Raw genomic sequence first — 144,179 nt, 5'->3', positions numbered from 1 at the left:
AGCTTACAACATGGCACAACACCATGCCAGGGTCTCTCTTGCCCTGTGTCTATCTCTTCTAATAAGCCATTCCTAAATGTTCTCTCCTGAAACAGAAGGATCATTAGTTTTCAGGTACTTATCATAAGGTTTCAAAGGGTACCTAAAAATAGGTCACACCGATAAGAGTTTCATTTGACAAATGTCAGGCTCTTCTAATACTTCCCTTTGTAAGACAAAGGGCAAGCCAACATTTTCACAGCTGTCAAGTAACTCCCTGCACTGAAACACAGTAGAATAAAACCTGACAGTGAACCATTGCTGCATCTGAGTCCTGGTTACATAAGGTAGTATAGGAAAATGAGTGTTTTTCAGATTAACTTTTATGTCAAGGCTGGTAGCATGAATGTAATTATGGCTGATATTTTTGTGCTGCAGTCTGACAGATAGTTAGCAATAAATACATCACCTCATGCAGAAAATGAGCAGACTTTCAGTAATGGAAAAAGGAGGGTGTCAAGTACTTGCACAACTTTTGTGCATTTGCTTTCTCTTGGGTTTTATTATTGCCTTGGAAATGTTTCAGATCACTGTTTTGGTTCTCAACCTTTTCACCTCACCTTTCAGAGAGGCTTTTGAGTGCAGGTCAGATTTCCATGACCTAGCAATGCTTGTGGCATCCATCTTTCAACCGAGAAAGTGACACCTGTGATCTTCAGGACAAAAAGCATTAATGAATCATGAAAAGGGAGGTGAGCTTTAGGTGGTGTGACTGCTGCCTACATTGCTGGGCAGTGAAGTCAGCATGGCCATGGAACTGGCACAAGAGTAGGGAACTCTAGGCTGTGGGTGCTGGCTGCACAGATGGAGGGTGGCAGAGGAGTGCAAGCCAGGCGGGAAGAGTGCAAATATTATGGGTGGGTGGCGTGTGAAAAAAACACCCTTTGAGAGGATAAAAACATGTTGTCCCCTCTGCCAAAGGAACACAAGTCACACTGATGGAGAAAAAATCTACAGGGGTTGATGATACAAGACATTCTTGCCATTTTTGTTCTATATGATGATATTTACAGAAGATTGGAATGCATTAAAAATTAGAGAGCTACTCTTTTCCCTGTCCATCGTTGGTTTTTCACCATGGTAAGCTGAGAGTTTAACAGATTTTTTACCAGAGCAAAATCAGTTCATGGCAGAAAGTCAAGAGGACCCAATACCATCACACTCCTCAACCTCTCTTATCTTTATATTATGCACTTTATTTACCCACCTCTCACAGAATGAGCATTTATATTTTTAAAAGGGCTCCCTATCACCATCAGTATTTAATTCAAGGACTCTTTTAGTCAAATGGCCAGCAGAAAAGACAGGATCTAAATCTTATGCTCATCAAACTTCAGAGGTTGTTTTAATCAAGCCATTTTACATGAATGCACTACATCTATCATTTTAGGGGTTCCATGTGGTGATTTTATAATTTCTTCATTTAATGGTTGTGTAAAATTCTTCTTCCATACCCTCAGGAAATTAACTTTTAATATCATATTAAAGAATCTGCTTTCATTCTAGGGTTCAATAGCAATTTATTCTAGATTATTATTTATCAATAATATTGCTGAAGCAAATTTTAATTTCCAAAGAAGCCTTTGGTCATTTTTCTGTAGAAAAAGTCATCCAGCTAAAAGAAACTGTAGTAATTTTCACATTGATCTGGACAGTGAAAAAAATTATTAATGCGCATCATAATAACATTTGTATAAAATTTATTTAAATGAGCTACAATCTCACAAGTATTTATAGCTGTTCAGTTTCAACAAGCAGCAAAAATCATCATGCCAGATCTTCACAGGTTTCAGAATTGATGATACTGCCTTTCAGGACTGCATCTACTAAAAGTACTGAATAGAGGTATTCATTTCTGTATGAACAGTGGCTTAGAAATGAGAAATAATAGGATATTCTTGTGGTTTCATAACGTCAGTGATTGCTATAAGGTAGAAGAAACAGAACATTTAAAACATCTAGTCTGCAGTGCCATCTTCTGTGCTTTAATGCAACATAACTATTGATTTCCTTTTCCCCTATTAAAAAAATTATTACTATCTGTGGCAAGTCACCTTCTCTCAGTGTTAACACTGGTCTGGGGTCTTCATTTCAGATGTCTTTAGATTTCTGTGCCGTTAGTAGCAACAAGTATGCCGCAAGTTTAGTCCGGTGTGATTCAGTGTAGTACAGGCTATACTGTTTCAAGAAAGTCATGTTGATGACGTGATCTCTGCCTAGAATCTTCCATGCTGTTCAACACACTCCTCTTGAAATCAACCCACTATTTCACCAGTTTTGGTGGGTTGCAGTAGTTAATGGCATATAAGCATTCCACCCCACATGGACAGTTCATCCTATCAGAAGTCCTGCATGGAGGCCTCTCTGCTGAAGCGTTAATTCTCCATCAGGGTGCTGACACTATCCTAGAATTGTAGATTCACAATGTTTCACAGCAGTTTTCAGCAACAAGTAGAGTCAGATGCTATATATAAGCTACAATGATAACTGTGCCCTTCAAGACAGTTTTCACAGCATCAAGTTTGTACCTAAGCTACTCAAATAAAAGGGAAAATTCACTGAGAAGTATGTATGCTCAGCCATAAAAAACAAAACAGAACTCTATTTTGAAATATGAAAGGAAACTCAGAAAGGAGATGGGAAATCCAGGCACATGCAATGGATCCTGGGTTTGAAAGCAAAGTCTTGATCTTGGCAGCAGGAAAAATATGACACTTTCATATTTAGACTTGACTCTAAATATGCTTGAAGGAACATGATGAGGAAATTCTTTCCATGATCTGGTTTTAGACATTTTCAGCACTAAGGCAAGCTGGATGGGCATAATGGAGACCAAAGTACGTGACCCAGATGCCAAATTTTCAGCTCTGTGCAACATATATGGAAACAAATTTGTACTTGACAACTGTGTTTGGAAGTGATTATTATGGACTCCTCGTAAGAATGGATACACTGTGAGGGAATTATAAGCGCTCAGGGATGAAGAAGAAATTTGTTACATCTGACATTGTCACAATATGTTGAGATGCATCACATAAATGGCATATGAAATTCACAGAATTTGTTTTATAATGGTAAAATGGATAATGGGAATATAGAAGCTGAACTCTCCCTTGAAAGTAATATCTGTTTAAATTTGATTGGTGATGCAAATCAAGGGATCATGCGGGCACATAGATCAATGTTCTACTTAACATATCTTACAAAGAGAACCTGCCACTGACTAATTTGGCCTCTGAATTATGAGAAAGTGTTTCTTCCTAAGTATCTGCTGATTACGTGAAAGAAAAATCAAAGTGTTACAGGAACTTGAATTTGAGAAATGAAGACTGTTGATTTCATATAGTGCTGGTAAAACTTCTAAACAATCCCTAGAAATATGTATGATGATATTGTAATGCACAAGGAATTAGAGAAAAAGAAAAGGAAGATAATTTTGGACTTAATTCTGCCAGATAAAGCAGAAAAACTATGGTATTAGGAGTTGGCAGTTGCCTAGAAACTGCAGATCATGACCTCATATTCAATAAGACCAGACACTACCCCAAACATAGATGTATAAAGAAAATGCATAATACTCCAAACCAATTTATATTCAAAATCTGAAGAAATTAATGAAAATACCAATTAGAAGGGAAAATGCTGACATGCAAAGAAATTAATAAAAACCTCTGGAGTTTCCAAGTGACACTGTTAAGAATGGGAATGACCTTAGCTAGAATATTGTCTTCATTCACTGGCAAGGACAAAAGCACAACATTTTAAGGAAAAAAAAATATTAAAGAAAAAATATAAAACTGTGAACAAAATAGGAGCTATGAATTGCCAAAAGTAGTTTTGAACAGCAGTTATACAGACTATAAGAATTAAAGACATTCTAAAAAAATATTGAAAATGTATTGGGACCAAAATAAATTATAGAAAGATCTATTAACAAATGCAGATTGTAAAATTGTCAATGATGACATGGAAAGAACAGAAGTTTTTAATTAATACTGTGTCTCTATATTTGGAAAGAAGCAGAGTGCTACATTCATACCATATGAGGACAGGGAGGCAATTTCTAGGCTATTAATAAGCCTTAGGAAGAAGTTAGACAACATTTACTTATGATAAACAGTTTTGAATCAGAAGGCCTAAAACATTTGCATCAATGTGTCATAAAATGCTGGTTAATAAAATTTGTGGTTCATTGAGATTAAATTCTAATAAAGATTGCATATATATCTATTCATACCTACATTCAAAAAATGCTAGGAAGCCTCAAAACAACTAAAACAATGTCAATATAAGAAATAAAAAAGAAGAGTGGTATAACTGAAACCTGATTAATTGGTTGATCATAAGTCTCAACAGAAATCCTAAAATACCTGACTGAGGATTTAACAAATTAAAAAAAGATACCTCTTTCCAATTTATCCAACCTTGATAGTATTAAAATTTTGGTTGATAAAGGCCACACGCAGAGATTACATCCTTACTTATACTTAGCTGCCAGTGAGTCAATAATGCCCCATCTCAACTCTTTCCTGGAGTTGTAGGAATGTACCTGTACAGCTCCACAGCCACACTGATCAGTTTCCCTCTTAGAAAGAACAACCAGCCAAGGCACAGCACCATTCTGCTTTTTTCCCTGAAGCCAGCTTGTTCCATGCTGGATTAAGGAGGTCCTTACCCCATCACACCACATTAGCCCTCAGATTTTGTAGCCATTTTGGAGTGTATATCATTCAGTCAAAATATTAACATGATGCAAAACAATATCACTAAGACCTGCTAAAGTAATTAATATTTTATTCATTTAGCATTAATTGTTGACAAGTGTCAGTGCACAGTTGCTGGCCAGAAATAGCCATCAAAGGCTTTTTTTTTCACTGAGGCTACACCTGGAGTGTGGAGGACATTCATTATCCTCTTCAGTGAAGGTCTCAAAGACACTGAAATAAGTAGTTATAAAAATACATTGCAAATTTCTATCTATTTTTTCAAATTTCAGTAAATGAGATGGGCAAGATGCTAAAATTAGAACTAACTGAATTTCTTCAGGAATTGCCTTCATAACTATTTTCTTTTTTTTTTAAATAGAAATCAAAGTCATAAAGCAACAGGGAAAAGAACTCACCCTTACAGAATAAGGGGCTCCAAGCTGGTATCTAGTGAGACAGAAAATGTTTGAGATTAACAATCCAGTGCAAATCCCCCTTAAAATGTTATCATAAATAGATGACATGACTCAAGAAAAATGGAAATTATAAACAGTTTATTTCTGTGAGTTAGATATTTAAACTCTGAAAACACAGTGTGTAGAGGAAAACTGGTAGTAGATAGAATCAGTAGATGATATAATTTCATATGAATAATCAAAGGATTTTTGAAGTTGAAGAGTGTTCAAAAAAGCTATGAATTTTTTTGAGAACTGTAGAAATAGTCACCTATTGAAAGGTTCAAGGAAAGAAGATTGAGAAAAGACTTGAGGAAGTAACTTTAGAAGGCAATTATGAATGTTACCAAGCTCTTAAATATAACAAAGAAAAATGTAAAAGAATCAATATAGTAAAGTTAAGTTAGGCAAATTAAAATTTGAGGTTGAAGAGTGGATGATAAAAATTAGGATGGATAACAGACCAACCAGTGTGGTGGGTATTTTTTATAGCTTTCCTAATATTTTTGATTAAATATATGATGTCATTCTAGGAAAAAAAAAAAGTAATCTAAAAACCCAAACAAATTATGTGAGGAAAACTGCCAGTAGCAATTCAAAATACTTGATCTGATGGCTCACTCTGGTCTTAAATCTTTGCAAGCACATGAAATTATTCACTGATTCTCAGGGCTTACATAACAGCAACCACCAGTAAAAAGCTTTCTTTCCAGCTGGCTAAAAGAGTATTTCCTGGAAGGCAGTGACCTGGCCTCGGTTATTCATGCTTTTGTCATTTCTCATTTATACTGTAGTGATTCAGCGCTCAATATAAATGGTCATACTGTTTCAGTGCTTACAGAAATTCAGCTGTTGAAGAAGGCTACATCTCATTTCAACAGTGCAGTCCCCTGGAAACCTATCAGATGTATCTGCCAGGCTTTTTCTTACCTTTCCATAGACTACCTAAAGTTCAAGGATACACCATGGCTGAAGCTCAGGAATGAAAAGGTCTCCATAAAGTTTTATGATGAAAACCAATTTTCTCTAATATAATGATCTCCCTACCCCTTGCCCATAACTGTATCTAATTGACATCTTATGGGCCAGACCAAGCTGCTTCTGTACATGCTCCTAACCTGTAAAGACTGCAGCCCTTTGTGATTCCTCTTTTTATTATGTTTGGACATTGTTGTATTTACATTTGTAGAATGGTTTAAGCTGGAAGATACCTGAAAAGGTCATCTAGTGCGACTTCAAGTCAAAGCTTATCCAGGTTCAAATTTAGGTCCACTGTCCAATCAAATTTTGTGTCTCTGCAAGGACAAATATTGCAAAATCCTTCTGTGCTATCTAGTTGAGTCCTTGACCACTCAGGGTGATTTTTTCTTATCACTATATAGTACTTAACTTTTTGCAATTTTTAGCTGCTGAATGTCATCCTTTTGACGTATCAGGCTCTGAGAAATTTGACTCCACCTTCTCTATACCACGCAATTGGTTTAGCTAAACACAGCACAGTTACATTTTCCCCACAGTCTTCTCTAAGTGGATCAAACCCAGCCTCCTCAAACTCTTGCTCCTTCAACATCTTATGATAGGCAGCCCCAAACTAGACAAAGTAATTCAGGTGCAACCTCATAAATGTTGGATAGACAACAAAGAATAATCAACTTCCTGGACTGGCTGGCTGTGTTCTCCCTAGTGCAGCCCATGCACTGTCAGCCTTCAGTTCTCCAATGCTCACCCTTGAGTTATGTTCAACTTCTTGCCCACAGTTCCTTTTCTACAAAATTCCTTTATCTAATGCATCCCATCTGATCTGGGGTATCTCGTACCTGGTCACAATTTATTATGCAGGCAATTCTGTGTCAGAATCAAGTTTTCTTGGGAAGGGAGCAATCCGAGACGATGGCATTTAGGGCCAAAGTCTAGGCTTTTATAAATGTAACTGCTTTATTCAGCATGTGAAGAATAAGCCTCAAACTATTAATTACACCAGTGTTAAGAAACTTGAATGCTAAGAGATAATCAAAAGAGCCCTCAAAACATCTCCTCACTAAGAGACTTTCTTTTTCTCCCCCCTTCCACTACAAAAAAAAATAATTAGCAAAACAAGACTCTGAACACACTTTCCCCGGTGAAGAGAGAATATAAATATAAACTGCTCAGAACAGATGTTCAAAGGCTGACAGCCATGTTTTTCACTGCACTGGAAAATATATGAATACTTTAGTGCTGAGCCCAGAGTAACAAAGAAAATGAGAAGGAAAGAGTATTCTTGCTACTTACCATTTTTTTTCTGTTTGGCAAATTACATTATTACAAAGCTATAAAAGTATGATGATCTTTATGACAAATGATCTAGATATGACTAATGTTAGCAGCCAGATTAGGGAAAAAGCTTATTCTCAGAGTGTTACAGTTAAGGGCAAAAAGCACAACAGGATCTGTCATTCTGAGTAAAACAATCCATAAAACCTCATTCAGTAATTTCCATGTTCAGTGCCAGCTATATGCAACTTGAATTAGCATGTGTGTTTGGACATGTGCCACCTTACTTGACAACATGAAGAAAGAAAAAATCTACATGTCCATTGGCAAGCTGCCCTGATAGTTAAGCACATTCTTGATTTAAAAATATGCACATTATTTTCAGCCTAAATTACTTTACCTTTAATTTTCATCTGTTTGGAGTACATTTTACTGTCTGTGACTGCAGGGTCAAACAGTCTCCTACTAACTGATACCTTATCCTCGTGGAGGCACTTCGTATTTGTAATTAATTGCCTCTTAAATACTTCTTGTGCAAACTAAATAAATGGAGGGATTTTTACCATAAAATATTTTTGTAAGTCTTTTATTGAGAACATAAATTGCCTTTTAAAAATATATTTTCTTTACAGCAATGAATTGAAAGCAGGATATAACAGCAATATATTACAGTCATCAATATTTTGCTTAGCTCCTGTTATTTTACCACCTCACCCTTAGTTAAAACTTTCTCATTTTGCATCCAAGGATGATACTAACAAAACCAACAAGAGTAACAAAAATTATAATAACAGCCCACTCCCACCCCCTCAAAATCCAAACAAAAATCCCCACCAACCAACCAACCAACCAACCAACCAACCAACCAACCAACCAACCAACCAAAAAAACCCAGTTCTCGCTGTGCTGCTAGAGCTGCCATGTTCTCCAGATCCGTAGAAAAACACGTATGTACATCACCCCTTTAGGGGGTTACAGCATAACTTCATTCCCATGCTGCACCTGAACTTCATGGTGCTCTAGAAATCACCAATACTTTTAATTTTGGGGAGATTAAGAAATTGAGATATTCTCCATATCCATATTACATAGTCCCCAACATCTTGACTTGAGACTCTGGTGACAGTGGCCAAAAGAGTCAACATAATTGCATTGTTAAAGCTCTGACAATCATAGAATCACGAAATGGCTTGGGCTGGAAGGGGCCTTAAAGATAGTTTCATTTCACCTCTTTGTTGTGGGCAGGGACACCTTCCACTAGACTAGGTTGCTCAGAGCCCCATCCAACCTGACCTTGAGCACCTCCAGGGATGGGGCATCCACAGCTTCTCTGGGCAACCTGTGCCATTGCCTCACCACCCCCACTTTAAAGAATTTCTTTCTAGTCTCTAATCTAGATGTATCCTCTTTCAGTTTGAAGCCATTCCCTCTTATCCTGGCACTACAGAACTATTTATGGTCCTGGCAATACAGGATTATTTTCCCTTGTAAATAGTGTCTCTCCATCTGTTGCAGCCTTCTTTCTGGTACTACCTATGGATGAGGCAGGCCTAGGGATGCTGCCACAGGCCATGCCAGGTACAAGCTACTAAAGACATCACAGAGTTAAACAGTAATGGAGCAGGCATAAAAACAACCATGGAGCCACATTCAGATAGATCTAGTATTCCTTGACAGTAGTGGGAACATTTCCATTGGCTTCAGTGAGTACAGAATTGCCAAAAAACAATAGATTTTTTGTGGTTGTTTCTGCATTTCAACAAGCTGGATTTAAATTCATTAACATTCCAAATGAGATCGATAATGAATAGTTCAGTAATAATTACCAGGACTCCACAGAAAACTCTATAAATTATGTCATGAGCTATACACTGCATGTGCCAATTTTCCATAAACAAGGGATTATTGCACTCTCTGTTTTCTAACAATAAGCGCATTTGGTAATTGTCACTAGAACCATACATTATTCATCTGAATTTAAAGCTGTGCTCATTTATCTCTTTGCCAAAATTTTCCTTCCATTCCAATAACAGGTCTGTAAGAAACAGATTCAACTGAGGTTTCCTCCAAGGCAAAGATGTTCTCCTGAACATCTGAATTTGAGCTGAAAAGTCATGTTCTAATTAATTTGCTGGGGCCAAATGTGATCTGCCAATACCTAAATCAAGTTACTGCAAGACAACTGGGCTGCAGTCTAGAGCAATTTTGTTGCACATCTCATAGTGCTGTAGTGTTTATCCTAAGGTCCAAGCTGCTAAAGTGACTATCTAAAAATCTCCTTTAAATAAATACAAATATAAATTATTGGACTTCCTGGTCATGGACAGTGCTTCAAATCTGCAGGTAGAGAAGGGCATGGCAAAGACTTTTATTTTAAAAATTTCCTTTCATCCTATTTCATTAATGCATAATCCCTATAATATTTCTCTACATTGTAGATCAAAATCAATGGTTAAATCAGAAATCAGAGCTGAAAAGGGAGAGATTTTTAGAAAGATACTTTTATATTATGTAGAGAAATTGCCAGTCATTAATTTATTGGTGTGTTTTACTTGGTGAACACTGAATTCTCAGCAGTTAGTAAAACAAGGAAAGAATTTATTTTTAAACAGAATTAAAAAATCATGTTTACAGAAGTTGTAACTGCATTACCAAAATGATTACATGAAACTGTAATCATTTTACTGTAGTCAAAATTTAAACTGGTGGTTTGAGTCTAAATGTGGAAGATTATTCAACATATTCCCTCACAAATTAGCCTATGAAAAAATACATATGCTGACCAATTGTTTTAATATCCAATACCATGGAGCTGAAAACAAAAAGAACTCGTTCAGTCAACTTAATCCAGACATCTTTTTTGCAAGTACCGATCTTAACTGTGTAATCCTAGTCATGATTTTACTGTTTTGAACCCATTACCTTCTGTCCACTATTCCAAATGGAAATCTGCTTCAAATGAGCATTCAGTCTGGCAGAGAGTAGAAAAAAACTTCTTATAATTTTCATCTTTAGTGAAAATCATGTTTGTAGACACTATCTGAACTTACTTGTTTTTATACCAATACCATTCATCACTGAAAATACATATTTTACCTCTCAGCTATGCATTATTTTTAGGCAAACCTCTTGTGAAGTTAAACCACCCAAGCTCCTTTAATCTTTTTTTTAAACTAAATTCTGAAATTCCTTGGTCATCCCTTAGTATCCCTTATCTGCAGGGTCTCTGAATGAAACTTTCCTGACTGTAACAATCAGAAGCATTTAATTTAAACTAATGAATTAATTTCCCTGACACATCCATGTCTGTATTGGTAAATCAGCTGTTTGTGAGGGACATTAGTTGATGTGGCATGGCTCACTTCTGCCAGGCAAGCAGTCCCCTGGCTTTCATCACTGTCCTGAGAATCATTCCCAGGTCACATCATTGGTCCATGTCTGTGTCCTGTTTAATTTATTTGCATAATTGCAGTATATGAGGAATATGACACTGGTAAAAATGCTGCTCAGTTTTTCCTGGAATTACTTTTCCCAACATATCCTAGATCTCACTTTGCATGTCTGACCCTCATATATCACATCCTCCCTGAAGTCAGCTGCTGTACTTGCATTTTTCTCCATCTGACTACAGTAATCTTCCAGGATTTTACCAAGGCAAAACATTTGGATTGTCTAACTCTGACATTTACAATTTTGTTCAGTTCTGCAAGGGGTCTTCAAGATTTTCAAGATCAAAAATATGACATGTCTACTATGTAGACTAGTAAATCAGACTTACAAATTACAATAGACATGGAGCAAGCAAATTAACAACATGATGCAGTGAAAAAGGGTTTTTTGCACATGAAAGATTACACTATTTACTTGCTTAAAGAGTGCACAAGTTACTAAAATAAACAAAAACACTGGAATTTTTTTCAGGTACAGTCACTGATAGTCATATGACAATACATTCCCCCATTTCTTCAATTTCATTCCAAGGTTGCATCTGTTAATAGAACACCCTGAGAGATTTCATGTGAATCTGTTAAAACAATACCCGGAGAAATTTCGTGTGCATTACATGACATTAAAATCTCAGTCTACGCCTGTTTATCTAGCTTTCATTTGGAGACTACATGTGAACACTCATATTCTTCATCCCCAGGAAATTTATAACCAAATCAGCTTTAGTACTCCCTTCACTCAAATCTTTGATAAAAACCCCAAAGCATTCTGGTCAAATTCAAATGCAATACAAATAAAAGCAACACAGACTTTGACTTTTTATTTCTTAAATGTCTTATCTCTTAGCCACCAGAGGAAGATTATTGAGGCTATGAATAGTTGAAATAAGTGATTGATAATGAAGAGGGGGAAAAGTTAATTAAAGATTTAAAATGAGAATTTTGATACCCTATGTGTTCAAACAAAGTGCCTTTCTTAGATCCTACAAAGCCTTACCCGTATGCTAATTTCATGGAAATGAGGTTTATTATACTCTGTGGATTTTTCATTAAACAAGCAGAGACATAACCATATATACTCCTCTTTCCCTACCCCAAGCTCTCACACATTCTGTGAAAGGTGTGATAGCTACTTTCTTTTTATCAGTTTTTATCCCTTGTCAACTTGTCTTTGTTGAATCCACATAAAAGAGGCCGTTCCACAAACCCTGTAAGATGGATCCCCAGCCTGCCTGAACTCAGCATTTCTTATGATCTACCCCAGTCTTGCTCATTTCTGTTGGGCTGTAAATTGCAAACTTTCCGCACACAAACTGCTTGTTTGGAACAGTACCTGGCTCAGACTAACTATCAAACCATGCCAGGTCCTGGGCTAAGATCTTCATATTGCATTCAAAACAATCCAATTCCCAAGGCTGCTATTTTGGACATATCTTCAGCCTGCATCCAGACTTCAGATTCAGAAGATTTTGTCAGATCTTTCTTTGGGCTCTTTTCCTGAAGAAATTGCCTCTCTTTCCTCTTTCAGAGCCTTCCACCAGGCCCAGAGTGCATCCACCAGGACAGGAATATGCAGACATTTCTTTTTATTTTTCCCCTCCTACCCACAGCCCTTCATACAGTGTGTATCATGTACTGTATTTATGCATGTAGTCCTTTCACTAAAGGGCAAAAAGAGCCAGCTCAGGTTTTAGTTGTCACCAACATGCGTTGTCTCAAGCCCCTCCACAGGCCTCAGAAAATTAAACTAGACTATCTGAAAAGTTCTTTCAGACTTAATGGTGATTACAATTGCTTGGGAAACACCTTCGTACTATTTTCTGAAGCAGCTTTCTATTCATAGCTATTCATAATACCATGTCTCTGAACACACTTTACAGCTGAAAACAAACAAAAAAAAAAGCTGCTCAAATTCCCCAGTCTTCTCTGCTGCATTTACTCTCTTCAATTTTTGCCCATAAGATTAATAGCTTAGTTCACTTTTCTATGCATGCTTGATCATCCAACACTTATATCTCGCCAACATCACAGGGGAGCTTAAATACTGAATATCCAGCATCAATGTCATGCAACAAAATTTCATTGCTAAAAGCATATTTCATTAGCTAAATAAAATCATGGTAAAGAGATTTTTTTAATTTTAAACAGAGAGAAGTGTGAAAAACCAGTTCTGATGTGGACATTCTGCATGGTTAAAAAAGACTAGAGAACCACTTACATTACTTATTATTTGTTCAACCTTTTTAGAGGCTAAGTTTCTTTTGAAATCTGAGGAAGTCATTCCACTTGTTCCAGACACAGGCCTATAAAGATATATATTTCTTTCATATTTGTGTATTTTTTGTTTTCCTCATTTTACCCACAGGTATGGCAAGACACAAAGGACTCAATTACATTTTTCAGTTATACCTAGTATGGTGTAGATAGATAGATAGATAGATAGATAGGATATAATTACCTAAATGTAACTTATTATCGAACATTTGAAATGTCCTACATACTCTCCAGCTGCTGGTTGAGAAGAGTTTCCTGGTTTCATCTATGTTTCTGCCATATGTGCAGAGCCTATATATATTTTCTATATTCCAAGGCTTCTGAAGAAACCTAGACATTTATGTGTAGACACCTTAATCAAGTTCAAAGAGTTGTAATATAGGCATATAACTCTTTTGAAGAATGCTTTGGCTAAAAAATTCTCATTAAGCAACAGCATTTTTCAGGCTACTTCTTTCCACCAAACTCAGGCTCTCTAAAAATAGTATAAAGAATGCAAATTGCAGGAATTGAATAATTCCTTGATATTAGAGATTTTCCTCCTATTTTTTGTGCTCTTTGTCAGATAATTTATCATTAAAGAGTGTGGTTTTGTATTCAGGTAAAGTGCTGAATTTCAGAGGAGTTCTGTGGTCTAAACACCTCTCAGATATCCTGTAGTGATGTCTAGTAGGTGTCTTGGAGATTTTTCTAACCTAGATGTTTTGCTAGGTTATGTTGCTAGTATGTTGCTATGTGTAAACTGGTGAAGTATGTGGTTCTTTCCAGTGCTATTCTTCTTTAAAAAAATCCCATGTGGGCTTTTTTTTTATTATTTTCATAAGAAATAAAGATCTTGAAACCAATGTTGTTCAGTTTTGTTTGCTCTGAAACTTAAAAGATTCTCCCTACGTGTATCTTGAGGCATGGAAGGAGTAAGCTGTAGCACTGTAAGTAAAGGTAAATTATCAACAGTAAGAATGAAATGTAGGACCTCTGGATCCAAACACACATATTTGTACTGACAGTGCAAAGGGGCTCTATTCCACAGCAACAGGCTGTGGCAAGGTCATCAACTTCTCTTTGCACAAAAGAGGGATACAATGCTGCCTTCAAATAATTTAAAAAAAGCTTCCTTGTTTACTGCTGAACTGCACTTATTTTGATCTCATTTCTTAGAATCAAAAAACGTGACTACTTTCAGTACCATTACAATGAAAGCTTTACATATTCTACTGAGTACAGGAATTTCCTTTATAACTATATTGATTTAAATTACAGTGGGATACATAGAAAACTAATTAGGAAGCAACATTTGGCTTCCCAGAACAAATACTTACGCCAGCTCTTCAAAAATAATGGGCAAAATTATTAACCTCAAGTACATGGTACCCCATCTACTAAGGAGATGAATGTTTATTTTTCGAAGTTCAGAACATGAAAACATAAAGGCTAATGAGTAGTTAAAGGACTCCTGAGAAGAAAAGATAGGATCCTCCTCAGAACAGGGCTAGAGAAACAGACTGAAAGGTTAAGTAGAGGAAGAAAGAAACAGTTTCTATAGAAAAAGTCTAAGATGTCAGTGCCTTTCCAGAACAAGTGCATAGCAAGCTGGAGAGAAAGGCTTCATATGAATATTATGTTACATTTGCAGGTTTAAATGTTTAAGGTTTTCTTTGATGCTTTACTTCTAAATAAATTACACTTCTAGAAGGCTTTCAGTCAGTTTTTTGTGTGGACAGCACTTTGAGTGAGCTGATTCTGCCCCTCTATTCTGCTCTAGTGAGATCCTACCTGGAATTTTGAGTGCAGCTCTGGAGTTCCTAGTACAGGAAGGACCTTGACATGTTGGAGTGAGACCAGAGGAGGTTCATCAAGTTAATTAGAGGGATACAGCACCTCTCCTATGAGGAAAGGTTGAGAGAATTGGGATTGTTGAGCCCACAGAGGAGAAGACTTTAGGGTGACCTGATTGCAGCCTCCCAGTACCTGGAGAGAGTCTACGAGAAAAATGGAGAGGGACATTTTACAAGGGCACATAGTGACAGGACAAAGGGGAGTAGGTTCAAACTGAAAGAGAGTAGGTTTAGATTAAACATAAGGAAAAAATTATTTTCTGTGAGTGTCATGATGCACTGGCACAGGTTGCCCTGAGAAGCTGTGGATGGTCCATCCCTGAAGGTGTTCAAGGCCATGTTGGATGGGGCTCTAAGCAACCTGGTCTAGTGAAAGAGGGATTGGAATGAGATGATCTTTAAGGTTCCTCTCAAACCAGGCCATTCTATGATTCTGATATATTACCTTGCCATGCTGCAGGGAAAAAGGGACATCAGGCTCCAATCCTATTTGAGATCCAGCCTCTGCCTGGGAGAAGCCAGGCTACAGTGAATGATCCAAAAATGACGACATTAATTCAGGCTAGGGGAGCCATGGGATTCTAGGATACTACTGTTTTGCCAAAATAAAGGAAAATCCCAAAGCTCTGTGTTTTGCTTTACCTAATATTATGCATTCTAACTGTCCTCATCTTTACTTTTCCTAACATACCTCTTTCAGGGATAATTCTCAAGAGCAAATATTTTTTTCCTGATAATAGGGCAATTGTGTCTTCCTTGTACCATCCAGCTCTTCCTCTGCTTGTGGATCACCTTTAGCTGTTTTTTGACCCATTTGGGTTTGAGTGGAACTGTGCTACTGTTCTAAGACAATGCATGAAGAGGATGTGACAGCTTTATGACTTGGGTGATAGCACAGTGAACAGGCACATTACAAAAAGGGCAATTACTGTAGTCTTTGTGATGTTATTTACAGTACTTTGCTAACAGGAGCAGCATTGTAAAAATGTTAGTTGTTAACACTGCTAAAGCGTAATGCCAGAGTTTCCTGCAGCACAAGAAGCTGGTATACTGATAAATGACACTGCATGAAATGGTGGCCGTGAAAAGCAAATTCACAGTGAATCAACCTCAACACCAGATTGGAGTAAGAGCGTTGCAAAGCTGATTTGTGGGTTGATGTTGCCATTTAATGTGGTTTCCATCAAACTGTTCATAAAATTCATAGCTGCAGCTAACCTCCATTACTGTGTCCTTGCACATTCTTCTTGAAAATAACTTGTTTATGAAGCTTCAGCAATGCAGAAGGACATTGTATGATCTGTAGGAAATGGAGGAGCTTCGTGTAAATATGGCCACAAAGTGATGGCCAGAAGACGCATTCCTTTTATGGGATTCAAATTCTTACTTGCATGTTATGATTCTGTCCAATAGTCTTTGCAACTATCTCTGCCATGTGTGTTGAGGCCAGTCAACAGGCTGAGGCAGGTCCACAGCCCAGAGATATCTATGCAGACATCTAATCTGAGACTCTGAATCTGGAGCTGAGCTCCACCCACTGTCGCTTCAGCCAAGCTCCATTATCCTCACAGACCAATGGTGTGATCCTGCAGACACAGGAGCACTGTTCCCAAACCATGGAGGTGTCCAGAATGTTATTGCCTTCAGCTCCCTGGAGAATCCCTGATGCAGATGCCAAATAAATCTAGCACCTAATCTATTCTCCATAACATCATAACAATTTTGATGAAAACAGTTTTTTGTTTGTATATGGATGACTTCGTGTAATGTTTTCCTCTGTGTTGATAAATTTCACCAATTTCATGATCAGCTTTGTGTGATTAAATGTTCCATTTCTCCAGCCATTTTATGTGACTTAGATTCATGATGAGAAAATATCAATGTCATAAGTATAGAAAGCATGACAATAAAATAGAAAATCAACCTGCCTGTTGAAATTCTGAGAGGTAATTTTTGATTTGCTTGCTTACAGTAATCTCTTTTTTTCTTTGCTACAGTGTTTTTGTTGTTTTGTGGTTTTAGATTTTTTTTTTTTTTTACTGTGGAGTGCACATAATTTATATAGAAAATATGGTGATTTTTAAGCTGGGGAGAAAAAGAAGATCCAAATTTATTTTTAAAATATCACTGTAGCAAAGTTAAGGCATATGTCCTTTGATGCCAGGATCAGGGAAATATTTGTAAAAGAAGCATATATTGTTGATGTGTACACTTCAGCAGTTTTTGGTTTATATTTCAAGTACATATTTACACCATATATTTAGTATGTGGAGGAGAGTTTTTAACAGACGAAGAGCAACTTAACCCTTCCTCTGATTTTCCATAGAAAAGAACTTCGAGTCCTTTTCAGATCAGATGACTTTCAGACCATATGACCTGTCTAAAGGAAAATCAAACCAGAAAGTGTAGTTGCCTTAGAGCTGAATAGGATTTTAACAAAGCAAGCCCTGGAATGACTGTGTCCACTATGATACTTTTGATGATCGATCATGAACTCAGTAGCTCCCTAGAACATGAATTCTGAAAATCTCAGTATTTTTTCCATGTTGGGTAAAAGCAAAAATTAAATATTACTTGTAATGTTAATATTCAATGAGAATTTATTATAATGCTCAAATTATATGTTCATAAATATTCTAGGCTTAGTCAGACAGGAAATATTTGGAATGTTTCAATGAGATCCAAGCTTGCACTTCCCTGGCTAAACTGCTCAGCCTATTAGCTTGAAAAGGCAAAATACAAAGGGCAAGATTTTCACGACTGATTAGGGAACTGAGAGAGTCACTTTGCATTTCCTTAAAAGGGGCTTGATTTTCATAAAATACAGAGAAGCCTTGAACCATCTAAAGCTGGTTTAGCACCCCAAGCTAAACCAGCTAAATTTACAAGTCCTTTTTGCCTGTCTCCAGCAAATGGTATATTTAAATTCAGTTTCATGAAAGGAAAATATCAAAGAGACAAATCCAATTTGATCATGAGAATCAAGTCCTACTAACTTTAATTATTGATAAAATAGATCAAACCCAGGAAGGATGCAAATGCTGCTGACATCTCTCATTCCTTGTTTGGGCTACCAGGGAAGCAGTCTGAACTAAGCTTGCAACATCATGTTGCATTCTGAAACGGAAAACAAATAACAGCCTCTGCTCTGCAAAGTCCTCACCCGCAGTCAGAACGACAACAGCTAATTGGATTAAGAAATGGATTATGACACCCAGCATAGTTTGAATTGGTTAATTGGATTAAAATAGATTGAACTGGCCATTTGGATTAAGGCATAATCAAACTTCTCCACAGACAAAAGATCTGAGAAGCATGTTAAGGAAAAAAAAAAAAAAGAAAAGGAAAGAGAGAGAGAAAAAAAGAGATAAGGGACAAGAAATGCTTGTTAAAGGGGGGTATGCTACTCTTCTCTTCCTAGCTATTTTTAATGAAGGGCACATTATCTTCTTGCCTAGCAGCTGAAATAACATTGTGTAATGGAAATGAGCTCAGCAAAAGGGCTGTAGTCATTATAAAAGATAAAAATCCCTAGAAGTCTGTTTAAATGTTAATAAATATAAAAGGATAAAAGAAGAAATTAAACATTTCAATACAATGTTACCCCCTATGCAAAACTTCCCGGTCTGCATTCGCTCCCCACTACATTATTGATTTTTAAATTACATTGTCTTTTTATTTCTTTTCTCTGAATCTGTCACTGTAAGAACTGACACAAAATCTAATCAAACCATAAGGAAACCATCAATTTTATCTAGTTATTCAGCTGGTTGGTGAATAACATCACAGCCTCTGGTCCTGCTCATAGTAATGAAATCAAGCCCTGACCTGTGCTTTCTTATTTTAAAGGTTTTGCTTTGGAAGAACTACACAGCTGAAGGAAGCACCTCTTTGGGAGTGTTGTGGCACAGTATAAGGGTACAGGCTGTCACAAGGCATTGACCAAATTTTTTATGTATCTCTCAGTGACAGATCTACATAGAGATCTACATGCTTTTTAATACTTCCTGATTTATGTGCGAGCCTCACAAATTTTTTTTCATAAGTTTGTAGAGCAAAAGACACTATTCTATCAGTGCCATCCCACTGAACATCACATGGGCACACAAAAGAAAATTAGCTGGTGCAAAGACCCTTAAGCCATTGCCACTAAAAATGGGCTTCAAATCAAGAGCTGCAGTTCATTCCCATTCAGGGGCTGCAGAAAACCCATGGTGCTGGCAACATCTGTTTATCTTCTGAGCCCTTCAGGAGAGCCATGGATTTTCAGAGGCTCCAGCAGCATTGAGGGTCTGCTTTATCATCCAGGTCTCCATTTCAAAGCCAGTGCTAGCCTATACTGGTGGGAGCAAGGGATAGGGAGAGATATGAGGGAAAAAAATTGTAATAATCAGATAGACCACAGCAGTCTTTGGGCTCCTCTTTAGTTTTCCCCCATAGTCCCTGTGGCCCATGCAAGCAGCAGGGAAATGAGTCTTTGCCCTTCCAGCTGTCCTCTCTGCCAAGCAGGACAGGTCAGTTGTTTCTTTTCAGGTTTTCTTGCCTGGAGCTCAATCTCTCTGACATTGCTCAAGTGCTCTGAGTGCACCCTTCAGTTAACAAGAGCAGCAAAATGTTGTGAAAACAGGTGATGCTTGAGGTCAGAGATGGAGTTAAGTACCATAGAAGTTCAGGACTACGTGAGAAATTTTCCCAGATGCAGTTTGCCAAAAAAAAAGAATCTACATTCAGCAGCAATGTGATATGTGCTAACTTAGTGTGAAAATCCTACCTTCAATCTCAACCTTTGCAGAAGCCCCATCAAAACCCAAGTAACATTGCTGAATAATGCATTACTTAAATTAGCAGATTACTGGAGACAAGAAATGGCCATAAACTGTAGTCATAATTCAGTGTGCATTAAACTTTCCAATCACTATCTCTAAATCACCTTGGTTCTACCACATTTTCTTTTTCATCTTCTTTCTCTAGAAATGAACAGGAAATAATAAAATCCTGGTAATTTATTAACATAAGAAAAAAATCTGAGGATGGGATGATATACATTCATTGAAAGTCTCATTTCCTTCCATCATTCAGAAAATAAATTTCCTGTGTTTGGTTTGCTTTGGTTTGGTTTCAATCAGAGAGCACGCTAGGAATATTTGCAAAATTATAGCGGGACTGTTACTTTAATATCAAATAGAAGACACCTGTACTGCCCTGTAAAAAATTATAAAACAAAACTTTTTCAAGTATTACAGAGGTATAAGCACAATGCTGCTCCATGATCTGGAGTAGGTCAGATCATACCTTGAAAGCTATTTTTGCATGTAACCATCTTTATCCTATTTGTTGAATAGCCAGGACTTCTCTTCTGTATCAACATGACCATCCCATGGAGGAGCACAGACTCTTTATAGACAACTTCATTTTTGATGAAGGCATGTCTATGTATAGACATACCTTCATCAAAAAACCAGAATCAGTGTGCCTGGGGGCTTTGTGTTCAACCATTACAATTATCTGCTCTTACCATCAGCTAGAGCATACTGCACTTTAGGACAGAGATCCCACTGGATCATCAATAATAACAAATTTCTTAATAAACTCAAGAGCTTGAAAGCTTTGCTGGGGGGTCTGTGGCCAGGGAGAACCTAAACCTCAGAAGCTCTGACCCAGGTGCACTCAGCTATGCTGGTCTAGCTGGGCACACCACAGCTGTGCCAATGTTACCAAAATAAGCGAGGTAAGGTTCATCCATCAGCAGAGTGGTTGCCAAGCCAGCACCCTAAGAAGTAATTCACAAAGCAGTATCAGCTTTGACCTACCCTCTCTTGCCTCCTCTCCCCATCAGTGAACCTGTCAATCTCCAGCTTCAAGGTGTCAGAAATATGCTTCTTCCTGCTGAAGTAACCAATTAAGTTTTATTGCTTTATTGATGACACAGATATAAAATGACTATGTAGAGCATCTGTCATAAAATGCTTGCTTAAGAATCTGTTGCTGGAGACATCAGTACTGCAGCAGAAAGATGAAAGGAAGATTTAAAAGGCGTGATGTGGATATGTGTTAGAAGCTAATTACATGCAGTGGGAACAGATACAAGGATGGCTTGCCATCAGCTGTGGATTGCATCGAAGATGTGGTTATCAGTGCTAAAATGTTTTCATAAAACAATCTTATGTGCTGTCGAGCTAGTCATTTTTCTATCATGAATTGTTCCTTCTAGTGATTTTTTTTTAAGAGGATGAAAATTCAGTCCTGGTTTTCTCTTATTCTGTACAGAGTACTTTTATGGGGAGCTCACAAGTACACACAAAACATTAAATGCTGGTCCTGAACAGGGAAGTCTATTGTCAGGAGGCATCTCTTATAGCAATGGCATTAATTTATAGAAATATAAAGAAGAAATTCAGCATGAAGTATCTATGACCATATAAATCTATCATGAATCAGTTCAAATGAAAGCTGTTGAAAAGAACTGGATTGCGAATATATTCATGTAACTGCCTGTGACACAGAAAGTTTACAAAAGAAAAAAAGAAATGCTAGCAATAAAAATGGAAAGGTGTCTTTCTTCTACCATATTCTTTTATCCTTGATATATGCCCTGCTTCTGCATTTTTCATATGAAAGCTTAAGAGAGTGTTGAAATTCTCAAAAAAAAAAGTAAAAGGACTAGCTGTGCCTATTGCCTATCAGATATAGTCACAGAGGCAGTTGACTCAGATATACAGATTAGGGAATCTTTTATGCTTTGGCAGCATTGGCCCCTGCTTTTTTCTGTGTAGCCCACAGCAGTATTACCTCCTTAATTTGTTATTTTATAAATATTTTGAGTACTGAAACGTTTAAAAAGCCCCAGAACAAAATAAAAAAGAAAAAAAAAACCAAACAGCATCACTATTGTCAGTTTTAAAATGGCAAACTCAGATTCTTAGCAGGTTCCTTTGAAAAGGGAAATTGTGTATTAGGATCATGTGCACAGGGACATGTTATCAATTCTGAATTATTTTCAAGATGTAGTCTTGCCTGCTGCTATCACATTATACAGTGCTGCAAATCGCATGTACCCTTAAGAAAGGTCAAAAGCAAGAAATTTTAAATACCATGGGATTCTTCCTCTTTTTATACAAAAGGCCATGCTTTATTGAAGAGGTTAGGAAATCTGGTATTGTAAAATCCACAGTGGAGATCAATTCTGTGTCACTGAAATAGGAGGCTATGTTATTTACTACATATGTAAATACTAAAGAACTGAAAACCTATTCTAACTTAATATTAAAATACATTTTTCAGAGATCTGGGCATGGATCTAATAAATTCACTGTCTTATTTAGAAAACAAGGAGATAGAAGCAAGCATTAAACTCCCATACAAAACCTGACCAAAGAAATATTCACTGATTGTTTTCATTCCTTATTCCTTTTCCATCCTAATTTCCTTTCTGCCTTCTCTTCCTTTTTTTTGGCTATATAAATAGTTATTTTTTCAGAGTCAGGAAGGATGTATTGTGGCAAGAGGAGGAAAGCCACCTTTTAAAATTTTTTTTGTTTCTGTTTGTTTCATTCATATATTCAGACAGAAATTGTTTTAAAATAGCCTCTAAATATTGAAATTCAAAAGAATGAGAAAATTTCCATCTTTTTGACCTGACTCGATCAACCCTCATTGCAGCACCACCCAAGCATTCAACATTTCATTCAGTCAAGCTAATGGCTAAAAGATTGATGAAGAAATATTTGTTTTGCTACTTGACCATGTCCTAAAATCACTGTAAGAATAATATTTTCTTTGTGTTTATTTATTGGTCCTGACACAAATCCCATCCCATATTGATGCAATGATCTTTGTGACCACTACACATCTTGAAAAGTGAGAAGGAGGAAACCAAAGCACTGCTTCTTTAGAGAATGTGTTTCCTGCCTTGACATTTCAAGAGTCAAATGCAGATGATATATGTTTGCAGGAGGTTTAACCCCATCCTGTCAAATAAGATCAGGTATCAGGAGCAGTCTTTGTAGCAGTAACAGGAAAAAATAACTGTTATGGGAAAGTACACAGAAATGCTGCAATGTCTCTATCACCATCCCCCATTCCCCTCTGTCCCAGACCACATCAGTCACCATTACCAGGCATATCTGTGTGTACTCACTCTGTAGTTACAGTAACTTGGAGGGCAAAACCTAATTATATATGAACCTCTGCTTGAAAAACTGCACCTGTTGAAATATCCAATTGTCTCAAAAGTTACTAAATAATTTGCAATTATTTGTTTATGCTTAGTTGCTGCTGTAGAATTATTTTTGTATTTCAGACATCATTTAAATTAAAATGATCCAAACAAATGGACATTCTTCTTTCATTAGTGCTTTACACTCTCTAAATCATAAAATTTAATTCACAGCAGAGTAATAGAGTGTCTGTTATAAATATTCCAGGTACAAGATTTCTGGTGCTGAGATAGCATCCATCCAGGGCAAAAGATGGATCTATGTCATCACTATTAGAGTGTGTTATTCAAGTTGCATACATGCAGGCTGAATTCCTGTGCCACTCAAAGGAGACATTGAAAAGATGAGTTCATCCACCCTGTTCCATAGTTCCTTATCTCAAAAACATGAATAATTATATTCTCTCTAAAAGGAGTAGAAGAAGTACAAATCCATGAATGGTTGTGTAAGATTGGATACTACAGTGCTGAAGACCATAGCAAGAAACCTTTGCAACTATATTTGCTTCCAACTTTTTTAATCTTCCTTAGTCCCTACCCTCTGGGAATTCCTACAAATATTCCTTCATCTCATCTTGCCCCTTTGTTTTTTATAGCATATGCTGGTCCACCACCATGGAATCCAGCAGTGGTTAGGGTCACACTGTAAAGCTATGAAACTTAGAGCGTAATCACATGGTTTTAATGTAGATCAACCACCTCCTGAACCCTTCCTGTAATGGCAGTCTATCTTAAGATATGCATTAGTGAAGAAAATCAATTAAATTACCACAACTTAATGAACTATTGCTTGTTGGACAGTCAGGGTATGTGACTCTGTTACCACAATTGAAAAAAATAGGCCATAAAGGGCATAAAGTAGTTGCATTTCGTATCTGAGTGAATCACATATTCAGATAGCAGTGAAAAATATTGATTCTTTTTGCTTGTATTGAGTCTTCTCCTGTGGTCAAACAACAAGTCACAAACTACAATTGATAAGAAATTGCAGCAGACAAGACCTAATCTTCTCCCACTGCTCTTCCCATCCTTGAACTATACATCTTGCCTTGGACTACACCTTAGTAGGAATTCTTGGCAGAATGTTTAAGACAAGGAACTGAATCACTGTATGAATACAGGTACAGTCAAGTGTTAATTCAGTTCAGGTTAAGCTACACATTGTATTTCTCAGGCTATTTAGGATGAGCCAGTGTTTGTCCTGGTGCAAGGATTAGCATTTAGTCTGAAAACTCCTGGGTTTTTAGCTTTACAATTTCTGGTACATCTAAGGTTTGTTTCAATCACTAAGAGATTTGCAATCGTGCAGTTGCTTGTAGCTCACACTACAATGTCAGCAGTGAATGTCTTGCACAGCATTACACAGGAAATGGCCATAAATGATTTGGACCAAATTTCCCCTTTTCCCTCAAGAGGACTTCCAGGGTCAGAGTTGAGGTCATTAACAGGATGGTGTGGGGAAACTCACACTGCAGCTATCTCTCGTGTTTGCAGCTCATGGATAAACAATGGACCTCACTGTAAAATATTTCAGTCCATTAATCTTCAAAAATACAAATATTTATAATGCAGTAAGAATGCATTAGCCCTGTACACAGTATCTGCTGTGATTTGCTTCCCTTTGTGCAGTTCATTAGCTGTTTTAATACTAATACATTAGCTGTTCAATACTAGTACATGAGCTAGTTTAATACAGGCATCAGTTCTAGGGTGTGTTGTGCTCACTCTCCATCCATCTGTGAATGCACAGACTATCTGAGAATGTAGGGGTCATCTTCTGGCTTGTGGATTTTGTTATGGTGTTCAGGAGAACTTAATCTTTCCAACTCTACTCTCTCCCTCTGAGGTTGACAAGGCCAGGAGAAAGAGGGCACTTTCTCCAATTGCTTTGAAACTGAGCATAAAAAACAAAGCATAAAAAAAGGCAATCTTGTTAAAGCAGTTTTTATACTCTGTTCTCAAATTGTGCCAAGCACTCTTCAAAAAAGGTGCTGGTCCAGAAGAACCGTATTTTCAGAATAGGCTTTCTTCTTTGCTTATTTTAATTTGAACAGTTAATGTTTCATTCTGCTCCATCAATGCAAATGGGTCTCAGTACAGCAATGTACTCCCCCCACCAACGAGATCTGCATTTTGTGTCCTGCACTTACCTTTCAAAAACAGGTTCAGCATTTAGACCTGCAAAGGATGATTTTTCACAATACAGTGCATTAATAACAAGACAGTTTCTCTTGTAGAGATGCTAAGACTGACATAATATCATATTTAATGGGCCACTGTCAACAATGAACAGTCCATGAAAGAGCACATTCAGCACTGTCACTTTCTAGGTAATTAGTTTCACCATTTAAATTATTACACTTCCAGTAATATTATGGCAATGACATAGGCACATCAAGAAAAAACTGTATTCTGCCCTTTCTTCACCCATGCTAATTGCTTGCAGACCTGTGGTAAAGGCAATGGAATGAAAAAAGAAAAAAAAAGAAAAAGAGAGGGGAGAAGGCAAAACAACCCCAACAAATTATGATTCCCTGATGGAAATTACTTATCAACATTCGCTGTACATTATATGTTGCTAATTTACAGATACATAGATGTTGTTTGCATTGTTTTTACAAACATTTTCTTAGATTCCTAGTTTCAAAACATGAGCTAATGGATCCAAATCTTTTTTTGTTCCTATTTCAAACATAGAGAAATAGTTCTGCTTTCTTGCTCAATTTACTAACAGAGAGGAGTGTCTCTTCTATACAGAGCTAAGCTTTGTATTTTGCTATGCCCAGGCACCAGTGCAGATGCGCAGGACCATACAGCTCATGCTTTACTGTAGGATTTTTCCAATAAACAGCTAGATTTTTGCTCCAGCTAGTTATATGAACTGGGCAGAGCAAGAGTGTACTCTGGCACCATCTAGCAAAAACACAATGCAACTCAGTCTCTGAGTACAGACTAAAATGGGGACATGAAATAACTAAACTGCAAGAGAATTCAAAATATTGGCACCATATCTCTTTTTTGACACAGGTGAAAAAGAGCTTTAAGGATGATTTGTAAATATAAACCCCTTTGTCAAATGGCTATTTGTGCTGTCATAGCAGAATCTTATTTCTTATATTTCAAGGCAAATGGAATAGAAGATATAATCTATAGTGATGATTGATGCCTCTGCAGAAGTGGATTAAAAAGCAAAGTAATTTCTTAAGTGTAGGCTTCTGCTTTAACCTTACTTGAAATCACCAACTGAGGCAAAAACCTAGCATATCCTGAGAACAAGGTTGTTTTTAATAGTGACTTATTTACTGGCCATAGAGAAACATCCTGGTTTTCAGTGTCTCCGTATGTACAATGGAAAAAGAAATATTTTACAGGATTGCAGAGAAAATAAATGATTGCACACTTACTGGCTGTTCTGAAAGCATGACCAAAGCTGAAGCAACCATTTTCCTTCCTATTAATACTATAATAGGGCCGTTTTCAAACAGAAGCTTACACTTTTAAAGAGAAATGAAGAAATAAAGTCTGGAGATAAGAAAAGAAAATAAAAGAAAACATGTTATTATATTGATAAGAACAGCTCTGCTGTTTTTGCTTTACCTTGGGTAAGGAGGTGAGGCCGTCAGGTGGTATAAATTACACTACTTCCAGCTTCCTTCAAATGATGCCCTTTCACACTGACTGAAAACCTGGCCTGTGTTCTCTAGCAGCTCTGACCTTGGAAATCCCTTTGCTTGAAGAAGTTTTATGGAAAGCTTGCCTTCAGAACATTTATTTTTTGATATACAGAGGCACTCAAAGTTAAGTTTTTTTCCATTAAATGACAAATAATTGCTAACTTTTCTAAGTAGCATTTAGAAACACAGAATCACAGAATAAACTGAGTTGGAAGGGATCCACAAGGATCAAGCCCAGCACAGCACAGCACCATCCCCAAGAGTCGTACCATGTACCTGAGAGCATTGTCCAAATGCTTCTTGAGCTCTGCCAGGCTGGTGCTGTGACCACTTCCCTGTTCCAGTGCCCAAACACCCTCTGGGTGAAGAACCTTTTTCTGACCTAAACCTCCCCTGACACAACTTCAGGCCATAATACAATTAGCTTGACTTTCTAAATCCTGTTGTCTGAGTTAATGTTTTAATTTTCTTCTCATCAAATGACTTGTTATATAACTACTTTTTTTTCTAACATCTCACCAGTGCAATCTTGCTTGCAAATTCTGATAAGATGTTTGGGATGGTTTATAAGGTTTCCTTAGTAATCTGGTAATTTTTGCAGTCATTTTTAAGCGTCTGTAAACTTGGGGGGAACAAGGAAAAATTATAAGCCAGTGGTGTGAATTGAAAATTGTTAAAACTGTTATATTAGACATAATTCACTAAATAAATTGCCCCGGTTTTCTTAAGCACAATATTTATTTTTTAAGTGGACTTTTTCTTGTTTTTGTCCTTTTACCTGAAAGAAGGCATTTCCTTAAATCTCTGCTTAAGACTCATACTATCCTCTCTTTTCTGAACAATTCTTGTTTCTTTTCATCATAACTTCCATTAAAAAAGCTAACTTTTGGAATATCTACTCTGAAACCTGAATGCAATTAAATTCTCTCCAATACTTTACTAATTAATTCATATGCCATTATATAATATCTGTGAAACACTGACAGAAGAGATCACATTTCTGATTTTCCCACCTTTCCAAAGACACACAGGCAGTTTCCAGGTTTGAGGGATTTTCTCTTTCTGGCTTCTCTTAATCCCTGTAGTATTCTGGCTAAATGTTTCCATCTGCAGGGTGTAACCTCAAAATACAGAGCTCTCAGCTGCTTTCTGGGCCAACACATAACTGGATAGAGACATGTACAGCACACCGGGTTGTCAGTGAAGAATACACATCTATACTTTGCTCCCATGGCAAACACAGGCACAGCAGTCCCTGACACGGTGGCCTCAGCAGGGCTCCTTTCCTCACCAGCACCAGGCTCCTCCCATGGGTGGACTGTCCCCACAGACAGTGTGGAATGTCCCTGCCTCCCCAGGGACTCTGAACCCAAGCATACCTAATGGAATTCTCATTCCAAGTCATGCTAGGGAGCCATGTGGACACCACAGAACATGACCACACTAATAAACCACAGAGGAGGGGACCACTATAACCCACAGCACAGGTCTGTGCTCCTGCCGCCATTGCACAGACTGATGGGACGACTTGACCTAGAACCTCATGGGGATCCACAGTGTCAGTCAAGTGCAGACACACTGTTTTACTCATTTATTTTTAAGAGCAATGGTTGGAAACATTTTTCATCGGATTGCATACGTTATTTAGCCACCTGCATTGGCTATTCCATAATAAAGACAAATTTCTGTTGGCTTCTTGACATGAGTTTAAAATACGTTTGTGAACACAGCAATGTGGGAAACTATTTGAAAGTGGGCCTTCTTCCATTCTGCTGGAGCAATCCCTATGGCTTCAGGATAAACCAAATGAAAAGCATTTTATTTAGGATCTGGCAAGTATCCACACCAATTTTTCACAAAGTCATGATATGCTTATGCTGAAAATGTTGACATATATGAAACCTCTGTGCAGCAAAATGTCATAGTAACAATAAAGAAAATGGGCTATGGTTTAGGCCTATTTTTTTTTTGTACAGTGCCAAATTCCCCCGTAGGATAAACTGCAGAGAAATGGTCTCTGGAAAAACAGACTGATTATTTCTGGTTTCATTAACAAGCTGTCAGTGTCTCCCTCTAAAAGACCCACATACGCAAATAATGGTGTTCTTATATTTAGATTTTTCTCTATCACCTTAAAACTATCCTATCTCCCTGCAGCTGTGTCCTTTCCAAGCTGTCAGATTCGCATATTAACTGATATTTCATCAATTTGGCCTGAGCTGCATTTGTAACTGAGTCCCAAGGGGAAAGGCTAATGCATTAAACAGAACATTAGCCTCCTGGAAGTCGTATTTCCTTCAGAAGCAAAGAAGCCTTCCTCAGCTGAGCTCTACAAACCAGAAGCACCAAGATGGTGTGGAGAAACTAATATTGTTCCTTGTGAATTTTTCATGAGGGTTTCTGCCCATGCATCTCTAACATCCATCACTGACCTTCACTTATCCTCATCCACATAGTAAAGATGGGAAAGGTAAAAATGACCTGGGCCTCCACATTTTTGGAAATATTTGATACAGAATTGAGAGTATCAGGGAGAATTTGGAGCTGGAGACAGGAACCAGGTTGGATGGATGTTAGCTTGCTAGTCCATAGCCCAATGTCTACAGAATCATGCAGTGCCAGAGGTAGTTAGTTTGTAGCTGTACAGATGGTCATGGATGATACGATTTGCCTCAGGCAGGAGAGCTGTTCTTGCTTATTCCACTGAAATGTAGCCTTAGATATTTGTAGCTAAATTGCTTTGATTTTTTTATTGTAAACTCCTCAAGTTAAAAGGGTAAAGCTCAATTTATGAACAAGATATCAGAAGGCAAAGTTTAAAATGCAAGTGTCCCTAACCTAGCTTAAATACAAATTTCAGAAACAATTTCATTTGAAATACATTTAACTTGCAAGCTTACCAATCGCATCATTTCCCATACAGTTCAAATCAAGACTCGGCAGAACTTTCTCATTAATGCATCAAATAATGCAGATGTCCTTTTCTTGCCCCCTTTGAAGTGACATATGCTTCAATTTATTTTTAATCTTCTTAGTGATGTTGTAAGTAAAGCTGCCCTGTGTGACATATGAAGTTACTATTTTCTTCACTGCTATGAATCTGGAGAACGCAGGGAGTAGTGGCTAAATGCAGATTGAATCAGGCTGTTTAACCTAAATGCCAAGGAATGAAAGCCAGCATCTAACTGTGAGGACATACACAAAGGCAAATGCAATGAATGTGCCCCTTGCACTAAGAGAGAGAATACACTAAACACTTAAAACCTCACATCTGCACTTCTCTTTTACAAGGCACATTTCCACTGCCAGATGAAGTTTTTTGGCTGTAGCTGTGTGGAACAACAGTGTCATCCAGTGGTTACTTGGCTAACCACATGCTGCTCTTCCCTCCAGGCTGTCCAAAGTCTTCGTCCCAAGATTGCCTCATTGCTTGAGATAACAGCCTGAAAATGAGCTGGCATGGCCAGCCCTCTTCATCACACCTTTAGGGAATATTTCTTGTAACACAACTGCTCTCTGCACCCTCAGTAATGGGTGAGGATTCGGTTTCATGAGCAGTCTGCTTTTTGGGGACTGTGCAGAACAAGCAGCTGCTATGGCCAAGGGCATTTCCATGTATGTTTTTAGAATTTGACTCTGAGATCCCTTTAAGAAGACCAGACAGCCAAAGGAGGGCCAGATAATGAGATACTTGGATACTCTCCCTTGGCTTCTAGCATTCGCAGTCCAGGAGCTTCCCAAACCAGAGGCAGAAGCTCCATGCCCTGAGCCTGACATGTAGTTTGTCCATTTGCTCAGTAAATGTTTGATCCTTCCACATGTAAGGTTATGTGTACTTTGCGGGGAAAACAATATCTCTTTCTTACTTTGATTCCACCAACAGTCTTTTTCATTCTTTCACTGGCAGAGGAAATGAATAATTTATTCTGATACACTTTTTCCAGGCCACCACAAAGCCAGATCTTCCTTCATCCCCCTTTCCAGCTGCCAGACTTGTATTTGATCACAACAGCCACTCCACATCTTTGAGCTTCTTTTACCTTCTCTGTGCTTCTACAAGCTCTAAAATTTCATTTTTTGTGACAGAGACATGTCTGAATATTCAAGAGTAAAGATGGCATTTTTGGCAAAGCTGAAAGTTTCACTCTCAATAAAAGAAAGTCAAAATTACTAATAGATTTTTCTTTCATTTAAAGAAGATAAAGATCTTCACTGGTATTAAAATAAATTGATTTGGCTTTATTGTTTTCATGCATTTTCCTCTGACCTAAGGATTAAATATTAATATCATCCTCTATATAACATATCTAGAGTATTTAATATTTTATACTGTGATTTCCCATGGTCTAAATGAAATCCTCTAATATTACTGAACTGAAACTTTCTGACATTCTCAAAATAAAATGCAATAAGTGCTCTGATGTTTCCAAACTGAGGGAAATAATTAAAAATAAAAGATTCAGTCTGTCATAAAATTCAAAATTTCCACTTTAGGTTGGCATGAGATGTTTAAAAGAAAATATCATGGGAAAACAGTTCTATCTTCTCAAGTTTAGCTAGAAGAGTTTTCCAGATGGGAAATTATGCAGCTTCTCATGGGGATATAATGCTTTCCATATAGTTTGTTAAAGAAGGGCACATGATTGCTTTGGAAAAGATATATTAAACTTAAGATTTATGCTTTGTTTGCAAGAAAAAGGTGATGCCAGGGAGTAATAAAACCTGAAGTACATCTTAGAAGAGGCTATCTTTACGACTAAAGATTTTTTTTGTGAGATTCTAGTCTTTTTCAAAGTTTAATTTTCCTTCTCTTGAACAATATATTTAAAAGAAATTGAACAGTCTCAGAGCCCAAGATCCCTCTGCCTCCTTTTGTCCATGCAGACTCATTATTTTACTGCAGGAGAGCATTGGAGATAAGGAATTTTATAAAAGAACATAAGTGATTTAGGCACAATTAGATATGTGCTCTTAAACCTGCTAGGTGCATTTAAAAGTCTTCCCTAGACAGGTTATGACCATTTATATCCTCATTTATACGGCCTGCCAGGGCTACTTCTTTAAATTAGCTTGAAGCAGGCCAGATAAACCCAGAAGGAAGTCAGTTGTCTTTTCTTTTGGCATATAGATAGCCATTGCTCTGCTCTCAGGGCTAACAACAAACAAGATGAAGGTAGAGATAAACAGGACAAAGACTAAGCCATCTTCTTCCCGAAGAGTTCACCATGCAAGCAGCAAAATGTCAAGATGAATTGGATGAAATAGTAAACCCCAATAGGAACAATACATCTTTTGAAAAGATAGGCTGCCAGATAGCCTGAAAATGTTCCTTGGCTAGATTACCTATTCCCCAGCAAAGCTCATGGAATCATCACGATAAGCAATCACAGATAAAATGATGGGGTAATTATGAAGGTTTAAGCACTAATACTTGCACTTGGCAAAAAGGCAAGATAAAAGCTCTCTGTTCATTAGGATTATTAGGCTTCAGTTTGTGCTGAAAATCTGTGATATTTTAAGGAGCCTGGGAGCATAACTCAGCTTCAAGAGTAGTTTCTGGAAGAGCCTCAATTAAAGGAGAGGAAAGCAAGCATGGTAACATCTCTGCCAGTCTGAATGGAACAGGGTGATGGGGAGGCCAGAGGAGGTATTATAATGTTCCTCAAAAGGTAGCATTGCTGAGAAAGTTTTGGGCAACATGTGTTGAGAATCTGGAGGAAGAAGGCAGGTTTTTTATGGAAGTGACCTTCAGAAATTGTAAGCAGAATATGATCACTGACCTCTGCCTACAGCAGGAAGAGAAAGCTGTAAGTTCCTGGGGGGAGAATGGGGTCACATCTACAGATGCAGATGCAGCCCATATGTCTTTTTTTTCTGATTTTAAAGAAACTATGTAACACTGATGCCTTTTTTTATTTAACAGACTGTTTTGTTTGTGGTTTTTTTGTTGTTGTTACTGGTCTTGATGTTTTTTGCTTCTTTACGTTTTTGGCAGGGCTTGCAAAGGTGCGTATAGCTGTAGCAGTCACATGGCAGAATACATAAATACACATATGCCCAGGTTCCGTCTGAAATAAGTTTTTTAGTTTCCAAGGAGAAAGAAGTAGAAGAAGGACAGTAAAGTCTTTAGCTATCTGAACAGTAGTGCACAGAAAATTCCTACTGTGGGATGGGGAGTGAAAAAATAAGTTCATTCATAACAAGTGAGAGGCTGAAGCAGACAAAGACCAGCCTCAGCTGCAAAAAAATCTTTAAAAAATATTGGCAGTGTATATACTTAACAAATAGCGGCACATAGAGGGCTAAACCCAATGTCTGAGGCAATGTAATGGATTTAACCTCCTGTTCCCAGTGCAAAGCTCCTGTAACCAAGACTCTGCAGTTGACTGGAAGCCAGTCCTTCACAACCGAACCACGGTTTGCCCAGGCTGAAGGCTGGTGGCTGGAGGTCCCCTAATTCTCTGGGGCTTACAAAACCTAAGGAGACACCTCCACTGACTCTGAGGGGTAACAGATGTATCCCCTCCTCATCTGTCCACACTGCTCCGAACACTTCAATAGGACCATGCTTCGGAGAACAGCAGAGAGGCAGCTGAGTGATAGCACTACATTCCCATCCTGCAGCAAGTGAAATACTCCAGACCCCCACAATTGCAGCTGTAATTCCATTGAGGTTTTCTGGTGACATTAGCCAACTCCTCAAGTCTTTCTCTTGATGGAATTAGAGACCTTCTATGGTCTGTGGGACAGACATCATGTCATTAGCATCAGCACTGGTTCTGCCTGAAAAGCTGAAGCACTGAAAAGCAGCTTCTGGAAGTAAGAGCCATTTGAAATATTGCTTTAAAACAAAAACAAAGAGCTCATGTAGTTGAATGTAGTTTTCAAGATAACAATAGCTAAAAGATATAACAATATACAGAGAAATCTAATTTGCTGCTTACATTATATGTTTTAGCATGGAGGTATCCTTGTTTTTCACCTTGCCTGCACCAATATCAGCTAAAATAGCATAATTGAGGGCAGCGGGATCACATTGCACAAACCCATCAGATGTGAAGTCATGATCAAGCTTTAAGTACAAATATATTACTAATTCTAGGATTGCAACCAGACAATGGTGCAAATCCTCATTACCTAAGGGGCAGTTTTGTGCCTGGAGCTCTGTTTGCACAGGGCTTCACCTCCTATAGAAGGCTGCCTAACTGGTTTCTGCACTTTGTCATCTAAGTGGCCTAAAAATATGCTGACAATAAAAGCTTTTTTGACAGCTGTGTAGAGGCCTCTAGAGGGGAGATAAACAGAGAGTGGAGGTTCTTTATCCTTGTCCCTCCCCCACCCAGCCTAACTCTCCACCCAAGTTAGCAGAGCCAAAAATGTGTCCACCGCAGAAGCTTTCTCTTATTTTTGAAAGTTAATCTCCCCCAGAACTGGATTACCACTGGCTAATCCCTTTAACCACAGGCACATAATGCTGGAAATGGATAACTTGCTTAGAAACCTGCTCAGAGTGTGCACGTTTGAGACACGTCCACAGCCTTTGGCTGCTCGGCATCGCGGCTCAGAGCAGACACTGCCCACTCCTCTTTGCTGGCTCCTGCCCTGCTGGAAAGCCTGGCACACCCTTCCTCTGCACATCACCCAGGGGGTTTTACTGAGCTGCTCTGCCCTCCATATTATGCTGGAGCTCTGCTATTCCACCTCCTGCTTCCTCAGGATGTGTTTTATATTTTAGCTGGGGAGCTGTAGTAAAGATTTTAAATGAGTGGTTTCTGCTCATTACACAAGCTTGCTGCCCTATTAAGCAGATAGATGTTGTGCTTCTCATCCTGCTAGAGTGTTCTGCAGCAGTTCATGTACTAAGTCCCACACTACACTGCTTTTTATTTACATTTCAAAACACCTGTCTAGAGATGTGCATGCAGCACAAAAATTAAAATTACAGCCTAGTGCTGGAAATATGCTAAATATTTCTGCCTGGTTGATACTGCTCTGGAATGTGGGAGAGGGAAGATAGAAAAAAAAGCATTATTATTTCATTCAGAAAGTATATGAAGAACCAAAGCTTTTTTTGATCAGTGCTGTAGAGCTCAAAGGTTATGGTACAGGATTGATAACACATCTTGGTTGATGAGTCAGCACTGAGCCAGGAGGCAGTGACATTGTTTTTTACCCTGAGCATTGCTGATATTTGTTCCACAATTAGGCAGTATCTGGGGTATTGATTAAGTATAGATAGCAATACTGGTTACAGTCTAACCATGTAAGTGGAAGGCAGCTTCTAAACATATAATTACTTATAAAAAATTAGTCCATGCTCTGCATTGAATTATCATACAAACAAGAATATTATTAATATTCTGCACTGACACACTGGGGAAGGTAATGATGGTACAGTATATTCCAAGTCTCACATTAAAGACTAATCCAATCCTACACTATGATTGAGGGCATGAAGTTAGAGCAGTCAAACACAGTCTTACCCATCTGATAATCTTCAGTGTTCATACCTTCTTGATGTAAGATGGAAGGAGCATTTTACTCTTTCAGCATAAGCAAACCTCAAATTTACAGATACTTACAAAATGGTCATTGCATTTGCCTGCAGACTCCCTGCACTACCAGTTTCTAATCAGATTATGTATTTTCACTACGTATAATGTCTAGAAATACATTCTAAGTTACCTATGGTTAGAAAGTTTATAGCTGGTTCAAAGAGAAATGGTCATAAAACAAAATAAGGTCCTGTCTAAATAAAATATGGATAATGAAGAGGAAAGGCATTATTTCTTTTTGTCATTTTAATATTGACCAGCACTGGCACAACCAAATAAGAAGAGTTGTTAGCTTCACAGATTCCTACTGCATTGAGAACAGAAGTGACAATATGCCAGGATGCTGCATGTGCATCACTTCTCTCTCCTAGGCATAACAGGGAAGCAATTTATCACTATAGTGCGCCCAACATGTTCCCATATATCAGACAGTCCCTTCATCATATGTTTGTGCCTCCACTTCAACAGCAGGTACAAAATGCCACACTTTTCTTTACTGCTTCTGGGTTCTGCTGATGCAGCTCCTCAAAAGCCTTTGTACTACAAAAGCCAATCGTTCACCAGAGAGGACATGAAAAGAATTCATAGACTGTGCCAAGGTGGGTGTCTACATTGGATTGGCTGCTGTTGGCAGAAATCCAAGGTATAGGTAAACTGTTTTGGAAGTGGTTCAGATGCTCAGGTGAAGCCCAGACTACAACCAGCACATGAATTTCACCTGCTGTCAGGAGATTTCCAAGGAGACAGCTGGCAAGCGAGGAAGTCTATCAGCCTGTGGAGGCTCAAACATGATGCTGCCTTTTTTCATGCTTCAGCCACAGCAGCCTGGGGATGGTGTTCATCTTTGGAAGGGCAACTACCTGTAACACTGAACTTGTTTCAGTTCTGTTAAACCGAAAAGTATTTTCCATATGCCAAAGATATGTTGTTTTATTTATGATTTCATGACAGTTTACTGGGATGAAAGAGTGCAATATCAGCAATAATCTCACTGGAGCAGGAAACAGAAATTATCTTCATTTGTTAAGATAGTTAAGACTTCAAATATTGTTAATTTCTTAAAATAATTCTTAAATAATAAAAGTGAATCTACACAAGACATTTGCTTCCACTCTGTGGAACGGGGTTGGCTCTCAACGCTGCAGTGACTAAGAAGTGCTCAGATATCTCTGATGACAGAGACTGAGTAGATGTTTAAACTAATCATGTACAGAGAAACTTTGCACCTTTTAATTCTATTTTCCCTCTATGTCCTATAAAATTCAAAGATCCTTTCACTAATTGAAAGACCTGATAGTGATGCAAGATTTATAAACCTGGATTTTAAATTAGGTAATTTATATTACTTGGGATAATCCAAAGCACATTCTTAGTTTCACCAACAGATGTTTTTTTGTGTCCCAAAATGCTGAATTCAGATATTTTTCATGTACCTCTTGGGAAAGCAGAGACTGCTACCCCAGAACAGGATCTGAGCTACATCTGCATGCTGAGCTGCTGTTAAATTCTTAGCACAGTTCTGAGAATGTTAAATGGACTAATACAAAATAATTTTCTTTTCAGGAGGAGAGCAGATGACTCAAGAAGCTGTAGAGACCCCTCCTCTGGCTGTTACCAGACACCATTTGCCACTCCAACAAACAATATTTGGTATTTTCAACCTTTAGCTCTGGGGCTTTGCAAAGGCTCCTAAACTGTAACTGTTTGAATTGTACAAGCTATAGAGAGATCTTTAAACCACTGCAATGCCCAGATGAAGTCTCTGTCTCACTTTCTCCTGGAGCTCCTGGAGCTGTTGTCCATTCTCTCCAAGCTAGGCTGGATCAGCTCAGAAATCACAAATCTTCCTGTGCAGAATTTGTCCCAGAGAAAAGTTTGTCCTGCTTATCAAAGCACAAAAATTTTTCCTAGTTTGAATAAAAATCTTAGTCTTCTATTACCCTGTAAGGGCTATTAAAATGTTGCTAATTTTTTATGTATTGAACTCAAGCATTGTGGCATCTCATGCTTACCTTCAATAGACAAGAAGAAAGGAAGCAAAAGCTTCACTGCAAGCATTTAGTATGAGGAGTTCATGATTTTAAATTCATGAATTGCAAATAAACAGGCCTGTAATAGGTGATGAACTCGAACATAAGTACCAAGCAGTTTTTATGTCCATTATATACTCACCTTAGCAAATCAAAATGATTTAAAATTACTTTGGTGGCAAAAAAAGAACTGTTTACTGTAGAAGGGAAGACACTACTGCTTAAAAAACAGTATTTGTTTCATAGTAATAGGTGAAATTTGTCCAATTCACACATTTTGGCCATCAGGGGTTTTTTATAATGGAGCAATGGAAAATGTACAGTTGGGAAACTACCTTTTTTTTTTTTAATTTAAGTCTACACTGAACATCTGATATCATACAGATGAGAATGCATTGAGAGAGCATGCTGGTGAGGCACCTGGATGAAGTCAGCCTGGCCAAGATTTTATTAAACTGAGAAAAGTAAAAGGTTATACAAATAAGTGCAATAGCAGAAAGATGACAAGGTGCACTTTTTCTATCCAGAATACACACTCAGCAGAGAATACCAGTCTCGGTGTGATTAATTCTGTACTGACACATCTAACACATGTTCCAATGAATTTGTAACAAAATTACAACAGGTTACTCCAGCAATTTGTTTCTTAAAATATGTAAACTTCCTTGGGCCTAAATTATGGTGCAATTTCCAGAGCCATGCAAGGGAAAAATAGGATTCAGACACTCCATAAAAAAATATACTGTGAGTGACTGAGCTTGCCTTGTAGCCTGCTGCTGGGGCATTGGAACAGTATCCAGCCCTTTGCATGGGTTTCACAGAAAACCCACAGCTTGGCCTTGAAAGAATAATTCTTCATGCTTATATGATGCCTGAATTGTCAGCATTAACATACCAATGGTTACTTTTGGAAGTTTCATGGTGGCGCTGACTAATACAAGGGCCATATGTAAAGCAGGAATTCTGAATATTGCAGGAGAATATTTATAATTTAAGTTTTTCAAGGCAAAATTCAGTATTACTATTGTTTTCAGAGTATTGGCACAGACTGTCTTGGGGCTCTGAGGAGGAAATGAAAAACAGGAAAGGAAGGTTTAAGGGGCCAAAAGTTTCAATGAAGGAAGCTTAAGAAAGAGGGTACCCAAGGAAAAAACTGTGGCAGAAAGGAAAATCAGCAGAAGGCTGCAGGTGGAGATGCTTTCTCCACAACAGAGGCAGCAGCTTCATGTGGCTGGGAGCAGTGCATGCCAAGCAGTACCTGTCCCGTGCCCTCCCTGTGGAGGCTAGAGCCGGGAGTGTGCCAGGTGGAATATTCTGTCTCAGGGCAGCTGCCTGCTCTGAGCCTGCCTTGAGCAATTTTCAGATTCCCGGCCTTGCATTCCCTCTCTCAGACAGCCGGAGCTGCGGGGACTTGGCAGGGCCCTCGCCTTCCTTGGGCCAGCCCTGGCAGCCGGTGCGCATCGGCTCCCTGCAAGCACACGGAGCAGGCCAGCGGCCCTTGGGAGCTTTTCAGCCACACATTCCTCGCAAAACTCACATGCTGTGCTCCCCACGCCGGCCTGGCGGGCTGTGCAGCGTGGCAGGGCGGAGCCCGGACGGAGCCTGAGCCCGGCTGCAGCCCCGGTGCCTGGCAGCGCTCAATTCCCGCTGCACCCTGAACAGCTGGGCGGGCCTGCCTGCACAGGCACAGACACACAGACACACAGAGACACACACACTCACACAGAGGCACACACAAACACAGACACACAGACACAGACACACACAGACACAGACACGCACAGACTCACAGACACACAAAGACACGCAGACACACAGACACACACACACAGACATGCACAGACACACACACACACACAGACACAAACACAGACGCACACAGACACAAAGACACACACACATACACAGACGTGCACAGACACAAAGACACACTCAGACACAGACAGACACAAACACAGACACACATAGACGCACACAGACACAAACACAGACACACAGACACAGACACAGAGACACACAGACACAGACATGCACAGACACAAACACACACAGACACACACACAGATGCAAACGTACACACAGACACACGCACGCTCACACACACACACGCACACACATACCCCCACACACACAGACACAGGCACACACACACACACACACACACACACACACAGACACACACACACGAGTGCCCCTCTGAGAAGGTTACAGTAACCAGCGGTTATAATTTTCCTTAAACCTTTATGACATTTTTAATTAAAAAGGCTTTAGTGCTTTTCTAGCGTGACATTTGATTGCACTCTAGATAATGCACCCTAGCCGATTCTGGCAGCGGTAAAGCACTCAGAAAATATATGAAATATTTTCATAAGGAATTCTGTCAGACATGTTTTCAATGGGAAACAGAATTATTTCAAACCATGTGTATTCTTTTCAATAAAAAATATATGCCAGAGAAAGATAACTGAAGAAAATTACCCTGTCCAAATTACTGTCCATTTGAAACTGTTTTCATTCTTGCTGATTAGATTCACTTGTTTTTTATATAAAAATTAACTGAAATTTGTTGCACCATTTTGAAGCACTGACAGAAATTAAACCTACTACAAGCTGTTTCTAGCTTGTCTCAAAAAAAACTGTGTCTGATTCTCTTGTCATCCATACCATTTTAATTTACTTGACTTAATTCTTATTTTCATCTAGAGCAGAATCATAGATCCTCAGTAACTCAGAATTATGCTGTATTTTTACTTTTATCACTATTATATATGCTCCTTTGATTTATTCACATGTATTCCTTTATCCACTTTGGTCAGCAGTAATCACACTTTGCTTAAACATGGTACCTTGTTAATCTCTGACACTGAGCTGTAATGTTATGCTCTTTCCTGGATTTATGCAAATCTGAAAGCAGAAATGCTGCTACTAAGGACTTCACATACTTTGATGACAAGGATGCATTTACAAGATCAAAGAACAAAATTCTAGTCCCAATGTAGTCATCTGAAGGTAGCCATAGACAAAAAGAGCTCCTAGATTTTTTTCTTAAAATAATAGATCTCTTAGAGAATTATTTGGCTTGTTGTTTTGGTGGGGTTTTTTCCAATTAAACAAACCTTTTGACATTTTAAATTGTTTCCACTCAAACTGGAGGGAAAAAAAATTATTAATTCTAAGGGAAAAAAATGCTGTATAGAGCAAAGTTTCCTTTTCAAACAAATAAACCCCTTTTTTTTTTTTTTTTTTTTTTTTTTTTTTTTCTTTTTTTCTTTTTTTTTTCTTTTTTTGTTGTGGCAAAAACTGTGTATGTTTTGTCCTGAAAAAAAAATTCAGTGGAATAATTCTGAAGAAAGCTTCAGTCATGGGAGACAAATTAGTCATTTCATGACAAATTTGTCTATGGGTCCATCCCAGCAGTATATAAATGCTTTCCAAATGGATTTGTCCTCATAGCATCCTTATGGCATTAATAGTCCTTCCCCTTCTCTGCTACGGATGCTGCAAAATGCACATCAAAACCTACTCCTCATTTGTTAAATCCTGGTTTTAAATGCCCAGATTTTTCAAACAGTGTGGTTAAAATGTGCTGTATTTATGGTAGAGCGTTTCATTTACCCCCAGTACAATTTCCACTGACTCAGACTCTCCCTAGAAACTCAGCGTTGCTGCCAGCCAGGCACCAAGTGTCCCCTGGAGGGCATTGCAGCGAGGAGCACACACACACACACACACACACACACACACACACACACACACATATATATATGTGTCAAAAAGTGACCTGTGCCACTTGCTCAGGGACACGGGGTGACCTGACCCTGCAAGGGCACTGGTGCTCAGCAGGACCTGCCCCAGCCTTGGCCCACCTGCCTGTACAAAGAGAAGGGTGGAGGTGACTGGCAGGGGACAAGGGCCATGTGCTGCAGGAAGGATGTGGCTTCTCAGGGGACAGCTCTGGGGGCTGTGTGTTATCTAGGCAGATTGCTTTGAATTTCAAAAATATACTTGAAAAAATCAGTCCCACACTGGATCGGCTGTTAGCCTGTTTCCTTAGAGGGGCTGGTAAGGAAATTGCTATGCCCACACTGAGGATGGCAAAGGGTTTCACAGTCAGAGGACACAGTGACCCATCCAACCTTCCTGCGGCTGCAAGACCTTCACTGCTTTCCATTTCTATGGTGAGATGAAGGGCCTTTTTAACAAGGCATTGCTAAAACCCCATCTTGGGCCATTTCCTGAATCCCATCCACCTCCTGTAGTGTGTGAAGGGGAGATACAGAAGAAAACATTTTGTCAGGCTGAATCTGGTGAATCCTGTCTCATTCACCAGCCCACGAGCCTCAAACAGAGCAATCTGCTATTTGGTTGCATATAGAGAAGGGTCCTCTGTGGTGCACATTCAAGTGCCTAGCTCCCTGCTTTTGGGTCAGCCCAAAACGTCTTGATCCTTAGGCTGATATCATGGAGCTCTTCTTCCCAGTGAGCTGAGAGAGCTGGTGGAAGCAGTCCTGTGCCATGGTGCCTGATGCCCAGTGCTGGATGTGGGCAATGAGGCTGCAGGGAGAGCTCTGCTCAGCTCTGCCAGACCGTGGTCACCAACAGGAGGGTCAGGTTTCTTTAACAGACCTGCTGTCACTGCAGTGCAGAGGCTTACGACTTGCCCAGATGCTGGTAGGCTTTTCTTGGGTTTTGTGAGTGCTGCCCCCATGTTTCTGATACATAGTCAGGAGTGGCTCATAACCCAGGTTTCTGCTGCAGTGCAAACCATGGAGATGTGCATCCTTCAACCAAATGGTGGCCAAAACTTTCTAAAATGGGTGAAGCAGCTTGTCTTTTCCTATGTGTCATGCTGGGAAGTCAGTGCACTGGTTTTGCAATGTTTCTCCTGAATGTTTTGATAACATTTTTCCAAAAAGCATTAACTGTGCAGAAAGCATGATGAAGGCAATATTTCAACTCAGAAAAACTGGCAAAGTTATGAGAAACTAAAAAAGGGTATCTTAAAAGAACACATTTCCAACAACATTCACCATAAATACCACTATTTATATGGTTTAGAAAAGGTATGGACTTACACAATACCTGTAATCTTTGAGGCACTACAACTAATTTTTCAACAGTAAATCTTTCCCTTGCTTTGAAATCAAAATTCAATATAGCCTTACCTATGGAGCTTACAGATTATGTTGACAATGGAAAAGAACTGGCTGGACATCCAGGCTCAGTGGTGATGCATTAAGTTACATCCAGCTGGTAGCCAGTCACTAGTGATATTCCCCAGGGCTCACTTTTGGGGATAGTCCTGTTTAATATCTTTGTCAATGATCTGACAAGGGGATTGAGGGCACACTCAGTCAGTTAGCAGATGACACCAAGTTATGCAGGAGTGCTGGAAAGTGGATCTGCTGGAGAGTTGGAAAGCTGCACAGTGGTGATGGGCCAAGGCCAATGGTAAGAAATTCAACAAGGGCAAGTGCTGGGTCCTGCCCTTGGATCACAACTGCAGCTGAGGGCAGAGTGGCTGGAAAGCTGGCTGGTGGATAAGGATCTGGGGGCTGAAAACCAGCTGAACATGAGCCAGCATGTACACAGATGGCCAAGAAGGCCAATGGCATCCTAGATTGTTTCAGAAACAATGTGGCCAGCGGGACCAGGACAGTGATTTTCCCACTGTACTCAGCACTGATGAGAATGCACCTCAAGTGCTGTGTTCAGCTCTGGGGCCCTCACTGCAAGAAAGACATTGAGGGGCTGGAGTGAGTCCACAGAAGGGCAACAGAGCTGGTGAAGGGCCTGGAGAATGAGTCATATGAGGCACAGGTGAGGAAGCAGAGGGTGTTTAGCCTGGACTAAAAGGAGGTTGAGGGGTGACTTTATTGCTCTCTACAACTATCTGAAAAGAGGTTGTAGCCAGGTGAGGGTTGGCTTTTTCTAACAGTTAACAAGTGATAGACAAGAGGAAATGGCTTCAAGTTGTGCCAGGAAAGCTTTAGATCAGATATTAGGAAAAATTTCTTCACAGAAAGAGGTTTTTCCAGCATTGGAAAATGCCATGGAAGTGGTTACGTCACCACCTCTGGAGGTATTTAAAAGATGTGTAGATGTGACACTTGGGAACATGGTCTAGTGGTGGACTTGTATGTTTTAGAGTAAAGATTGGACTTAGAGTTCTTTTCCAACCTAAATGATGCTATGATCTTTAATACCAGTTATGCACATCACTACTACCATTATGTATGGCCTGAGAGATATCAGGAGAAGGATGGGAATGAATTCTATTTTTAGAACCAATTTTCTATGGAGTGCAGTCCCCTTTTTCTTAATAGCCCAATTTGGTTCAAGGAATTCTTCAAGGCATGCTTTAAAAGCAGCAGCTTCTCAACTACATATGTCAGGTTGCAGCTAATAATGAAATTTTATAACTTGTTGAAAAGTAAGATCTGCAATGGAAAAATCTGACACACCCTTAATTATTGCATTCTGAATGAACCCAGTACAATAAAGGAAACTGATAAAACTCTGGAGACATAAAAGTCACGTCTGTAACAGCAAGACAGACCAATGCTGTGTGTGCTATGCAACAGAGTTCTTGAGATCTTGATTTTTTAATCAGAATGCCTGGCTTGTAGCCTCAGCAGCATGCCTTCTGCATGGCTGCATGGAAAACCAGCCCAGGACGCCCCTGAACAAAAAATAACCTTGTTAAAAGTCCCAGTTATCTTTTGCTAGTTGTAACAATCAAAGCCTCTGAGCCCCAGGTCCCTGAAACATAAAATCTTGCACTCTTTAGTGCACTCTTTACAGCATGGTCTGTTTTTCTGAGAGGGAAAGAAGCTGCAGTTCAGACACATAGAGCAAATGGGGCACAGGGGAAATAGGGCTACAGTATTATTTAGGTTCTGCTGGTTTTCAGAGTGTTAAGTTTCCTTATTATCAATGAGGGTCTGTGTTTGGATGATTTGCACACAGTCAGACAAGGAAGAAGTGACAGAAGAGCAAACCGTACTTCAGCAGTGCTGTTGTAAAGATACATTATTGTGCTTAATTCTGTGCAACTGAGGGACTTCTTAATCACTTTATTTAATATTCTACTTTTGCCTTTCTCTTAGAGGAATGGTATAAAATACCTGTAATAGCTACATCTTTATGCCATTTTGCAGCTTATACAGTTTAGCCAGTATTGATTATATAAAGAAATCAAGAAGTAGAAAACCAAAAAAAAAAAAAAAAAAAAAAAAAAAAACCAAAAAAAAACCCAACCAAAAAACCCCCAAACAAACAAACAAACAAACAGAAAAAAACCAAAACCCACAAAACAAAAAACCCAATGTTGATTACAAAAAGAAATCAAGAATTAGGAAAAAAATATACAAAACCAAAACCAAAACAATCAGAAAACCAACACCTACCAAATGCATCAAAATGGACTTTAAAATTTCTTTGGGGTTTCTCCACCTAAAGGCAACCACATAGATTCTGAGCCAGCCCTCCTCTCCTCCTGGCTCTGGATGATGATTTCTGTGTTTGCATCACCGGAAGCCGCGATCCCGAGCTGCCTTGCTCGGTGCTCTCGCTCCCTCTGGCGGCTCTGCGCTCCCCGCACACGGGCTCCAAGAGATGGCTTCACACAAACGCTGCAGAGGACACAGATTCGTCTGATGTGCTGCAGATTTCCCTGATGCACAAGCGTGCTTGGCACACTGGGTTAAAGAAGGAGATAAAGAAAAGAGACTCAAAGAGAAGGAGCTGCCATCCCAGCTGGTTTAGGCACACAAATGGAGCGAGATGGGTGGGTTGCAGCCCACCAGCTCCTCTGCAGTGTTTCCCTGTTTGTGGGAATTTATGGCACGGTGCATTTGGAAATCAAAATGCTCACACAGCTCGTGCCAGATCTGCTCCCTGTGTGGGGAAATCTGGGCAAGCATCAGGAAAGTCTGCAAGGTTCCCTCCACGAGCCTCCCAGCAGATTGTTTTGCCAGATGTTGGCCACCGTGCAGATAAAGCCTCAGGCTCTATAGATCTCTGAGGGCGCCTGCCAAAACCCGGTCACCTCCAGCGTGTCGCTGGGCTCTGCCCTCCCTCCCCACCTCCTCACTTTGTGGAGCAGAATCCGGTTCCCTACATCTCCCTTTGGGCCCCCATGCTCCTGCAAGGAGGGGATTTCATTGTCCCGAGCCTGCCTCGGGCAAAATTCACTCTAAAATACCTTTTTCCCAGAGGTCCAAAGGGAGGATCCCAATGTCAAGAGACTGTTCCTTTCTGTGCAAGTCTCTGCACAGGTCACCATGGACATCAATAGGTCAGGCATGCAGGCAGAGAGCCAGTGATGGAAAAAGCATGCAATCTGAGATCTCTGCTCCTGTCAGTGATGGGCAGACAGCCCTTAAAAAGGACAAGGTTTGACAAAACAAATAAGCTATTTGTCTAAACAAAATACTGTTCCTTCCGTGCCCTTTTATGCTATAGAATAGATTATGATCAGGGGAAGTCCTTTGAAATTTATTTAAATATTTCCCATATGGCTCTGTTGCTTCATGTATTTGATTCTTCTTGTTGAAATGCTTGAAAATGAGTATATCTTGAGGCTGTAAACCCTTTCCACTGTCTGAAACAGAGTGAGACCCTTTCTCACTGCTAACCAACACACCAACATGCTAGCCCAAGTCTCAGCATGTGCACAGCTCCTGTTAAAGATTGGGGCTTAGTGCCCAGGGCTCTCCACATCTGAATATTAGATTCCAAATCCACCATGTGGATCCTGTTAACTCCACACTGAGAAAGAATACCAGAGCTCAGAGTGATAATCTGTAATGAGCCTAACCCAAAATCCCCAGCCAAAGCAGCTGTGACCTCTGAAGGAGCTGAGACCCAGATCCAGACTCCTGTGACTTAGCCCAGCTCCACAGGCTGTGCATGCAACATTAACACAACTGCAGTCCCAGGGGACAAAAGCAAACCACAGACTTGCTGATGCCCCAGCTGTGCTTGATTTACTGAAACTGGATTACAGGCTTTCCCTATCACAACTGGCTGTACCACTGGCATGGCTGGAAGCAAAGGACACACTTGTTTTCTCCTGCGGCGTGCTAGTATGTTCCTGCTTATTTTCGATACTGTAAACAAAAGTGAAGCAAGGTTTGATATTGAAGCAAAAGCTGTTTCTCTGCAGAGTGGGAATGAGAACAAAGACCTTGATTACAGAAATCTTTCAACTCCTCCTTCCCACTGGCCATCTCCTCACCCCTTCTTATGTCAATACCTCCAATTCTGCAGCTATTTTCTGCTCCTTAACCTGGCAGTAGGAATTACTAAAATCACTCACCTCTTCAATTTTTCCTGCGGGATATGAATCAACACTATCTACAATATATTCATGTCTTTCTCAGTAAGTACAGCTGTGAGGAAAAGAACAAAACAAAAACAAACCCTCAAACAGAGAGGTGAAACAATGGTGAGAACAAGCCTCCTGCAAAGCTTTCAAGCCTGCTGTGTTGTTATTGATGCATATCCCTCTGTGAGCAGGATATCTTACTGCTTCAGCATTTGTAGTCTTGGGTGAAGGCAAGGAGAGATAGGAGAGAAGTTTAGCTTCAGAAGTTTCTTGATCAGTTTCTTGGGCTACAATTTTGGTTTAAGAATTTTGATTTTTTCCAGAATACATCACCCATGCCTATTACTAAATACTAATCAATACTAATTAATACTAATCTCTAAAAACTAATCAACACATCATTTTTTTTTGTTGTCTTCCAAAGATGATGTCAGAAATCTGAATAGGTATCTACATTTTACTTGCAAAGTGTAGATTTTGATCAAGGAACTCATTACAGAAATTATATACAGCTTAAAGGTCTCCAAAAATATCAGAGTGAAAAGACTGAGAAGAAGGCCCTTATTAGATCCACCTCATCATCAGATGCACCGCTCACATCTTCCCAGAAGCACAACCTTGCTTTGGTGCTACCCTTCAAGTGAACAGCCTGTCCAGGGCTCACCCACCTATCTTGAAGGAACAGGGACAGAAATGCTTTTTCTGTTTACAACAGATTGACACAATACACTCCAATAAGACATAAACCACAGGTCAGTTCCTTACTCTGCCTTCAAAGGTGCAATCCCTTGTCTCTTTTCCCTGGTAAAAGTCAGGCTGAAATTGCTTTGGGAATAAGAGAGTTTTGGCTCTTGTAACCCTGTGGGGAAAAGATTAGGAAATCACAAGCCTTGTCTTTGGTATGAGAAAGAAGTCATGCTTTACTAAGGGTTCACAGTGCTTTCTGAGGATGACATGCAGTGGTTTTAGAAGTGTGCTACATGGCATTGAGGGCTAGAGAGCCAAAACTATCTATGCAGATCATTGCATCCACTGGAGCATCCCTTGCACAAATCAGGTTATGCTTGGACCATCTCTCCCCCCTGGTGAGCTCTACAGGGGAACACAGCCCTGGGAAACATCTGGGATCCACTGACCTACAGTTGCCATTTCTTAGGGATGTAAATTAAACTTCCAGGCAGGAGACACTTGGAACAAAATGCCCATAATATAACAAAGCCACATGTTAGAGACAGATGTAATTCCCTATGCCTTCCCACAGCACGTGTGTGTGCACACATACCCGCGCACAGGTACACATGTGCACAGTTCAGGATGGTGTGCATTCAGTTCAGCCTTGCAACTTGTTTTCTCCTTCAAGAAATGGCTGAGTTTTACAAATTGCATTTATTGTTCAGTAAGGGCTGAATTCATAGAATTTAACAGAATTCTTGCAAAGCTTGAGGTTCAGTTTCTGGCCTAATTCCCTAGATGCTTTGAGGACTGTAGCATCAGAGTCTTTGCAGGACCATATCCTAAAGCTAGCAAATCAATAAATTATTAAATTACTAATAGTAATAAATGTAATAATAGTAATAAATTCTTTGTAATGGCATGGGCTGAGCGCAGCACTTGCTGGTTCCCCTGTAACTCACACCAAGATCTCCCCTCTGCCTGGTGGGCTGCAAACTTGGAGCAGGTCCCAGATTGTTTTGTTTCTGTTGGGATACTTTTCCTGATTGCCTTTGTCTTCCTCAAGGGGCTTTCTGCAGCCCTCTGCAATCTTGTTTGATTTGGTTTCTAAGGCAGTGCCCCAGTGCCTGTGGGCAGGCTGGTGAATTTGTGTGTACAACTGGCTACAGACCATTCTGCTTCATTCTCTGGGACAATTCTACAGACCATTCTACAGACCGTTCATAAGCAATGGCTACAGACCATTCTGCTTCATTCTCTGGGACAATTCTACAGCTGCTCTCTTGTTTTGCCCTGAAAAAATGAGGATAACAACATCTGTCTCTTCTCATAATTGTGTAATTGTCCTGAAAATCCACACTCTAGATCCAGTGATTCTGGAGACTTACAAAAACAACGTTTTCTCTCAACAGAATTAGATTTATAGGAAAACGCTTGTAAAAAAATCAAGAGATTTCTTTCTAAGGTCAATGACTCTGAGAAAGTGAATCTATTTTGGGGGATTGCTGGCAAAGCTACATATAGGTGCTTCCTTTGAATTGCAGCTGCAGATAACTAAGTCCTAATTTCCTATGAAGAGCCCACATTTAGATCATTTCGGGGCTGTCTTCTCAGTGAAACTCCCACTCAGACAAAGGAGAGGCTTTTCACGGTGCTTTGAGAGCAGTTGTTGCACAGATGATGCATCCTCTGAGGAGGCAGCTGTAATTGTAAAGCAGATGAACTCTAGAGCTGAACTCTTTGCTGTGTTACCAGAGTCATATGGGAATGCTGCTTGGAGCTGAGCTGCACTGCCATGGGGAAGCAGAGTCACACTCACTTCAAGGCTTCTGATCTTAAATATCACAGTTCAACCTGACAGCAGTTCAGAACTGTGAACTGCTAAATAAAAACTAACTGTAAGTACTCTTCCTTTACTAGAATAACCTATGTCCCACTTACCAAATAAATCTTATGTGGAAATTAGAAAAGCAGAGCAAAACCTACATTGTTTAGGCAATACACATACATAGTACATAAACATGATACACAAACTACATTACAAATAAATGTCTGTATAGCTTGTTTGACACTTAGGTAAACAACTTTAGTAAAATATTGTTGTAGAGTGAATGAATTTTTCAAATTATAATATTTTTGCCAACCTAACAGAGAAGCATTGCATTCCATTTTGGAAGAAAACAATAAGTAGTCTTAAAATGTTTGAGGACTTCTTTTTTGGAGGCACAAGATTGGTATCAGCCATGTCTGAAGCTTGTGCTGCCACTACTTCAGAATACAGGAGGGAAAAGCAAGTTTCTGGTGGCTGCAGTCCTCAACTGGAGTATTCACCCCAAAAGTTTGCTGGCTGGGAACAAGGAATATGTGCAGCTGGATATAGACCAAACTTCAGAGACAGCAGCAGCACAATATTGTCTGTGTGTCAATACTATGAGGTCTGCTTCCATCAGCAGATGAGGCTCCCTCCTTAACCTGGTGCATAGCTCCAACCTCCTCCAAGTCTGACCAACACCAGAGTCAAGGAAGACTTATTTGGAAATGGTTAAAGAATCAAACAGTCATGGGATTGTTTAGGTTGGAAAAGCCCTCTAAGATCGTTGAGTCCAACTGTTTACCCAGCACTGCCAAGCCCACCACCAAATACCCCATGTACACAATTTTTAAATACCTCCACCACTTCCCTGAGCAACCTGTTACAAAGCCGGACAAACCTTTCCATTAGGAATTTTTTTCTGATATCAAATCTAAACCTTTCCTTGAACAACTTTAAGGCATTTTCTCTTGTCCTGTTGCTTTAATATCTGGGAGAAAAGACCAACCCCACCTCACTACAACCTCCTCTCTGGTAGATGTAGATAGTGATAAGATATCCACCAAGCCTCCTTTTCTCCAGGCTAAATGCCCCCAGCTCCCTCAACCACTCCCCATGGGATTTGTGGTCCGAATCTTACACCGGCTTTGTTGCTCTTCTTTGGACACCCTCTGGCACCTCAATGCCTTTCTTGTAGTGAGGGTCTCTCGAGCACAGTACTCGAGGTGTGGCACTTCTATCACCAACAAAAGCCTAAGCCCTGGCTCAGAAGACTCACAGTTGTGGGATGTGGTCTGAAACACCTGCAAAAGTTGTGTCTTCTGCCTTCCCAGGCAGGGAAGTGCCTACTTGCTTACAACATCTTCCATTAAATAAAACTGAAAGCCCAAGCAATTCTGCAGCCTGCACTAAGCTTTCACCGGTGCAGCTGGCTCCAGTGAGGGGGAGAGCAGCAGGAAAAGTAAATTACCCTGCTGGGATTCATTCTGTACTTGCCACATGCTTAAAGTGCAGCTTTTCTGTCTGGGTATTTTCATAAGCAATGAGGTTGCAGACATAGCATTTTTCATCATATTTCCCCTGCTTTGGAGTACATGACATGCACTGTCTTTATGGCTGAATAAAAGGTCATGACTGGCCAGCTGGTAACACAAAATGCATTTTTACACTAATGGCAAGGTATTCTAGCTTTTATTTCATAAAATTTCACTGACTGCGTATTTACATAAACCCTACATCTGTTTAGTTAAGTTAAGCCAGAGGGTGATGATCTTTGTCTCTACAAAAGAGCTGATTTAATTTTATTGAACAAAGCTTTCTATTTAAAAGATCAAAGCCAGTGCAGCCCCCTGCAGCAACAACTTAAAAGTTTCTTCAACTATTTGAATTAATGAAATACAGTAACTGGGACTGAACAAGCAGGAAAAAGAAAAAAGGAAAATAAAAATAAAACCTCCTTGGGGGCTTTGTTTATCATGAACTTTGAGAGAGACATTTTTCCTTTCATCAAAGTCCCATTGAGTGTCCTGACTCTCCTGCCTCTGAGAAGGCAGGAATTGATAGCAGAAGCATCATGCACAGTTTTAGACAAAATTTTAGAAGCTGGTAATGCTGTGGGGAAAAGGCACAGTACAGTGAAGAAAATGTGGCAAAGAATTGGCCTCTCTAGCTTCCATGTGCTAGTTCCAGGTCCTAGTGAGGTTCTACTTGATAAAATATCAGTTTGTATATAAAATTGCTGGGTAACTCTACAGAAAATAATGGTAAAAATCATGAGTTTGAAACTGTAGCTGTAGTGCAGATAGATATTTCATGCCTTCTGAGAGAGCCTGCCTATCACCTGCTAGCATCTGACTTTGTGGAAATTGTCTTACAAACTTATTTTTGGGAGCAGAATGGCTAAACACCTGCCTTACATTTCACTCCTGAAGTTTGGTATTCGCTTGCAGGTAGCTTCCTCACCTCCCAGACTGACAGCAGCCCTCACTACTGATACACTGGGTGAGCCCATGGCTATACCTCATGCTATAGCAGGATGGGGTCAAACATGCACCAAAATTCACTCTTTGTGCCTATCCATAGGTTATATCTGGCAGGCAGCCCAGGAACATGGACCAAAAGGAACTGTAGCATGTTTCAACTTAGCCCTCAGTTAGGAGACTGATGAAACTGGCCCCAAAGTCTGTTGTGACTCCAAGGAAACCTTTCCCAGAGGTCTATGTTGCTTCTATGTCTCTTCTACACAATACATCCACATTAACACTTCAGCTTGGATCAGGAGAGTGCTGTGGCAGCTTTCCTCCTGACCACTCCTCCTTAACATGCTTTGCTTCACCTGCTGAAACAGTCCTGGCATCTATCAACTGGACTCCATCCAGATAAAGCTACACAAAAAAATCTGGTGTATGAGTGCACTTATTACACTACAGCTGCTAACATGAGGCCAGTCAATGCGACCAGATTAGAGCTGGTCTAAAATAAATCTCTGAAATACACAGAGGGCACACACTGGTCCCCTGTGCCAGCTCCTCTGTGCTACAGATCATCCCTACTTGTTCCAGGCCACCTGCTAATGTAGACTCAACCCAAAGAGGCTGCGCTGCTGCTTTCTGACCCCCTCACTGTTTAAATGGGTGAATAGTGCCATTTTAGGCACCATATGGTATCCCTGCAGGCCTCCAGCTGCCACTCTGCAGATCAACAGCTCAACCAAATGTCTCGTGTCATATCTGGCAGCCCCACGCAGACATCTCAGATACCTCAGGGAGACTAACTGCTGTGGATGTCTATGTTTAGACAACTGAATACCATTTTATTTTAGCATCTATTCCCCTCTAGACCAAAAAAATTGAAGCAAATGAGATTAAAAATGAGAATGCAGATGCTTGAAATACTATGGTGTGTTTTATGAAATAAAATACACAATATAGAATAAATGAAATAATAAAAATAGTATTTCTTGAAAAATTCATTAAAACTTTTTTTAATAATCTGAAAAGTACACAAAGCTTAATCTGACAACAACAGAAGTATTGTTTTGTCCTTCAAGAAACAGCTGAATTTTACAAATTGCATTTATTGTTCAGTAAGGGCTGAATTCACTGAATTGAACAGAATAATTGCAAAGCTTGAGATTCAGTTTATGTTTGTGTTATTTACTGGCCTAATTCCCCAGATTTGAGGACTGTAGCATCAGAGTCTTTGCAGGACCATATCCTAAAGCTAGCAAATCAATAAATTATTAAATTACTAATAGTAATAGTAATAAATGTAATAATAGTAATAAATGAAACAGGCTTTGGCGTGTTTCCTGCCTTGAGGATGACTGACAGAGAGCAGCCCTTCTCTGTTACTGGCAAACTGCTGGTGTCCAGCATGGGCTGGCTGCAGGTAAGCAGGGATGCTCTCTGGGCTGAACACAGCCAGGACTGCCTGGGTGTGGCTGGTGACCATGGGCCAGCGCTGTGTCATGGCTTAACCTCCCTCACACAGGATGTCTTACACAGCAAGCACCCTCCAAAGCTGCCGAAAAACATTTACATGCCCAGGAACCGACTTCTGAATCTGCATGGAAATACTCGGAGATTACAGGTCTTTCAAACACTTAAACATTAAAATCCTGACCTCTTGTGGCCATCAAACTGTCCAGCAAAATCTTCTGTCATTTCCTAACCCAGGTGATGCTCTTGCTGGGTGCAGGATGGCCATTTGTGTATTCCTGCTCCCAGACCTGCCTGTGTGCCAGGAGTCATTGATAAACCTCACATTTGAACATCTCTGTGGATCCAGAGGAGGCCACCAATGAGATCAGAGGGCTGGAGCACCTCTACTACAAAGGCAGGCTGAGAGCTGGGGCTGTTCAGCCTGGAGAAGTGAATGCTTTGGGGAGACCTTAAAACAGCCTCCAGTATCTAAAAGGGTCTTATAAACAAGAGGGACAGTGACTTTTCACATGAGCAGATAGTGACAGATCAAGGCAAAATAGTTTTAACCTAAAAGAGGGGAGATTTAGATTAGATAATTTGAATAAATTCTTTACTGTGAGACTGTTGAGGCACTGAAACAGGTTGCTTGGATGTGTTCCAGTGCAGATTTAATGGGCCCCTGAGAAACCTGATCTCGTGGGTGGTATCCCAGCCCACAGCAGGGGGTTTAGAAATAGATGATCCTTAAGGTCCCTTCTAACCTAAGCCATTTTTTTTTTAATTCTATGATTTGTCCTAAATGTAAATAAAGTGCAGTCTTTTTAGAAACTGTGGACAAAAATCTGTCAGAAATGCCACAGAAATGGGAAGCATGGGAGTGGTTCTGCACATTAACATCCTGCAGGTGGCACAGGATTCTAACAAGGATTTGAGAAAGGGAATGTTTGTTTTGTCTGCCTTGCTTTGCTGTTCTCCTAGTCTGCATCAGTAGCTTGGGGTTATAGAAAAATTTAGCCTATGAATACATTTTGCATGTGTGCAATTGATAATATCTGATGTAAATTTTTGCAGATATATATTAACTACACCACTTCAAATATGAACCTACACTTCTAAGAACCCAGCATCAAAACCCAGAAAGTCTGGCTTCATGTGCAAGTCTGCATAAGGACAAAGGGCAAGTGGATTTTCTCAGGATGAGTGATCTTTTACCTGCACAAGTTAAGGCTACACAATATTTAGGACAGGCACATATTTGCACCCTGATCATTCACATGCAGTAGTGTCTTCTATATAAGAATTTCCTCTATCCAGAACTGAGAACCTGAATGCTTTATAATTTCTAAAATAATTGGAGCATCTACAAGTATGCATTTTCAGTCTGCACGTATGGCAAATCCAAAGGGTGCTGAAATACAAATAATATACAAAACAAAACAGCATCCATTTCTAGAATTTATAAATTTATAGAATGTATAAATTATATAATATATTAATAACACTCAAAACCATTAAACAGTGCATGAATAAAATGTATTTTTAAAAGTTTTTCTATCACCTTGTATATACAGACTGGAGATAGGAACTATGGTACTGAGTATATTATTATTTAGAAGACAGATTCATTGATAATTGCACTTGCTTAAAACAGGAAAGTAAGTAAAAGTGTTTTAAATCAAATTTACATTTTAAGATATTTTTTTTTCTGGAACTGCGGCTTTATTTCTGACCTCACAAAGGCTTATCCATATGTTTAGTTTTACACTTAGGAGTAACAATAGTTAAACTAATGTACATAAAAATAAGTTTTTGCAGACCTGAAGTCTTGACGTAGCCTGTGTTCACATTCAACCTGTTGAAACATGCACACAAGAAAGAAAAAATGAACTGAAAAGGTACAATCATTCCCATTGCTCAGAATCTCTGAGGTTTTTCATTTCACATTCTCTCAAAAGAATATTAGTTCTCATTAACAATTATTAATAGGATAAAGAAAAAGTTTTGTAAAAAATATTTTAGTGATCATTTATAAGTTTTTAGTTTCGGGTTCTCCTCAGGTCTCTGTTTCTCATTTGCTGGCATTGTCTGGGTTCCCTCTGAAAATAGCTGATATTTCATTTGAATATATAAACAGACTTTGACTTTATTACTTAGAGCCCTTGGTGTTTACTGGCACTCATTTACAACACATTTTCTTTCCAGGATGCCCATCACAGCAACCACTGCACATCCTCTATCCCAAAAAAACCCCTCAACACTGGGCACTGGATTTCCTGTTCCTAAATGTTATAATCATTTTATAGTTTTAGTGCTTATGATATTTCAGCCTCTCCTTGGGCACCTAATGCTCCTGATGCAGTGTAGCAAATTTTGGTACACAATGGATTGGGGAATAGGTTCTCTGGTGAAGAAGATGCAGCATGATAGCATCTCAAAATGTCCTGGTGTCAGAAGCACTCTGAGGCGCTTCATGCATGACGGTAGTGTTTGTTTCTTTACGAAGAATGCTGAATGATGTGAGTAGCATTTTGCCTTATACAGAAAAGTAGAGTAGCAGCCACAAAACAGATAACCTGCACAGATTACTGTTGACAGAATAAAAGCATATTCAGTATTTCTGTGAGACAAAACCAATCACTGTACATTTTCAGGTACCAAAAGAGTAGGGCAATAAAAAGTATTGTTTAAGTGCTACTACACAAAAGTTGCTTTCAAAAAGCACAGTGTTTCTTAATTAGTTGTAGAACAGTCTTGAGAACCTCTTCTTTGGAGGGGCTGGCATCAACCTCTTGGCATGCAGGATTCACCATCCTTCTGTATGACTCTTCAACTCTAAAAACAAAACAAGCGAAATTAAACTTCAAAATGCAGGGATATGAAATGAAATTAGTCATCAGTCTCAGAAGACAGCGCTCACACTGCAAAGACAGAGGATAGAAAATCTAATATGAAGCTAAGAATGAAATCTCCAGCAAAGAGCAATAAACCATTAGGAACTATTGCAATGTAAATCTCAAGCCACATAGTTTCCTTGACATTGATCCCCAGAGCTCCAGCCCTATTAACAAGACATGGCATAACGTATTTCTTTCTTTACAGCTTGTCACTGGATACAGTTTGGTATAGCAGTAGAGTGGACAGTTTGCTTCTAGCACCTGAATTATTTTTTTTCATTTTCTGCTAAGGCATCTCTGAGCTATATGGCATTGCATTGTGTAATTGTGCTCATTGACTGATCTCAGCTTTGACTCACTAGATTACAGAGTTCACATATCATTCAACCCCTTCCTCTGATCAACTAACCAGATGAATAACAGGATAAAATACAGGATGAAAACCTCCTCACTTAGGCTATAAGCATAATGCAGAACCCTCCCACATTGTGTCTTTGAGGGTGTGAAAGGGGATGTGATTATTGTCTATGTTCCCATAATGCCATTCAGGACAGAAGTCACAAGACAAATCAGGGAAGATTCTGGATATTCTCATATTCAAATTGACATAATAAACAGGCAGAAATAACTAAAATCTTACTGCCATGAATATGCAGTAACAGGATTAAAATGTAAAAGATGCTTAAATGCCAGTTTGTTCCCTAGCTAATTCATCCCTCTGCAGGTCCCACTACATGAGCTGTGTGTCCACACAGAGTTTCTATCAAAATTAAGCAATCACAGAATCATAGAATGTTAAGGGGTTGGAATGGGCCTCCAGCCTCTTATTCCCCATTAAAGGAATTACCTTTGGCGAAACAAGCTGTTAGCTTCCAACTCAGCTTCCTCCTTTGTTTTCTCCAGCCCTCGATGCTGAAGTCTCCGGACTCGTTCTTCAGGGTCAACAGTCAGGAGAAGAACAAGATCAGGTTTAAGCAGATCTTCAGGCCACTGATACACCTCATCTTGAGCTGGTGGAAGATCCTGGACTTCCCCACTTGTTTCAGTGGCAATTGCGTAGGCAGCTGTGCTGTGCCAGTATCTGTCGGGAAAACACAAAATGGAGGGAGAGAAATTTTAAAGAAAACATGAATTCTTCAGTAATATAGGAGACAGTTGGCATTATAACAACAAGTCAATAATGATGAGATAGGTGACACCATGGCTTTGAAGGGAAATAAAAATAACAGTTCTGTGCTACCCATTATTTTTTAGCAATGATAATAGTGCACTATTCAGAGTTAATGTGAACTATTAATTAAAACATTATGTAGAGACTGTTTCAGATTCTCCTATCAAAAGAAAGTCTCCTTATATATATTGAGACAGGTCAAAGAAGAGTTATAATATATCTCAAATTCCTTTACTCTGAGTCCCCTTTTTTGTGGTTCCCATCCTACTTAATGCAATAGATTTGGGAGAGAGCATGCACTCTTCACAAACATGTGAATGAACACAGGCATTACTAATGTTACTAATTTCACTTGCATTTAATATTCTTCCTACTACAAGGCACTGTGTTTGATAGATTTCAGTGGACTTGGGGCTGGTTGAAAACAGCACTCACATGCAAATAATGCATGTGTATCTGTGTGTGTTTTGTAGCAGGAGGTTACAGTACACCTACTGAAATAAGCTAGAGGGTTCAAAGTACATCTAGACTTTTTTATGAGCAGTAATATTGTAAGCTGCCTACACTGTTAGTGAAAACCAGAAATAACACAAACAAACTCAAAGAAGTACGAAGTATATCTCTGTGTTTAAATTCACAAAGAGTAAGTCTACCTAACACTCAGTCATTCCAATCCACCCATATCTGAGACACATCTTAGAGACAGCCATGACCAGCAGCCCACAGTCTCCTCTGGTTTGTCACAAAACGCTGGTTTAGCTCAGGATGCACAATCTGTGCCTTCACTATTCCTAACTGAAGATGTAACAATTTTCATGTGTCCTAAAGCTAGTTATGAGTATTACACTGATTGAAGTTCCCTATATTTCTGTTATCACAAGTGTTGCTCTTTAAAAGATATAATATTTATCTCTCTCCCTGCAGAGTGCTTCCAAAAAAACCCTAAACAAACTACAAAAAAACCCCAAAAAAAAACCCCGAAGAAACACAGAGACAACCATTGACTGTTTGCAACACTGAACAACTGTAAGATGGCACAGATATAAGAGGGCTTCTTAAATACACAAACCTGTCTATGATCACAGGTGCCTGAGTGGATGCTTTCGCTATCTCTGAAGCCAGAATGTAGTTGCCCGCAGCATAAAATGCTCTTTTAATGGGTGTTCGCTCATCATCAAATACAGTCCTCCACTGGCTGATGCAGGCGGGTGGGGACCGCAGCAGGATGCCATTCAGGTTGTCCTTAACAGCCTGGGTCACTGTGGTTTTGCCTGCATTTCATTTACAGAAGGAAACATTCATTATATTATTTACCAGATACACCTGAGTTTTAAAAACTCAAAAACGCTCCTGTCTGATCATGTGGAGTACAGGTTCTGACATCTGAATATGTAACTCGAGCATCTTGTCATAAGGTTTCCAGCAGAAAATGATTCTGAATCTGGTTGCAGGAATTATTACTCCTCTTCCTGCTCTCTGGGCCTTCCAGCCCTTCCTTTAGCCAGCTTTCAGTTTTCATTTCCTTAAATGCATCAGGTGCATGGCAATTTCTCTATATATTCATGGCAATTTCCCTATCTATTAATTTATAATATTTTTCTCGGTTGCAATTTATGTGAATGTTGCCATGCTGGTCATCCAGGTCCTTCTTTTTAGAAGGATTTTCAGTTCTCTTTAACTGACAAGTCAGAAAACAAAGTTAGTCAGAAGCAAGTAGTATTTCTCTCTTAGACAAACTGCTGGCAGTTCCCCAGACTACCACTAGTTTAGTTCACTTATTTGAAAACTCTCCAGTAAAAGTATGTTTCATCATCTGCACAAGAAATTTAATTTTCAGTACTCCGCTCTGTATTCTTTCATTTGCATAGGCTAGGAATGAAATCACTGAATGTAAATTAGCATACACTAATCTTTTACAAGTAAGAGAAGACAGATTGGCATTTGTAATTATTAATTCCATATCTGTCACAGGTTTCTGAGATTTTTAAAATTTTATTTTAAAGCCTTATGCCTAATCTATTAGGCATTTATAAGGATTAGGCAGTTATAACATAGCAGTTGCTCCTTTCAACCATTTCTCATCTGTGGTTCTTCAACCACACGTTGCTCTTACCTGTGGCATCCAGCCCCTCAAAAACTATGACGGGAAAAGATCCCTTTTTTTGGTGCTCTGGGCATTTCTCCAGCAGGTCGAGTACTGCTTCAGCCTCTGGGATCCGTTCTGCACACTGCAAGGAGAGATCACAGCATGTGTTGGGTCGGAAGGGACCTTTAGTCCAACCCCCATGCAGTGCACTGGACCATCCTAAACTAGATCAGGTCTCTTAGAGCCCTGTCCAACTTGACCCGGAATGTTTCAAGCGGTGAAACATCCATCACCTCTCCGGGCAACCTATGCCAGTGTTGCACCACTCTCACCGTAAAAAACTTCTTCCTTGCATCTGGTCAGAACGTGCCCTCCCTTCGTTTAAAACGATTACCCCTCGTTCCCCCGGCATCGTCCCTCTCCGCGGCTCCGGAGAGCCAAACGCGGGCTCCGCGCCCGCGGTGCTGACCTGGCGCAGGCGCTGGCGGAGGGCGCCGGCGGAGGTCGGCAGGGCGCGGACCGCGGACCGGGGGCCCGGTGAGCCCGGGGCACAGCGCCCCAGCATCGCCGGGAGCTGAGAGCCGGGAGCTGAAAGCCGGGAGCCGGGGCCAGCGAGCCGGGAGCCGGGAGCAGCGATCCGGACCAGCGGCGCAGCGGAGGGGGCGGGCGGAGGCGGAGGAGGAGCCAGCGGGAAACGAAACTGGCCCGGCCGGCCGGGGAAACGCCGGTCTGCGGGGAGCGGCTGCTCGGAACAAGAAGCAGCTCCTCGGAACGCCCTTCTGCCTTCCCCGCCCCGCGTCGCTGGCAGTGGATTGAACGGGCTCGGTCCCGCGGGGAATGGGTATGTGCGCGGACGGGCGGCGGCAATCACGGGATGTAAGGTCGCAGCAGCAAAGGGTCACATTCCCACGGGCTCTCGTGGCTGAATCCTGGCGGTCTTCCAAAAAAAAAAAAAATTAAAAAATTAGGAGTGCAAAATATGCTCCACTGAGTAGGACTGGCCCAAAATGACAAACAAGTCCTAACCCAAACTGAACTACTTTGTTGAGTTGCAGTGCCCAAGCAACACTGGGCTGTCAGGCATATCAATAACTTGACCCCATTATTTGGTTATTCAGTGCACTGATAACAAGACCAACACACACAAATATTTTTGGGAGTAAACTGGACTTTTAGAAGCCTGTTTTAATTTTCCAAGCAATTTTGCCATGGCCAATTTCAGCTTTCATCAGCTCAGATGTAAGAACCAGAAGCACTGCAAATAGCAATAGCACAGACTTAGTCTTGTGACAGCTGCTATGAATAACATTGCCTAAAATGTAGTTTTTGAGTTTTCAGAAGATATAACCTAAAATGTTGCAGAACCTGCATCTCTTTAGAAAACTTCTCTTTTACAATAGTTGGAGAACTACCACTTAGAGATATCTAAAGTTAAACTTCTGACGTGTTTTTGAACTAATAGACTCTGCAAGAAAATCCTTGGAAACCTGTCTTCCTCTGGTCGTCTCAAAAGCCTGCACAAATATCTTTTACTTTGTGTAACTGCAGGGAGGGGGGGAGCAGCTGGTAGGCAGTACCAGTTGCAAATCATCTGTACTAGTTGGAAACTGCCCATCCCAAAGAAGATGATGGAAGTCTGGGCCAGAGCCACAGCTGGGAACATAGCCTTGGAAGCTCTTCAGTACAGTCCCAGCATCATGTGCCAAAATTCATTTGGTTGTTTTTAAGGCTGTTTCATACCTGAGAACTCCAGCACCATTCCACATCACTCAAACACATGGCTATGGCATCTGGATATGGATACCAGAAGACACGGGGTAAAACATGGTTCTTTGTACAGGAAGACAATAGATAGTTTTAAGACCATAATAATACACACTGATTAAGAGTAGGGGCTCTTCTCAGCCAGTATTTTGTCTGGCAGAATGACATGCTGTACATGCCTTGCTTATTCATGGTCCCTTCTCCTAGTCCTTGTGCTCTTGCAGCCTCCACAGTCACTGAATTAGGAATGCTGAACAGTACATCCTCATCTTTCAGCACCTGTTGTGGACCCTTGCTCATAGAGTTGGCTAAATGTGATACAATCTACCTCCACAAACCCCTGTGGTCTCCAATCCCAGCAATCCTACTGTTGCACAAAAATTTTGTAAGTTTTAAACATACATCTTTATTTCAACATGTGCCCCTTCTAATAATGTTACTGGTTTTGGTGAATAACAGCTCAACATTCAGTTTATTTATTACATACAGGATTTTTTAAAGATCACACAGATTTCTCTTTCAGCTTTTTCATGTCAGAAATGGCAGCCTTTATCCCTTGGTAAGGCAGCTGCTTCATCCTTCATCATGATCAGTTAGAAACAAGTATGACTTCTTTAACTGTAAGGTCCTGCTAAGATGTGGAGACCTGAACTGGACCACTAGTCAGGGTTTGGTTACACTTACCAAAGTTTCACAGACCAGGAGAGTAATGCAATCTACCTTGTTTCTGGGTGACACTAAGCTTTAAGCTGACTTTTTTTCTCTGCTTCCTCCCGCAGAGCCATTGATTTCAGGGGAGAAGCCACAGTGACTAAGATGTCCTTCCTGAGCACAAGCGCCACTGCTGAGCTCAGCATCAGGTACACAAGGTTTCGATTACTCTTTTGGATCTGCACTGCCTCACCTTTATCTATACTGAAACTTACCTGCCACTTTTCTGTTCATTTGTTTGTTTGAGGTCCAACTGACTTGCAGCCAAGTTTCATTTCAAAAGTGCTTGTAAAGCTGGCCATTTCCCTCACCGACCTCTCAGCTTTTTTTTTGTTTTTGTTTTGTTTTGGCCTATTATGTTTGTTTTTTCTCCAACAATACTGTTGCCTTTTCCCTCTCTGCTGAACAAATAGAAAGCGCTTACTTTCATTTTCTCTTTTCCCTTTTCCCATCTCACTGCCTCGATACAACCTAGTTACAACTATTCCTGAACCAAGCTGGTGGTGATTCCATAATTTATAATACGCTTATGAGATCATTCATAATAGGCATGTGATGCCTGTTCTCCTGCCTAATTACTTTAAAGTACCCTCTTTCAGGATTCAAGTAAAAAGATAGGAATAGAGAGTTGTCTTTTTATGCCCAAGATGCTTTATTGTATTTAAAATCAGTGGAGACAGTATGACTTTTTCAGCCCCTCTACAAGGACCTTTATAATTTTGTCCTCTGTATAATACGAAGCAATGTTGAAGAACAAATGTGCATAATTAGCACAAAACACTGCTCAGGAGCATTTTTACATCTTTGAGTGTCCACTGTGTTTACATAGAGCTATAGGGATGAGATACAGAGACAACAAGAGGCCATGTAAATATTAAAAAAATTTTGATCCACACAAAATGGAAAAAGAGAAAACAAAACAAAACAAAACCAAACCATGGAAATTGATTAGCCTGTAACTTAAGAATATATCTAAGTGTACAGTCCTGTAAACAGCTGTCTGATGCACAGGTAGGAAAAACTTAAGTCAAAGGACATAAAATGGGTAGGTACATGGAATAGACATAAATAAAACTACTCTTTTAATGCAAAATAAACTTTAAAGAATATCAGTAAATGGCCCTCCAGTAAAGAAAAATATTTGAGGATAAGACCGTAAGAAGACAGAAGGCAGTATAGTGTCAGGCCAAGAGAGATTCCTCTTCTGCCCATGACAGTGGCCACTGTCAGATGTTTGGGGAAGGTTATGGAAAGGACACAGAAAAATCCTTCTCTCAACATACTTTTGTCAAGAAAGGATCTGATGATCCTTGAGGTCCCTCTCAACCTGGTATTCTATCATTCTAAAAGTCTATGATCTTTTCCTAGACCATAGAAATCATCTTTTTAATACTTCCTGAATGGGAAATCACATCTACACTATTAAGGGCCCATGGTGGACTTCTTTCAAATGTGCCTAATCTGTATCTATATTCATGTTGTGTGTTTCATATGTCTTTCATAACTTAATTGCATGTGGGTTTGAGCTTTCTGTTTGCTAATTTCCCCTTGGATTTTTTCATCCAAAGGAGAGCTTAGTCACTCTAAGTACAAGGTCCTTGACAGATTTGCATTTATAGTGCTGCAGAAGCAATGAGAAAGAGATAGTTTCCAGATGAGACTAGAGCAAGAAGTAATATATTTACCAAATGCTAAAATTGCATCTGCCATTGCATGATTTGCATGAGTTATCTGGTTGTCCTTGGATGGTTTCTGGCCCTCCCAGGTGATGTGATATGACTCTTCTTTTAACCTTTTTTATGTTACTGGTTTGTATCAGTAGTTTGGTTTGCCTAGCAAAATACTGTTTGACTGGAACTGCCAAATGGCCACTCTGGAGAAAGGAATACATTTATTTCAAATATAAAATTACATTAATTCGATAAATATTATATAGGTTTTGCTTTCCTAGCAACTAGGCACAAGAGCATTATCTATGTTTATCCCTTTGGATTCTTCCATGCTAGTTGTGTACTTATTTATTATCTAGTGCACCATTAATAACATTATTCAATAATTTTTGAAAAATTATATTAATCTTTAAAGGGTTTTTAGATACAGATTTGGAATACAGAAACATTTTTATTACTGTGACTCCATCGTGCCACTGTAAGATGGCTTCTGTAGGAAGCTACAGGAAAGAATCATACTTCCTACAAATTTCAAAGAGTATTTATGCTTGCTTTTCTGAGGTTCTTCCCGAAGGCATCAGGACAGAAAATTTCATTACAGTTCTAGCTTTCAATATTTCTTGTAGATTCAAAGCTTGTGCAGCATAAATATGCACATCTGTGTTTTCTTGAAGGCCTTACCATAGAGCCTGTTGCTCTTCCATGCAAAACTGAGCTAAGACAGTTTGGGATGTAAAATGTGAGTGTCCTTCTTGATGCTGCTGGGTCTTGTATATAGGAAGGGGCAACATCCTGGTCTGGGTTTACTTTGAGAGACTTTACAGTAAAGCAGAGAGTGTAATCTGAAAACATACTTAGTTGAGGCAAAAAGTAAAAAGAACTATAATTTCCATTTTTCTAAGAAAGCATTGATAGGATTGCGAAGAACAGGAAGCCTTGAGTATGCTTGGGTGCAAAGTTCTCTGCATGTTTTGTTCCTTGAAATGGAGATCTGTGTTTTCAAAGAAAAACAGTCCAAAAATGCTAATATTTTCGTTTTCTGATTTATTGAGCAATATTTTTCTGACATGTTTTTGGAATGTTTGGGTATCAGATGTAATTCTTGTGTTGAGAGAAATTGGCAATCATCAAGGGTTCTTTACCGACTTTGGAAATTAAGTATTTTGAACCTAATTTTTCTGACCAGCTGAGGTACTAGGCAACAAGCTCAGGGCCAGTCATGAGCCTTCCACCTCAAAGAAGAGAGACTATAATTCCTACACCTGCATTGGCTTAACTTGACATGAACAAGGGATATGAATGAGGACAGAAGGGAATTTGAATTGGGGCCAGAGAAAGTAACACATGAAATAGGCATTCCTACCATGCTACACAAGGGATGTACGGAGTGAGGAAGAAAGAAGGCATATCAGAATTCTCCAAATTAATTGAAACATTGAAGCTACCAATTAGCAACTCCAATGTCAGATTTCAGTTTAAATTTGCATTGTCTTGTCCACCTCCCTTTCCAATCATATTTTCAAGTTTGTGACAACAAACTCTTTATTTATTAGAATAGCCTGCTTTTATCCTTAATCTTGTATCTCACATAAAGCTCAAAGAATTGGAAGAACATATAGTTAACTCCTGCTGGAATAATCTCTGCTGACAGCCTCTCAGACCATTTTGGAAAGCCTCAGAAGTGAGATGTTTCACATCATGCTGCAGCATGTGAGGGGGCATTACTGGAGCCAGACACAGCAAGAAGTTTCTCATCCTGCCCTAGTAGTATGAACCTGTGCCAGCAAGAAACAGCTGATAGAGACAACAATAAAAACCGTTCAAACAATAAAAACTGCTCAAAATGGTTTTTGCTGATCCAGACATTATTCAGCCAGTAGATCACCTCCAGGAAAGTGAAGGAAAGATGACAGGAATTCGACAATAGGCAATGACAAGCCAAATTAACACTTATTCACAAGCAGGTTTTGTTTCCCATGAAAATTGCACAGGATGAAGATAGTTCTACCCCTTTTTCAAAGGGGAAAAAAGGGAAATAAAAAGAAGGGAAGATGAGGGCAAGACTGCTTGGCTACATCAGCAGTTCTGGCTGGGTTGGTCAATGGAAGTGAGGGAAGCTCCATTTTAGGCCATTGACAACATGCGGGTGAAAGGTGTTAAGATTTGAGTATGACTCTGTACCTTGGCAGGTAGTGGCAACATTAAACAGCCCACGCAAGAGTGAGGACAGGCTGAGTGAAGACAAAGTGAGGCTGAAAACTTGTGACAATCCTGTTGGTGTGTCTGAACACACTGGAAGACTGAAGATAGCAACTGGTATTACCATGGAGGAGCTCCTTCTCCAGCAGTACCTGTTGTACCACCAAGGAACTGAGGAATATGGAAACTGGCAGCTTTGTCCTCGTCTCTCCTGGTGTTACCACGAGTGGGCAACCACCAATGTCTCACCTCAGGCTGCCAACTGTTCCTGGTATTAAAGCTAACCATGCGCTCAACTTGGTGCAGCAGCTTTGCTTGAGGAGCATTATTGAGACCAAGAATCAAAGAACCTGCAATTACTTTATTTTCATGTATCTGAAGTCATCAGGCTTCCTCACTTGGGTTGCTCTTCCATGCAAAACTTTTAAACTTACAGGAGCTCTTGAATTCCTGACAAAGGTGCAGTGCAGTTATACAAGCTCAGTTTTCCCCCTGCTACACGAGTTTAACGACAGGAGCCAAAGTCACTGAGACCTCACGCACCAAAAGGGGTCCCAGGTACTAGACCTGCTCAAACCCAGCGGTGCTCCAACCTGCTCCCAGCCCCGGGCAGTCGGCGGGTTCTGCGGTGGCCGTGGCCAAGAAGCGGCTCTGGAGCGTGGGGATTCTGCAGTCACGGCACCGCCTCTCGGTGCCAAGTTTCGCTTCTGGGAGAAGGGAAAACGAAACCGAGCTGTTCCCCGCCGTCCTGCACGGCGGGGCGGGACGGGCGGGGCGGGGAGGCGGTCACCGTACATTTAAGTGCGGAGCGCCGGACGCCTCTCTGCAACCTGCGAGCCGAACCGAGCCGGGTCGGATTGAACTGAACCGAGATTAGCTAACGCCCAAACCAGTCACAACCGTGCTAGCGGGTCGAAACCGCAGCGCATCCCGCTGGTCCGAGCGAGGGTCCGGAAACTGACGACGCAGACCCAAATGTTAATGCCCAGTCCACAGCAGCGCATCTCGCCGGGTCCGGCCGAGCCGAGCCGAGCCATGCAGCTGGTCCTGCTGGCCCGGCTGCTGTCCGTCGGGCGGGCGGTGCTGGCGGCGCTGCGAGGGCGCCTGGGCGCGCTGTGCTGGAGCCTGGCTCCCCTGTCCCTGTCCCTGCCCCTGTCCCTATCCCTCCCCGGCTGGCGGGACTCAGCCCCCCGGCAGCAGCGGGAGCAGGAAGGGGACGACGCGGCCCCGACGCCCACCAGCGTCAATTATCACTTCACCCGGCAGTGCAACTACAAGTGCGGCTTCTGCTTCCACACGGCCAAGACCTCCTTCGTGCTGCCCCTGGAGGAGGCCAAGCGGGGGCTGGCGATGCTCAAGGAAGGAGGTGAGTCCAGAGGAGGTGGGTCGGGAGGGAACCGGGGAAGGGGGACCCCGCGGGACCAAGTGCCGTGGAAAAAGTTATCCCGGGGATGTCCCTTATCCCGCTGCCGTGAGGCATTGATAACATTGAACAGGAGCAGGCGATGGGCAGAAGAGGTTGTTCACAGCGTCTTTCTTTGCTCCTTCTCTAGGAATGGAGAAAATCAATTTCTCGGGAGGAGAACCATTTCTTCAGGACAGAGGCGAATTTGTAGGCAAACTGGTCCAGTTTTGCAAGCAGGAGTTGGAGCTCCCAAGTGTCAGCATTGTCAGCAATGGCAGCCTGATCAGAAAGCAGTGGTTCGAGAAGTACGGTAAGGAGGGAGCACTGGGCACAGCTGCACTGGCAGGGCTGGGGAGCCTCCATGGGGCAGCCTCACCCATGGATGGGCTTGGGGGCAAGTGGGAGATGGTTTCTTAGTGCTTAATTTTTAGTAAATGCAAATCAAATGTAAATACCAGTGAAACAGTGTTATTATCTCCTGTAAAGATATGCATTATAACACAAAAACTTTTTGGTGTAATGGCATAATAAAATGATTATTACAGCATTGTACCAAATGTTTCCATATGTTCCACCTGTTTCCGTAATGCTAGGGACACACACACACACACAGACTATGTGTTTTGATGGTGCTGTTGCTGTGGCTTTTGTGGTTGATGGGATGACTCCACAGAACTGCATTTACATGGCATTACATGACAGATGACAAGAAAGTGAAAGTGACCAGAGTCCTGACAGCTTTTAGCTGATGGACTGGATATTAATCATTTTTTAAAACTTGTTTTCAGGTGAATATTTAGATATTCTGGCAATTTCATGTGATAGTTTTGATGAGGATGTCAACGTTTTAATTGGCCGTCGTCAAGGAAAGAAGAACCATGTGGAAAATCTCCATAAACTGAGGCAGTGGTGCCGAGAGTATGCTGTTGCTTTTAAAATAAATTCAGTCATCAACAGATTTAATGTTGAGGAAGATATGAATGAGCAGATCAAGGCACTGAACCCTGTGCGCTGGAAGGTAAGAAAGTAGTATATACCACATGTTTCCTGTTCAACGAAAAGTAATAATCAAGTCCTGGAGTTGTCTGAACCTCTATTGACCTGAGTCTTACCTCCAGCTCCAGCCTGGGCTGGTGTTAGGAGCCTTCTTGTCAATGTTGCATGGTGCTGAGATAAGTTCTATCGCATTCAGCACTCAAATGGAGCCCAGTAGGTCAAGAATACTTTTTTGGTTGTGTTATGTACAGAAAATTACTGTTTTGGTATGTGTAGATCTAGGTTGTTTTAATATATTAAAATTAGCTTAATAGAAAGCCTTTAATATGTTATGGTGTAGAGAAAATTAGGAAAAATTACTGAACAATGACACATTAAAGTCAATATATTGTTATTAAGATATAAGTGTGTCACTCGTGCGCCAGGGTCGGGGCAGGAACAGGCGAGAGGCAGAGAAGGTAGAAAAGGCAAAGAAGGCTTTATTCAAAAGAATCGTGCAGTTTTTATAGAGCGGTATGATAGATTCTATTCTATTGGCTAGCTAACAGAAACATCTTTCTCACGCACTGTCCCTGAGAGGGACAGAAAAACAAAGTAGAAAAACACCACCTGCAAATTGTTTCTAGTCAACAAGTTCTCACATCTTTCCAGCTCCCTAAAACTTCTCACAAGCCGCTGTGAGAAACGCTTGCCGTTTCTCTCTCTCTGTCCCATGGCATCCACATAAGTGTATATTAATTTTCTCTTACAGAGTATTAGAGATTAGTGTACACATATTATTACTTTTTTACTAGAAATAAGTTTGAAAATGGGTAGATAGAATGTGACATAAATATGGGAGAACATGTGGAGTAATTTCTCATTATTTGCTTCATGGATATTATAGACACAGAATTACTCAGAAAAAAAACAAGGCCCAAAAAACACTGTAAAGCAAAATCTCAGATAGTAAAGAAAATCATAATTTATAACATTTAGAGCTCTGTAATGTTAATTTACAAAAGATAAATCTGCACCATGCCCTTTGTAGAGTATTGAGTTATCCCAAGCTGTGTAATTTTGGCTCCACTGACAGAAAAATTAGACATTGCTACTGAGACCGAAGTCACTTATCCTCAAGGCAAGTGAAAACATAAAGCCTTAACCAGGTTCTTGCTTTGTTTAGGTATTCCAGTGCCTGCTTATCGAAGGGGAGAACAGTGGTGAGGATGCTCTAAGAGAAGCAGAAAAATTTGTTATCAGTGATGAAGAATTTGATCGATTCCTAGATCGCCATAAAGATGTCTCCTGCTTGGTACCTGAATCTAATCAGAAGGTAAAAATTAAACTGTCCCTTTGTAACTTTATTTTTAAATAATGCTAGAATATTTGAAAGGAACGAGAAACTTTCATGGCAATTAATACTTTCCCTGTTAATAGTGGCTTAGAAGAGGTTCAGTACAACTTTATCGGCAACTGCTTTTGTTATGGGGAAGCCAAGATTTTAAATTTTCCTTAAGGTTTTTCATTGACAACAAAGTTATTAGGATGAGGAAAAACCCATTGTTCCAAGTCCTGTGGACACCAATGGGAGTACTCTTCCTGACTTGGGCACAAGATCCTGAAAATTTCAGAGTTAATGTAAACACACTTTATAGTCTAAGTATAGTTTCCTAATAGAGATTGACTGTGATGTCACATTGTGCCAGTGTCACCAACCTACACGAACAAGACAGCATCCCAACCAGCGTTGTATTGGGTACTGAGGAACAGTACCTGACTAAATGCAACTTTATTGCGAGAGGGATTACTTTTGGGTAATCCCTCTCACAATAAAGTTGCATTTTTAACATTTTCTGTCTGAACTCCTTTATATTGCACACTCAGGCTCTTTCATCAGGAGAAGACACCTTGTGCTCCTGCAGAGCCTACCAGTTAACTTGATCAGCTGCTATCCAGCTTACAGTAACCGCAGTAAAGGACTTTGGTGCCTAAGGGTGCAGCTCAGGCCATTTTTTAAATGCCTACAGACCCTAAAGATGAGATGAGGAGAGTTAGAAGATTCAATGTTAGGAAAGTTTATTAACTAAGTGAAGAAGTAGCAAGTTGAACCAAGTTCAGGAATGCATTAAATCTCCCACCTTGTGTTCCTTTTCCTTTCCACAGATAAGGACTCCATTTACAGTTTACTTCTTAATGTATGTAGAGGTTAAGTGAGCAGATTGGGTTGCCTTTGCTATGTAAGACCTAAAAGTGGGGCTGTGCAGTTAGCATTTGAGGCATTTGGTGAGAGGGAGCACTCATCAGAGAAAGGATTAAGATGAGAACCCAGAACTGTTTCTACTTTTTTTTTTTTTTTTTTTTTCATAATAGAAGTCCTACAAAAAAGGCCTCCCATGGTAGGTTTGGTTCCAGAAAACTGTTTCTGATTTCTGGTAAACCTGTCTGAAAGATGAACACCAAATTGATCAGATTTCCTGTTCTATACAGCAGCAAGCCCCAGCTACCCAGAAAATTTTAAGGAGGATTTAGGAGATGCCTACTTAGCTAAGCAAACATTTCTTATTTCAGCTGTTGGCATATTTCTTTGTGGAGACCTGCGAGCTTTTTTACCTTTGACCCAGCAGAATACCTTTGTTTGGTGGGGCTATAATTAAACATTCCAGTCAAAATGGTTATGTCATTTGTTTGGAAAATGGCATAATCATTCCAGCATGCAAAACTTTAAGTTCTTCTGGTGTAGAAGTTAATAGAAAACTTGGATATTATTTAAAATACCTTTGCCCAGCTGAGCACCCACATTTCACTTAGACACTGGAGAGGTAATATTCCAGGAATTACTAATTTATTCAAGCATGAAGTTTTTCTAGTAGTTCTGTCATTTATTTCCATAAATTTCATCCAAGCTCGCTGAAATAGTGGTGATACAGCAACTGTTTCAAAGATTTGTATCAGACCTTGAATGAATAGTTGTTTGTTTTGTCCCTTCTTTTTCAGTGGAATGGAATTTTGATTTGTACATTAATTTAGTTTTTTCTTTTGATCTATTACAGATGAGGGATTCATACCTCATTCTGGATGAATATGTAAGTTTTTTTTGATACATGTTATTTGTATGCTAATATATGTATGTATACAACATTGATAACCAGTTAATGTACTCTGCATTCTATAAAACAATTTTGCCATGTAGTACAAGGAACAGATGTGATTTATGCCCATCAGACATGTTGTGAACTACAATATAGCATGACCTAAGGAGGCATTGCCATCAGCCTGCACACATAATCCTTGCATCACAAATCTTAAGGTGTAGATGTCTAGTTTTGCAGGACATCTTTGCTTTTTTTCTTTAACATAAAAATGCAGAACTTGCCTTGAAAGTTAAGTTTCAGAGTGCCAGCTTAGTTTACAGGTAACTGAAGTGACAGCATTTAATCTTCAAGAATTATGATATTCCTTTGTTCCTGCTAAGATTTGTCACATGTCTAACCATGAGTTTCTGAGCCTTCTGCGGACTAGAGTGAACCTCTTCATGCACTTACATAAGCTTTGGTGGAATTGCAGTGCAACTTGCTTAAGTCTGTAGAAAAATGAAGCTTTTACAAACTGACCTTCTAACATCTTACCATCTTATCTATCTTTTGTTCCAGATGCGTTTTCTAAACTGTAGAAATGGGCGGAAAGAACCTTCCAAGTCCATCCTGGATGTTGGTGTAGAAGCAGCTATAAAATTCAGTGGATTTGATGAGAAGATGTTCCTAAAAAGAGGAGGAAAGTATGTGTGGAGTAAAGCAGATATGAAACTGGACTGGTGACTCAATATACTGAGTTAGGGCAGTGCATTCTGTGAAAATAGGTGTATCTTTACAGGTGAGTGTATACTTGTATCTAATGCTTTTAATTACACCTGGTATTTTACACAGACTAATGTTCAGTATAACTGTACATGTGAATGTGTTACATGCTTTTTAAATGCAGATTATATTGTCTATTACTTTCTTGAGCATGACCAAATACTTTCAGAGCTTTCACGTGAACAGACCTCTGAAATAAACTTTCTAGCCCATTGCACCAAGGACTAGAAGGCAAACTGTTTTTATAGAATACTACATGAGTGCGCATGCCAGATAAGAAGCAAAAAAACATTCCAAACTCTAATTCATTCTAAATAGCTGTAATGATGGAGAAGTCAAAATTCTTATCAGGGAACACATTCTGCCTGTTTCTCAGGGCAAGATGGATTGCAGTTCCTGGGTAGATCACTGGAGGGCCAGTTGGCAGGCCTCCGGAAGCAACTTCTGCTTTTTTCAGGAGTAATAGAGGGTCAGAATCCGGGAATCACTAAGTAATAATGTATTTAAAAGAAAATTAAGGAGAAAAAATTGGCAGTTTGTATTCCTTAAGACTTAATTGTAACAGAATCTTCTCCCTCTCCTCTGTATAAACACATGATATTTGCAAAAATGTTGGGGCATATAATTTTCTGTGAAAACATATTTTTAGTCATAAAAAATATTATATTCATTCATGCTAAAACCTAGAGGTACATCTTACCTAATGATAAACAACATCATATTTCATATTGGTAATGTCCTTCAAATATTTGTTCTAACAAATATGTACAAGGAAACATTGTTTTTATTTGATTAATATCTCAATTTTCCTTTCATCTGCAAATATGGATTTATTATTTTAAACTGTTTTTGAACTGTGGGCATATAGTTCTGATGAATATTCTTTCTTAAACTAATTAATACCATGTAGAACAACCTAACACATATCTTCTGTTGCATACTAGCTTTTTATTTTGCTAAGCTATGGAACTACAAACAACAAAGTTCATATATCAAGCAACTTTGTTTTAAAGGTTGCTTATCTCGGTAACTAATTAGCTTGCTGGTTATAAACCTGCAGACTTTAAATGAAAGTAATTTGGTTTTGTGAGAGCTACCTTTGATTTTAAAAGCAGGTAGCATCAATATAAAATACAAAAATTAAAAGAAAAATCTGCAAACCAGAAAAATAATTAATATACTGCCCTCATTCCTGGTTTTCTGGTAATTGTTGTGGCTTTAAAATTGCAGGTTTTCAAATTTAACTAGTCCCATCCTCCCTCTGTCTGAAGGGCACGGGGATAGGCACTGCACAGAGCAGAAGTGAGATGGCACTAGTCATTCATCCTGTCCCTGAACTCAATGTCTGGACTGTCTCACACATTTAAATATTTGCAGCAGCTGGAAGCCAGCATGCATTAAATATACCACATAGAGAAAATGACACCTTAGTCCATTTTTCTTGGAAATGCTAGTTGATTTTTAAAGAAGTTTTTTGCATTTTTGCATAAAAGAAATGTCTTGCATTCACCTTATGCATCTTCAAAGTTGAAGGGGGAAAATGCTTAAGTAGGAGCTGGTACTTCTGTGTAAAGGAAAGTGCTCTGCATACTCAGTGAAAATGTTTCCATTTATAATTCCTTCAGTTTCCATTTTTACTATCCTAACTGTAACTATACTCAGTGGTGCTCTTTTGTCCCTTTGTATTTTGCATTTTGCAGTCACAACATTTCCCAGACACTGACATTTCAGTATTTTTTTTTTCTTGTATTAACACTAAGTGACATTTAAAATGTGGCCCACACACAGTAACCCCACAGTCTTTTGGCAGCTATTTCCCTGACCTTGGCTGGAGTTCTCCCTGGCTCTATGGGCAGTGCAAATTTATGTAACTGGGGTTTGACTTCCCCTGCTCAAATATTAAATCTAGTCTCTTCCTCAGTACCCACACCCCACTGATAGAAAAGAAGCATTTTTCTTTGTGGCTGTCTCAGTCCCAGGATGGGGAAAGGTTTAGTGCATCAATGTACCAAAAAATCTACCACCCTGCAGCTTCTGCAAAAAATGCCAGCTGTAGAACAGCACACAGATATGAGGTACACAAACTCCCATTCAGATCCAGAAATCCTGCCATTCTTTGCTTTGCATTTGACCCTGTAAATGGCTATTCTTTTGCTTCCTCTGTGCCTGCAGAGGAAACTGCAGGAGAAACAAGAAGGAGATGAAAATGTCAAAATCCAGTAAAGAATGCACAGACATTTAAGATGGCTTTTGTTAGAAGGTTCTATGTGCTTACCTTCCTAAAATGTTAGGGATTTCACCTGCATAATTAGTAAAAGGTTTCTGCTCTGTGTGATATTCCTTTTCAAAGGAAATATGAGTTGTGTATATTGGAAATTAAGAATCTCACATTACAGTTGGAGAGTAATTTAAGTTAATGAACAGCTATTGGCATTTTTATATGCAAAATTTATTGTTGTGTAAAACAACAAAAATTTGGCTACAGTTGATGAGTCTAGTTTATTTAAAAAAATTATAAACACAGTTCATATTGGACCAAAAGTGGACTTTGGGCTTTCATTATGTAGTAGGGGCTACCTTTCAGTATGGGACTAGAAAAATAAAACAGAATTCAACATGTTTACTCCCAGGCTTAGTGATTACAGCTGTGTTGTGATCCTGAAAAGTCCAGATTAAATTTAAGTCTTATAAGCACAGATATGCTTAATTGTAGCTTTGTGTATAATATCATAGTATTGCAGCTAAGCATTTGCTAAAGATGCTGAATTGGGAAGGAACTGGCACTGCATTCCACTAACAATTGTTTCTATTTGTAAAAAAAATGTAGAGAATGCGTGTTTGGAAGGATGACTTCTGAAAAAATTGTGACTATACCTTGGGTAACAAGTAAAATTGTCACTTAAGATGCACTTTAGGATGCTCTCTTTTTCAGTATGAAGGATGCTGATATATTTGAATGTTACAAATGATCAATTTTGGACTAATAGTGTCAAATAATTAGTGCTAAGTATTTCATGAGTGTGTTGCACCTTTCAATAAATGTTTCTATTTTCCTAAGTTTGTCTGTAATTTTATATTTTCCAGTAATATAAGCCATAGTAGCAGAATGTGTGGCTGCATTCACAAGAGATCTGCAATTCTGGGTGCATTTAGTCTGTATTTAGCAGGGGGGCTGCTTGCACGGTGCCAAGGGCAGCATGGAGGGCGAAATGGAGAACAATGGTGGTGATTCTCCTCCTGATGAAAGGCACTTGTTACAAGGCTGAGTGGACTGGTCTGTGCTGGGAGAAGACAGTTCAAATACCTTGTGCTGTTCAGATGTGCGAAAGGCACAGCTATCCATAAATATCCGAGGACAAAAATAAGATTATCTTCTGTAATGGTAAATAAGAGAGAAAAGCCAGTCTATTTAGAAGACTGAAGACAAGCAGCTTCTCAAACTCATCTTCCATCTTCAGGCTCGGTGTAAACTCTTGTACTAGACAACCTCAAATCGAGCTTTTCACAGTATTTGGCCGTGTGTGAGAGGATGCTTGGCTTTTTACTCCGCTTTGCCATTGCCCCGCGCACTGCGGCGCTGTGAGGGCCCCGCAGCCGTGCCGCAGTGAGCTGCGGCGTGCCCCGCACCCGGGGCTGCCGTGCTGCGCGTGTGGCGCCGGGGCGGCTGCTGGGCTGTGCCCCATGAATCCGCCACACGGCTCCCGTTCGCCTCCTGCCTGCCGCAGGAGCACCGGGCCTTGCTCCGCACACACACCGGCAGCAGGGAGGCTCGGACAGCTCCCGCAGAACAGTCGTGCCCGTCAGGGTTCCCGTGCCTTCCCCTCCTTCCTTCCCCGGCCGGCAGGACAAACCCGCCGCCTCCTCGGCACAACCAGCCCCGTTGTTCTCTGCTGGGCCCGGCCCGTTACGCTGAGGCAACCCGAAGTGCTATTGCTTCAAGCAGATGAAAAGCCTCACGGTACAAGCGGCGACTCGGCTCGGCTCGGCTCGGCACGCCCGGGCCGGCGGCGTTGCCAAGCGGGAAATCCCGGGATCCCCGCGCCCGGGAGGCGCCTCCCGCCGCCGCCAGGGGGCGCCGCTGTGCCTGGCGCGGCGCGGCCGCTTCAAAGTGGGCGGTGGCGCGAGCGCGGCCGTTAATGGCGCCCGCCCGCCGCGGACGCGCCCGCCCCCGCCCGCCCTCACCCCACCCTCCTCCTCCCCCGCCCGAGAAAAGACCGGGAGCGGCGCCCGCCGCGCACACCCGGCTCCGCGGGGGTTTGGAGACCATGCTTGGGGCGGCGGCGTCGTCCTGCCGCGGCTCCGCGGGATAGCGCGGGACAGCGCCGCGCACCGCCCGCGGGCCGCCCCGCGCCGGCAGGGGCTGCAGCGGCACGGTAAGGCGGCGGGAGCGGGGGGCGCCTCCCGGGGCGCTGGGGCAGCGGGAGGCGGTGCCGGAGTGCACGGGCACCCTCGACCCCTCTACGTGAAGGGCTGTGGCGGCGTTCCCCGCCGCGGCCGTATCCCCTGCCGCTGCCGCCCGCCGGGAGCCCCCGGCGGCAGGGCGCTGTGCCCGGAGCGGTGCCGGCTGCGGGGCGGGCACGGCGGGGCCAGGCTGCCGGCGGGAAGCGCGGCCGCCGGCGGAGCGCCGCGTCGGGGGCGTAATGACAGCGGCGGCTCAGCCCCGCGTGTGCTCTGTCTTGGGGTTTCCATAAACGAGCGAAAACGTCTGCAAAGAGCCCAGTGCCCTGGAGTGCGGTAGCCATTCTTCGGGGAGGGGGAAATAATGAGCACGGGGGTCTGTGGAGTGCCCCCCCCCAGCCGTGCTCTCAGCGCAAGCGGAGTGTGCAGCCTGGGGAGAACGCGGATCGTTTGGGTTGCAGGGATGGAAGAAGCGGGAGTAACGCTCGGGTTTTCCTTCCCGGAGCTGAAGTGATGTTGCTGTTGACTTTTTTTGAGCTGTTGGAAGAACCCATAGGCACGATAACAAGGTGTCTTCCCACCCGCTGGATCAAGGGTATCTTGTTCCTAAACAGATCAGGCCCTGCATCATGTGTTTATTGCTTCTGTAGTACTGGAACAGGGAGTGTCAGCAGGGCAGGCTGATGGGAGAAGATACCAGCTCTTTGAATTTTTACTGTGTTCTTGGAAATACTGTCCCTTCTGCCCTGGAACATAATATTCCTGTTCTATAACAAGCATGAATAATGATTTATAAATAGACCAATTTGTTTATATTGCCCCCTGTGTAGCCAAACAACTGTTTACATTGGGAAATGGATTGCTTCATTTCACATCAGCTTATCAGTGCTGTCCCAGGAGTGGCTAAGCTGAAGTTACACCACCTTGGGCAGAGTGCTGCTGGAGAGATTACATCAGTAGTGTAAACTTCTGGTGGCTGGCCTGTCTGCTTGTGCATGCTTCTCTCACAGGCATCAGAGGCTACTGAAGGGATGATTGTGGGGGGTAAGAGAGTGTGTAGGGTTGTAGTGCAGTGAGGGGGGAGATTTGTGCCTTTTAATGAAAATGTTTAATTTATACTTTAATGGGACTTTATGGTGTGGGAAAACATAGATTATTTTTTTCCTGGTAGTGAGGTATCAAGGTGTCCTGACATGAAGCTTGTTAAATACCCAAGAGAAGCAAGATCAAGTGAGAAGTGTAGTGGTAGGAGGGAAAAACAGTTCCTTTTGTCTAGCGGGGTCTTGAAAAAGACAGGATTTTCCCCACAGCCATCTTTGCCCCTGGGATGAAGTTTTATTTTTTTACTCCCCCCACCCCTTTCCCTGACCATCATGTCTCATTATCCTCTTGTGCAATCTGTGTATTATGAGGGGGAAAACCATTTGTGATTGAAATAATACTACAATGATAGGTGTTTCAATTTGATATAACTGCTTTGAATAATCCATCCTTTATGTAAAACAGAGGGTTGATTTCCCTTCATATCTAAATCACCATGATTCATATCCTAGGAGCTGCTAGATCAAACTTATGTGTTTGTTGTCTGCAGTTATTGTAGATTTTTGCCCTTGAAGCACAGTTTTGAAAGTTACACTTTTACACTATTAGAAGTAACACTTACAAACTGGGTTCTTTTTTCCCCGATTCAGTATTTTAAGGCAATAATTTGTAGGGGGAAAGAAGACTATATAGTTGCTTAAGTCCTTTGGTTTTAAGTGTGGGTTGGTTTGGTTTTTTTCCCCCCCCAATACTATATTCTAAGTATTTGTCAGATTTCATGTGGGTTTTTTTATAACTTCTGACAACTTTTCTTTCAGTTAAGCCAAGGGACAAAGCTGCTGTCTGAAACATGAGTTTTGGCTGCAGTGTCATACAGTGGGTATGAATGGCTTCAGTGTATCTGCTGTATTTACAAGAATGCTCTCATAGGCTGGCAGAAAACTCGTATTTGCCCTCCCAGTGCTGATTCAGGGAAAATAATGGCTCTGATCATCCTGCAGCCTGGTCAGCAAGCACAGACCTTTTCTCTCTCTCAGACCTGATGTAACAGGGGAGCTGGAACCTGTTATACTTACCACCATATTTCCTGTGGGTTAGTATCAATAGTTATGCAACTGAGTTAGCAGTCTGCGGATGGATTAGAAGACTTGCTTTTCATTGTGCTCCTTCTTTCATCTTGGGTTACAAAAAGGGAATCAAAAACAATTACAAACTAACCCACCACTCATTTTGAGTGGCATAGTGATTCTGCTGTGTCTAACTTAGGCTGTGGTCAGCTCTTCTTTTTATAAGGCATGATCCTTTTCTGTATTGCTTTGTGGAAACAAGCTCATAAAATTCATTTTGAAGGAGATCAGATGAAAAAATCATAATGATAATGTCTGTTTTTCACTTCTGATGGCTGGGAGGAAGAAGCTGTTGAAAATAGACTTGCTCGTCTGGCTGCTTGCTGCAGAGTGATATGTTTTTTGTATTTCCTAATCAACTGAAATGCTTACAGTTTTTCTGCATATGCAGTCAGCAAATTCTGGAGCCGGCAAAAATAGTACAAAATGTATTTTCAAATAGGTTGGTTGTTTGCTGATGGTGCCGCTTATAGTGGTAATACCATTAAGTGTCTTTTCTAAAAGGCTGAAGGAAAAGAGGAACAAAGAAAGTGAATCAGTATGCCTGGTAACTTTTTATTTACTGTGAAGACAGACTATCTTGTCAGATTGTTCTAGTCTTGGCATGACTGATACTTCCTTATTACAGCAACATTTTCACCCTTTCTTTTATAGACTATCAAGTGTGTGGTAGCTTGTTACATTGAAACACCTTGCTGTTATCCTCCAGGTATCACTATGACAGTTTAATAGAGCTTCATCCTGTTTATATTGAATGGAAACGACCTGTGATTGAAAAAAATGCACTAAAGCTTATTAAATTGAAACTTTTTCTTCTTCATGATGTCCAATGGATCATCTGAAATACTTCAGAATGTGGGCAGGTCTTGCAGGTCTGGAAAATCAAGTTCTAACTTAGCAGGTTCAGGTGTAATTTTTTCATTACTTGCAAATGTTCAGCTTTATTTGCACTGATCACTGCTTTGCTTGTGAACAACCGGATTCCATAGTTTTGGAGACTTTATTATTGAATTTCACTTGGAAATTTTACTGACTGTTCTGTTTCTGGAGTATTTGGGTTATTTCCTGTAACCATAAAACTCCAGTATGAACTACGAACTATGAAAGCTACCACTATGGTTCTTGGAGACAGTTTCAGCTGACCAACCTTTGTCTCAACTCTACTCTCTACTAAATAGATCATATATAGCATAAGAAACATATGCTGTTCTACACATCCAGTCCTTGCGGATGACTCTTATATTTAGCCAGGAATATGAAATACGAGGAATATGAAAATTAATTAGGAAAATATATTGAGGCAAAAATCTGTTATTAGCCCTTGATAATCAGGCACGAGATCAGGTTCTTCCTATGCTTATTATTTCTGTTGTTGTTCAGCAGTTGATTTGCTTCATGTTTGATCAATGATAAGGATCTGTGTGTGGGTTTTATAATCACAGATATTAATTTCCTTCTATATATATTTTTTATGCATTTGTATATAAAATATATGTTATATAGAACATTTTATGCAATGTATATATATAAATATATCTCTCTTACTTTTCATTTCTCTGATGGGGGCAGGTCTGATAGAAGCATCAGAAGTGGTTGCCTGCTGTCTTCCTACACAATGTTTTCAGTCAGGGCTGCCTCCCTGCAGTGACCACACAGGATGGTTGTGGTGGTATGGGTGAGCAGAGTCTGTTCCTTGCTGAAATGCCCCCTCCCTGGGGTGACAGGAGGGCCTTGCTGCATTCTGTAAAGCAGCTGTATTTTTCTGGGGCTGATTCTTCAGACAGTGTTTGTCCTCTTAGGAGGAAAATGAATGTTTTTTAAGTCTGGGTCTCCTTCTATTACTATGGTTTTCCCTTCATCTCTCTATTTCCTGTTAAGAAATACATCCATCCTGACAGAATGAGAGCAATGCTCTGCGACTTGTGTGGTCAGGCTCGTGTCTCCAGTGCAGTCTGGTAACAGAAACTTCAAGACCAAGCTATGTGCAGTCAGTATAGATATATTTCTAGCCTGGTTTTCTGAGAAAATAGAGATTGTGTGCAACTCTCTGTGAATGTCTAACTTTCATTGTTGTTCTTAATTTCTAAACCTTTTGAGAAATTCCAGTTGCATTTGTGAGAGGGTGGTAGCTTATGGCTGATAAACCTACACCTTTTCTGGCAGTAGGTAGCCTTGGCAGATGGAAAGATGCCTGCTGAAGGACAGATTGAAATCTGAACTCTTCCTGCAACTTTGACACACATTCCTAGGAAACTGGGTTTTACTGCCCCTGTTGCTTACAAATCAGCTTACATTTTGTTCCTATTTTTTGACACTGTTTCAAATTATACTTTTCTTTCATTACTGAGTATTTTTGCAACAGTTTTGAATATGAAGAAGAGCAAGTGTTTAGTATTTAGCCCCAAGTAGCTTTACATGACAAAAAGTGCATGATGAGAAAGGAAAGAGTCACTGGTTTTTAAAAAGGTTTTATTATTGCTCTTCATACATGCCCTGCTTACATGAATTCCTGTTTGTTAAAATAATTATTTTAACTATTTTCTTTTATTAATTTTAGTTTGTAATAGCAGTTCTTTAGACACCCAGAAATTTTCTTTGTAGTTGTATCATATAAAGATTGTTCCCCAAATGTAACAAGGCTTAATAGGATGCAAACTGAAACAGTTCAGTCTTATTTCTGTATTTCTCCTCTGTGTTTGTTTTCTGTAAACAGACTCTGTGTGAACCTTTCAGTTAGGTGATCACTTTTGCATGCTGCTATCTGTTGAATACATTTTGTGGTCTTTGTTTGTCTTGTCACGCTGACTTGATTAGTGTTGTACCATCATCTTCCTTCATGAATAATGTATTTCCCGTCATACAGTTGGAGCCTAGAGAAGACACCTACATCTACTTTCTTAGATTAATTATGCATTACTTTTACCTTTGATGTGTACTGTCTATTCTTACTCTAATGGAAAAAATGCTGACCAAAAGATACATGTTGAGGGTGTATAAGGTATGTTAGATTTGTGGAAAGGCAGACCGTATTCAAATAAAACCAACCAAACTAAGCCCCAACTTTTATTAGAGCTTCCTGGTTTTTTTTTCTTTGTACTTCTGATATTTATTGGCAACTTGTATTTTGAAAGATTTGCTGGTGATTTCTCTCTACTTCAAATCACCAGGTTTTGCTGGTGTCAGTTACTGTTTCTTAGTTGTGTGTGTGTCTAGCTTTATAGCAAAGATGTGACAGTATTCATCAGGTCTCACTGTCACTGGAAAGCTGTGAGAGGTAGGATAACCTCAGTCACAGCTGTAGGATGCATGTGCCAGCTCAAATGGGCTGTTGATGTTTATTCCATCTTGCTGTTTGGTCTCATTGATCCTCTGGACCACGCTTGGAGCCTGCTGGGCTCTGTCTTGGTCCAAACACTGAGCTGACCTCACAAGCTTTGTGCCTCAGGTAAAACAGAGCAGTTCTCTCTTCCTGTTAATCACTGAAAAGTGAAACTGATACAGGATAAGCACAACATGGTGGTGAACCTCGTAGTTGCTGCAGGAGCTGAAGCCAGCTACTTCCTAAGGGTGCAGTATGTACTGTCTGTAGTTCTGATGGTAAGCCCTTAAAGACCTTCGAAGTTTGTGGATGCTCATCCATTCATACTCACCTGCAGGACGTGAGTTTATCTCAAGGCTACAAGCTTGTTTGTTTCTCTTTACCATGTGATGTGACAGTCCCTGGCCTTGGGGAAGGTTGTGCTGGAAGAATTGGTGCTGTATGAAGCTTGCCCAAAGTAGTGCTGCTGACCCTAGCACCTCTCCATGCTGTAGGTGGCTCTGCTCTGTGTTTGGTTGTGCCCTGATCCTTGTGGCTCTGAGGGAACCAGTCTCTGCAGTGTGAGTTCATCCTTCTCTCCACTGTAGCTTTACACCTGTCCTGCCTGTTGAAGCAAATGGCTTGTCTCCATCAAACTGCTGCTGTCACTGGGCATCAGCTGTGGTGGTGTTCAGAATATGTAATGTCAAGTCACCTATCTCCTTTCTTGCATGATGTGATGTCCCACTGGGGCAGCAGCATTGGCCATTTACTTTGCATGGATTTATGTCTGAAAATCCATTCTTAAAGGTTTTACCACTGGCTTTTGTTGAGGGTGAAACATAATAGTTCTTAGTGGTTTCACCGTCTTAAGCCCTTTGCATCTGTAGAGTCACTAGGAGTGTGATAAGCCATTTCTGTCTTCTGTTCTCTTTTGTTCTAGCTTGTCATTGTCTTAAAAATAAAATCTCACTTCAGTGGGAGCAACAGGGTAGTTCTAATTTCAGTTCATGTTACATATTTAGTCAAAAATCAAGGTATGACAAATTCATAGACAACTCATGAATCCAAAGAATGTGATATCTTTTTGGCAAACTGTCAGTGCTAAATATTTGCATCAGTCACTTCACATTTCCACTATCTCCTCAGAAAGGTGAACTTCACAGATTTTAATGAAATATATTGTTCGACTGTGTTCCCTGCTTTTCAATTTAGACTACTACTTCTTATAGTTACATATGAATGTGTTTTCAGGGGCTGCTCTTTTTTGGAAAGTTTACTGTTTTGCTCTGTCTTCTCTGAAAGGTCTGCTTGGGTTTTTTTGGGAGTTTCTTTGGTTTGATTTTGTTTCCTGTCCTCCATGATTCTACTGTATTGGTCTTCAGACCAACACAGGCATGTCCTTGTAACTTTTATTAATAGGAAGAGTTGCTTTTGGATGGGATGATTCACCACAGCTGCCAGTACAAGGAAGAGTCAAAACATTGTGCCCCTTCATTGTGCTAATAATAGTGACGTACCTTTTTGCTGTCTGGCAACACTGCTGCTAGTGGCAGCTTCAGAAGGGATTGCTGCAAGGGCAGTGAGGATCTCTGCTTTTTCCCTTTTGCCTTAGGATCTTTTCTCGTGCAGCTTCATTTCTCACTCCATGACACTGAGCCCATCCTTTTCATTGAAATGACAGTGTATTTTCACTCTGCTATCAACCACTTCTGATCTTGAACTGCAAAAGGGCAAAGATGGTGCTATTTTTGGAGGGGAAAAAAAAACCCCACAAAAACCCCTGCAAAACAAAACAGTTTTTGTGCTGTGCTGGACAGGATGTTGCTAAAACTATAACCTGGAGAGTTCCAGAGTAAAACAATATGTGCATATAAGGATGTCCTATCAAAATCACCTCAACTAATGTGAAAATCCATTTGTTTTCTCAATACCAAGGGAGTTTCCATGTGATTGCCTTAATGTGGGACTTATTCAGCCCTACTGGTTATGAAGAATTTGCAGTATCTGGAGCTTTATAGGAAAGAAAGGAAATAATTTTCTTAAAAGAAAAAAAAATCTTTACAGTCAAAGAAAATTAAAACAAGCAGTATGTCTTAAATGAAAGACAGTATCCAAGCTCTTGGAAATTGCTGAAAGGCTGCAGAAGGTTAGTATCTGTCCCTTAGCAATTAGATCTTCCTAGAAATGTGTAGGAAATGCTCTTTGTGGGAGCTATAGACCTGAGTTTAGGTATTTCATGAAGTCTTTGTGTTTGCTGTCCAGCTGTTTCAGTGCTTAAGTGGGAGAAAATCGGAGGTTACTCAACGAGATTGTTCCCAGGCAATTCCCAATCAAAGCCTTGTCAGGCTTTGATTTTTTTATTCAGTGAAAATATGTAGAACTCCACTACATGAAAACAGTAAGTGCTGTAAAAAGAAAATAAAGAATAATTTTAAAGACTTGTGTTCCTATTTTATACAGACACTTAATTTTTGAATATGTGCATCAGGTAAAGCACATCATGTTTTCATGCATTTATTGAATGCTCAAAAAGGCTTTGTAAGAGACCCTTCTGTGATTTGCATCATTATGTTCTTCAGGAATCTAAGTGCCAAAGTGACTTTCTCTTTAATTGAGGTGGCTCCTGACATTTAAAACTATTACATACCTGCAGTGTTGAAAAGTCTGCAGGGATCAGAAAAGATTCCCTCATTTAGCAGAGAGATTTCTTTCCTGAATATATTGTGTCCGTATTTCTTTAAAACAAGTTACTTTTCATAATAATACAAAAAGCCCTCTCCAGTTTCTTCTCCTTCATATTCTTCTTCCTACTCGGCAGCCATTCAGTACATGGAAATAAGGAAATGAGGATATTTTGAAATAGGGATACTTTGCATAAATTATTTCCAAAAATATTTGGTGGATTTGAATGTTGACATTTTCTTTGGATGTTGACAGTTAAGGAGTATAATGAAACTGTCATATTAAAAAAGATATTAATTCCTTAGAAAACAATATTGTAAATATAGTGGTTTTCCTCTCAATGCAGTATACTTTTGTAGATATCATCTGTTCCAGGAAAGTACCACAAATGCCAAGTGTGCAGATGCAAAGAGTGGCTTTGGGGCAGTGTGTCCCAAAATGACCAAATGTTGGGCATCTGACAGTACAGCTTAAACTCTATGAACTCTTAATGTGTGAAGGCTTGATGTGCCTGCCAGTGAATGAGCAGTGCTGTATGATGGGAAAGATATGAGTTGTTCCAAAATCTTCTCAGATGATTGTCTGGTGCTAGCCATGAAGACAGCCAGGTTGAGTGGGCCTTTGGCTACTGTGGTGTTGTGAATTGCAGCATTGCATGCCCTGTCATAAATGAGCACACAGAGAAGGGGCTGGTTAATCTGTATGCAGAGCTGTATTTTCTTTTATGATAATTCCTATTTGGATCTTTTCCCTCTTTTCACTCTGTCCCTGTGTTCTCCTGTTTGTGTTAGGAGTGGGGTGTTGGTTAGTTGACTTAGTTTTGAGATTCAATGGGAAACTTGAGGCAGAAAAGTGAAGATAATTTGCATATATAATTCCCTTTTCCATCCAAGAACCACAGTCCTCTCTTAACTGATAGAGTGCCTTTGGGAAATGTCTGATATAGCGCAAGATATAGAAGAGTACTGACAGTCACCTTGAAACAGCTCTCATTCAACAGGTATGGGGAGACTGTCCCCAAAAGTTCCAGGGTTACAGGGAGTACATGCTTTGGGATAATGCCATTATATCAATTTCATCTTGCCTCCTGTTTTGCCTTTATTTTGGCTGTGCAGCTCACTGCCAGTCGCAGTGATGGAGCCATTGCCAAGTCAGTCCATCTGGCTTAGCCCATGCAAAATGCAGCTGTACCTCAGTTCACATCTGTGCCTCTTCCTGTGTTATGGGGCCACTTTGTAGCCTGGAAGGAGTTGCCCAGTGGTTCTCTTCATCCAGTACATCTCCTGTGTGGTCAAGTTTCAAGGGGGAAGGAATGTGAATCTACAGTCTTCAAAATGAGAGTATTTCCTTTTTTTTTCAGTCAAATACCTTGTGTGTTTCAATGTGTCTGAGATTACAGGCAACTTCTTTGGTCCATTTGTGATTGACTGACAAAATGAGGTCAGGTTAAGTCTGTGTTGATTTCTAGGTCAGACTGAACCTTAGACCCTTTTTTAGTTTAATTTCTCTCTAGTACTTGTAAGTGAACAATAACTTTAAAAATATTTGCTAATGAGGGAATTAAAAATGGGTTGATTTTCTCACACAACTGTGAGAAAGTTGCAGAATTTAAACTATTCTTACACCTCACTCAGATCCCAATTATGGTCAAATTATTTTAATATTTTTCCCTAGGAAATTAGACTAGCCTTGTGGAAAAAGCATTTCTTTTTCCCAAAAAATTATATTATTTTTTGAAGTGGTGTGATATGCCTACTCTACCTTTTTATAGGAAAACATACAATATTTAGTCAACACTACTGCATTTAGGGATCTTCTGGAAGGCTTAGAAAAGCTTATCAGGTAAAATGAATATGTAATTGTGATTTCATTATTTTAACCATAGGTTTTGATTGTTTGTTCTTCACTGGGGGAGAAATAAATACAGGGAAGACATTTTCCATTCCAGCTTTTTAATAAGCAAGTGTGTATGTGGTGGGGAATTGTCTTCTCACAAAGGCTCAGTTCTGTGTGCTTTTCTATTATATATATTATAATAAACTTGATAGTTAAATCCAACCATTTCTTCTTAAAAAAAAATCTAAAATGACAAATCTTCTTTAGAAGTGCATCCAAGAGTTAGTAGAGTAGTAATAGCTGTCAAGTTCAAAGCAAAGCTAGCAATTAAATCTTCTGGCCTATCATGCTAGAAATGTCTTAAATTTCCCTGTTTTCAGCACACAGTCTCTCCTGTATTAGTATGAATGGATCTATTAAAATGCCTTTTATCACTGTGCTTTGAGCTTTTCTGTCTTCATGAAATCATGTAGCTGCTTTCTCTAAAAAGCTTTTAAAGAGCTTCCCACATGTGATCTGATGAAAAGCACCTCACTGCTGGGAACCAGCCAGTCGAATAGCTGTTCAGCCGTGGTAACCTGAATATCGCTTGCCAAGAGAAAATGGTGTGGGATATGTAAACCAGAGGGAAGGAGGGGCAGGACTGTAGCAGGTGGGTAGCTTCCTACTCTGCTTCAGGGAATCCATGGGGATTTCATCTCCTGACTTGAGCAACAGCATACTTCAGCTGGCACTGTGCAGCAAGGAGCTTTACCCAGAGTTTGTAAGGGCTTCTCTCTATTCTAAGCTGTATGCTTAAATTTTGCTTAAGTTTCCAGGATGTAGCTCTGTGTCTCCTTGGCACAGGGCTTCAATTTGTTTGTGGCCTGTTCTTGCACAGCAGAATTTCCTTTTGAAAACTGTTGTGTCCCTGGCTGCTGTGGGAGCTGGTGCTGCTGAGGGATCTCATCTTTCTCTCCCTTCCCCCTGTGACTAGGGCTGACAGTGTAGGACTGTATGAAATGCTGTCTCCTGACAAAGCTAAGGAGGCTGCTGAGGATATGTTTTGCATAATCACAAGTTGTCACCACTGCAAGTGAAGTGAGAATCCAAAGCTGAAATTCCTTCTTGTGCATATAACCTGTCAAACCTCATCCTCTTTCCTGTCTGCCCTTTAGCGTTTGTCCTTGGACCCTGTGGCTGCCAGGCTGTGAGCTGCATCATAAGCTCTGACAGGATGAAGTGCAGAGAGATGAGTTCACGGTCATTTGTGCCTCCTGGCTACTCTTGGCTGACACAAAGAAACAGATGACCCATGGGCTGTCGCACAAATATACAGTAGATCCCACAGCCTTTCTTTCCACATCTGCCACTGGTCCTCTGCTGAGGCTGACACAGGTTTTTTAATTCTTCTGCCTGTCAGCTTGTGCCTTTGTACAATACAGTTTTCTTGTTGGAAACCATTACAGCACATCAGCAAAAGCCTGGTGAACGGAGCAGCAACCAGCTGTAAAATATAAAAAAGTAGATAGGTATTTGTGGGAAGTAAGCTATGAATCACAATGTTCCAGGACTGGGCCTAGGCAAGATGCCATTTAACATTTTCATTTCTAAGACAGAAGCTTAAAAAAAAAAAAGGCATTCATAAACAGCGGTTATGCTGTTTACCAGATTGCAATAATAAGTAAGCAGCCACAAAGAATAATTTATTTCTTTTTGATGAGTAAAACCAAAGGTATGTATACAGGATGTAGCTGTTCAGGTTTCTTGGTGAAAAGTTTTCCAGACATGAAGCGTGAGGGGCTGCATCGTGGAGAACAGCAGCTCTGCAAAAGTGTTGGAATCAAGCTGGATACAGGACAAGCAGTGTATCAAGCTGGATATCAGTGCACTGTTATAGGAAGGGAAGATATAGGACTAATTTAATCCTTGGTTGATGGGATTTATAAAATAAATATTTTTCTCCTGGCATGATAGAGGTGTTACTAATGACAATAATGCCCAAATTCTGTATATGATCCTAGTTTTTACATCTTTAAAAGGTCTTTTGAAAACCTTCAGGTGGATAGAAAGAGCCACAATAATTATTAGTGGCCAAAAAATTCCTGGAAATTATGTAATATGGAAAGTGTGGAGTGTGAGCAACTGCTTTTTTTTCCACCTGAATTTTTATTGGTAGTTACTGGATTCCTGTCCAGATAATTTTAATACAGACTTCATGTCATCCAAAGATAAATGTCTAAAAATTGTTGAATGTTGATAGTGAGGTCATTTTTGTGAGATAAATTGTTTAGTTGCTGATGCAGGATAAAACATCAGTAAAAATGATCAAGAGAAAAGGCTGAGAAGACAGAGAATGTTATTAAAACTATGGGAAAAGCATTTGGGGGACAGTTTACATGAATTAAATAACAATCAAAGAGTTAAAATAGCCCAGTGGCATGTGCAGGAGATGGCCATTGTCCTTTCAGAAATTCTTGAGGTTGGATTCATTTGGTTGAACCCTGAGAAAAGTAGGAAGATCTTTCAGGATAAAAGGATACCATTTTATTTGTCTAAGAGATCAGAAAAAAGGCTGCATTTTATGTACATTGTATGCATGTTCTTTCTACAGGATTTAGACGTACAGCTTCTTGTTGAATATAATCATCGTCCTGCAGGCTGGGGGACTGGCAGGATGCTGGCTATTTAAGAAGAGACTCTTGGGAAAGTCTTGGGAGGGGAGATAATTGATTTGTCCATCTGTGTAGAGCTTAACCTAGTAGCTGGATAACTCCTAGGAAATGTCAGAGAGAAGGCTTTTAATTTCCAGTTTGGATAAGGGGAGAGAGAGGGATTTGGAGTAGGAGGTAAATCTGTAAGGTCCTTCTGTAGAGAGGGTAAACTGAATTTTTGTGGTTGGAAGAGATTGCCCAGGAGCAAACAGGAGGAGTGACAAACTCTGCTGATAAGAACTATTTGTTTCCTCAGGATGCCTCCTCCTGCCTTTGCAAGATACAAGTGGGAGAGAGGGCCCCAGGAAGGCAGCGCTGGTAGAGCGGTTAGTGAGGTGCTGGCAAGGGCAAGGTTTTCAGAGGAAGAAAGAGATTAGGAGATGCATAAGTCAGATGAAGCTGATGCAATGACTGAGAGTGTTGGCCCAGGACAAGTTGTGTGCTAAAAACAAAGAGCTGGCAGAAGAGAAGAAAAACATCTGTGGTAGAGCTTTAGGAAATGAGTTTGAAAGCAACTTAAGCACTAACCATACCCTGACTGTACGAGAGACTGCATTGACAAGAAAGTGTGTTGTACTAAATTCTTTTTAAATTAATTTTCCTCCTCCTATTCAGAGTGTGATAAACATAACTAGAAACACTGTCTGAAGAGCTGCATGGAAAGATGAGCAGCTGCAGCTGTGCAAACCAGTAAATTGCCCTTCCTGCCATTAGAGAAAGTGGTGAATCTCTCCAGGTTTCCAGCCCAAGGCAGGTTGTATGCCTAGGCAGTATTTGTTATCCATGTAAAAGCTACTTATCTTGCTGTCAGGGTACTTGGAAAGTGTGTAATAATCTGTGGTGTTCAGGTTAACAATCTAATACATCCCTTGGACCTTCTGACCCCAAGGTACAGGAAACTGTTTTCTTATTTTACAGGTAGATAGACCATAATGAAAATAATTTTTTATTTTCCTCCTGAAATGACAGGATAATTTAGGAAAAGGGCAATAACAATTTTTGTCAGTTTTCCTAATTTTCAAGCAAGATTTCTTTTAAAGAAGTAGGAGGGGAATGTTGAAGTGCGGAGGATATGGAAGAAGTGATGGGGGAACCTTGTTTTGGTGACAGAGCTGTTGGCTGAATAATTGATCAGTAGCCTAGAATTTTGGAGTACATGTATCTGAGCTTTTTTCGAGCACTGGTTGCCTGAGTAACAGTAATTACTGTTTGTTTTTTCTAGAAGTAGGGTAGATATTTTTCCCATATCACATCTCCCTCTAAATGGAAATCACTGGAGAATGAGAATGTTGCAGAATGAGAATGTAAAAATACTTATATTTAGGAGTTTTAAATGTTAAGGCATACTTCAATAATTACAAATATTTTTAAATAGCATGTTGTCTAAAACTTAAGATGAATAAGGAAGATGAGAATTTTGTGTGTTTGGCTATAAACTTATTCCAAGCTGCATTTTTTAAAAATATTTGATAACAAAGGACAGGCTTTTATGTTCAAAATCTACATACTCAGTTTAAGTAAATAAGTTTTATGAGTATTTGTTGGAAAGGAACTCAGCTGATATTTTATTTCTGTGAAAAAACACTATTGGATAAATTTGAAAAATGGGAAATAGCTTGCAGCGAAAGTAGGACTCCTGCCAGTTGCTGTTTTCTGAATTCATAGAATCGTGCAACTGTTTCATTGAAAAAGACCTCTAAGATCATCAAGTCCAACTATTATCCCAGCAGCACGAAGTCCACCACAAAATTTTGTCTGCTAGGACTGTACTATCACACAATTTTAAAAGCTGCTTGGCAAAATGGAACTCTCAGTTCTGGTTTTATATGGTCAGTTGAAATAAAGCGTGACGCTTATCTTTTGTCTTTCAGGCTTGTCTAACACTACCAAAATCGTGGACTGGTTGGTGCTTTCTCATGGGATCCCTGTGACTGACAAAGGAGAGATTGTTGTGGTAGGTGTTTGCCTTGACTGTCTTGATAACACTTGACCGGGGCACAGACAGATGCAATTTTCAATGCAGCCACACTTTCATAGGACTCTTATGCCAACAGAAGCTGTGGGAGGGGAAAATTATGCCTGAGAGATGGGTTTTACAGTCTTTGGAATTAATCTTGTGGTTCCCCATAAAAGTGGAAGCCGCATAGCCTGGGGTAGTGTAAGAGGAGGGAATTTGTCAAAGTTTGCTTTTAATTATGGAGCTCTACCATGAAAAGGGTTGGTTCATTTACCAAAGAAATGTAGGAAAACAACCAAATCTGCCTTCTAGTTAGCTTCGTAGCAAAATCCAAGTCACAGGGACTTGTTTGATAGCAATCCTCAAAGCATAGTTTAATGGTACCACCTAAAATGGGCTCACTAGGCTTTCATTTTTAAATCTCTACATAGCATATGTATGTGTGTATATACACACACATGTATAAAACACAAAAATATATCTCCATCTCTACAACAGAGCTTGTTGTGCTCTCATATATGGTTTTTGATTTAATAGTTCTATTTCCTGTGTACTCCATATGTCCCACATACTTCATACTCCAAATAAGGGAGAGAGATAATAAAATTATTTCCTTTTTGAGATAGCTACTGTCCTATATGTACTTGACAGCAAATTATTGATATAATATATTGGTTATATATAATATATTGGTTATATATAATTATTGCTAGAATATATTGGTATCTGTATCTCCAGTCAAACAAAAAACAGCGCATGTTTAGTTTTAGATCTTTTAGAAGGCAGCGGAACTTGTGTTTAAATAATGAAAACTTATCTGTTTCTCTCTGGTTTGGAGAAGGTCATCCTGCGAATATCACTACAGTCACAAGTTCTGCATTATGCTTGCTCTAATATATGGCTATATGCAGAAGTAATGGCATTTTTAGCTTCTTTTATTTTCTTGAGCTTGTGACCTGCTGTTAGTAGCTATCCATTTTTCAAGCAATGCTGCTTTTGTATACATTGATATTCTGGAAATAGTACTAAAAAGTCATACCTATGGACTAGCAGGTTGTTCAATATTTTTCTCTCCTTTTCTTTGAAACTCATATTCTTGGCTTATCAAAGTGTAACGGTGTTCTTACTTGACTTGTTTTGACTACTGGAAAAACCTCTTGTGAAAACATAATCATACCCTCATTGGCTTATATTTAAGTATTGAAGATTTAATGTAACAGTCTGTATGCTCTGCTTGAGTAACATATCTTAATATAAAGCAGTATTTCTTAATTATGTAGCTAGTTTAAATATTTTAATTTTTTTTCTGCTCCATTGTGTAGTACTAAGTGGAAAGGTCTGTATTTTCACATCTTTTTTACAAGCAGAAAATCTAAATGGGAGGGGAGAAGAAGAGAGATAACATTTATTTTGAAGTCAAAATGTCTGATACTGTCTTTCATATACCTTGCTTAAAAAAAGTTGAGGTTAAAAAAAGTAAATCTACAGTTTTATTGTTTTCTTCTTTAATTTAACTAGTTGATTTAAAATTTAAATACAAAGAAACAGAAAGATTTTTTTCTTGTCCCTTGCAGTGCTATATTTACTTTCATAAACTTTCAGCTTATAAGTAATCAGCATTTTTCCTACTTTTAGAAAACTATGCTAGAAACATATCATTAATTCCTGATACTTAAAAACTTGAAAATCCTTATAAGAAGTGGGAAATGGCAAGTTTATACATGTCTATGCTTGGGGTCAATGATTTCTTGAAATAGTTCCCCTTCCATTTAGTGATGTTCTTTACTTTGCATCATGGGTATTTAGGGAGTGACTACAGCTCTTCTTGATCTCCTTGTGGGAAGCCTAGCCAAGGTCTCTCAGCCTCTCTCTCCCTTCCTTCAGATCTCCATCCCTCTCCTGAAGAGTCCCATCATAGTCATCTGCCTCTGCACCCATTCACCACTGTGCTCTTTCAGCAGTGCAGCTTCTTCTGTTCTCACCTTGCTGTTTGTTTAGTTTTCTGCTGAGGTGCCTCTAAAGATCCTCAAACTTCGCCAGGTACCATATCCCATTGTCTGAAACATGAGAGAAAAACATGTGTAACGTATTCTCAGGAGCTGTGTCCGTTGTCTTGGAAAAGCATGCATAACTGGTCAGTCTTTTTTTCATTTTCTCAAACAAGTGGAAACCTAAGTTGAGTGTGTTATGTTCCAGCAAAAGTCAAACAGCTGTGAACCTGTAGGATCTTTCCTGGCCTTTGATCAGTGTGAGGGCAGCTCTGACATCTTGTGAGCATACATGGTTAAAATGTGTCTTGGGTTCTTGAATCTTTCTGCTGCCTTCCAACCCTATTTCACTAAAATGGCTCTAAGGGATTACTGAAATGGAGCATGTCCTGGCAGAGATCTGTATTGGAAAATATTTGTGGCACACAGATGATCATGAGGTATTTGTGTAAAGAACAAGAACATACCATACATAGCTCAGATGATTAATACAAAGCAGAGTAGCATTGCCCTCTGATTTTCTTCGTCTGGCAGGCAAGATCCTGCCACTCCTGTCTGTGTGATAGTGAACCTAGGGGGACAGCTCATTGATCTTTCCTAAGCATCTAAAGAGGCTTGTGCTCTTGTCATCTTCTTTAGACATGCTTTCATAGCTTGCTCCTGCTCACTAATAGGGAGAGAAGGGAGCAGATGGGGAAAGTCAGAGTTTGCCAGTAAAATGCAAAATTCTTCTCTAATGATCTAGTGTTGGCTTGAAATTGTCAGATTTTATATTAGAACTGATAATTTCTGTTCCATTGTTTATAATCTTAAAATAGTTCTAATGTTTCATTTCACTGTGGAAGGAAACAATAAAAATATTTTGGCTTTGCTTCAGATAAAGATGTTTTCTAAGTAGCTGTCTGTAACCTTAATGGCAGTTGAGACCTATATAAACTTTATCATTGTACCGTAATTTAGTGACAAGTGTGTGATCAAGATCTAGTGATACAGTAATAATTTGAATTATCATAATCATCATTATTAATTTATATCTTATAGCAGTAGCCAAAGAGACAGCTTGGCTCAGTCCAACATAGGAAACTGGTAACTAAAATAAAATTTGATAAAGATGTAAATATCTGTCTACAAATGTCAAAGTATTTTTTCAGCCTGTGACATAAGGAATTACATTGTGGAGGTGACAAACTCATTCTGTGATGTCAGCCACAAAATAAAATTTATTTTTAATTATAGTTAATGAGACAAGATGAAAATCTAAATGTATTTATTGGCCTTAGTCAAAAAAAACTTCCCTACTAATAAAGAAGGGTTTGAGGGTGGGAAATATTTATCAGTATGCAACATTTTAGAAAGTAAATTATCTCTGCTCATACTTAATCCATCTGCATTTCTTTGTTTACCTGGTTGTTTATGTGTTTGGGTCTGTGGCTAGCTCTGATCGACCTGGAAGTGGTTCTGACCAGGTGCGGCCTTCTCAGCCTTCATTGCTTTTAATTCTTAGTTTTGAATGCCCCTCTAGTGCTGCAGAAGAACTTGGCATCCTATTGAAATAAATAGCTGTAGATTGCATTTCTGAGGCTTTGTTTCAAATGTTTTTGAGTGTTTTTTCCCTATATTTTTTTCATTTTGTTGTTGCAGGCAGTTTTTTTTAAAAACCAGTATTAGCTTCTAATATAGGAATGTTCTGGGATCTCACCATATACCAAAACCTGATTAGGAGTTATTTCTCACCTCTTTTGAAGTTTGCAGAAATAAGTCTGGCTGTGAATGTTTACTTTTCGTATGGATGCTATGTGCATGTGGCATTGGTTTTTTGTAGTTTGTTCCAGGTTCTATAAAATTGATCACCTTTCTTTTAAGAGGGAATTGCAAGAGTTAGTGTGTTGGGGATGGTTAATTTTCTCCAGCTCAGCGTGTGAGAAAGGAAACAGAGGACACTGGCTACTGCAGATGTACGGAGTATTAAATGTGCTGGAGTGTACTGGCAATGCATGAAGCAGGGAAAGAGGCACAAGTCAAGACACTTGTCTGCTGTTGTGTATTTTGACCTTTATAACGTTAAGTAACCACTGCACACCTTGCAGCAATTTTTTTGTCTTATGCAACAGAATCTTGTTGCTGCATAACAGTCGGTTCCTAAGCTTTCACAAGCTTTCTTCCACTTTTTCTATTTTTTTAATGCAATGTATACAACTCCATTACAGCAGTACTTGAGAAATTTTCTTGTCCCTAGATTCAGACATTACAGTGGAGCCTCTAATTTTCTCTGAACAGTTTTTCATTCTCCTGGTAAGGTATTGATCCTAACAAGAATTGATAGCTCTTTCTGGTGTTCGTGTCATGTCAGTATTACTAAATCTTCCTCCCATCCCTAGTAGTTACAAATTCATCTCTTCCTGTTTTCTTCTGGCTTGCATTTTGCATGTCTCAGTCCAGTTTCAATTTTCTAAAAAATTTGCTGGTTGGCTTGAAGTAACACTGCAGAATAAGGACTGCCAATGGGAATGAAACTGCTAGAGAAATCTGGATCTCAGAAAGGGAAGCTTCCCACTTCATCCTTTTCTGTCATGGTAGAAGGCTGATTTACAGCTTTCCATATCATTCAGCAGTCCTTTTAATGTTTCTGTTATAAATTGAGGTGCTGGTTGCCATTTCTGTCAAGCCTTGAGCTCAGGGCTGGGGAGGAAGCAGGTTGGTGGCTGGTCTGTCAGGCATAAGCTGCGCAAGCAAGCTGGTTTTCTCAGGGGGTATGGAAAGAACTTCTCCAAACACTTGGGAGCCCTCTCAAACCTCAGCACTTTCTGTTCCAAGCCCAGCAGCTACTTTTCAACACTGCTTTCTTTAACCAAACAGCAAAGCCAGTCTCCACAGAAGAGAACATTTCATTTTGAGTGTTAGTAGGGAAGGCAGGAGAGAGCACAAACTGTCTGTGTCACAGGATAATTATATTGTCTTGTGCACTACATACCACTTTGCCTGCTTTTTCCATCTGCTAACTCTCTAACCACTGCTGTCTTTGCAAGAAGCCAGACCTCCTGGTTATTTCAGGTCACCAGCAGATATTGTAGCATCTTCTTCAAGCCAGCTCAGGTGATTCAGATCTGTGGTTAGAAGTTAAGCTCAGTTTGTTGCCCAGTATTAAAGTGTTGTGCCCACGTATGAGAGCCTGTATTGCTGTTCAGTACCTGGGCGAAGGAGTCTCTGCCCAGCACAATGAATTCTTACTCTAGTGCCATTTATCTGTGTCCATATTCATTCCTTTTATAGTCCTTCAATTTTTTTATACTTCTTTATTAGCTATTTTTACAAATGGTTGGTTACTTTTATTAGTTTTTAACAACCACATGGTTAGAAGCCCCATGTGTTCAGCTTTTGCTTAATATGTTTTAAATCTAATATTTGGATGACTCCTGGTCTACATATCCTTTTCATTTTCACTGTCTCCCATGGGCCTTCTTTAGTGGGGTTTGGGGTTTTTGTTCTTTTCAAGTGCAGATAGATTATGAATGTGCTGGTAGTTACTGACCTAGTTGTTTTGTCAGTCATATTCCCAAACTCCCTATTAACTCAACTGCATGACTTCAGCCGTTAGACTTCATGGGGTTAGAGTTTATGTAGCACTGCCTTGGCTTACAGTTGATTCCCTATGTCTGATGCTAAATCCTCCCTATTCCCCATCTAGAACAGAGTTTGTTGTGGCTGAAAAAAACCCTGAATTTATTCTGTTGCATTATAGGCTCTTCCTACACTGCTCTGCTCTAGCCTTTCCCAGCACAGTGAGTTCTGAGGGCCACCAAGCGCCTTGGTTCAAGTGGAGATGCTCTTGCTCCCATCTGTGCTCACCAGCATAAAGGAGATACACTGCTTTGTGTCTCATCGTCTTGAAGGAATGGCTTGTTCCAGCTCTTTTGGTGAAGCAGCAGCCAGCTCCTGTGCTCTTCTCTCTTGTTTGTTTTTTTAAAGTAGCACTGCTTTGCTCTTGCATCTATTTAATTGGTTTCCTGCTGGAAAGAAACTCAAGGGCTGCCTGTGCCAATTAACTAGGACAAAATACTGTTAGTAGACAATGTAGGATTTACCCAAGGATTTCAGAAAAGAAATGTGGGCTACCTTTGATGGTTCAACAGTTGTTCTGTTCAAAGAACAGTTGTTCTTTGGTGGTGGGCTGTTGTCGTTAAACATGCAACATGTTCCAGGTTTAGTTCCTTCCTGAAAGCTTTTTTTTTAATGCATAGTTTTAATATTGACAAACTATTTAATCCCAATAGTATGTCAAATTTTTAAGTCCTAGTCAAGCATTTACTGTCTTTGGTCAAAAAAACCAAACACCAACAAAACCTAGAGAATGACTTAAGGCCTGTTAAACATGTCAGTCATGTGGTAGACTATATTTAAGAACATTAATAGCCATATTTAAAATGAAATTTCTATTATTGGCCTCCTAGATTGCTAGGTGCAATAACTTCAGCCAAGAAAGAGCAGTCAGATTGAGTTTGTTACTAGGAATATCTAAAAACCAACCACAAAACCTAATTTTAAACAGTGGATTGTAATCCATGTTATTTGGTTTAGAACCCCTTCAGCAATTCTTCCCTAAATGTCTATTTTAAACCAGTCTTTTAGACCTCTGGCTGTTTTTTCACAATGTCCTGAACATAAAACACTTTGACCATTAAAGTAAATAGGAAAAAGTAACAACTTAAGAACTTTAAAAATATATATTTTTTTAGTACATTGGATTCCCTTTAAATAGAGAGGTATGTTTGAAGAGGTGGGCGGTGGTGTGTGTGCCATATTACTTGGTTGGGACCATAATGAACAACCTCATCTGTGATCTTCCCAGCAGCTGGAAAGAGGGCAGGCTTCTGTGGTTTGTGTCTTGTTTGATTTGGGAAAGCATGAGTTGAACTTGGAAAGTTTCCTACTATCTGAAATGTACACTTGACCTCTGGGAAGTGTAGAGTATCTTTGCCTACCACTTTAAAATTCAGTCTTTTCAATAATAACTTTTTAAGAAAAATAGCCTTTTTTTTTCTTTATTCCTTATTTCAGTGTTAACTTGACTTGATTGGTCTACTTTTTTTGGACTGTATACAAAGGGATGGAAGCTACAGGAATCAGAACTGCTTGGACAAATACTGTATCAGGATGCTTCCTGATGCCCAAACAAAAAAAAATGGTTGCTCACTAAATTCAGCTACTCATGTTTTCTGAGGCAGAGAATTTAGTACCAAGGCTATTACTATTAGTTGAATTGTCTTACAGCTTGTTTGTATTGATGTAAACTTCTGTAACTTCTGGCCCACTGCAGTGTGCGCCATGCAAACATTAGAGAATCTTTTCCCCAGAGGAATTTGCAGTTATTTCTGTTAATAAACTTGTTTGGGACTGTTCTGAGCACCTATATGAATATATGTCAATGTCCTGAAAAGGTTTTTTGCAGACATAACCAATGTCCAAGGTAAAAGGCTTGACACAGTTATTTTACATAAGGAGAAACGTGTTTTCAAAGAACTCTTAGCCTTTTCCTGGGTTTTGTTTTTGTGGGATAAACTTTAGTTACCTTTTTAGTTACTTTTTTGGTAATGGACAGACTGATCATTTTTACCTCTGGAAGGAGCTCATTTTATGAAGTGGCTTAGGGAAAATATTGTGCATGTAAATGCTTTTAAAATATAAGTATCACTGCTTTATTTTATTTCCTTCTTTAGGAAATAAGATTACTTAATTCTGATAATTTCACTTCTTCTAAAAACCATCAGGACTCACTGAAAAGCTCTTTGTTTACTTTTTGTTTTTAAAGCTTTTTTTTGTAAACCCTTAGAATAATAACCACAAGGTTAAGCTGCACTAAAAATGCTTTTGTCCTTGCCAGAATAAGTCTATGCAAATTTCAGTCTCTTTATGCAGCAAACCAGATCTCTCTGCTGGGAAACTGAAGAGCAAGTAGGTGTTTTCCATCTGTGTGCCCAGTGTGCTTTCTGCTAGTAAGCAGGTCAGCATTATGACCCACAAGATGTGTAGTGGGGACTGTGTTTCAGCATCCTTCCTGCCCATGTGCAGGAGCATATAAAAGTTACAGATTGAGCAAGATGTGGGTGGTTTGTACAGATACAAAACCCAAAAGTGCTCCAGTAGATGTTCAGCATGGGGTGTATCCTGAACACCAGGACTGGCTATCAGTTGCAACATCTGTGTTAATTTGGGGAAGGGGTTAATATGGTATAGGAGTGCTAGGAGATGATGCAAAACAATAGCAAGCAATTCCTCTCTTGAGTAGGCTGTCACATGCACTGCATACCAAATCTACAGCAAAGTACTCTCGTGTACTAGGTATTAATGCCTGCGCCATTGGTACCTGAGGTGTTCCCTCTTTAACAGGATGAATTATGGGAGTATGTAGAAGATGTAAGGGATTGTCTTAAGTACCTTCAGCTTTCTCTTCATAGCAATACAGTGCTATGTAGTGCTAGGCTACACTAATACACAGATGCCATGCTAAGGTACCATACTTTTTTATTTATATTTTTATTGCAATTCAAATTGATTTTGCTAACTTGATGTTAGAAAAGCTTTATTTAACTGATTTTTTGATAGCTTATTCTATTGGTATATTCCTAGAATAACTTTTGACATCTCTTCTGTTTGTGTAACTCAAAAGCCAAGTCTCTTCTGTAATAGTAAAGGTTTAAAATCCCAAAGATTGAAATAAGAGTGGGTCAAGCTGGAAGGGACTGCAGTAGATCATACAGTCCAACCTCCCTGCTCAAACAGGGTCATCCTGCAACACATGGCACAGATTTGTGTTCAGACAGTTACTGAATTTCTCCAGGTTTCTCTGGAAAACCTGTTCCTGTGCAGTTATCTCCACAACAAAGAAGTTCTTCCTCATATTCAGGTGGAACTTTCTGTGTGTCAGTTTCTGCCTACTGCCTCTTAAATTAGTCCTACTGATTAATTTATTTAGTAAAGTGATTTGCCGCTGTAGAGCTTTCAGAAGCTTGTTCTTAACATTTTGTTGTAAATGAGGAAGGAAACTATAGTTCAAGTGCCAAAATTTAATTTTTGATCTTAATTTGCTACAATTATTCATTAGTAAAAGGAGAAAACTAAATGTAAACTAGAAGTAATAAACCAGAGACCAACGCCTATTGACTTTTGAGCTGTCCTCACGTGTAGAAAGTGGTACAGAGGAAATCACAATAGAATTTCTCTGCATATGTTTCCAAAATCAAGAGGTCTGTAACTTACTGTATTTGTTACCTAGACAAGGGGAGCCCTGACGGGAGACTTTCCATCACTGTGGTGATTCTGTGCTCTTTTTTCCTTCCCTGTTATGCTTTCAGTTATCTCTATGTGCCCTCAGTACTTCAGTCTTTGGTTTTGGTATCTCTGCTTGTGTGGTTGCAGAGGCATTAGGCACGGTCTCTGCCATGTGCTGCTGCTTTCTGCAGTAAATGAGGGCTCTATATGTGTATTGTACTGCAAATGTTGTTTTAAGATAGGGAGGGAGGAGCTGGAAGCATTACTGTGCAACAGTAATATTACTGTGAAGAATTAGGGCTGGGGCTGATGTTGAGGCTAATTTATTATACCCCTGAGAGTACTGTTACATGCTGATTCTCTGCAGAGGGAGAAGTGCAGGAAAACATGTACTCAGGCAGCTAATGCACTGCTCATCCCCCCATCCTCTGCTCAGCCCATGTGGTTGGTAGGTACCATCTGAGGTGTCTGTGTGACTAAGCTGCATGAGCTGTTCAGATCTGCAGTAAGTTTGGGACAGAAGAGGTTATCAGTTGTTCCTTATAACTCTTATGTTCTAATCATCAGATTCTTTTTTTTTTTCTGCATGCAAACTTAGTGGTTCACACTGACATAAGAACTTTCCCTTGAATGTTTTTGTTGAGGCTCTTGCAAGGCCTGTGCTAAATGACTTGACCAGACCATCATTTAGAAGAGAGAGAAACTAAGCATCTGTCCCTAATCCAAGCACTGTTGTATATTAAACATCTGTCTTTAAGTTTCCTGGCCAATGTGAGTGACATATCTGTGCACAGGCATGTGCTGGCTGTCATACAAAGACGTGGAGACACATAGTTGGAATTCTGGATATGCAAGATAAAACTTGGAAACAAACACCACTTTTTTTCATCAAGGTGGCATGGCTGAGATAGTAACATAGACTAACATATAATTAAATTTTGTAGCACTGTGCTTGCCCCTTTGCCAGAGAGGAAAGGAGCAGCCAGTTGCCTAGTAGGACAGTGAGAGTGAAGAACTGGATTGGGCTACAGATGATATGATGGGAAGAGGGCAGGCTCCTTCGAGCAGGAGGAAATTGGAACAACAGGGGTTAAAAAGACAACTTCTAGGGGGATGCTGGGGAATAATCGATTGGATTTGAATTGTGCAGAAAGAGAGATTTGAATCCAGAGGCATCAAGTGTATCAGGCTAGAGATTTGTTGTAACGTGTCCTAGCTGATAGTTGTAATTTTTGTCATGTAAAGTATCAGAATATATGAATAATGATAAAAATATTTTGTTCTCTTATCTATTTTTAAATTTAGGACTAAGTAAGAAAAACAATGAGTAGCAGCTAGTGTTGATCAGACTAAATCCTGTCTGCAGGAAGTACTGAGCAGGCTATATCAATTTTTTCAGTGTTCGTGGTAGTGGGAGGGGTATATGTACTGATATATAATTCAGACCACTGCATAGCTCAAGTCATTTGGTTATTATTAGGGGACAGAATTCTTACAGAAACATGTGTGGTGGTTTTTTTGGTTTTTTTTTTTCCTGTTTGTGTGGGTTTTTTCCCCTTGACCGAGGTGCCTGGTATTAGAAACACTGTCTTCCTCTGAAGGTCTTCAGAATCACTTTCCTTCCTCTCTCTGAATAAGTAGTGTAGGCAGTTATCTGAAAATCTGCTTCTTTAGGCACCAGCAGCAGCATAACTATCTTGGGCAGTCTAAATCCCATCCTAAGTTTTTCCTTATGCTTAGTCCTGTGTGTCACACCAGCATGGGGAATGAGTGTGTATACCGTGTCATCTAATTCACAGGGTGAAACAGTATGACCCAAGCTGGTGGTTTGGAAGAGAAGCTGTCTGACTTCTCACTAGAGTTGCTGGTTTTAGGAATAGTTTTGGAAAAAGTAAAAATAACTTTCCATGTGATTGTAATGAGTGCACAAAACACATCTATAAAAATTTACTCTATGAGGACTTTTCCTGTGTTTTGGCAGTACATTCTTTCTACTCTTATTGATTAAATGTGCTCTCTTGGTTCTTCTCCCTCTTGTGGAAGATAACTCTTCAGAGCAAGGGAAACCTTTAATCTCTGAGGGGTAGATGTGGGACATGAGACCAGGAACTTGTCCATACTGAGAGCTGTGGAAGATGCTGTCTCTTACCAATACCTACCTACCTGAAATTTTGTGGTTGTTACTGAGTCAAAGGAACAAAGAGCTACAGGGAAGTTAACCATACTTCACCCCACTCTGATGCTTTCAGCCAGCAGCATATCTGCTTTGCATTTCAGGTCTAGCATAGGAAGGGACAGTGCTTGAATATGTGCTGCCTTACAGCTAGTGCAGGAGCTGTTGTTCAAACCTGAGCTCCACTGTTAGTATGCAAGTGACACCTTGAGAGCGTTTGTGGTGGGTCTTTCAATCCCATGTACTCATCTGAGGCTTGTGAAGCACAATGGAGATACAGCATGCCTTAAGCAGGCATTTTGTCATAGTTGCAAGTAGAAGAACAGTTTTGATTTCCTTTTGAGAGGTGGTCCAAGTGTCTCAGTCAGAACTAGGGCTCCATTCCCCTTGCTCATATTTTCAGTTTCACAATAACTTTGCATAGCTTTAAATGTGGTTTCTAGCTTGAAGTCTCTAAGGCTTTTCTCTTTCCCCCCAGGAAGAAAGCTCTTACAGAGCTCAAACTTGGTGTTATTTGGACTTCATGTAAACATGGGTTTACTTTTCTGGGAGAGTCAGCTGTGGAGAAGGAAAAAGCTTGTGGTATGTCAGAGCTTCAAACTGCTCCTTACTGATTTATTGCTTGTGTGGAGACAGCCCAGAGTGCATTAATTCATCAATTCTTGTAAGCAGAGGGGAGGGAAAGAATTGGAGGAAAGAAGAAAGGGGGTGGAGGGGAAAAGAGTTGGGGAAGAGGAAATAAAAACATGGGGAAATATAAGAGATGGGAGGAAAGACATAGCAAAGCAATTGATTTTGAGTGGGTGGTCTAGGGATTTCTGGAAAATAATAAAATGCTTCCCTAGAAAGCAGTGGAATTGTCTGTGCCCTTCTTATTACTGCGGCCTTTACAAGCTAGGACACTATTTGGTCTCAAGTCACTTCTGACTGCCAGATTACACTGTGGGGTTGTTGCAGCTGTGCTTAGGTTACAACTGACTTTAAGATCAGTCTGCTTTAGGTTGGCTTCATCTTGGCTCACTTTAAGACCTATTCTGTGTGCAGCTAATGTTCCCCTCTCTAAAATACTCAGAGCTTAAACATTTTGTCTGTTAGTGATTTAACCTGTGACCTCCCTCACCTTTGTATATATTTTGTATATTATATTTTATACACCTGTAGCTATACAGTAATTCACATATGGTGCCTTGGTATTTGCCTCAGTATTCAAAGGCAGTGGTTCACTGCAGTGAGGTTTTGGAAGTCTCTAATAAGTATCTAATAGGTTGATGACTCTTAAAGCAAGAAAATGAGATGGGCAGGCTTGTTCTCTCCAGACTAAAACATATTGCACTCGTGCCAATTTTAGATCCAGTTGCAAAACCAGTTCTACAGTGTCCAGACCTTTCTCCCATATTATACAGGATGGAGTTTTCCCATCCAGCAGAGATGAGGAGGCTTTAAAATGTGTATCATCTTGACTTCACTGTTTCAAATTATCTTAAGCCTTGTGCCTCTGGCTGCTGAGAGGGCTCTGAGGTGTGCAGAGGATCTAGGACTCCAGTACTGGGAAATGGCATAATGCAAGGGCTTCCCAGCTTTTGCCTGAGGTCATCTGCTGCTCCAATGCTTTTATAATCTCTTAGATAACAAACATTGATTAGACACATGAATTCTGAGCAATGTTCTTTAGTAGTTACACACCTGTCCTTTTGTTTGTGTCATCTTTTGGGAATATTGAATGTTTGGGTCATATTGCAGAGGGATTCCATTTCAATTGTTATTTTACTCTGTACAGAACTACACTACTGAGATGAGCTGGGAAGTTGATCTATTTCAGCTATTTTCTCAAGATTTCTCCTGTCTTTCCTATGTTTTCAACTGTTTTACTTATTATACCACTTTCCTTTCTATTATATTTATTTTTTCTTACCTTTGACTCTTCCAGTTCTTTCCCTTCTGCCTGTTTGCTTTTCCCATTTACAGTTTCTTTCAGATAAAATTAAGTGATTTTCTTTTTTTCTTTGAAATGTTTTCACCCTTGCCTACAGGATCTGAATAAGAGCCTCACCCAGTTTATTTCAGGTTGCTGCTGTTTGGCAGTGCTACAAGAAGCCACAGTGGCACCAGTGCTGGTGACAAACATAGGAAAATGCAAGGTCAGGAAAGTCTTTGGCTCTGTCACATTCACTGATTGTATTTTTTGGAATATGTGCAAGGATCTAGCTCTCTGGGGCACTTCTGCATGGACAGCTTATGGCATGTCTATTTGTAGTATTCTTTTGAAGGAGGAGTTTTAACAATCTCTTGTTTTCTGTATTTGTCGCAATAATATCTTTTCCTCTCTACCCACCCATGTATTTGATAGGCAATATTCTCATATCCATAGATCTAGAAACTGTCCATTGCTTTTCTAATCTTAACATCTTTTATGGTCTGTGCAGTAATCAAACTCCATTGTCTAAGGTTTTGGCAGGGGTGGTTGCTGTATATAATATTCTAATTTCCCTAGAAAACAAATAAGAAAAAATTTACCCAGATATTTAGCAAAGAAAATGGTGTAAGTTTTTTTTCTTCTTTTAACATGCCCTAAAAGTGATTTGTCCCTGAAGCAATCCACTAGATTTATTCTGTTTTGCACTCAATGTTACTGTTCAGATACCATTTGTCAGTGCAAAGACACATACTTTCTTTTTTTCTTGGCATTGGAATGTTTCCATTTAATCTTTATTTATACACTATATCTGTACACATATATACATATATGTGTGTGTGTGTATATGATACATATATAAATATTTAAAATACAGGATTTTATCAGTCAGGGAGGTAAAGCAAAGAAACATAGTGGCTACTCATGAGTGGACTAAAGTCCTTCGAATAATTGTTTCAACTGAAAGTAAGATTTTGTTTTGCATGTGCTTTATTGTCTGGTAGACTGCAGTTGTTGATAGTGTTCTAAAGCTTTTATACATGGTCTTTTATATCTTCTGGGCTTGGGCCTTGGAATAGCTTGAAGATAAGAATCTGGAGAGGTTGAAATTTGTGGTTAGTCTGTGTAGGGACTTAAAGGCTAGGTCTGAAGAGCTCACAATAGACAAAGCTGATATGACTTTCTGCACTACTCTAAGTTGAAGTTTCATACATGTAGAAAAGTTATGCCTATAAATAGCAGCCTCTTATACTGCTGGAATAAAGAATGTGGCTTTAGTGGGATTGTCTGGAATTCAAAGGATGATACCTATCTGCCGGACTTGTGCAGTTGATTGTGGATCAGATTTATGAATGAGTTTGGAGACTTAGGTAGGCATTTGACAGGTTGACAGGATTTAAGAATGTAAGGAAGGCAGGCATCAAAACTCTGAAGTTAGTAATCCCTAAACATCCATGTAAATCAGTCTTGTGTCAGTGTGACTGACACCTGTCAGAGAGGGTTATTCTGCTTTACCAGGCAGTTCTGTGAAGATGAAGACTTGGAGACACAGCTACTGCAGTGATAGATGCCAGTAACTAACTGTGACTGATAAGTGAGAGATATGGAGTCTGCCTGCCAGTTTGTTATTGTAAAATCTACCTGGTGGTGGATGTAACAATTATTTTGCTATATAAAGTGACTTTAAAATGACCTTATCTGTGATATAGTTGCATAATAACAACTGGTGCCACCAACACAAAACATTTGCAAAGTGGTCAATTATGTCATGTAGGCTTCTTTCATGTGATCCTTCTGAAGATCTTTGGAAAAGCCTTGGAGCAGTGAAAAATGGCATCAAGTTCTAGCTCTGACAGAGGGGTAGCAAATAATGCAAGCCGCAGGACTGTTGCTGAATGCCCTCAGCCACCTGGATCACGAGGGGTAGTCCCTGCTGCCCTGAGGGTACAGCCCATAGCTGTGGGATCATGTGTGATGAGCCACAGCTGTGGCTGCAGAGGAAGGCTCAAAGTCAAAAATATTGACTTAAAAGAAGTGGTAGGCATTGTCAGTTCCAGAGTGCACTGTAGTAATCTTTCTACAGATGACTGCACTTCAGACATCTGTGGGCTTCTTCCACGTAAGTAAAAATATGTAGTTTTTTGTACGGATTTATATTGTTATAAATATTAGTGGTATAAATGTATAATATAGAAACATACTTCATACATTAAAAAATCCATACAATTGTACAAACAGATGACTTTATATAGGAGGAAATGCAGTCTGTATTATATACTATTTTAATCTATAAATATTTATCCACAATACTAAAACTGTACTATAGCAGATATCTGATTTCATCTAGTAGCCCGTATTACTTTAATTGGAGTTATTTTGATAAAGAAGGACAAGAAGATTGAGACCAAATTTTAAATACCATTTAAGTCCCTTCCTTTGATTTCTGTTTTCATGCTTTTCATCATGTCAATAAATTCAGATTAAGTTAACTCCTTAAGGAAGGTGACTTAAGTGTACCTGATTAACTATCTGTCTGGTAGGAGTGGGAACTGAGGCCGTTAATTTAGAAATTAAACTCATCCCTGACCTAAAGCTGAAATTGAGATTCTGCTGAAATCTCTATTTTGAGTCTTGCTTGGTGGAAAAGACCCACCAGCAAGTGTGCTACATATGACTACTATTTATCCCTATTTTCTAGTCACTCTTCTCACATAGGCAGTCATGCATCCTAAGTGTTGATGATGCAATTGCAGTTTAAATATACAATGCTGTGAAATACTTGACTAGTGTACAATAAAAAATCATATTGTTGTATGGTTTCTTGAATGAATTTTATGAAGAAAGTTGCATTATTTTCTGCTTCCTTAGAAGTTTTCACAGTATTTCTGCTTCACTGTTTTCTGCAACTCTTTGAGGCCTGAAAAGAATTGTTCTATTCAGATGTTATCAGCCACTTGTTCTCACTAGAAAATGTAGTCTGTGTAGGCGGACCAAAAGCCGAGGGATTACTGTTCAGAAATAGTTCATATTCACTTAATTCATTAATTCTTCAGAAATAATGAAAGTTTTCTTTTCTTTCCATGCACATCTCCAGGAGTGCCTAAGAGTCACATTCGTATATATTTTGTTATTACAGTAAGAAGACTTCAGTCCCTTCTCCCTCTTTATGCAGAGGTTCCCTTTCAGTGTAGACATGCACATGATTGAAGAATTAAACAGTCATTAGTCAGGTTGTTAATTATTTATGAAAGACTGCTCTGAACAAACTCTTTCTAAAGCTATTTCCTTCTGACTTCCCATTTGCTTTGGGATGCTTTCCCAGAAAATCACATGCTATCTAACCGTATATCTTACAAATTCAGTGTTACCGTTTTGCTGACCACAGTCAGCAAAAATACATAAATGGGATTGAACTTGACTGCAGTAGAATTGGGAGTTTGAACTGATGACCAACTTCTCTTCTGATTTTCCGTGCCTCTAAGTCTGATTTGGTGTATCTGCTGTCAATATTTGTTTGGACTGAGTTTGGCAAGCAACACAATCTCCAGTGAACTACATATTTAGTGTGCTGGGGTTTGTTGAGCTGTACCTTCACTAGCATTATTTCTTGGGACCTCCTAGTAAATAGCCAAACCATGGGGCAGATTTTTCTACTGGCTGTGTAAATAGTGCTGTCATTCAACACAATGACACACCAAGATGTTTTTCAATATCTTGTTCCTCTAGAAATCCTTTTAGTTACCTTATCTTTCTTGCAATTACTTAGCATTCTTCCTGAGATATTGCACATCACTAGAAGGCATGAGAATGCAATCTGAAGCCATAAGAGGCCACAGTTGTGGAACAATAGGAGTTTTAATCTGGTTTTGAAAGAAGGTGTTTTTCTACTTTTCTCTTACAAGTTTGTGGCTTGGTTTTATGCTTTATTTTTATAAGCTTTTTTAAATGTTGTGATGTAAACAGAGAAGCTTATTATTATTATCCAGTGTGCTGGATGATCATGAAACAAGACGAGTCCATGCATTGAAAAGCTTCATTCTCTGTTCCTTTACAGGGGTACCCAGGAGAGATGATCCAGTGGGGTGTGGAGGTTTTTTGTACAAGCCTTTTTAGGCTAGGTGGCAAATTTCTTGGTCCTTGCTTTAATGGCATCAGTGACATTGTGTCCTCTCCTTGCCCCATAGTGAATGTAAAATTTCTTTATTAAAAGAAGGTGTTTGGCAAGGAGGGGAGAGCAGGAATGGCTCTGCTACCATTTGAGGCTGAATTCAGATTTTGCTCAGTTATTACCATGGCTGAATTCAGCATGGAATACATGCCAGCTGTATGGGACGGCTGATTTCTGCTGGTCTATTGAAAGCCAACTTGAAAGGCATTTTAATTTGATTGATTCTTGCTTTGCAAAAGAAAAAAGAGGAGAAATATTTGCCAGTGAGGCGTTATTGCAGTATAGTTGTTCTGCAGAAGTGGAATTACCACAGTGATCCCAGTAAGCCTCTATTGAATATCCTAGAAAATGAGGCTAAGCCTTGAGGCTGAAAGCTTGATATTTTCCCTTTGTTGTCACTTATTGACCCACACTGAATATATATATTTCTTTTTCCTGAATTGAACTATGCCATACATTCAGTGAGCTTTAGTCGGAATTGTGTCAGATTCTACATCTTAACTATAAAATTTGCTGAGATTTTGGTCTGCCTGATGTATGCAAGTGCATCCTTAAGGTAATCTGTCCTCTGTTGGTCATTTCCTGATTTCATCTACTTGGAACCATACCCATCAGATATGCAATAGACTAGGCAGGACAAGCAAATAACTAATAGCAGACAGTTCAGATGTATTTGGTCACTACTTCTCAAATACCTCATGAATCTGTGTATGTCAGATAAACCAAAGTTTGGAAGAAGGAATTTGGTTTTGCTAGTAATTTGTGAGTGAAATGAAAAAGTAGTGGTGAAGTATAGAAGCAGTCTAGTAGCCTTAGAAATCATGGGGTTTCATTCACATCACCATGTAGGACTTTCATGTTGAGGTCTCAGAAAAGGCTGCACAGCACAAGTAGTATTTTGTGAGGTGGAGCCATTATTCTTGTGCTGGTCTTTGGGGCTGTTCCATGTTTTTGCTTTGAAACAGTGTTGAGTTGGTTTGTGGGCTTTCAGAGGAAGTGCTCTAGAGCAGCTCTGGAAATGGGGTTACTTAACCTTTATTCTCTCACCCCTTCTCTCTGTTGACTGCACTAGGAAAAAATCTTTTGATTGTACTTATGTACATCATAAAAAGCATCTTCTACTGAATTGGACTGAATGGGAGGGCTGACAAAATCTTCACTTTCTTTCAAAAATGTTGGGGACCTTGGTGGAGTCATGCCTACAATTAATTGAATATCAAAGACTTGGACTTCAAATAAATGTTTGTGAAGTCTGCACATGATTTCTTGGGGGACAAAAAGCACACTTTTCTTGAACATTTGCCTAAATCTAGTCTAGTAAACATTAGTTTGTTGCAGTTCTGGAGGTTTGCAAAGTTCACAGATATGACTTAAAAATTAGCATTTCCTGCAAGGAGTAGTGGAGGCAGAGGGGAAAAAAGGAGGAAAAAAAAGAAAACAAACCCTGAAAAAACTGTAACCATGATCTGAGTAACATAACTGCTGGTGTAATGATGGTAAGGAACCACCTAATTTTGGGAAGGAGAAAGGCATGATAATGTGAACCTTTCAACAGCTTGGGATGTGAATTTTCTATGCTCAGGAGGTCAATGTCACAGTGATAAAACATTACTAGTAAATATGTTGTTAAAATTTGATGTACTCCATAAGTTACCCTAGATGTTTTGGGGGAGTGTGTGGGTTTTTGTTTTGTTTTTCTTCATGTAAAATTCATAAATTAGCTTTTCTCTTTGGGAATACATTTCTTATGTGTGAGATTTTCTTTCTGCTTAGTCAGTTGACAACACACCATCTGGGCCCTGAAGCCTAGGATAAAGATGCTCTGCATGATCCTATCCTATCACTGTCTTGAGGGTGATATATAGGTTATATTAGCCTCTTCTTATAGCTCACTTTGTGCTCTTATTTGCCCCAGATGGTTGTTGTTACAGCAAAGTTGTGCTCTCAGCATATTGAAAGGGTTGGAGGAAATTGCAGGCTAAAACTTGCAGTGTACTCAAAATATTTATTGTTCTTGCTAAAATTAACAGCAAACTGATTGATCTGTCATGCTCCTGGGAACAAAAATATCTGGCTCTGTGAGTTGAAATATCATCATGCTGGAAAAGGGCATAATAAATGCCTGGTTTATGAAAGACCTTTTGAGTCTTGCCTGAGTAGATGAGGTTAAGGAACATCATGAGAAAATTTTAACGTTTGTGAGAGAAAACTTGTAGCTAGTAATGAAAATCACAGGAATTGGAAATGGGATTTTTGTGTTTGTAATGTGTGACAAAAGCCTGTGACCTAAGGGTATTCCTGTTTGCTTTCATGTGTTTAGTGTATTGTGTGGGGGTTGTTTTTCCTTCTGCTTTCTGTATGCCAATTCTATCAGGCAGGGGATGTACAAGGGAATGCAAGTGCTGGCACTGTCAAGTTGACTGTTGCCGGTTAGTGTGGTTGTTGGAAAAAACAAACTCAACAGGCAATATCTGACATTGTGATTTTTGATGGCAGAGATGTACTGACTATCAATATAAGGAAATAATGGAGTATCTTTACTTTTTGTGCTGTTCTTCAGACTGCTCTGCAATGACTACAGCAAGATACAGGCCTACCTGGGACTTGGTACTTGACCCATTAGTGTCCTGTAAGCTCTGCCTTGGTGAATACCCCGTGGAGCAGATGACAACAATAGCACAATGCCAATGCATCTTCTGTACCCTGGTGAGTTTGTGTTCTTTATTAGGCATAAAAAACAAGACATATGTTTAACTGCAGAAATAGGGTGTTTCTGCTGGGAGGGACTCACTCTGAAGTGATCTTGTGGTGGAAATAAATACTGTTGCTGTGTACTTGACACAAAAGCTATGAAGTAAACCTTTGTTTACCTGCAATTTAAAAAATCCCAATTATTCAGCACTTCAGTATACTGTATCGTTATCTGCTTACCAAGGTTATTCACACTTTCCCTTTTATCTATCAGTGGCTTGGATCTGGGGTGGTTTTGGTGCTCCTTATGTACCTTATAAAAGGCGTCTTCTTATTAGTTGGACTGAATGGAAGGGCTGACAAAATCTTCACTTTCAGAAATGTCAGAGACCTTGGTGGAGTCATGCCCACAATTAATTGAATATCAGAGACTACTGGTGGTAGTTTTGTGATTGATTGGGTTTTTGTTGGGTGCTGAGGTGTTTGTTTTAATTTTTTTTTTAACTTTAGAAGAGAATAGAGTCTTTCAGTTGAAAGGGATTGCTCCAACCATGATCTGTGGTCCAACTGCCTGGCCGCTTTCATGGCTCATCAAAAGCTAAAGCATGGTGTTAAAAGGCATTGTCCAAATACCTCATAAACGCTGCTCTAGGAAGCCTGTTCCAATGTTTGGTCACCCTCTTTGTGAAGAAGTGCCTCCTTTTGTCCAGTCTGAACCTTGCCTGGTGCAGCTTTGAACATTCCCATGTGTCTTGTCAATGGATACTAGGGAGAAGAGCTCAGCACCTCCCTTTCTACTTTCCTTCCTCAAGAAGCTTTAGAGAGCAATGAGGTCACCCCTCAGTCTCATTCTCTCCAAACTAGATGAACCTCAGGTTCTCAGCTGCTCCTCACAGGACACTCCTTCCAGCCCTTTCACCAGCTTTGTTGTCCTCTGGAGATGCATCCAAGGACCAGTGAAAAGACACGTTCTTTCTTCTTTTTTTTTCTTGGCATTGGAATGTTTCAGTGTAATCTTTATACATGTAAAAAGATTACACCACATCCTTAAGTGGTGGGGGCCAGAACTCCACCCAGTGCTGAAGGTGAGGCTGAACTCTGAACACAGTGGGACAATCACCTCTTTTGAGCAGCTGGCGATGCTGGGTTTGGTGATCCCAGGTTGGGCTTTGCCTGCCTAGCTGCCGACTCACATGGAGCCTGCTGTTACCCAGCACCCCAGATGCCTTTCTGCAGGGCTGCTCTCCAGCCACTCCTCTCCTGATTCATACTTGTGCCTGGCATTATTCCATACCAGGTGCAGAAACTGGCAATTCAACTTGTTAAATTTCATGCCATTAATAATTTCCCTGCTCCTGTTTATCTAGATCCCTCTGCAAGGCATCTTGCCCCTCAACAGAATCAGCAGCAGTTTCCAGTTTTGTATCATCATCAAATGTGCTAATGGTACATTTGGTTCTTGGGTCCCAACAATTGATAAACACATTGAACACAACTGACACTAGAGCTGAGCTCTGAGGAACAGTGCTGGTGCCAAGCAAATGTAGTTCCATTCACTATGACCTTTGGAGCCCAGTTTTACACTCAGCTCATCTCACAGCTGGACAGCTTGTGCAGAAGGGTGCTGAGAGGGACAGTATTTACTACTTTGAAAAGCTTTACTAAAATCCAGAGAAATGACATCCACTGCCTAATCCTTAATTCCAGGCAGATGACCTTGTCATAGAAGGTTATCAAATTTGTTAAGCAGTCTTTCTCCTTTTGATCCTATGCTGATGGTGCCTGATGATTGCATTGTTCTTTAAATGCCTTTCAATAGTACCAGCATAGCCATGCACACACTTGTAACTAAAGAAGTATTTAATGTATTACAGATTCTAATTTCACTGTATCATAATTACAGTCACAAAACAGGCTTCCATTAGCATATTGTACAAATGCCTACCCAGAATAACAAGAATCTTGTCAGTTAAATACGAAACACTGGGGAACATGTGTAGTATTTGACAAAGAACATCATCATCGCAGTTAATGAATATTGCTAGTTTAGGAACAGAGGAAGCTACTAGTCAGTTTCCACCCCTAATACTGAATTTAAATTAAAATTTTAGTTCATTAAATATTGCAATGGGTGCAGTTACACCAAAAACCTTGTAATGATGGTTCAGCAGAGGAAAAATTTGAGTATTATCAGTAAGAATATAACTTGTGGGATACATGATGCTCAGACTTTAATTTGCCATGAGTTTATATGGTATTATAGACTCAGATATGGGATTGGGTGACTTTTTTTTTTTAATTTAAAAAGTCCTTCCCAGGAAAGTTTTTCTGGTGTGTGTTTTGAATATTTAAGATCAAGGATTTTCCTTTATTTTATTTTCTTCATAGAAATACTAAAATTTTTTAGTAATACATTTCATTTTTCCTGGTGGTACTGAAGATATAGGAGGCAGCCAATGGAACAGGTAGATCTACTGTGGAAGAAATGTTGCTCAAGCATACAAAAGCATATAAAATAATAGGCTTCATGAAGACTCTTCTCTGCAAGTGCTTACAGCTGAGTGTTGTGTTTCTCCCTGGTGCTTGAACACAGATAATATTTAAATGTCAGTTTTCAGTAACATTTCCTTGGCAGCAGAAGGATTGGGCTACCAAATAAATTTTTTTCATCTTCACCTTGCTCCTTTCAATGTTTACTGTCATCCTCAATCTTCTGTTTTTTGGTTAGAATGTGATTGCTGACTCTTACAGCTGTTTTGAAAGATATAACCAGTTACAGACATCAGAAATGTAACCTTTACCGATAACCTGTTCTTAGCAGCTGATATAGTAATCTGACTGATGACATGGAGTTTGCATTTTGAACTCTGTTCAGGTGGAATCATAAGCCAGTTTTTACTAGTATTTGATTGTCTTGAATAGTTTGTTCAGCTTTGTCCTGTTTAAAGAAATTCTTGTAGTTTGTCTGCCTCTTGTTTGCCACTAATACGCTTTATATAGTGACACTTGAGTGCCCTGAAAAAATTTTTTATCCTAAAACTTTCCCATGAATTAATAGATAGTATTACCCTTGCTTTCCTTGATGATGGTGAAGGAAGTATTAAGAATCAATCCCAATAAAAGCAAGAGGCAATAGCTATAAATCTGTTACAGCCCAGGCCTTCACCTGAAACCCAAGGCCTTCATCTCTACCTTCAGGCCAGCCTGCAGGATGATAAATTGCTGAAGAAAATACTCCCATGAGTCTAGCAATATTGTTTGGCCTATTGACAGTCGTTAAGGAAGAGTGTGACAGATGTATGCAGAATCCTCCACTGGTGTTCCTTCACCAGTGATTCCCAGAAACACCAGGGACACGGTGTATGAACTGTGCTTTGTAAATGGCCAAACAATCAAAAAGAGTAGCCTTTTAACTCAAGACTTTGCATGGAGTCTGTGTACAGTAGATCCGGTTCATCTCTGCTTTGTTCTTGTTTGACCAATATGTAGTTTTCTTCAGGCTTCTTTTTCATACATTAATAGTGGTCTTTCCAGGAATATGGGCAAAAAAAAAGAATGTTCATACAAGTGTGAGGACTACTTTTACTGCAGCTTTTACCGCTAGCTCTAGCCCTTCTGTCTAAATCACAGCAAGCTGAAACAACATGAGTATGTATTACAAAGAGATCTTTCAGTGCTGCTATATTGGCAGCATTTGGATCAATGTACAGGTCTCTCAATCCTATATTTCTGTCTGCAAGTCTTGACTCTTTATAATCATAGAAGTGCTGTAGTAAAGATACCATGAAGGATTGTCTCTTCCTGACACTTGTACAGTAGCACAGCATTTCCATTCAGAAAGATAGAATGGGGACACTGTTTCCATTTGCTTTCTGGCAGAGCTGTGCATGGATTAAATAGAGCAGACTGACACTCCTCTGCTGATAAGGCATAGGCATTACAATTTCCCATAGTATTATTTTGCCAGTTAGTACAATACTCCATTATTGTTTTTATCATTGTGATCACTAATGCCTAGACAATGTTGTGAGCTCTCAAGTTTTGTAGTTTTGTATATCTCATCCATTAGGAATGTTATGAGAAGGTATTTTCTCTGGTACATCAAGCAAATCCATTGTTGGATTGCTTGAGGTTCCAGAGAAACATAAGTCTAAAAAACAGAGAAAAACAAGCTAACCTGCTGTTAGCTTTTTCTTTGTTTTTCTGAATATTATCAAGGGGCAAACAAGTAGAGTCGTGTTAACAATAGGACCAATCTTAAGTGTGCTTTTTGTAAGTTTGGATCAAAACACCTAAATATCTTTTTATTAAAATTTTTCCCCACTTAAATTGCACACAGGACATAGCTAATAATCTTACATAGATAGTCACTTAGCAGTTGCTTGTCTCAGAAGTAATTAGTTTTGCATATTTTATTCAGAAAGCTTTACACTTAGAGAAGAAAAAAGAGAGTAAAGCAGAGAACACTACTTTTCTTTATTTTTTTTGTATTATTTGCTGCACTAAATTTTTTCACTTACTACTTAACCGTTACTTTTTCAAGGGAAATTTCAGGAAATAAGCAGGGAGCAGTTTTATCCAATTCCTGTCTGAAACTCAGATTATTTTGTAATCTGTGATGAAATTAACATACATCTTCATGAGCAGGATGTTTCTTTGATGTGTTACCAATTGTATATGTGCTGAAGTTGCAACAGGTTTTTTGCAGTTGATATTCTTGCATGGAAGTCAAGCAGTTAGTTGCTTGAACGTTTTCTGGTTCAGGATTTACATGTACATCTGTGTCCATAAATATGTATAATTTATACATATATATATAAAACACACACATAGATGTGTCAATGTGTTCCAAGTGCAGTGATACCACTATTACTCAAGACAGGCTAAACTCCTTTTGACCTCACATGAGATTATTCAGTTCCCTTCAGGTGATATGCACTACTGATCATTCTGTTACCAGCGGATTCATTGCTTACTTTACTTAAATTTAAAACCAAAGCCTGTCAAGTAGGCAGTCCAAGCAAGCAAATATCTAGAAGACATATGAAGCATGACAGAAAATTTGTCTTTGATGAAAAAATTTGATTATTCCTCTGTAGTCTACCTTGTTTCCAATAGAAGGAGAAACTGTGGTCAGGTACATGAAGTAGAGGGCCACCAACAGTTAGAAAATAACAAAACTAATCTTAAGACCTGCTTTCTGCTTCATGTTTGTGCTTTCTTTTTTGTCAGATAGCGCATGTGGATCAACTTTGGTGTTTGAAACTAACACTGCTTCATAGATACTCATACTCTGATTCTTGCCCTAAGCTCTACCTTAAGCACTTGAGCCAGCTGGTTAATCTTACCTGGACCTTTAGGTGTCCCTCTAAGTTTGTTGCATTCTATCCCAAGTAGGATAGTGACAGACTTGTGTTATCACTAGTCCTTTTAAACAGGATTACTGAATTTGCTTAATTGTGACTGGTTTTACAGATCTTAATTTTAATCATTCTGCTATTTGAGCTTCCTTTTAGGCTGATGATCAGCAAGGCAATTATCCTGCCTATGACTGGTATCAGGCACCCCTTTTTTTTTTCCTCATTGTCATGCTTGACCAGAAGCACATGGAGCTTCTCTGAGTAGAAGGACAGGAAAAAGTGACTTACTTAGTGTTATCCCTCACTCCAAATGAGGCAGAGGCAGCATCAGCCTCTCCTTCCCCCAGGGCAAGGCAGACACCAAAAGCAACGTGGATGGAAACAGGTGGGCTTGGCTGCCTTCTTGTTCCTGTGTAGCTTGTCTCTGCTTGCCAAAAGAAGCCTACCTTAGCAGCGCAGCACTGTGCTGACACCAGGCTATTCCTCATCTCTACCGAAGGAAATGCCTCACTTGCTTGGAGACAGGAGGGAGGGAGAAACCTGATGGCTTGTGAGGTTTTATGGAGTTCAAGGTCCTTCTTAGCAGCTGTAATGTTTCTGTTTCCCACCACCAAAGCTTAGAGCTTGGTGCTCATATACTCCAACCGTAGGAGAGAACTGATTCTAATCTTGACACGTGATGTGTCATAGAGGCTTCATGGTTAGAGGTCACTGTGTGTTTGCATAGCAGTTCACATGGCTGGCTGCATTGTCGCTTGTCTTGTAGGTGGTGGGATTGCAGAACTCCCTGCTTTAATAAGTAGGTACCACAGAACCCAGAACCCTGGGTGAAAACTAAACTTGATCCAGAGCCTTCAGCTCTCCTCTCCTTTGTGGTGTCACTAAATTAGATTAAAGTTATCTGTCTTCATCAGGCTCTTGGGAAAATTAGCTCATTTTGGTTTGCATAGGGTTTTGCATGTGAAAAGGGAAGGGCCTTTGTTTGCTGCAGGTGTATTTTCCTCCCACTCAGAATTGCTATTTTGGTTCTGAAATAGAATAAACTTTTCTCAAGCATATAAAACTCAATTTTTTGTGGTGCTTTTTTCCTTCTGAATATTTGATTTTCATCCTACGTATGTTGGCATATGAATATAAATTAATTTTTGTAACATTTGCTATGTTTTTACCAATTGCAGCCCTAAATAGGTGAGAACAAAAAGTTTGTGCAAGGTAATGGAGGGATAAAAAAATTCATAATGAAAAAAGTTTGCATGTACATCCACTTGAAATACCTATTTAAAGATGAAGAGGTATCACAAGGTATTATCCTTGTGTCATTTGGCCATTTTTTGCTGTCTGCTGCTGTGATTGATTCCTCTGAAGAAAAATTGTTCAACTTCTATAAATTTTATAGTACACAGCCATAAAAGTGTATATAAAAACATAAGCCCACCACTTCAAAGGCTGGGCAGCTGTTAGTCTTTGTTGCTTTCTCTTTCAAGATACTCAGCTGGAGAAAGGCACTTGTTTTTCCAGTGCTTTTAGTTCTGTTTGCTTGGTCTTGCTTGTGATTTCTGCCACCATTGATTGCTGTGTCTCAAAGACTATTTGCCATGTCCTGACATTTCTCAAGCTGAAGTAGTCATCAAGGCTCTTCTTTCTGCTTTCTTGATAATACATTTCTTCTTGCCTTACTTCATCATTTGTTGGCTGATGGCCTGATGGTGCTCTTCCCTGTACTCAAGCTGGTGCAGTCTCATGTGGAAGATTTGGAGGCTGGGCTCAGAGGGGTGATACAAACTTCTTGTCTGTGAGCTGTTGTTTGCATTCATTAAGAAGCATGTACCAGGGACTGCTGTGATATTTGGGTGTACTGTCAGAAAGCATTTGGACAGAGGTAGAACCAATGCAGCAAAGTCTACTCTGCTGTCCATAGGAGGAATCGACAACCACCACGGCTCTAACTACAGCAGTATTTGCAGTGGGTGAGTGCCTACTCCTGCCAGGATGTGGTCAGTCCCCATACTAAGATTACACCAGCTGCTGGGAGCACAAGGATTCTTGGACAACAATAATTTTTACGGCTCAGGGAAGAATGCTCAGATGGTTTGTCCTCAGACATGGAAGCACATGGGTTGTGTTTATTTTTCCCAGCCCTCATCCTGTTTGGCCATCATCCACAGGGAAGATTATGTGATTGTGTTTAGACTGGCAATATAGTCTATAACAGGGCTACAGAACAGCTGAGGGAGTCTTTAAACATTGACAGCATGGTGGGAAAAAGAGGCATTTACCCTTGGCAATTTCAAACAAAAAGTATCTTTAAAATAGGCCAAGTATCGAGAGGATAGAGGCAGGAAACCTGTCAAACAGGGGTCTTCCAAATTGCTTGCCACTTTGGGAAAAACATGTATCAGCTGTGATGTTATCTCTCCCTGGTTCTGGCCAAAGTCTCTCTCAGTGTGTACCTTCTTGTTCACAGCCTAAGGCTTTAGGTATTTCCGTGTTGCAGAGCTCTGGAGTGACTTGCAGGTGCTTCTCTTGGACTCAAGGGTTGGTATGCTTGTGTAGCAGAATTTTTGTCTCCGTAACAAAACAAAGGATATAAAAGATAAACATGTAAGACAGTTCTCTCGTACTGCTTTTAGATTTGAAGTACTGCATGTCAAGATAAGTGAATTTGTTCTTCCTGTGATTTATTCTTAAGATGATAAATTAGGGTTAATAAAAATTTGAGTTCTAATGGTGAAGATTTCTTTGCAAGTACATAATTATTTCTCAAAAGATGTCTGTAGAAGTGGAAATGATTGAAGTTCAAAGTATTACCACAAACATTAAACACTTCTAATGTGCATCTGTCTCAGATCTACGTGGTTTGTGAAGTTGAATGTAGCTTGTGCTTGCAGATTTGGTCAGTATAGCTGATAATTTATCTAGTAAAGAAGAAAAATTACTCCCACAGTCAGGCATTTGCCTCCAACAGATCTCTGTGATTAAGTGTGCATAGATATTTTCCAGTAAGTCGCTTGTCAGCTAAGTAGGATTAGGGTGATACTAAAAAGCTAGGCTGTAGGTCTGCTGTAGAGAATTGGGCACGCTGGAGCAGCAGTGCAAGAGTGGTTTCGAGTTGAGCCTGTTATTAAACAACAATAGATTTGAGGCAGGATTGTAACTACTTTACACAAAAAGGCCATGTAGTAAATTTGAAAGAAGCTTAAAACCTCTCTGAGGAGCCCACTGTTCTTTTTCTTTTCTTGCGCATGTTTTCTTGTGTGCGATAAGTATACCATGGAAATTGCTTGGAAAGTAGTTTTCTTTTTCTGTAAAACACTAAGATTAAATAGTATTGCTCTTATGACTGGAGTGTTGGAATGGAAGGATACAGGCTCTTTAGGAAGGGCAGGCAGAATAAATGAAGTGGAGATGTCGCTGGATGTCAGTAACCAGCTGGAGGGTGTGGAGCTACACTTGGGGACTAAGGAGACCACCAAAAGCTTATGGGTCAGGATTAAAGGGAGGGCAGGGATGGGTAACTTTATGGTGGGGTTTCCTACAGGGAGTCCAACTAGAAGGCTGTACAAGAAAATTGGAGGGGCTTTATTTATAAAGGCATGTAGTGATTGGACGAGTGGGAATGGCTTCAAACTGAAAAAGAGTTGGTTTAGATAGTAGGACGGAATTCTTTACTGTGATGGTGGTGAGGCACTGGACAGGTTACCCAGAGAAGTTGTGAGTACCCCATCTCTGGAAGTGTTCAAGGCCAGTTTGGATAGAGCTCTGAGCAACCGGGTCTAGTAGAAAGTGTCCCTGCCTATGGCAAAAGGGTTGGAGCTATATGATCTGTAAAGTATGTCCCAACCTAAGCTATGCTGTGATTCTGTGATTTGTCCTATTACAAGATAAGTGTTCCTGTTACTTTAAGAAGTATGCATTGAAATATTTAAAAAGGTAGCATATGATAGTTATATGTGGCTACAAAAATCTCTTTCAGGAATAGGGAAGGCTCTAGCCTTGTTGTAGCATTCTTCCTTTTTCAGAGAACACCCCAGATGCAGGCTGCTTGTTCTAGGGGAGTTTTTCTTCTTGAAATTGTTCAGGTTTGTCTAAATGGAAAATATTTCTAGAAAATGACATTCAGAATGAATTTGCTATTTGGACAAAAGGAAGGGAGCTATTTTTCCAAGAGTATTAGTCTTTACCCCAGAGACAGACGCTCAGATTTTTTTGTAGTGAAAGAAATTCACTCACTCTCACACATGCTGTCTGCTCCTGCCCCAGTGAGTATTGCACACTACATCACTGCACTGTTCTAATCTGAATCTAAAATAGGACATTACATCATGTTACCCAAAAGATTTACAGGCAGTTTGTCTACAAGTATAAATTCTACCTATTCACCAGACTGACTGCAGAATTAGCTTAGGGGAATTTGCACAGAGCAGCAGAATAACCTTGGTATTGCCCTGTCTTATGGAAGAAAAGATATTACCTTCTTAAAATTCATTTTAAAGCAATGTAAAGAAAAATTCCCAGTATGTAGAGCATAAAAATACTACCAAATGTAGTTGATGCTGTAGTAGTTTTGGTCATCTGTGTAGCCCCATCACATGAATTTTGAGCTTTGGCTTAGTATCCTGTTAGCATAAAAGCAACCCATAGACCAAACTGTAGATTTTTAGCTACAAGACACAAAATAAGTGCTTCTCACTCAATATCCTTTCATATTCTTCATACAGAAGAATCTTCTTACCCTAGAATGCAATGCCCAAAGGGATCTTTGCATGTACATATCCTGATGTCACTTGTAACATGGATCACAAAATACCAACCAGCTTTTCCTGAGTCTTCATGTGGTTGAATGCAAGTTTATGTAATTATAAGTGTGTGTGTATTTATGTATGATGTTTTTAGATGTTCATCTAATCCTGGTTTGCAGATGATATAGAATTTGAGACAAGCAATTTCATCTACATGTTAATAATTATCCTCTTTCAAAAGATTTTCAGCTTGAGCTTTAAAAGATCTCCCTTGTTGAGAAAGCATGTCAGCCCTTCATTGTGTTTCTGAAGTGCAGCGTACACTCCTAGTGATTGTCTGCCCAAAGTGCAGGGTTATCTCCAAGGTTAATATTTGTGCACAATAGCAACTGCCTTTGCCTAACTTAAATATTTATTGCTACTAAATACATTGTAAAAAATTATTTCCCTTTCTTTTTTAGAACTTATTAAATGCTAGATTTCTTATTTTTATTTTCCCCTCTTTCAGTTTTATCGGTGCATATGTTTTGGTTTTTTAAAAGTTGTTTTCCAATACCAGCATGTGATGATTCTGCATGTAGTGCACACTTCATGTGGTGATGGGTATGGCCTAGTGCCAGCACTAAAATACATTTGAAGGTTTAAGAAATAAATCAAATGATGTAGTGATGATATACTTCACTCTTGTCATGTGTTTTTCGCCTTTCCAAATCCATGGACCGATTTAAAAATTTCCCATATGATTTGGCACTTGCATCACAGCATTAGTGTAGTCAGAAGTCTACATTTTAACAAATTCCACCTATCAGCTGTTAAGAAAACAGTGCAGGATAATCTTTTTGTCTGCCTAACTCAAATAAAAGGTGGCATCTTGGAAAACCACTCCATGTTTGCTGCAATAGTAGCAATAACATGTTCTTAAAAATAAATTAGTTATAACTTTCCCAAACCATCTCCAAGTGTCGCCGGTTGGCCACAAGGTTTTCGGGGTGAAGGAAGAGACGAGATGGGCTCCATGATCAGAAGGCTTGATTTATTAAGTTATGATATAAACATCTATTATAACTATACTAAAAAGAAAAAGAAAAGGAGAGTTTCCAGAAGCTGCTAGCTACCTAAGAATAGAAAGTAAAGAATGATCAACAAACCTTGCTCTCTCGGACTGTGTCCGAGAGAGCTCAGTTCCGGATTGGCTATTATTTCCAAACACTCAATCTGGGCCAATCCAGAACTGACCTGTTGCATTCCACAGAAGCAGATAACCTATTGTTTATGTCTGGTTGCTGAACTTCTCAGCTTCAGCAGGAAAATCCTAAGAGAGGATTTTTCATAAAAGAAATGTCTGTGACATCCAAGTGTTTTAATTACATACACTTTGTATTGAAAAGTGACCTCAGGCACCAAGTGAACACATTTTTTCTGTCAAAGTAGATGGTAGATAAGTGTTGCCCCCCCTGCCGTGTAAACAGTGAAAGTCAAGATTCCTTTTTTGGAATTATGGTGGGGTTTATTTGGGTTTTGATGTCAGGAGAAATAAATCAAAGCACCAACATCAGAAGTAAGCATTATTATTCCTGGAATTCTTCTAAAAGAAAGGGAAAATACAAAAATTTTGCTGTGGCCCATGCAGATTTGTTAGAGCCAAATGCAGGAGAGCAAGATTGTGTTGTGGTTTTGAAATTAGGCAAAAAATAAACATTTTGATTCCTATATAGGGTATGTTGATCTTTATAACATTAAACAAAAAGATATGAAGCTCTAAAGCCGTGACACTTCAGCGGTCAGAGCACATACCTTCCTGTGTGGCACAATCCTTGATGTATAGAGGTTAGAAGTGCAACACATCTTACTAAGCTTTAAATACTGCACTGTGCTTGGCAGCTTCAGAAAGTCATTCCTTTATTAGTCATCTGTCTCTGAGGCAACAGAAAAAAAAGTGTTCCCAATTTATATAGGCAGCTTATAGTAAAACTGCTGCTGAATTGGGGTCTCAGTTGATCTTTGTGAGGGAATGGATCTGGGCCAAAACTCCTAAAAATGGATGTGCTTCTGCCCTTTGTCATGGGGACAGCAAATGTCTCTAGGATTCATGGGTTACCAGGTGACAGAAAAAGTTATGCATGCGTCAGAAAGGACAGCAGGGATGGAAGGAGGACAGAACAGGGATGCACAAGGAGTATGCATGCACTGGGAACAATAGGAGTAGTGCTCAGGAGAGCTAACTGGTCTCTTCTGACATAACATCCATTAGAGGAATAATGATGATGTTTCTCAGCATATTGGTTTTATACACGTCAGAGTACTCTTGTAACCTTACTCCAATCTCATGCCTTAGGTATCTAATTTTAGCTCCTGTTTTCTCTGAGAAAAGTTATGTAATAGACTTCATTTTGAGTGTTGTTTGGGGTGACCTACACTTCCACATTTTTTGTTCATGCTATAGAGTACTTTATTGCCTTAATGGAAGGAATATGAAAATAATTTCTTCCAGCATTGAATCAAGTTGCATAGAAAATTTGCAAAAATTTGTCATCTTTTTGTAATTGTTTTACAATGAATTTTTCATAGTATATGACTGAATACCTAATCCTGCTTTGTTGCGTTGCTTGCATGCTGCTTCATTTCTGGTACTGTAGCCAATCTTATACAAGTTGCATGTCTTGTGTCTGCTCCCAAGAGAAGCCACAGGTACCCTGCGCATCAAATTCTCTTGCAACTGCTTTGGGTTCCTCTCTCTCTATCTGAGAAGTCTCAGGGGAGTCTTGAGTGGATAGCTTGTTTTATCCTCTACCTATTTTCCAGCAATGTTTTGTAGCCTTGAGGCATTTCTCAGAAGGTGAAGCATGAGAAGTGCACTTGGCTGTGCTGATTTTGAGAAGGCAGCAGCCAATGTCCCATGAAGGGGAAGGGAAAGGCCATGGATACTGCTCATGACAGGAATGAACTGTGTAGTTTCTTGGAAAATGAGAGGAAAGGGAAGCAAATTGAGTAGGCTTTGGCAATAGTCCTAAACAGGTTGAGGAGGAGAATTAGCCACATTAATGATTAATGATAGCAAAGCTCATTCAGCTTGAAAAGTACTTTCTATGAGTGCTAAGTGCTGGCATTAAAAATGTATGCATTTTCGTTTTAATCCACACTTGGCATCTGCAAATGGAGAGGAAAGAGAAGAGCCAGCAGTGTCATTATAGCAGCACTAATACCTCAGTAGAGCTGAAATCACAGCTTGCCAAGGCACACAGCCTAGGGTCTGGGTGTTGCAGAGCTCAGCCTGTTGTGCTTAGTGATACGGATTCTCCTAAAGTGTTCCGTCACCTACCCTGCAGAGCTCCGAGTGAAGGCTTGGAAACCTTCTGCAAGTCAACGTCTACTAACTGAACAGTTGTCCTCATTAAACCCCTACTGAGGAAGACAAAGACTATGTGTAGGCTGTCACACATGGATTTCTATGCACAATTAAACATTTTATAAATATCAATTATCTGATCTCTGTTTTTCTTTAAAAAAAATGATCTACTTTCTCTAATGTGTGGGAGACACAGAGAAAGGGAGCTCTAACAGAAATGATTTCTTGTGCTATCAAGGTGGTGGCAACATGCCACCAGAAATGCTGTGGACCAGTGCAGCAGAGATTGTGTGGGCAGGAAGTACAGTCTTAGCTGCAATCAAGGTGCGAGAGGTAAAATCTAGAATAATTTGTTAATAGGGGTATCTGAAAGGAGCTGAATAGACAAATGGAGAGGCAGAAGAGGTTTGAAGTCTGAACTTTAACAGCTACAAGCCAGTGCCTGAGGGTTCTGCTGGAAGGTGCTTGTTGATGGTCTATTTGATTGCACAGGGTGAAGGAAGAAGCAGTTTTGTGCTCTGACCTGAAGTGGGGCACACCAGCCTTGGCACCATCAATGCAGCTCTTTGCCTTCCCAGGCTGGTGGTTAGTCAGCAGCTGCATACCTTTAGCAAATGTCTGGAAATGGTAACTGAAATCCTTGTTTTGAAGGTTTGCTGCAGAGTGTGTAGTCCTTCTTGCCTCCCACACAGCTGTATGCTGAGCTGGTGTTGTATCTTCATTTCACTCTGCTGTTGGTTTAGGCTAACTCTTTATTCACACATCTGCAAAGAGAGAGTTTGGGACCTTGTTCTGTAATTGTCTCCAATTTGCTTGTGCCAGCTGAGCACACAGGCAGTGTGAGAACATCACAGGGTGCCCCCATCCCCTGGGAAGCAGACCCTCATCTGCTCTTTCTGTGTAGTGCTGGGCATGGTAGCAGCAGAGAGCATCTCTTCATCACTCCCCTGTCTTCCCAGTAGACACCTATGCTTTAGCTCTCAGCTTGATGTAGGAAGGATGGAGTTGGAGGAGAGTTGTTGCTTGTCAAGAATAACAAGGTTTAATCTTAATTTGCCCTCGGTCAAAAACATACACTTTTCTTCTCTGCTTTGACAGCCATGCTGTGCACTGCTGTGTTAGAGGCTACATTTACAGTTATTGGTTGAGTAAAATGCTGTGGTTGCTAGGGGAGAAAAGTATTAGTCTTACCAATATTTATTATTTGGTCCCCATGGAAACTGTCGTTCTTCAGGGAGTCCTAATTCTCACATTTTTCCTTTCTGTGGAAAAGTTACTTCTTTAACCATGAAGTTCAGATAGTTGTTTTCCAAGAATAGATGTCAAGATACTCAACTCCCTTTGTGTTCTAGTATGCTTGACAGATGCCTGTCTGTGGGGAATTACTGCTTACTAAGATATGTTGTGGCTTCCAGTCACACAAATTTCTTTAGAGTGTGGTTAATCTAATTGTATCATGGAAGTGTTTTATTGTTTTTTTGCCTCTGCATCCTCTTTGATTAGTTCTTTCTCCCATTGTTATTTTGTAATTTGCTGCATACTTTAAATTGATTGAGAGCTATTTGGTTAATTTTGGTTTAAGTGGTCTTAGAAATTTTTTTCAACCTAAATGATTCTATAATTTTGATGAGGATATTAACTTTCTCTTTTCTCCTTAAAGGCATAACTGTGCCAAAAGCTATGAATGTGGCTCATGGCTGTAAAACGGACACACTAGTACCTGTTTTTTCAAAGTTTGAGTTCTTCAGATTTTCAGACTAAAGCTGTTAGAATACTGAGTGATTTAACCTTGGCAGAATAGTTAACTCAGTGTTTGGCTCTCTTGCAGTGCCTAAAACAGTATGTGGAACTTCTGATCAAAGAAGGTCTAGAAACAGCAATCAGCTGCCCTGATGCTGCCTGCCCAAAGCGAGGTCATCTGCAAGAAAATGAGGTACTCTTCCTGCAAAGAGGGTGTTTTCTTTTCCTTACAGGATGCTTAAATCTGTCTTGCTTTTTATGTTACAGCTTCATTGTTGACAACATATGTTTTTATTAAATCTCCAAAGGTCAAATACTCAGTTTGTTTAACAGATCATTACTGTTCCTAATTGGAATTTTTTTTCTTTTCCTTTTTTCAACAGATTGAGTGCATGGTTGCATCAGAAATCATGCAAAGATATAAGAAGCTACAGTTTGAAAGAGGTAACACATGTAACACTACCCATTGAAGGCTGTGAGAACGAGTTTGTTCCAGAGCAATCCTATAAATCAGAATCTCTGCATATGTTCTTGCAGTAGCATTGTGTGTTAATTGCTTGGTCATCAGAAAGAAAAACCCCAAAACCTAAAAAGTAATTGCTTCTGTTCTTGCCTGCATGATTCCCAGAGCTGCAGCACTCTGGGAATAAACTAAGGAAAGAAAATTGCTATGTATTATATTCCTAAATAACTAAGGGAGGGAGTGACTTCTATTTTGAGCTTTGCTGTGTAAGTTGACTACTAGTATTGTAGGGGCTGGAGAAGAATACTGACCTCTTTCGCGGAGGCAAGATTATCTCCTGGGTTAGCATTTGGTACAGAATTAATGAGCATGTGTGTGATGATACATTAAGAACATAAGCTGACTGTGTGCCTATGGAAATGTGGAATGGCGTGACCATAGAGAACTTACAGTAAAGTTTTGCTGGGGGCAGGACCCAGCCTAGAAACCACTGCAATCATTGGTAGATTTTTACTGCCTTCACTGGGCTTTGAAACATGAAATGAGTTATCTGTAAGGAGCATCCAAGAAAGAGATGAAACTATCTTAGGCTCTTGTTAATCACGCAGTTACATTAGGATAGAGGTCAACTTGAAATAGGTTCCTACTGGACAAGGCATTGTAAAAACACTTTCTGGTGGGTTTAACTGCATAGTATACGTTGTATTTAACTTCAAGTACAACTGAAAAAAATACATCCAATTCTCAGAACAAGTTTAGTTCAGTGAATGGAAGTGGGCAATTAATTGAGACTCATGAAACTCACTTTGGTTTGGTGCCTGTTTGCAAAGCCTGCCAGGTTTATGTCAATGTGGGTCACAGAAATTAAAAAGCTCCTTTTGAAAATTTGTGTCTTCAAATGCCCTGCCAGTCAACCTCAGCTGAAATGCATTGTTATGGAAGGCTGATCTTGTATCCGCCTTTGAATTTGGTTCTTTTATGTCCCTTTGCAGAAGTGCTTTTGGATCCATGCCGGACTTGGTGTCCATCCTCTACGTGCCAGGCAGTTTGCCAGCTCCAGGAATCAAGCCCACAGGACCCTCAGCTGGTCCAGTGCAAAGTGTGCGACATTGAGTTCTGCTCTGCTTGCAAATCTAATTGGCATCCAGGTCAAGGCTGTCAAGAGAGCATGCCAATCTCTTTTCTTCCAGGAGAAACAAGGTAAGATATTGAGAAAGATTAAGTATTTAGAAGCCAAAAACTCAAAGAGGCATTTTCCTGATGTTTTGTTCTAAAGCTGTTTCCTTCACTTAGTTGTTCCTGTTCTTTTAATGCTGTATTCTAAAACTGAACAGCTCTTGGCAGCCTCACTCTTTGCCAGCATTCCCAGAAAAGCACAAAAGAGCTGCTTGAGTCTTTGGCCTTTTGCCCCAGTGGGAAAAATATGACATCCAGGCAGCTCATCAGCTTCACTTTGAGATGATCTTGTTACTGCTGCTCTCCTGGACAGTGTGGGAGTCGCTAACATCATGCCAGACAGTGATTTTTAGGATACCCTGTCAATCATCCCCTCTGCTGCACATTTGCCGTATGATCTTAAGTTCTGTTTCAAGTGGTCTCTGGTGGCAAACTGCAGCCACTGAATAAGAAAGACCATTGTGCATGTGTTCCACTTCATGTCTGGGATTTTTCAAAGATTGTGTTGCACTCCAAGGCATCATTAAAGCCCTGTCCAGCTTTGGACTTAGTTACTCATACCTTGTCTTCTTTCAAGCTTTGCTGTAACAGATGACTAGCTAGGATGCTGTCATGATGAGTTCCTGATCAAATACACTAACTTTGGCACATGCTTTTCTGTGTGCATGACAAGAACTGAAGGTTGCTAAATTTCATGGCAAGGTAACAAACTTTATCTACATTTGCTTAGTGTTTTGGTTGCTTTTAGTTTTTATTCCATGCTTAATTTTTTTTCTCCACCATGTAAAAGTAAAAATTGTTTTTTCATTGTTCTTGAGCACAATGTGCCTGTTAGGAGCATTAGGAGTTTCACATACATTTTATGCATACAAAGCATTTTTTTCTAGTACAGTCACCCCTAGTGTTAATCATTAGTGTGTGTCCTTTTATCCTGCTATTGGGCAAATAAATCAATCAATCATCAGTCCTGTTTTCAGCAAACTGTTGATTCTCCATCAGTAATTCTTGCATCTCACAATGGCAGTAGCTGCAGGATTTGTCATTTAAGTTGTTAGTGACATTTTAGTTGTTAGTGAGCATAAAGACTGCATACAGTAGAAAGCCACACAAGGGAAATAAAAATTGTTCCACTGTTTCAACATTCCTCTGTGTTGCGCCCATTATATCAGGGGGTATCTGTGGTTTTGCACACATGTGCAAGAACAGTCAGTGGCGACCCTAGCTCATGAAGAGTGACTTGTTAGGAGTCTGTCAACAGAGACAAAGTTTAACTGAAAGAGCAACATGCACCAAAACCTTATTGTTCTTGATTTGGAGGGAAACTCTTAGGCAGGGTCCTCAAGGAGGGCACAGACAAGTTCTCTGTCCCTGGTGCCCCAGTCCAAAGGAATGTGGTCTGGGGTTATTGTGCAATCAAGGGATTGTTTCTTCATCTGAGAAAGAAAGGAGAGAAAAGGAAAATAATCTAGATGTACAATATATTTAGGTGTGAGCTACCTGTTGCTCATTTGGTACATTACAGGATAAAACTGTTTAATATCTATTAATATCTACATAAAAAAGCAGTTTTTTACATGATAAAGAAAAGATCCTAACTTTATGCAGACACTGTAGTCATTAAGCATATTGCTAAAGATATAGTTGAAAAGTAGTGCACGGCATAATATCTGAATAATAAAACCACTTAAATTCCTGAATCTCTAGTAATTTCTCTTTTTTTAAGCAAAAAAAGTAGGCTTGCCTTCATACACAGTTCTTAGACATTATTTTCTAAACTGACATGGTCATGCATTTTACTAATTTCTCACTCCCTCCCACAGTTCAGTTTTCAAAATGGAAGATGATGATGCTCCGATCAAACGCTGTCCAAAGTGTAAAGTTTACATTGAACGAGATGAAGGCTGTGCCCAAATGATGTGTAAGAATTGCAAACATGCCTTTTGCTGGTACTGTCTGGAATCTCTTGATGTGAGTACATGCTGTGCACTCTTGGCTCTCAGAAGCTTAGAAGTTCGTTGCTTTGCCATCCAGCTGTCTCTTTAATTAATTAAATAAATAGCTCACTAGCTTCTGGCCACAACTCACCAGGGCTGGTGCTGGGAATTTGATAGGATTTTTATCCTCTGTTTTGCTTGTCTGACCTGTGTGAATTTAGCATTTGGTCTGAGTCAATAAATAATTATTAAAAAGTAAAATCTTATGACAGTAATTTGTTTACAATCTTTACATGGCACCTAACATGGGGAAGGGTGTTGCTTTTTTTTTCAGCGCTGACTTTTCAATGTTGCCTTTCTTGAAGGCATTACAGCATGAGACTAGCAATGCTCTTAGTTTGAGGATGTTTAACAAACTAGATGTGGTATGTCACTAGCAGTCTAATTTGTTTACCATTAATTGTATTCTGTGGGACAAGAAATAGATCTGCCATAGGAGAAAGGATACAGTGTTCCCCCAACAGCAGGAATTTATTGGTCTATAAGCTGCTACTGTCATATGTTTATATTTTTTTAAATCAGCCTGTTATCATGCCCACAGATCAGAATATATACAATACACAACATCTGTTTCCATGTCATCAGTTTTACTTTATAACTTTGTTAACAATAGCAAAGGAAATTAGGTTCCTGAGAGCTACTCCCAACTATTCAAATCTTGTGGTTGTTCCATTTGAATACTTTACTAACAATCCTGAAGTCACAGGCTTCTCACAAGCTCTCACAGATAAAAAAGCAGTGTTTCCTTAGAACTAGGCCTGCTATCTTGTCTGGTTTGTGAGAGGCTGACAGAATTGATAGGGATGTAATATCTCAAAAATCTGTTTTGTCATTCTGTTCTTCAGCTAGATAAAGGAACCAGCCTTGGGAAGTCTGCAGCACAAGTACTGATTTTTCCTTTGCTCTTGCTATATGTGTGTAAAATACATGCAGTGGTCATCTTCTTGGATTCTCTTGCTAAACTTCATGCTAGCATTTAACTATGCAGCTTGAGACCCTTTGGGAGAAGAATTTGTTATATATCTATAACACACGCCAAATAAACCTGCTTGTACAGACACCTAACTGTAAACAAAGCACTTCGGAAAGGTTGGACATGGCCATATCCACTTGCTTTTATCTTCCTCTGTGATTCCTGGGTTTAAGTTGTCAGGATATAGTGTTTTGTAACTTGAAGGACTTCTGTTTATTGCCTACCTTCTCATTTAATATTTGCAGGATGATTTTCTCCTTATACATTACGACAAAGGACCTTGTCGAAACAAGCTGGGGCACTCCAGGGCATCTGTTATCTGGCACAGGACACAGGTAAAGCTCAGATCTTTGAAAGCTCTCTACAGGTCTACTCCTGTCATAGTCTCTCATTTTAACTCCTTAGAATGAATTCTGTGCCAAATGGTAACTCATTTTTGTAGCAGATAAAAAGAGGGCAGTAGCTTGGAGTGAAACAACTAGTTCTACTAGAGAAGACCCTCCTTGGCAAAATGCCCCTGAGAACCAGAAAAGGTATGTTTGCAGAGCCAGTTCAGTGCCAGTCCAGATTGTTCTCACTGAACTTGGAGGATCAACTAGGTTGCCACTGTCAGTATTATTTACAAGGAAGCTCTTTCTCCAAGGCAGTTTTAGCTCTGGTTCCAGAACTGGAAAGGAATTAACCTGAATACAGACATTGTCTTTCTGTGGTCTCTATCTGACTCTTTCCTGTTGGTTGGATAAAAATAACCCTGAAGGTTCATCAGTAGTTTCAAACACAGATTCAAACTGACAATTGCAGAGAGTGTGGGAATACCTCTTGTAGTCTAGATTCAGAGTTGCTAGACTCAGCAAGAATGCTAGTAATAAAAGAGCTCTCTGCAGCACTTTGATGCATGCAGTATAAATGCTAATGTGTGACTTGGTCCGATCTACTGCCTCTACATTCACTTCAGAGATAGGGGGACATCTGTGTATCTGAGTCATCTCTTCCTAAATTAACTGTGTGCCTGGAAAAAGCTACTTTTGAGATGAGGTACTTTTCTTGAAGAACAGATTTCTTTCCATGTGAGCATAAACGCCTAGGAGGAAGGATCTCACCCTTCTCCTTTCACCCACACCACTGGGTGTCTGAGCTGTGGACTGGCTTTTGCTTGGATTAGCCAATGGTATCTCAGGAGGTGTGTGGGTATGTGAAGTTTACTTGATAAACCTGTAGTATGAGGTGATTAATCTGATATTTGGAATCTGTTCTAAGCCACTGCAGTTTGTGCAAATATGTTTGATATATGGAATGTTTGATGATCTGTTTATTGTTGAGAAAGAAGGTGATAATTCACTACTAGTCAGGATGTAATTCTGCTAAACCCGCTGAAGCCAAATCAACGCTGCAATTGTTTCCTTGTGTAAACTTTGAGTAAGTTGTTAAAGTTCTTAGATTTATCCAAAGAAAATTGAGGTGAGTCTTTGGTTTGTTGTTTGTGGGTTTAAAAAATATTTGTTTTGGCCAGAGAAAATGGCTTGATGCCTAGTAGGGCAGCAATTTCTTCAGAAGAAAAAGAACCAAGGAAAATAAGTAAGTAATACTCAGCAGGCAGTTTTACTTAAACAGCGCCCCCCACCACACATGCACAAAACCACACCAAAAAAACAAAAACAGCAAAACAAAAAAACTGAAATTAATGATTTCTTTGATGGCATATTGAGGTTGAAAGGAAGGTGTAAATAGATGTTTTATATTAATTACCAGCAGTCAGTCTGGTCCATTGAATTGCCAACTTCTAGCTTGGCTCTGTCTGACCAGTGCACTCAGCCTGGGTTGCAAAGAGCAGCGTGGCCGTACTTGCAGTTCATGTTTTTTGAAGATGACAATTTAACTTCGGTTTCTGGGAAATAAATGCAAAGATTAGTAGAAGTTGCATCAGATTGTCAGCACCACCAGAAAAAAGAGAATGGGTTATGAAACGTGCCCACCTCTGAAGCTGAAAAAGGAATTGCTGCTGGGAAGAAATGTGAGATGGTAGGGCGAGGCAGCGGGGGCTCCCGGTGACCGGGCAGCAGCAGCCGGGGTGCCGGTCCCGCTGTGCGGGTGCGGGGCTCCCCGTGGCCGGGCGGCAGCAGCCGCGGTGCCGGTCCCGCTGGGTGGCCGGGCGGCAGCAGCCGCGGTGCCGGTCCCGCTGGGTGCGTGGGTGCGCGCCCGGAGCGCTGTCGCACAGCGCCACCTCCCGCGGGTACCGGCGCTCCGCGGCAGCGCAGCCCCACAACCCTGTGCGAGATCATCGACACCCGATTATCCCTGGCCAGCAAAAGTGCTACTGCATCCTCCCATCTATACCACGGCTAATTTAATATTCGCCAGCTAATTAAGTGGCGTATCTAGTCGTGACTAGAAGAATCCTTAATGAGTGCTGCACTCTAATTTCATTTTGCCTTCTGCTGTGAGGTTTTGCTATTGCATTAGCATTCCACTCTTGCCATCATTATTCAAATTCACACTGTCATGTGAATAAATCTAAATTATTCTCTTAAATAGTTTGTGAGCATATCATTGCAGCATCACTCCTTCAGTTGCCTATGGCAAATGGGAAACTTTCTCAGGCAATGAAGCTCAACTTGAATGTTTCTTAAATAATTTTCCAAATTTAAGCTCTGTAGAAATTAACTGCTTTGTCACACTGACCAGTTAGGTAAGTGTATGGTCCTCTGCTCATGCTGGGAAGGAGGCGGTCAATAAATGTAAGTGAAAAAGATGCACTTAGATCATGTGCCCTGAAGCAGCAGCATGAGCTCAGATCTGACTGCAAAAAGCCATTGCATATGCAAAGTCCTCCTATAATCCATCATGTTAGTAATCTGTGATTGAAATACCCAAGCTTGACTGCATGCTGGTGGTACATTGTGGGATTCTTCCCAGATTACACCACCAACACCTTGACTAATTCTTCTTGAAGCTTTCTCCAGAAAAAAAGGGAGCACCTGAAAGTGGAAGTCTTTTTTGTAGCCTTGATTTCAATATTTAGTATTTAAGATTGGTCAAGAAAAGTAGTAGTGATTTGCTTCATTAGTTGTTTGAGATATAAGAAAACTCAAAAAGGCAAATAGCCATCTGCATCACCTTGTGTGATAAAACAGAGTTCTGTGGCACAGTTCTGACAGGAACCATTAAGACATGAACATTCACACTACTTTCACTCACACTTTTCTGGTCACAGGAGCTGACTGTAGTATACGTGTGGGGAGTTCTGGCTCTGATAAGGTCAGTGGCATTTGCTGAGGTATTTCTGATGGACACAGAGGATGCAGTGGTGTAGCAGACACAGAATCTAGGCATTGCTATCCCTGACACAATGCTATCCCTTTCTCTTACAGGTGGTAGGCATTTTTGCAGGATTTGGTCTTCTACTTTTGGTGGCCTCCCCTTTCCTTCTACTTGCTACACCATTTGTTCTCTGCTGCAAGTGCAAATGTAATAAAGGAGATGATGACCCTCTACCTACCTAGACTGAGAGAAGATTGGACTCATCACAACGTGTTTTGATTTTACTGTTGCTGTTATGTTTCCCTCTTGCACTTACATTGCTGTAGCCTTACTTGCCCCATTCTGCTTTTCGTTGACACAGTCTTGATTCCAGGAACTGTTGTTACTACTGTTGTACAGATCACTTGATAACAGACAAGGAGGGTAATAAAAGGCAAGTTTGGTGCTAAAGGGAGACCACAGACCTGGGTAGCTATCTGAAATTAAGAGGTGATACTGCTAAAATAATGCAAAAGGTTGATGCTGCCCTGCTGGTGGACTAGGGACTGTACTGAATGACATCAGCAAACCAAGCTGAAAAAGCCTACAAACTTCTGCATATCTATTTGCTTCCAAATTTGGTGTCTTATTCCTGCATATGTTTGAGTGACTGTCATTTGAATCTGATAGTCAACTTCATGTGACTTTATTGCACATCTGATTTTGTTAAAGCCATCACAATGTCCTTTTTAGTACCTATTTTTTCAAAGTGTAACAAAATTAGTAAGGTGCATATAGGCCATCCTATGCCTTTCTTGCAATTTGGGGTGGATCAGAGGGACAAAGTTAGTCCTGCTGCCTTCCACTAATTTTATAAAGTCTTATAAGAAATTTGTTTGATTAAAAGCTACATTTTAAAATTAATTGATGAAGCTGTAAGGTTGAGTGGTGACACAAACCTGCTATTTAATCAAGTTTCTTTTTAAAAAATACATTGATGGTATTGCTTACCCCTGGACCACTAGTGTTTTTCTGAATTGTTATTTTTTGCTATTGTTTAGGGTTCTGCTACACTTATAGGGCTATGTAACTTCTAATCCAGGTATCTTAATCTTTTTATAGATACATATATATATATATATAAAATCCTATTTAAACCAAATGTGTAAATAGCTGTGCTATTGAATTATTTTGGAAATTCAGAATAGCTTGCTTCTGTCTTTAGGACAATTAATAAAAAATACAGGACTAACTTTACTGTTTAGCAGACTTTTGGGTTATTAATGAGTCTTTCCTTTTAAATATAAAAATACATCATGGTTATCCCTGTAGTTAATATGAAAATGCCTGGGATATTTGTGGAAGTTGTGCTTTGCATTTAAACTACTTAGCCCATTTTCAGAGATAGTATTGTATGATATGTGGTGTATTGTGCTAATAACAATACTGTGACAAAATAAGATTTTATTTGAAAACTAATCACTTGATAGTTTTGCAAGATTCAGTACTCTGTTTTCAGGGTAGTAAAGTGTGCTATTCAACATACTACATCATTGAGGTTTCTCTTTAGAAATATTTTTTTGAAAACTATTTTGCTCTATTTTAAAGCCAACAAGAATTTGACTAATAACTTCTTGCCATGAAATGTGAAGCACCTGAAACAATGTGTATGTCTGTAATATGAAGGAAAACATTCTTTTGAATGGCTTGTGGACTGAAGTTTTACTGCATTTTTTGGTCATCATTTATTTCTGCCATTAGCAATGTACTGACATGGATGAATATCTTGAAGCCAGGATAACTTTACACTGAAAATGTCTTAAGATCCTTAAATGCATCTGCTTCTCGCTGTTGTCACAGGCTGGGAATATGTTTTCATAGCTCAACCATCAAAAAATTACTCTTTATTGGCTTTTGGTTTACACTGTGTATCTGTTAAATAAAAATATTGTAGGGCACAGTTTTGAAAAGGCCAATTTCTTTTTATAAAACTATTCTCCTCCCTTATCCTCCAAGTTTAGTGCTATCCAAATTCAAATTGTATCTAACCATAGATTTTAACTCTAGGAGCTGGAGATTGCAATTCACTTACTTGGTTTGATTTTAATGAGTTTGGCTTGTGTAATGTGAATAAAAAGGATAGCTTGTTTCCAACAAATCTGAACTCATAATATCTTCAGATTGTTTATGGCAATTCACAGTTCAGATCTTTTGTTATTTGAGTATCTTTAGTATTTTGGCTAACTTGGTTGTTAAAAATTGCTTAATTGTTCAAAAATACCTGTAGAGAAGTCTGGTAGTGCGTTTGTTCCCTGTTTGCCAGCTTCCAGGGGTGTGTGGAGGACTGCTGAGTTCAGCAGGCAGGGAGGTGCTTCTCTCCCTCTGGCATCAGCTCAGTCCATTTCCCAGAGGGATCCCAAGCCACACACCTGAGTTGTCCTGAGTCATAGCTTCACTGTGCAGAATTAGTGGAAACCCTTCTGCAAAGGACAGCTTCCTGAAGGTTAGCTTGAACTATGGCCTTTCCTCCCTGGCCCTGTACTCCTGTTTGACTGGGGAAAAAAGCCCTGGACAATAGGATGTAAAGACTTAATGGGTTATTAATTTTCTAGCTGGGGCACTGAGGGGTTTTGCTGTATTGTGGCTGTGACTGGTGACCAGTTCTCCTACTGGGATCATGGTAAACAGGAAATATTCACTGGCCTGTGAACAGTACTGAGTGTCCTGGTATGAGGAGGTTTATTTTCTCTGTGCCTTTCTTAGAGAATTTATGTCAAAATACAGCAGAACTTGACTTTTCCCAAGTGCTGTGTGGCCAGTTAATAATCAATCTCAAAATTAATGCATTTCCAGATTTAAAAGAAAAAAAGATAAATAAGCTATTTGCAAATACAGAAATTTTAAAATGATAATTTATAATTGATACTCACATGTAATATTATATGCAATCAGAAAACTCTGTCAGTGTATCTCTGATCTCAACATACTTGAATTGCTACGGGTGAGTTTTATGACACAACTCTTGTTTCACATCCTAGCTGTTGAAATAGACTATATGCCTACATATATTTACCAAATACCTACCCAGTCTTTTCAGGTTTGTTAAATGTCATTCCATCTGTATTCTCGGGGATTTTTTTTTGCTTGTTTTTATGGTTGTTAATTTTTTTTTTTTTTTTTTTTTAATGCTAATTTGGTTCCAAAGTAGCAACTTTTGGTGGTGATGTATTAAGTTCAGGGTGCTTTTATGTTACAGCTTATGTTGATACTGTGACATTTAATACCCCAAAATTCAATTGTAAATACACAATTTTAAACTCTGACATTTAAACACCCTGCCACGGGAAAGGGAATGTTTGTTTCTCTGTCTTTCAAATGAAAATCTGTGGCAACAGCTATGGCTTTTTGGATTTGCACCGGAAAAATAAGTATCACTGCATGATTTCCGCTGCATTTTTTTATGGTTATGCTATTATTTAGGGTGTTTTTATTCACACAGAATCATAGAATATTCTGATTTGAAAGGACCCACAAGGATCAAGTCGAGCTCTTGAGTAAGTGGTGTGTTCATAAATGCTGTTTAATGGAGTTTGTACTCTTACATCATCTGCATGTTCTTCTGGGGTGTCATGTGGTGTCACATCTAGGGAGTGTGGGGTCCCACTCCAGAGGCTGTGCATCTCCCTAGCCTTGCCATTAGTTGGGCTGAAGCCAGTCCTGAGAGAGATCAGGAGCACAGCCCACTTCATCTTCAATGGTGGTAGTGTTGGGTTTTCCCCTATGACATCGGCCAAGTCACTTACTGCCTTTTATCTCAGTCTGACCATCTTTAAAGTGAATGGACCAGTGTTTACCTCAGGAGAGCTGTGAGGACAAATTCATTGGTTTTGAGGCTCTTCAAAAGATTACTGTAGTTTTATGTTAATATTTTAGTTTTATTCATGTTGACATTCATCCTGAAGCCTCCTACTACTGACTTTAGTATGTCAAGAAGTTAGGGTACTTTCCCCAACATACTAAGAAGCATGATCTTTCCTCAGATACTCTGGTGCGTAAATTAGGCAAAATCCCAAATAACAGCAGACTGAATCAACTCTCAGTTTACAGCTGAGCTCCTGACATGCAAAAAACAATCAAAATTAGGGAATAGCCCTTATTTATGGAGCTGACAGGATAAAATATCCATAGGTGAGAAAAATACCAAGTGGTTTTTCTTTTTTAAATATTGTTATGGGCAGGAAGATTAGAATGAAGTTCTGAGCATTTCATCTGTAGGCCTTTTACTGTATAGGAATAAATATTTTTAATGCAGGCCATTATCATTCCAGTGAGGTGCAGCATGCATAAACCTTTCTGCAGGTTTGCTTTTTTAAGACCAAAGTTTGTACATTTCATGTACATAATCTAAAAGCCTGAGGAAAACAAGTAAATTACAGTTGTTGATAACAGTGATACTAAAGACATCAAAAAAACCTGCATCAGCCCTTAATTGCTAAGGCACTTGTACTAAGTAAGGCATGCTGTTTGTGTTTAGAGCCCTGTGGTCTTCATTATTGCTTTGATTTGTGTATATCTTAAAAGAATTCCAGGAGCATTAGGTACAGGTACATGGTACATAACTGAACCTTTCTTGATCATTTTATTATGATGTATTTTAAACTTGTATAGGGATAAGCATGAAGGAGTCATGCATATGTATAAATAATGTATTTGACCAGTGTAAAAATAGTTCTGTTGATGTATTTGAAATGTAAGTGCATTTTGTGCCACTAACACTGTGATGTATAAAGGAGCTGTTGAATGCCTTTTAATGTGGTGTTTTGTACTTTGAATCATATTGGAGAGTTTAATTTGTAATTTCAATAGATATTTTAAATGAATGTGTTTCCTGTGATTCTTCATAGTGACTTTTCCCCATGCTTCTCTGCCTCTCAGGCTCTTAGAGAAAGCACCACCGCCTGTGGCCTGGAGACCTTCTGCCACAATTCTGGACATAATTGTGGTTTCTGACTCACCATCTCCCAGCTTAGCTAGAAGAGGGAATCTGAATATCTCTAGGACTAACTTGATGGATCTTTGATGGGCTGAAGCCAGTCCTGAGAGAGATCAGGAGCACAGCCCACTTCATCTTCAATGGTGGTAGTGTTGGGTTTTCCCCTGTGACATTGGCCAAGTCACTTACTGCCTTTTATCTCAATTTGACCATCAAGAGAGTCCTTGATCCAGCTCCCATTGTAGTCCATGGATGCTCTGGGCAGGTGGACGTGCTGCCCCAAGGATCACTCTGAGGTGTCTCTATGTTCTTGCACTGTGGGTTTAGGTCTGGTGCAGGTGACTGTGAGCAGCTTGTACTCCCACCTGCTGGTGTGGAAGAGAAACTTAAAAGTAATGTTGGGGTACCTGTTGCCAATTCCCTGACTTCTAGGAGTGTGGCTGGGCTCTCTCAGGGGGCTCCCCTGTCTGTGGAGACCCTCCTGGAGTGGTCTTGTGTCAGGAAAGAGAGACTGGATCTTTTCAGTCTTCAGGTTCTTTTTTGTTGTTATCTTATCTAGAGTTCTGCACGCTGTCCACGCCAGGCTCAGTGCACTGGAAAAGCACCGCAAAAATGGCAAACAATCTATCATTACAAGGTCTTTTAAAGGTAAACTATCCAATTAAGAGCTGACACCTAGATTATTTTCCCTTTTAACCCAATAACTGATCCCAAACAGCCCACAATGCGGACTTTTCCACCCAATTACAAAATGCCACCCAAACCCATGAAGAAGGAGGAATAAGAAGCACGAGAAAGAAGCCCAGGATGACACCCTGTGCCCTCCAGCTTGCTTCCATCCACTACATACTAAAAATCCTAAAACCTAAATTTCCCACCTAAGTGATACATCTACCCTACACTCTACAATCTGCTTCCCACTCTAGTGGATGCTAATCTATTCTGGAGTTTAGGAAACTTTCTCCTTGAATGAGGATCAAAGTCAGTGTTCCCCTGGGGTCAGGGCACCCCAGAACAGACAGGGACATATTCGCAGTGCCCTGGATTTCCACAAAGTAAAGCCCAATCTCCTGAGTAACAGAGCATATTTAACTCTCTGACAGTGGTAAGGAGTTCTCATGTTCTTGACTCCATCAACAAGCACTCTGCATTTTGCCTAAACTGTAGTTGAGGATGCAGACTTTCCTTTAGTTCCCACAGTTTATTTCTCATTTGTTAGGATACAATTTGTCTATACCTGTAAAAAAAGAAGAGGCACAATTTCTTCAAGGAAATTGTGTGCATAAAGAATATGTACGTATGTACTTTCTACCTGACAACTTTAGAAAAAAACATGTAATAGCTGCTACTAAATAATTTCTTTCATTTTCATGGAGCATAATGATTTTTCTCCATAAAGGTAAGAGCTAGTTAGATATTTTGTTCAATTAATTGGGCAAAAAATAGTGTCTAAAAGCCACAAGGTGTTTTGACTTCTAGGAGCAGGTATTGTTAATAATGATCTTTCTACTCGCTTCTGCTGCTCCCACATTGTGTTGCTTCCAATGAACAGGTGTTTGGTGTTGCAGTTTTCTCTTGGAGAGTAGGATTATTTCTCAGTCATGTGCAATAACTGTGTAGATTGGTGACCTTTAGCTTCTAGGCAGTCCCTCTGTTTCTCTACCAGGTTCAGCGTCCCTTGCTATAGAAGGATTTTCTGACCTGTGCCTTTCAGCTGTGTGACTGGGTTTCTGCCCTGCAAGTCTTATCAGAGAATGACAGGAACTGCAAAAATTAGGTAGAGTAACAGTCATCTGTCTAAAATTAGAAAATTTGAGTTGAATTCTCAAGTGGCAAACTTACAGCACATGCATGTTCTAGTAAACAGTGTCCAGGACCATTCAGTTGCCAGAGCTGAACCACATCCATATAGTAAGTTCTGTCAGGAGGCACCACAGCCCCAGAATAACTCCTGAAGTGTATTTGGGCATTGGATGGAAGAGTTCTGCTCAAAATCATGTCATTAACTGTCCTGTAAGAACTGAAAGATTGAGAAAAGAGAATTGCACAGCACAAAACTCTCGTGCTAGTTCTAGCATTCTGCTAGTTACAGTGGTGCTAATGGAATTGGTATTGTGTATACACACATGCATGGGAGATAGTGCTAGAAATTGCAATTACCAACTTGTGAGCACAGTGCATCTACAGCATCCACAAAGCACCTTTCTTCTTCTTCTTTTCATTTTTTTTTTTTTTAATTGAAGATCAACTGGGAAGTTCCTCATAAGAGATTTTGTGCCGTGGGTACTTGACCTGTCAGCACTGCATCTATATCAGGAGTTATTTTCGTGGGATATGTTGAAACCAATGAAACTTTCGTTGATTTTGAGAAAGACAGGTAAGGCTGTTTGGTACAAGGAAGCCTTTTCTACCCAGATTCTCTGCTCTGGGAACCAAGATTCAGCCTGTAGTATCTGATATCACTTAAGTATGAAGTGTCTTGACATATGTGTGTCTGGCCTCAACTGGTGGTAGCTAACGCAAAGATACATCTCAGTTTTTGGGACATCTCCTTTCCCATCCCTGCTTTTACTAAGGTTGTTGTCTAGATAAATTAGCTTTTTTAGCCTCTCAAGCTGCTTCTCAGGTGTGGGGTTTTTTTCCCATATGCTTTGATGACAGAAGTCTAAACTGTCCTTGTCCAGGCATTTAACTTTTACATGGCTAAAACTGAGGACAACAGTCATAGAGTGCCTTATCACAAGGACTGCTTTCAGACACCAGAGCAGAACTCGGTGGTGTGAATCAGAACCAGGTTACTTTGTATTTCCAGATGGCTCTGTGTGTGATGACCATAACTTAACACATGTGCCACATACAAAATGTTTAGATGCTGTAAATCATACAAACCAACTCACACATGCAAGCCATGGAAATGCACTTAAAATATTAGAGTCCTGTTCTTTTGTGGTGTGTGACAGAAAGAACAATGTCAAGTTGTGTGTGCTATCTGTGAATTTATTCCTATGTTCCTTGGTTTTTTTGATTGGCTTTTAAAGCCAAAAATGAATAAACACTGTAAGCCAAATAAAGAGAGCCCCTGGAAGTAAATTGTAGGTGTCCTAATTCAGTGCAGTATTCTAAAATCTGGATCTGTATATGTGTGTCTAGCTGATATGTGCTTTATTTTTATACACAGCATCTCCTTTAATGTCAAATGTGTCTTCTAGACTGTGTACTCATATATGACTACAGGAAGAAGAAATTCTATCGCATAATTTTGTAGGAAATGCAATAATTTAGCAGGCCTGACCTCCTCATACCAGTCTAAATTAAAGATGTTGGCTCAGCCATTCCTGAGATCTCGCTGCTGTATGTTACTCTTGAGAAAAATTACAAACAAGCGCATGTTTTATTTTTCCTCTTCGCTCCCTCAAAATAATGTTTTGGTGGGTGCCAGAAATACTTGAGCTGCCACAAAATCCTGAGGTCCTACTGTATTTTGAGAATGCCACTGTCATTTTAGGGGTTAGCCACAGAAGAAATGCATGAGCTTGTGCAAAATTGCATTTAAAATTGCCTCGGCAGATAAGCAGAGCGCAGCGTTTCTTTGTTTTCATGCCTTAGTGGACTCATTTTGTTGAAGTCCCATGTAGCTGTTACGAGGGGCACAGGTCGACTGAGGGATTCCTGAGGTGGAATAGGGATAAACTCTTCCAGCTGCCTTAGCAAAGTCTCGGGAAGGGACTTTCCGGGCAGAGAGCGGTGCTGCCGCCGGCCAGCAGGGAGCAGCCGCCGATCAGCGCAGCTCAGCGTGTGCTGCCTCGCAGGAGAAATCGCCGGCAGCCAGATTTCTACCTCGAGCCTGTAAAGTCTGTGTTTCAAAGCCTCCGCAGAGCTAATTGTAAAGATAGAGCTAAAAATAACGATGTTATGATGGGCCTGCTGACACTGCTGGGGCTGTTCTAGTCTCTGATATTAACATACATTATTGCTCCTGTTCTCTGAGGGTGTATAAACCTTTTCTGACAGGGAAAAAGACCAAGTGTTGAAATTTCAAAAGCAGATATAGAGATGTTGCAGTCTACAAATGTAAAATGAGAGGTGCAAACCAGAGGTCTCTTTCAAAATGCCAAATTCAAAAAACACTGATTTCACTGGGAGAAGAGGGGGGAACACTAAAATCAGTTGGTTACAAACAGAGTAAGATTTGGCTAATAACACTGCATCTTCTCTATATTTTATAATGGACGGATATTGTAGCTCAGCCAAATTATTTTCTCTCTTCCTACCCACGCCTGCTGTTGTATCTGTGTTCTTTAATACAGATGTTCAGCAGAAACAATGCAACTGTCCAAACAATAACTCCAGCCATCCATTCAGCAGTCATTGTGTTTGGCAGGGGAGGCTAGATGCAACGGAGAAGTTGTGAGTCCTTCTGCCTTTACCTCTCTATTTATATACATTCCAAAGTTCATGTGCCTTCCTACCCCTGCCCAGGCACCAAGTACATCTGAGTAGAGCAAAATGAAAAGTTGATTTCTCATATTTTTTTGTGGACTAGAGGTTTGTTTCAGGATCCTGCCAATACTAACACAAACTCTAACTTTTTTTAAAAAAAGATATCATGTGCAGTCCTGGTTGCCACCATCTCCCTGACAGGATTCCAGGGACTCCTGGAATTCATGCCAATTACACCCTGTTAGGGATGTGTTTGGAGCATGTTTTTGAGCTGAATCTGTTTTTCCTTTTCAGATCCTTGAAATTTTCTCAGGTGAAGCAGAGCAGTTAGAGGATTGGGGTAACATAGTGTCTCTTACCAGACCACTAACACTTTCCTCCCACCATATCCATGCATTTTGTTCAGCAAAGTTTCCCAGCCTTCAACATCAATTAGGGGGCTACAGACTGAAAATCTTCAGAGTGCAGGATGCCTCCAGCCTTTCAGTGTTCCTTGCAGTTTTTCCTGGCTTCCCAGGAGCAGGGTAGTGTT

At 39.8% G+C, this 144,179-nt stretch overlaps 3 protein-coding genes across 3 annotated transcripts; 2 read left to right on the top strand and 1 right to left on the bottom strand.

Annotated features, from left to right (window-relative positions):
• Positions 1 to 54,777: 54,777 nt before the first annotated feature.
• On the bottom strand, positions 54,778 to 61,131 carry CMPK2 (cytidine/uridine monophosphate kinase 2). Its single transcript, XM_030944761.1, has 6 exons — positions 61,113 to 61,131; positions 59,842 to 60,101; positions 59,400 to 59,514; positions 58,356 to 58,557; positions 56,963 to 57,196; positions 54,778 to 56,053 (listed from the first exon to the last, which is right to left on the bottom strand). The coding sequence occupies exons 1-6, from the start codon at positions 61,129 to 61,131 to the stop codon at positions 55,933 to 55,935; spliced, it is 951 nt and encodes a 316-aa protein (XP_030800621.1). The 3' UTR covers positions 54,778 to 55,932.
• A 5,620-nt stretch (positions 61,132 to 66,751) lies between these two features.
• RSAD2 (radical S-adenosyl methionine domain containing 2) lies at positions 66,752 to 71,914 on the top strand. The gene is made up of 6 exons (XM_030945852.1): positions 66,752 to 67,082; positions 67,270 to 67,431; positions 67,910 to 68,139; positions 69,283 to 69,432; positions 71,150 to 71,182; positions 71,750 to 71,914. The coding sequence occupies exons 1-6, from the start codon at positions 66,752 to 66,754 to the stop codon at positions 71,912 to 71,914; spliced, it is 1,071 nt and encodes a 356-aa protein (XP_030801712.1).
• A 4,258-nt stretch (positions 71,915 to 76,172) lies between these two features.
• On the top strand, positions 76,173 to 139,094 carry RNF144A (ring finger protein 144A). The gene is made up of 9 exons (XM_030945111.1): positions 76,173 to 76,326; positions 90,903 to 90,985; positions 111,056 to 111,201; positions 126,460 to 126,564; positions 126,755 to 126,815; positions 127,827 to 128,034; positions 129,831 to 129,978; positions 131,223 to 131,312; positions 134,346 to 139,094. Exons 3-9 carry the CDS (start codon positions 111,067 to 111,069, stop codon positions 134,475 to 134,477), a joined length of 879 nt encoding a protein of 292 aa, XP_030800971.1. The 5' UTR covers positions 76,173 to 76,326; positions 90,903 to 90,985; positions 111,056 to 111,066; the 3' UTR covers positions 134,478 to 139,094.
• Positions 139,095 to 144,179: the final 5,085 nt, after the last annotated feature.

This window comes from Camarhynchus parvulus, chromosome 3, assembly GCF_901933205.1.
Source record: "Camarhynchus parvulus chromosome 3, STF_HiC, whole genome shotgun sequence".
NCBI classification, from domain to species: Eukaryota; Metazoa; Chordata; class Aves; order Passeriformes; family Thraupidae; genus Camarhynchus; species Camarhynchus parvulus.
The sequence above is the reverse complement of the archived record's forward strand: the minus strand, read 5'-3'. Positions and strand labels throughout refer to the sequence as shown.

Bases quoted from the DNA above. Each gene is read 5' to 3' on its own strand.
- CMPK2 (XM_030944761.1), bottom strand. The intron at 59,515-59,841 runs GTCAGCACCGCG...CTCTCCTTGCAG, and splicing joins TCCGCCAGCGCCTGCGCCAG to TGTGCAGAACGGATCCCAGA. The intron at 56,054-56,962 runs GTAATTCCTTTA...TTTTGTTTTTAG, and splicing joins AACAGCTTGTTTCGCCAAAG to AGTTGAAGAGTCATACAGAA.
- RSAD2 (XM_030945852.1), top strand. From the start codon at position 66,752: ATGCAGCTGGTCCTGCTGGCCCGGCTGCTGTCCGTCGGGCGGGCGGTG. The intron at 67,083-67,269 runs GTGAGTCCAGAG...CTCCTTCTCTAG, and splicing joins GGCGATGCTCAAGGAAGGAG to GAATGGAGAAAATCAATTTC. The intron at 68,140-69,282 runs GTAAGAAAGTAG...TGCTTTGTTTAG, and splicing joins TGAACCCTGTGCGCTGGAAG to GTATTCCAGTGCCTGCTTAT.
- RNF144A (XM_030945111.1), top strand. From the start codon at position 111,067: ATGACTACAGCAAGATACAGGCCTACCTGGGACTTGGTACTTGACCCA. The intron at 126,565-126,754 runs GTACTCTTCCTG...TTTTTTCAACAG, and splicing joins GTCATCTGCAAGAAAATGAG to ATTGAGTGCATGGTTGCATC. The intron at 129,979-131,222 runs GTGAGTACATGC...TAATATTTGCAG, and splicing joins ACTGTCTGGAATCTCTTGAT to GATGATTTTCTCCTTATACA.